This window comes from Eubalaena glacialis, chromosome 10, assembly GCF_028564815.1.
Source record: "Eubalaena glacialis isolate mEubGla1 chromosome 10, mEubGla1.1.hap2.+ XY, whole genome shotgun sequence".
Taxonomy (NCBI): domain Eukaryota; kingdom Metazoa; phylum Chordata; class Mammalia; order Artiodactyla; family Balaenidae; genus Eubalaena; species Eubalaena glacialis.
Window position 1 is genome coordinate 82,798,273 of NC_083725.1, and position 124,252 is coordinate 82,922,524.

Below are 124,252 nucleotides of genomic sequence, written 5' to 3' on the forward strand. Positions count from 1 at the left end.
TCAAATACCCCGTGTGGGGATTGTGGAGCCCTACATCAAGGACATAGGATAAAAACTCCGGAATTAACCGAGCCCCCATAGCAACTGTTGACATGGGCTCTCCTAATCTAAACCGGACCGCCCCCGCCCCCCCCCCCGACTCCATATTAGGTAAAATATTCACCAGGTAGCAACCTTGTAGCACCCTGACCAATCACCTAATGCCATCCTGCCAGCAGGAATTTTCCTTGTCTTCAGGCTATAAAAGTTGGCTACTAGCGCACAAAGGGGGTCACCTCTCCCTGGTCTATCAGGAAGTCGGCCCGCTGTACTTGCAGCGCCCCTCACTAACTCTGCTCTTTGTTCTCCATAAACTCACTGTTTTCTAAAATACTTCGTGTCTGGAAATTTTTCTTCCAACCTGCGCACGGACCACAACAGGGATAGCTATGTGTGCTTTATTTACCACTTTATTCCCAGAATAAATGTGTGGCGAGGAGTAGATGCTCAACAAATCGGTTGAATGAATAAATGAATGAATGCATCCCAAATGTATACCTCTGCCCAGGGGCCTATGAGGGCCAACACTATAGTCATTATCATCATCATCATCATCTATAAGGCCTGGCATCTAGTTGGTGTTCTAGCACTTAGTTGGCCAAGTGAATGATACAAAGTTTCCCAAGGCTCTCAGGCCCACATTTCTACCATTTTAAAATTCCCCCTGGACAGAGAGGGTATCTTGTTCACAAAATTAAAGTTGTTTTGTCAAAGTATGGCCTTGATGGGAGCAATAATATGGAAGTGTGAGGCACTTCTGTCACTCAGTCAACATTCCCCAAGCTGGGGCCTGAGCTAGTGCTCGACATACAGAGGATTAAGGCATGATCCATTCTCTAGAGGTGTTCAAAACTGGGGGTAGGGTGGGGACTTGGGGACTCAGGAGGCTGTAGTGGGGAGTGGTGGGAGCACACGTTAGGACTCCACAGGCCTGAGCCCTGGTCTGCCACTGACCACGGAGTAGCATGTCCCCGGACCTTTGTAAAAGGAGTGCATAGGACCAGACTCATACCAGCATCTTGGGTCTCTGGTGTTAGGGGCTTCGGAAACCCAGGTTCCAGAGCCAGGGATTTCTGAGGAGCAAGGGACGTTGGAAGTTGCACAGACTGCCTCCTTGCTCCGCCAAGGGACTTAGGGCTGAGTGATCTGAATCCAGCCTCCCCTGGGGAGGTGCAGCCTCAGGCCAAGAAAGGCAAAGGCGGGGCCACCGTCAGGCGCCTAAATTATGGTAATGAGCCGGGCAGTCCTGTCACTCCAGCTCAGGGCGGAGTCAAGAGCCTGGGAGGCGGGGCGAAGGGAAGCCCGGGGCAAGAGAGCGAGAGGGACTGCGGCCTCCTACGAGTAGGTGTTACCCTGCCTTCGCGGGAGAGACGCTCGGGACCCCGGCCGTTCGCTCAGGCTTCCTAGTCCCCGCGTACCCCTATGGGGGCCCCGGCGCCCGCGTTCTGCCTGCTAGTCGCTTGCGTCTGGCTGCCCCGGAGTGAGCCGGCAGGGGAGTCCCTGCCGCTACAGCCTCTCGGTGAGACGGGTGTGGACTAGGGGACCCCAGGGGGCTGGGGGAACGTTTAGGGGGACGGGCCTGGGCAAGTTGGAGAGAGGCAGGAAAGAAAGAAGGTTTGAGGGAGGGCAGGGGGACAGCCAGGGAGTGGGTCGGGGGAGAGGGACCGCAGAAGGAAAGAAAGGTCAGCCACAACTAGGGGAATGGCTCTCAAGCTGGGCAGGGTGGAAGAGACCCAAGTGGGGGGAACCAGAGAGAACTGGGGCACAGAGAGTGGGAAGGAGGAGGGAGACCCTTGTTGGAGAAGAGTCGCCAGGGAGGGGGAGAAAGGATTTGAGAAGGCTGCAGGGAGAGAGAATGGGGTGTGAGAGAGGCTTCCTAGCAGGTGGGGAACGGGTGGTGGGAGGCATCGCTTGAGTAGAGAGTAATCCCCCTCCCCAGCCGCAGCACCCACACCCTGGGGCAATGCAGAGCTGCAGCCTGAGCCAGCTCAGGATCCCAGGTGAGTAGGCAAGAGCTTGTGGCTGCCCCACTCACTGGTTCCATCTTTATTCCTGGCATGGGTGACCCCAGGGGTTAGCACAGAGGGTGGGATGGGCCTGGGGGTGGTGGGGAGGCATGGCCCACTCCTATCCCCTCACCCATGCCAGGCTTGTTTCTCATGTAGCCACAGCCATCAGGAGGCGATCCTTGCCATAGGGGATGCTACAACAGTGATGGGAGGCCAGGTAAGGGGAGGCCTGGGGAAGGGGGGCTTCACTGGGCAGGGGCTTATTTCTCTCTGGGTTTGAGGCTGGCAGGGAGCTCTGTAGGTTGCAGAAAGGGTGTCTTTGCAGTTATTCAGAGGGAACAAACAAGATTCCTAGAATGTGTCTGAAGTATGCAAATTTATAGGATACCTCTACTCCCACTTTTCTAATCTCTTGGGGCCCTGTAGCCAGTTTATTTATTTATTTATTTAAAAATTGTTTTTTAGGGGAGGAGGGCACAAAGGTGCTATCAGGAGACAGCTGAGCTCTTTCCTTCCCTTGGTGAAAGTAGGAAGGTGAGGGTTTGGGAGAGTGGAGTCTCTTTTCCCTGCCTGGTCTAAACCCTGTCAGAGGCCCTTCTTCATCCCTGAGCAGTGCCCCAGCAGTGCTGCCTTGAGAGGAGAGACAAAAACCGGGCCACCTGGTGGGGTCTGCAAGGAAGGGTTGGTTGAGAAACAGATCCCTGACTACCATCCTCTGAGTCTTGACCATTCACTGTTGCCTACCCTACCCAGCTCCTCCGTGCATTAGGGAGAGGTGGTGCTTTGTTTTCTCTCTTTGCCAAACTTCTTCGGTCTCTGGATCAGGTGACTCAGTTTCTCTTTCTAATCCTGGCCTGTATTTGTCTCCTTTCTACAACCACGGACATGTTAGAAATTCAGCCCACCCGAAGCCAGGTCCCCCAGAGAATCTCGAGCCTCAATTCACGCACCCTGGCTCTGGGAATCAGCTGTGGGGAGCTCCTTGTGCCAGTAGGATGGGAGCATCATTTATAATAGAAAACAGTGTGTCCCAAATACCTGCCCTTTGGAAATAGATATGAAGACCCCAAGGTAGGAGGGGGCATACTTCTTTCCTTTTCTTTTTTTTTTTTTAATTGAAGTATAGTTGATTTACAATGTTGTGTTAATTTCTGCTGTACAGCAAAGAGACTCAGTTATACATATATATACATTCTTTTTTATATTCTTTTCCATTATGGTTTATTTCAGGATATTGAATATAGTTCCCTGTCCTATACAGTAGGACCTTGTTATCTATTCTGTATCTAATAGTTTGCATCTACTAAGCGCATGCTTATTTTCTAATGTCTGGATTATATGGGGTTTTATTTCTCTTTTGCCCATTTCCTGAGGCCCCAAGTTTTAGAATCACAGTCAGGTACAGTTTGAATTGAAAGATAATGTCGTCACTCTTTTTATTTATTTTTACTTTATTAAAAAAATTTTTTTATCATTCTTTTTATAGATGGGGAAATTGAGGTAGGTGAATGATTTGCCGGGGCCCTCAGGGCACAGCAGAACAAGGTCTCCGGATGGAGCCAGCCTGTTCCCCCGTATCATGAATGCCCCTCCGGACCCCAGGAATCCCTGTATTTTAGTGGGGTAATGATCCTTCCCCAAGCATCTCATTCCCCTAGTGGGCTTTTTTCCTTGTTGGATTCCAGGGTAGGCCTCCCCTTCTTTTCCTTGGGGAAGCATCTAGACCAACCTACTGGCAGCCCCAGTAGGTTTCTCATGTTACTCCTTAGAGCAAACAAGGGGTTAGAATGGCCCTCCTTTAAGGCTGCTGGAGTGGGGGGAGGGTGGGGAGGAATGAGGCTACTAGTTAGAAAGTGAACCTGGGGATCCTTTGAGGGCTTCTGCCTGGAGTGCCCTCTTCAATGAGGGAGGGGGGTCTCAGACCGGTAGACCACCACCCTTCATTTCAGTGCTACCTCACTCTATAGAGCTCAGCCATTCTCCGGAGAATTGATGGTGTAGACCAGGAGTCCATGAACTTGGATGGGGGAAAAATGCATTTGTTCCTCAATGGAACTGAAATTTAGCCTTTCCTTTAATTATTACTAGAGGCTACAGACCACAGAATAATAGCAGTGTCTGTGACTGTCACCAGTAGAAATCACAGATATTTTCCTATCACCTTGCAATCATTGTTGGTATCTCCAGATCTCATTTATGCTCACTGCCCCCAGATTCTGGCAGTGATATGGCCTGCTGCTTTGTCTTGTGATTTAACGTATTAATAAAGAAGCACAAATATTACTGTCACCCAGTTTTATAAAATATTTGATAACTGCATTGCAATATGTTTGATTTCCTTTGTAATCTTCTGTTTTATATTATGTATTTAGAAACATTTATTCCAAGAAGGGGCCCGTAAGCATCACTAGATTGTCAGAGGGGTTCATTGCATAAAAATGATTAAGAACTCCTGATCTATACTGAAGATGAATCATTTGGACAGGATTTAAAATTCTTCTCCAGAAAATGGCCTCGACTTTTTGCAGCACAGGCTGTCTTACCCTCACAAGGCCGATCACAGGGGCCACATCTGGGGGAGAAGGGGGCGAGGAGGGGAGAGGCACAAGGACCAAGTTGAATTAAGCTCTTCTGGCCTGGGGGATGTTGGTGATGAGCCTTTCCCTGGCTGCTCTCTTCCATTGCCAGTGGTCTTTGAGGCCCCGTGAGACCGATTACTACCAGGGTGGGAAGCCTGACTCCTGGGGCTCAGCCTGGATCTACAGGGTAAGGAGAGCTGGGAGGACCCAGGAACCAGGGAGTGAGAACACTGATACCTGGTCGAGGAGGGCCAGTGACCTCCGAGGGGGTCAGCAGGACAGTGAAGGGGGAGCGGGTGGGTGCCTGCAGGAGGTGCAGAGAGCTGGGGTTGGGCTCCAGGGATCAGGTGCTCTGCATACTTCCTGTGTTCCAAGTCCTTTGCTAGAGGCTGGGGATTCAGCCTGGGGACGCAGAGGTGACAGTGAGGGAGAAAACATGTGAGACAAACACCCTCAGTGTGGTTTGTGCCTCGTTGGCCCTGTGAGCAAGAACACGTGCTCCCGTTTACCATCCCTGGGCCAGACCAGGCACCCAGTCCGGGAAGTTGTACAAATGCGGGGGCTGAGGTTCTGAGAGGGAGGAGCCTGCTGTGCCCAGGGTCCCAGTCCCAGGTGAAGTCAGACACCTCAGGCTGGAGTCCTGAGAGGGTGGCTAGCCGTGTGGTGACGGAACACACATGATGTTCGGGCAGTCCTGATTTCAGATGCTTTGTATCTCTAGAGACCATGCATTGGGGTTTCTGGTCTGGAAAATAGGGTCTCACAGGGCTTTACCTGTGTCCTCGGATGTGTGGTATCGGGGAGAGTCCTGGCTCAGAGCTGAGTTCTGAGGACAGCCGGTGGTGATGTGCGAGGCACTGTGTTTGCTGTTAGAAGGGTCCAAAAGGTTGGGTGGGGGGTCGGGGGGATGTCCCCCTGCCCTGGGGTGAGGGGCCACTTTTGTTTCTTAGCTCTGCCCCATGTGGTTTCTGTGGTGAGGAGGTGTCCTGTTTGTTCTCCAGACAAGGGGGTTTTGTTCCTTGCTGTGGAGGACACAGAGGTTTACTAGGGAGGGAAGGAGCTGGGGAGGCGGGAGGTGGGGGGAACGACACCCTGGAGCCTGGCGGGCAGCGGGTGTGTTCAGGCTACAGGCCTCCCCAGCCTGCCACCACGACGCCACTTGGGAGGGTGTAATCCAGGCCTCACTCCTCCGGACCTAAGACAGGCCTGAAAATCCTGCCTTGCAGACCTCTCAGAGGGGGGTCTGGGGAAGTGGGGTGACTGAGGCACCAAGCGGCAAAGGGCCTGCCTCCCTCCAGCTGAGGGGCAGGAAGGGCTGTGACCGCCGGGAAGGCTGCGCTCCCTGAGGTCAGCCCTTGATTGTGTTCTCTTCCTTCTCCTGTCTTTAAAAGGAGGCTGAAGCCCTGGACTCCTTGGCCATGTCTTCCTGGGAAAGGCGACTCCATCGGGCCAAATGTGCACCATCTTGTAAGTGGCCTGTGGGAGGCCCTGGCCTGCAGAAAACCCTGTGAGCACAGGCCCAGGCTTCTCTCGGGGCCTCCTGGGACCTCTTTTCCCTGCATGGGGTCTCTTTCCACCGTCCCCAGCCCCAGCCTCCAGCTCCACCCTGCTTTCTCCTTCCTGGCTGAGGAAGTGTCCTGTTCTGATGACCATGGCTCTGCGGCTGTCTGCCTCACACTATCTTACTCCAGAGAGACTGAGCTTCTTGTTTAGTGGTTGTTTTTCCCTCTCTACGTCACCCTGTGTCTGTAGCGTCTTTCTACTTTCTGTGGCCTCTCCCCTTGCCCTGTCCTATGTCCATGGCCTCTCCTTTCGCCTGTCCTGTGTCCATGGCCTCTCCCCTCATCTGGCCTCTGTCTGTGGCCCCTCTTCTCACATCATGGCTCCTTCCCTCACCACACTCTGCTCTGCTTTGTCCTCTCATTCTCTGTGGCCTTCCTTTCTACTACATTCCAAATGTGAGGCCCCTCCCCTTCCCTTGGTTTATGCCCTGGACTCTTTCCCTGAGCTTAGGGAACAGCGAGGAAGAGCAGTACATGAAGATCTCTGGGCAGTCTCCCTGCTCATCCCATATGCTCCATATTCGCAGTTCTGCCTGTCTTGCCTGGTGGCCAAGAACTTTTAGCTTAGGAAGCTGAAGGCCTAGGTGGGGCTGGCCTGGGGGCCACTTGGTACATACGGAAGGCAGGTACTCTGAGACCCCACCCCACAGCCGGATAGGGATGGGGCGGGGCAGCTGTCTGAGGTGCCCTACTCCTGCCCCTATTAAAGCTAGCTACTGAGGAAAGCTGGGGCTACCTGTGATGGGGACCTGAGTTCCATCTAGCTCTGGGAGGGCTGGGGCCTGGGGTCCCAGCCTGAGGGAGGTGCTGCCTCGATGGGTTCTGCCAATCTTGGCTTGACAGGCCTTCTGTCTCCCTTGCAGACTTGTTCTCCTGCTTCAACGGGGGTGAGTGTGTGCACCCGGCCTTCTGTGACTGCAGACGCTTCAATGCCACTGGGCCGCGCTGCCAGATGGGTGGGTCTGGGCTCCATCCCACCTCCTAGAGGGGCCATGGGTACAGGGAAATCTGCAGGCCTGAGACGTGGGGCTCTGGGCTAGAGGGGAGTGGGTGTGGCCCTGCCAGGGCTGGAACCCACCAGCCTCTGGCTCGGTGCCAACTGCTGCTACACAGACAGCTTCTTTTTCCTCTGGCTCAGTGTACAATGTCGGCCCTGAGCGGGACAGCATCTGCCGGGCGTGGGGACAGCATCACGTGGAGACATTTGATGGCCTCTACTACTACCTGTCTGGGAAGGGCAGCTACACCCTGGTGGGGCGCCATGAACCCGAGGGGCAGACCTTCTCAGTCCAGGTGAGGCGTTCCCTGCCCTGCCTGTCTAGGAAGGTTCCACTAGGCCCTGAAGGCTGGGCTGGCTTGGGATCTACTTGTCATGGTTAGAGAGGCTGGCACCTTCCTTTCCCCTCCCAGCTCCCGCCCAGGGCGTCTGCACCTGGAGGGAGCTGAGGGCTCCACGGTTCTCACTCACCCACCCATTCCTGGTTGCCCCTGGCCATTCATTCACTTAGTCTCTCACTCACCAAGTATTTATTAAGTGCGTAATTATACTCTTTTCCTGGCACAAGGCCTGGTGCTGGCTCTGTGAACAAAGACACAGATGTGGTCTCTGTCCTCATGGAACTTATAGTCTAATGGGGAAAACAGACATCAAGTCAAATGAATCATTTCAAATGCAACTGAGTGCAATAGAGAAGTTCCAAATGCTAGAAGAGCATGTGATGGAAACCTAACCTTGCTTATTGGGAAGGATGGTGATCAGGGAGGGCTTCCTGGAGGAAGTGATATTTAAGTTGGGATTTGAAGAATGAATTACAGTTAGCCAAGTGAAGGGGTTGGGGGGGGGGCGGATGTGAGAACATTATAGGCCAAGGGAACATTGGGTGCTACAGACCTTAGATAAGAAAGAGCATGGTGCCACAGAGGAAATAGTAGAGGTCCTGGATGACTCACTTTAGGGTGATCTCCTCTAAGAAGCCTTTCTGCATGCTCTGACCTCCTGAGTGGGCTCAGGGGCTCCTTTCTGTGAAACCAAAGTTCCACATCATTACCCTGTCATTGTGTTTCTCTTACAAAGATCTGTTTCTGGTCCTACTCTCCAGATGTAAGTTTTCTAGGCAGGGAATGTGTCTTTTCAACTGCTGTTCCCAGTACCTGGATTAATGCTCAGTAACAGTTTGTCTTGTATATGAACACGTGTAAGACTCACTGTTGGGCAGACCTGATTTTCATGTTTACCCTGTGTGTCGAGTGGGCAGTCATCTTCAGGCACAGCTCTCTACCTGGAGAAGAGTCTACTTGGGGAGCCAGCTCTGCTGGAGGGCACCTTGGCCAGTGCGGAGTTAAGGCCAAGGGGTTGGGAGATAGGGGAGATCCCGGTGCTCAGTGTCACCCCTCTGCCAGCTGGGTGTGCCCCTTCTGTCTCAGGCATAGACCTGCCAAGAGGCTGCCTGGGGGCTATGCCCTGGATGCACTGGGAACCCTGACCAACTCTCCCCGCTTTGCCTCGGGGTATCATGGGTATCACACATCATGACTGTGTCATTTCATGATGGATATGTCACAATTACTTAGACCAATGGGATACCACACATTCATGGGTTATGAAATGAACTTAATGAGTCATAACCAGCATAAAAAGAAAAAAGAAAAAAGAAAGAAAGAAAAAAGAGACTATACATAGGAAATACTGTAGGGATGCATTACATATTAATAGTGGTAATATTATTTTGTAAAACTTTTGTTTTATTTATATGTGTATATATTTCTCACTATGGGTCATGGTCACAAAAGTTTGAAAAATATTTAGACTATGGAATGACTTTCACAGGTCCCACTTTTAGTTGAAATGGCTCCAGGCTGCTTAACCACATTTAATGATAATCTAGTGGAAGGTTTGTTTGTTTATTTATTTATTTATGGCTGCGGTGGGTCTTCGTTGCTGTGCGTGGGCTTTCTCTACTTGCAGCGAGCAGGGGGCTACTCTTCGTTGCATTGCGGTGGCTTCTCTTGTTGCAGAGCACGGGCTCTAGGCGCGCGGGCTTCAGTAGTTGTGGCACGCGGGCTCAGTAGTTGTGGCTCGCGAGGTCTAGAGCGCAGGGTCAGTAGTTGTGGTGCACGGGCTTAGTGCTCCGTGGCATGTGGGATCTTTCCGGACCAGGGCTCGAACCCTTGTCCCCTGCATTGACAGGTGGATTCCGAACCACTGCGCCACCAGGGAAGCCCCTAGTGGAAGGTTTGCTCACTCATGGGACGGGTTTCCACATTTGGCACATTGACATTTTTAGAATTTTCCCTAAACTCTGGGAGCCCCATTCTTCCCCTCCTTGGGTCCTATGGCCTTGGATGTATAGGTTCTGTCTGAGCAGGGGGCAGAGGAGACATGTATGTGACAGGCAGCACAGGAGTGACATGTGTGCCTGTGTGTGCAGGGGAGGGCTAGGCTGTATCTGCCAGGGTTTTGGTAGGAGTGTGTGTTTATAGTGTGTGCTTTGAGGGTGCCCTGTGATATACATATGAGATGTGTGTGTGTGTGTGTGGTTTGTATGAGTGTGAGATGGTGTGAGTGTGTAACTGGGCTTTCAATCCAATGGGATAACCTGGGATGGATAAACAGAAAAGTCCGGAAATAGGAAGACAGCACACTTGGATTAGAATCCTGGCTGTGTGTGTCACTTCACCTCTCTGAGCACCAGTTGCCTCCTCTCTGAAATGCAGGTGATGAGAGCTCTGACCTTCCTGTGGTATTGTGGGGACTGGGAGAGATCACAGAGGAAACGTGCTTGGCATGCAGCAGGCAGGCTGTTGGCATTAGTGGAAGCTCCACAGGGTGCCCCTGGGCTCACAACCGAAGCTCGGGGCCAGGTGTGTGGCAGGAACCTGCACACTGGCCTTCGAACCGCCCCTTCTCCCCCACCAGGTGCACAACGACCCGCAGTGTGGCTCTTCCCCCTACACCTGCTCCAGGTCTGTCAGCCTCTTCTTAGCGGGTGAGCAGGAGATCCATCTGGCCAAGGAGGTCACCCATGGAGGCATAAGGTAACTGTAACATCTTCTGCCCTGAGCTCCCCTACTCCCTGGCATGGGTGGTGGTGGATGGGTAAGCATCTTCTCTTCTCAAGCCTCAAGGAAATTGTTTTCAGGGGGCAAACAGCAGCACACCAGGGCAGAAGCATACTGGCAGACCAGCTGGGTTGCTAGTCAGCTGGGTTTGCAGAAAGAGTCCCTCACAATTTTCTGGAACTGTCAGGATTTCTAGACAGTGGGTTTTTCAGACAGTGGGTTTTCAGGCAAATAGCAGAGTTGCCCAGATAGCTGAGAATTTACCACTATAAGCGTGCTTAATTTTTTTTCTTTCACAAGTTGAAGGAAATCTTCCTGAATGTATCATACATAGTTGAAGCATCCTCAGAGCAGATTCTGAGCACACTTTCACCCTTTTCTGATGGCCTGGGCTCATTTTGAATGTCACTTACCTTGTTGGGACGTCAGGGATGCCTGAGGGACCACTTGAGGGGTGAAGTCCCAGCTTCTTACACCAAAAGGCCCCAGACTGTGGTCCTTCCTGTAATCTTTCTTGCCTTTCTTCTTCACTGGCCTTTCCTTTCCTTGCTGTCCACTGCCACTTCATGTTGTTGTCAGGGGGACCTTCCTGCACTGACCCTTCTCCCCTCTTTTATTTCCTGCTTCAGACCTGGAAACTGGGTAACCAAGCTTTCTGGGGCTGAGTGTAGAAGTGAAGGCCCAGGGGTTTCTTCTGTGAAGGAAGCATTGGTAGATGGATCTTTTGGTACCAGCTTTGGCTGGTTAGACACTTCATTTGTCTTCCTCCTAATTTTCAGCTGGGTGAAAGTTGCCAAATTCCAGATTGGCTAGCCGAGCCTGTGCCGGTAAAATGGGGAAGGTGTCAAGATTGCTGTAGCCCTGCATCTTTTCTTTCATTCCCTGTTTGTCTTCTCTCTTGGCTTTTTCTTTTTCTCTTCCTACTCTTTTCTTGCTCCCCACCAAAAATATAAGCAAAATAGATGTCTGTTTATACCATCTCTCCTGTCTAGGAGAAAGGAACTGGCAAATTCAGTCACTCTAAGATTTATCCCTGCCAGGGAAATTGCAATTTTATTTTTTATTTATTATTCTTTTTCGCTTTACTAACTGCACTTTCTTTATTGAAGCAATGTCAATAAAAGATACATCAGTAATTTTGGTATAAAAAGCCACCACTATTAGTGCTCAAAATCCCATGATTGCCCTCACTGTGATTCCAGATAGCAAGGGAAATTGCAATTTTATTTTATTAAAAAAAAATATATATATATTTATTTATTTTGGCTGCACTGGATCTTAGTTGCGGCATTTAGGATCTTCGTTGTGGCATGTTTTAGTTGCAGCATGCAGGATCTTTAGTTGCGGCACGTGGGCTCTTAGTTGTGGCATGCGAACTCTTAGTTGCAGCATGCATGTGGGATCTAGTTCCCTGACCAGGGATCGAACCTGCGCCCCCTGCATTGGGAGCATGGAGTCTTACCCACTGGACCACCAGGGAAGTCCCAGAAAATGGCAATTTTAAAAAGCAACTTTAAAACTCTGAAAACAAAAGAACCCCTTTCTGATTGTGGACTTTCAGGCACCCAAGAAGTCAGGGGCAGGGAAAATAAGGACCTCACACCCTGTGGTACCAGTGGCCGTGGGGTGAGGCAGATCGTGTGTACGTGGTGGGTCCTTCAGGTAGGGGATGGTGGGTCCTTTGGTGAAGGGACTGGGCTAGTGGAGGTGGTGTGGATGCCCTGAAGCTCTGGGCTGTGCCCTGCAGGGTCCAGCTGCCACATGTGACGGGGAGCATGCGCCTGCAGCGGCTTGCTGGCTATGTCCTCGTGCGGCATCAGTCGGCCTTCACGCTGGCCTGGGATGGCACCTCGGCTGTCTACATTAAAATGAGCCCAGAGTTCCTGGGCTGGACGCATGGGCTGTGTGGGAACAACAACGCCGACCCCCAGGACGACCTGGTGACCAGTTATGGTGAGGTGCAGGGCAGGTGGCCTCCAAGGGATTTTGGTGGGGATAGGGGATAGGTCAGGCTGGAAGGGGTGGAAAGGGACTTGAGACAGAACCCTGGGGTCATGGCACTAAAGACCCAGTGGGAGGCCAGGGGTCCCTTCCAAGTGTGTGGCCTCAGGCATCTTTTAACCTCTCTGGACTTCAGTTTCCTCATCTGTAAAACAGCCATGATGAGAATGTCTACTAGGGTTGTGTGAGATCTAATGGGCGCTTTGCTAGGTGGCACTGACCCTGCAAAGTGAGTGGGGGATGGAGGGGGCTGGGGTGGCAGTAGGGCACAGAGGGCTAGAAGGAGCCCGGAAGAGAAAGGCTCCAGCAGGAGTAGCACGAAGTTAAAGTGAAGGGTTCAGGCCACATCATGGTGACTCTGGCCAGAAGGGAAGTGACACCTTTGAGCAGCCACAACACACTGAACACTTTACCCACATGGTCTCATATAGTCCTTGCAATAAATTCACAAGGGGACTCTTTGCCCTGTTTCACATATGGGGAAACTTGGGCTCAGAGCAGTATGGGAGCTTGTTCAGGCTCACACATTCATTCTCTTTCGATTGCATGGTGTTGCTTTCCTGAGTTTAGAGCAGCAGGGATCTACTCCAGGGAACTCTCAGGGTCTTGAGCATTCTTGACTATTCTTACCACACGGATTTTTCAGGAGAACGGCTCCGTAGGGAAATGCAGATTGGGATGGGAGCTCGAGGCTGGGTTCTACAACTCCTTGCCTTCCTCTTGGCATCTCTTCGGCTCCATCTGCCTCCCCTCGGGCTCCCCACCTGTGGTCATGCTAGTTCTCCCCTACAGGGAAGCTGACGGAAGATGTGGCTGAATTTGTGCACAGCTGGCAGGAGCAGGCCCCCAACCAGCCTCCAGGGCCCACGACCTCCCTGCCTCGCCCTCCATGCCTGCAGCAGAGCCTGGGAACCATGCAGGTCTGGATCCTGGGGAGAGCCCCCAACTCCAGCCTCTACTCCCACCCTAGTGTCTAGCTTAGGTTGGTTTCCTTCTACTTCTTGGGAAGTCATTGGCTGCAGGGGCCCAGGGTTGTTGGTGCCCATGCCCCTTCTGTCTGCTCTCTACCCGGCCCTTTCTCTCCCTCGGGCTCAAGTTGGGGTGCTGTGTGGGACTGGCAAAGTCAGAGGGCTTTACCTGGCCCAGCCAGCCCCCAGCTCTGGCTCCTGGCCCTTGCCCCAGGGTGTGTATGACCGCTGTGAGGCACTGCTGCGGCCCCCCTTTGATGCCTGCCATGCCTATGTCAGCCCTCTGCCCTTCACGGCCAGCTGTACCAGCGATCTCTGCCAGTGAGTGGGGAGCCGGGGGGGTCGGGTGGTATTGGGTTGAAGGGAGACCTCTCCCAGTCTGGGGTGGGAGTTCATCACGTGGGCCACTGAGCTTGATGATCCCAGGCCCTAACAGGTATGTTTCCCAAAGCTCTGAAATTCTTATCTGCGTAGTTGGGACCGACCTTCCCCATTCAGCTGAGGCCCAGAAATGGGGCCTGACTCCCTCAGGGTCACATAAGTCAGGGGCAATGTTGAGACTAGAGCCCAGGTTTCCTGCCTCCAGTCTAGGGGTCTGTATACCTGGCTGCCTTCCCTGGCTCCCTTTCCCAGCTGTGTGGCGAGGAAGGGTGCCCTGAGCCCTGGCAGTCTCTATCGGGTGCTGGCGGGCTGGCTACAGGGTGGATCTTATTCCAGTGTGACCCTCGGTTTCCCTGCACAGATCAGCGGGTGATGAAGCCACCTGGTGTCGGGCACTGGCAGAGTATGCCCGGGCATGTGCCCAGGCAGGTCAGCCCCTGCAGGGGTGGAGGAACCAGCTCCGGCCATGCAGTAGGTGCAGCCTGGTGGTGGGCAGGGAGGGATTCCAACGAGTTCTGTTCTGGGGCTGTGGGTGGCATTCCCAGGCCTCAGCTCAATGTCCTGTCCTGCTGAGAACCACAGTTATCAGAGCGTTAAGCCCTAAGATTGCATCTGCATGTGATAGATGGGAAAACAGGCTCAGAGAGGGAGGGACTGGCCTGGGGCCACCAGGGTGGCTCTCAGCGTCTCCCAGGCTCTCACTAATTTCCTGGTCACCTGGTACTCCCACTGGGACTAGGGGAATCAGGAAAATCAAAGCCCTCCCACCCCCCACCCCAGGGCTTGGGGTGGGGCCTGGGTTGGTCCTGGCAGAGCTGGGGCCAGAAGGGAGCTGTCAGGCCATACTGCTCCCTTCCTTCCAAGCGGTGCACTGCAAGGAGAAGGCCTTTATCTACAACGAGTGCATCGCCTGCTGCCCCGCCTCCTGCCAGCCCCGGGCATCCTGCGTGGACAGCGAGATAACCTGTGTGGATGGCTGCTACTGCCCTGATGGTATGCGAGGGGTGGTGTGGGTGCCTGGCAGCCTCTTCCTGGCCCGACACGGATGGGCATGGAGCAAGGGCCCAGAGGATGCTTGTTTGCAGAATGAATGAAGGAACAAACAATAAGTGAATAAATGAATGAATGGATGGCTTAAGGGAGGTGAGAGTAGGGGCAGAACTGTGGCTCTTGAGAGGTTCATCAGGGTACTTAATTTCATTGGGACTGAGCTTTTTAAGGTGTGTAGATGAGGACAAGTCATTCAGTCATTCATTTATTCATTTATCACACATGCATTTGCTTAAACATTCATCCACATACTGTTTTCATGGTGTATACATTTGCAGCACATCTATAGTGTGCAGCTCACATGGCTAGGCTGGGGGTTAGGATAAAAAATGTAAAGATACAGTCATTGACTTTAGGGATCAAAATCAGGTTGCTGTGATAAGACACTTACACACATGACTCTAGTCTGAGGCATAATCTGGTGAGGACCAGCTCAGCGGTTCAGACAAGAAGAGATATAGGGATTCATTTCAAGAAGAGAGACTGTCAGGGAAGGCTTCCTGGAGGAGGTGGCACCTAAGCTGGTTCTAGATGCAGTGACAGGCTTTCGAGAGGTGGGGAGGAGAAGCTAGTCCGTATGCATTTTGTTTGGGGTGGGTTGTTCTCTGAGAAAGGTCTGGAAGTGGGATTATTTGCTCAGAGGGAATTAAGCATTTATACAGGAGAAAGTTTGAAAGTGAGCTGGATGGTGAAAGAGTGTGGATGAGGTGCTGCTTTTCACAGGCCCTGGAGAGCCATGAAAGGTTTGTGAACAAGAATGGAGGTAAGTTAAGTGGGCCTTTGCTGTCACCCTAGGGCTGATCTTCGAGGATGGGGGCTGCATGGCACCAGCTGAGTGTCCCTGTGAGTTCCATGGGACCCTGTACCCGACTGGTTCTGTGGTGAAAGAAGACTGCAACTCCTGGTCCGTGTCCACTGCTGGGGAGAGGGGAAGGGGGAGGCGGTGACTTCTGGGGCTTTCCCTCAGGGCTGCCCCTCCAGGATCTGGGAGCCTGACCACATGGGAGTGCTCACTCAGCATCTCTGAGTCAGGAGATCTCATTATATCCACTCTATGGGTGGAATCTCCACCACCCATTTTAGAGCTGGGAAGACTGAGGGCGGGGCAGGAGCTCTGCGGACCCTGCAACCCTCCGACGTCTATCCTAGTCCTGGAGGGGTGAGCCCCTGCCCCCCTGGTCTCTGTGTTTCAGCACATGCACTGCGGGCAAGTGGCTGTGCAGCACATCTGTCTGCCCGGGTATGTCTGGCCCCACCTTGGACCTTACCCCCCTACCAGTCCCACAGCTTTTAGGGCAGGGAAGCTCTGGGGGCCAGGCCTGCTGCTGGCGTGGGCGGTCACTCAGTTCCATTGGCTCAGCATGCCCCTCTTCATTTCCTCAGAGCTGCTTTACCTGATTAAGGGGTTTTGCTCCACCCCTGTTAGGGAGGGTTTTTCATGGGCTCCTTCCTGGGCGTGGGGGGCCTGGACCGAGACTGGTCTCCATGCTCGGGGCCTGGTCTCCTGTCAGAGGAAGATGCTCGGGGCAGGGCTGCATCTCCCTTCAGACAGGCCTGCGGGGGCAGGGCTGCATCTCCCCAGTGAGCTGGGCTCTCAAAGGGAGGGCCAGGGCTCCAGACACTGCCCTGAGGACAGGGTGCCGTCTTCTCTTCATGCTCAGAGCTGCAGGGAAAGGCACTCCCTGTGGGGCAGCTCCCCTGGGTTAGCTGCCTTCCTCTGCCCCTCAGCCGAGTGTTCAGTGACTGGCGACATCCACTTCACGACCTTTGATGGCCGCCGCTACACGTTCCCTGCCACGTGTCAGTACATCCTCGCCAAGAGCCGCTCCTCGGGCACCTTCACAGTGACACTGCAGAATGCCCCATGTGGCCTGGTAAGGTCTGGGACCCCAGACCTGATCCAGCCAGCCACCCCTGGCTGCCGCCCCCTAGAGAGGCTGGGGATTTAGGGCAGGGCCTCAGGTCCTTCCACAGCCCACTCATCCTGCTGTCCATTCTTCCTGGGCAGAGCCAGGGGGCAGCAGACTGGGTTCTGGCTCCAGAACATCTGCTAGCTGAGAGTCACTTCCCTGTCCTGGGCCTCATTGTTTATTATTTTTTAAATTTTATTGGAATATAGTTGATTTACAATGTTGTGTCATTTTCAGGTGTACAGCATAGTGATTCAGGTATACATATACATATATTCATTCTTTTTCAGATTCTTTTCCCATATAGGTTATTACAGAATATTGAGTAGAGTTCCCTGTGTTGTACAGTAGGTACTTGTTGGTTATCTGTTTTATATATAATAGTGTGTGTATGTTAATCCCAAGCTCCTAATTTATCCCTTCCCGCCCCCCGCCACATTTCCCCTTTGGTAACCATAAGTTTTCAAAATCTGTGAGTCTGTTTCTGTTTTGTAAATAAGTTCATTTATATCACTTAAAAAAATTATATTCTACATATGAGTGATATCATATGATATTTATCTTTCTCTGTCTGACTTACTTCACTTAGTATGATAATCTCTAGGTCCATCCAATGTTGCTGCAAATGGCATTATTTCGTTCTTTTTTATGGCTGAGTAATATTCCTTTGTATATATGTACCACATCTTGTTTATCCATTCCTCTGTCGATGGACATTTAGGTTGCTTCCATGTCTTGGCTGTTGTGAATAGTGCTGCAATGAACATTGGGGTGCATGTATCTTTTCGAATTATGGTTTTCTCCAGGGATATGCCCAGGAGTAGGATTCCTGGATCATATGGTAGTTCTATTTTTAGTTTTTTTAATGAACCTCCATACTGTTCTCCATAGTGGTTGTACCAATTTACATTCCCACCAACAGTGTAGGAGGGTTCCCTTTTCACACCCACTCCAGCATTTACTGTTTGTGGACTTTTTGATGATGGCCATTTTGACTGGTGTGAGGTGATACCTCATTGTAGTTTTGATTTGCATTTGTCTGATAATTAGTGATATTGAGCACCTTTTCATGTGTTTTGTCGTCCATCTGTATGTCTTCTTTGGAGAAATGTCTATGTAGATCTTCTGCTCATCTTTTGATTGGGTTTTTTTTTTGACAGAGAGCTGCATGAGCTATTTATATATTTTGGAGATTAATCCCTTGTCAGTTGCTTCATTTGCAAATATTTTCTCCCATTCTGTGGGTTGTCTTTTCATTTTGTTTATGGTTTCCTTTGCTGTGCAAAAACTTTTAAGTTTAATTAGGTCCCATTTGTTTATTGTTGTTTTTATTTTCATTAGAAGGTGGATCAAAAAATATATTGCTGCAATTTATGTCAAAGAGTGTTCTGCCTATGTTTTCCTCTAAGAGTTTTATAGTGTCCAGCCTTACATTTAGGTCTTTGATCCATTTTGAGTTTATTTTTGTATACGGTATTAGAGAATGTTCTAACTTCATTCTTTTACATGTAGCTATCCAGTTTTCCCAGCACCACTTATTGAAAAGACTGTCTTTTCTCCATTGTATATTCTTGCTTCCTTTGTCATAGATTAATTGACCATAGGTGCATAGGTTTATTTCTGGGCTTTCTATCCTGTTCCGTTGATCTATATTTCTGTTTTTGCACCAGTACCATACCGTTTTGATTACTGGAGCTTTGTAGTATAGTCTGAAGGCAGAGATCCTGATTCCTCCAGTTCTGTTTTTCTTTTTTTTAATTAATTAATTAATTAATTTTTGGCTGTATTGGGTCTTCATTGCTGCACATGGGCTTTCTCTAGTTGTGGCAAGCGGGGGCTACTCTTTGTTGCGGTGCGTGGGCTTCTCATTGCGGTGGCTTCTCTTGTTGTGAAGCATGGGCTCTGGGCACACGGGCTTCAGTAGTTGTGGCACACAGGCTCAGTAGTTGTGGCGCATGGGCTTAGTTGCTCCGCGGCATGTGGGACCTTCCTGGAGCAGGGCTCGAAACCGTGTCCCCTGCATTGGCAGGAGGATTCTTAACCACTGCGCCACCAGGGAAATCCCTAGCTCCGTTTTTCTTTCTCAGGATTGCTTTGGCTATTTGGGTTCTTTTGCATTTCCATACAAATTTAAAATTTTTTGTTCTAGCTCTGTGAAAAATGCCATTGGTAATTTGATAGGGATTGCATTGAATCTGTAGATTGCCTTGGGTAGTATAGTCATTTTGACAGTATTGATTCTTCCAATCCAAGAACATGGTATATCTTTCCATCTGTTTGCGTCATCTTTGATTTCTTTCATCAGCATCTTATAGCTTTTAGAATACAGGTATTTTGCCTCCTTAGGTCGGTTTATTCCTAGGTATTTTATTCTTTTTGATGTGATGGTAAAAAAAAAATCTCTAAAATTGGTCTAATTCAACTTAATCTCTGCTTCCTTGGATTGTACCTTCAACATCTCTGTATTCGTTTATTCATTCGTTCATTCAGCATATACTGAACATCTGTTTCTTCCAGAAGCTGTATTGAGTCTTTGGGACTGGGATGAATTAGACCTGGCTCTGCCCTCCTGGACCTTATAGTTTGGTGGGTGAGGCAGACAAGTGACCCCCATAACCTACTATGTTACAGGAGCTGTGACAACATGGACAGTACAGAGTAGATCTCCATGGAGGAACTTTTCCCTGTTATTGTTTCACCCAGATGTCGGGTGGGAGGAGGAGGTGGATCAGGAAAGGCTTCCTAGAGGAGGTGAGCCCTGAGCTGTGTCAACCACTTGTGAACATAACTGAGAAAAAGGCCCAACTTGCAGGTCTGGGGTAGATGTGAGCTTGTTTGTCTCTCAGTAGTGACTGCACTGTCCCTGAGCTGACCGTGCTAGCCAACCTCACCAGTCCTGGTCTGGGTGGCACTCAAGCTCCTCCTGGCATAGAGGAGCAGGGGCTCACACCCATAGCCAGGGGAGCCACCCCCAGTCCCTCCTCCCTGCTGGCTCTGCAGCCCCAGCACTGAGGGCCCTGAGTGTGAGCAGACATCAGCTGGACATGCCCCTCACTGGCCCTGGGGACCCATGCTGGGCTGTGGACTAGGTGGAGGGCTGGGCTTTCTCCCTCTTTAGGCCTCAGTGACCCCCACCCCTTTCTCTGCCAGAGGATGGCCTGGCCCTGACCTTGGCTGCTATCTGAGTCAAGAGAATACTTGTCCTCAAAAGTTGGGTCACTCTCATCACATCCTGAGGGTGGCAAAAGGCAAGGCAGACAGACACAGCCCAGCTGGGCTCCTTCCCACTTATGGAGGTCTGGCGTCTTAGAATACCTGAGGGCTGTGGGACCTCGGGGGGTCCCTTACTCAGCCCTCTCTCTAACGTGTCCCTGACTGGCTGGCCAGCCTCAGCCTGAGGTAACCTGCTTCAGTGCTGGATGGTGCCTCTTGATAGCACGTTCTTTTTACCATGAGCCGGGTCTCCTCCTTGTGACTTCATCCATGCTGATGAACTGATGGAGGGTCAGCTTTGGGCCAGTCCTGTGCTGGGCACGGTGAGGGTTACACAGATGAATCTGACCTGGTCTTACCCGCCAGGAGCTCACAGCCTGATGTGGGAGGTCAGTCACGTCCTCAGGTCGGTTGCTTCAGTATGAGATACAACACGATCAGTGCTGTAAGAGGGGAGTTCTGTGAAGGAAGAAATACCCCTATGGGGTAGAAGAAAGGAGGAGGGAAAGCCTCATGGCAGAGGTGGCGTTTGAGCTGAGTGACCTAAAAAGTGGGCCTGGAAAGAGAAACAGAAATAAAATATGTATATTTGAGGATGGGGAGGAAGGGGGGCAATCCAGGAGGATTACAGCACATGAGAAAGGCAGTGAGGTTGGAATGTTCTAGAATGCATTAACACAGAAGCAGAAGGACTTGGCAACTGGCTGACTGTGGCTGGTAAAGTCAGGGGGGATGTGGGAGAGAAGCAGGAAAAGTCAAAGAGGAAGCTGTGACTTCAGTCTGGGTGAACAGAATGGGGTGGGGTGAGGACAGTAACAGAGAGGATGATGAAAAATACTTGCACAGTGCTAGGAACTTCAATCACTTTTGCATACAGCATCTAGTTTAAGGCTCAAAATACCCCCACGTGGTAGTTATTATTATTCTCCCTATTTTAAATATGATGAGACAAGCTTACAGAGGCTTGGGGCATTTCTGACAACCCACAGCCAGCAGGAGGAAGAGCTGAGCCCGATCCAAGGTTGGATGTTGTCCAGAAAGCCTGTCACAACCTATTATTAACATCTTATGTTAATTACAAATAATGAGCCAGTATGGATACATCAGTAACTAAAGCCATACCTTATTCAGATTTCCTTAGTTTTTTACCTAATGTCATTTTTCTGTTCTAGAATACTACATTACATTTAGTCATCACATCTCCTTAGGCTCTTCTTGGCTGTTATAGTTTCTCAGACTTCATTTTTGATGACCTTGAAAGTTTTGAGGAATACTGGGCACTTACTTTGTAGAATGCCCCTCTTTTGGAATTTGTATGATGTTTTTCTCATGGTTAGAGTGGGGTTGTGGGTTTTGGGGAGGAAGATCGGAGGTAAGGTGTCATTTTCATCACATCTTACCAAGGGTACACACTATCAACATGGTTCATTATTGTTGATATTGACCTTGATCATCTAGCTGAGGTAGTGTTTGCCACCGAGAAGTTATTCTTTTTTCCCCCTTTCCATACTGTTCTTCTCTTTGGAAGAAAAGTCATTATGTTCAGCCCACACTTGAAGAATGGGGAGTTATGCTCCCCTCCTTGAAGGCACAGAATTTACACAAGTTTTTCTGCAGATTCGTTTTTTTCTCCCTGATATATTTATTCAGTCATTTATATCAGCATGCACTCATGGATATTTATTTTATAATTTGGTTTATAATCCAATACTTTTTTATTTTGTTACTCAGATTGTTCAGCTTTGGCCATTGGGCAGTCTTTCATGTGGCTCCTGTGTCCCTTTGACACACCTCCATCACTCTGTGTGTGTGTACGTACTTCCTTAACCTTTCGGCCCTACAACATGTACCAGGCTCATCTCGTATATTTCCTGTCCCAGTCCTAGAATCAGCCATTTCTGCAAAAATATTACCAGGCTTTCTTGGTTCCTTTTATTAGAGAATGGTGTCAGAAACCAAGACCTGGGCACTAGGTATGCTCATTGCTACTGGGGTATCATTTCTTTTAGGCCATTTCAGCTGACAGAGAAAGGAAATATATGAATAACCCATGCATATCCTTGTCTAATCAACATATATACACATATCGATAAATATTTCTATAAATAACCAGTTGTTATGTGCTAATCAGGAGTTCATACTCATGTTCCAACTCTAAGGTACTACCATATGGATCATTCTAGCCTCCTCCCCTTGCTTATCTCTAAACACCCACTCTAACAGTAAGAAACCTGGCTTCCATTATTCACCTATTCATTTACCAAACTGTTCAATTCCAGTATACATGTAGAAGAGTATCAGAATTATTATCCTGTATCTCCATGGGAAATAACTTTATCAAGTAGAGTGCAGTGCTTAGGCACAATTCCTTTTGCTCTTAGTCTTACAAACTCCATTTATTTCCAAAGTAACTTAGGTCAACAGCTTTCCCCAAAACCCCTTTAGTGAGGTTGTCTCATGTATTTGTAATATATTAGATTCTTTTGTCACAGTCTGCATTCCATTCTGGGATCCCCTGACCTCCTACATGATTTTTTTAAATTGCACACGTTAGCATTCACTCTTTATGCTGTAAAGTTCTGTGGCTTTGACAAATGCAACCCCAAAGTATTTCATGCACTATTTTCTTATATGTATCAAATAGGGAGGACCAACCACATGTTGTATCTCTATTTTGCAGAGGAGAGAACAGAGGTTTGTAGAAGTTAAGTGCGTTCTTTAGGGTCTTATGGCTTTCAGTGACATCAGGATTTGAACCTAAGACTGACTAAAGGTGCAGGCTTTCTTCCTGCACCAGTGACATGTCCAGGGGGAACCAGAGGATAAGTGGGTTTGACAAAGAAGGTGATATTTTAGGCACGATGATTTTGAGCTGTTTCAGGGATTGTCCCCTTGGGCAGAAACTTAAAAGAAAGGTCATAACTGGTTGCACAATGTCTTGAAAAGTTTCAAGCTCTGATCAATTCATTTCAGTGCTCGATTGTATTACTTTCCTGTTACACTTTCTCTGGCTGTCTTTGAACTTAGGATAAAGTCCAAAAATATTACAAAGCTCTGCCTAAGCTGGCCCCTGCCTACCTCTTGAAACTTAAACCACTTTGCACAGTGGGCTCTGACCCTTCTGGTCTTCTTTTACATCCTTGAATACAGTAAAAGCCTTCCTGTCAGGGATTTTGTACAGGTTGTTCCTTCTGCCTAGATGTCTTCCCCATCGCCTTCTTCCGTTGCCCAGCCAGCTTCTATGCATCTTTCTGATCTCAGCTCAAATGGCTCTTGAGCTTTTTTCCCATGCCTCAGTTTTCTGATCTGCAAAATGGAGTTGTTAGTAGTACTTACTGAATAGGATTGCTGTGATGATTAGGTGGGTAAATATGTTAAAAAATATCAGAATGGTACCTGAACATAGCTCTAAAGTTAGCTGTTATTATTATGTCATAATAATATTGTAGTATAACTGTTATATTATTGCTATGATTATTTTTACATTACTATTATCATTCCCTAGGGTGACCTTTCCTATCTCTGCAGGCTAAGTCTCGTTCCCTCACTATATGCTTTCCTAGCACCCTACACCTGTTTTCAGCACTGATCACAATAATAATTAACCAACTTTGTAATTACTTATTTAATGTCTGTATCCCACACGAATATCTATTCTTCTTGAGGGCAGGGACTATATCATTTTCATCATGTATGACTGTGTGACCATCTTCTGTGGAAGGGAGGTATGAATGGGCCCAATGTGTACTACCCATTTCAGAGATGAGAACCTGAGGCCTAGAGAATATTAGCTCATTTCCTGCCTGCTTATGAGTGGAGCTTGATACTCTGCAGGATGTAACACGTAGAAAGAGCTACATAAACACCCATAAAAGGATGAAATTAAAATCCTGGATTGCAGTCAAGTGGGGAGGCCAGTGTTTCTGGGGCTGGACTCTGGGTCATCTGGGGTCCATCTCTGCTCTGTGTCATAGCCTGAGGGTTGACTATCATTTTTATTTGTATTATCCCAGTTCTGCCACTAACCTTCTCCAGTCTGTGCCTCTGCCTTCCCATTCCCCATATGAAAGCATTTGGTTAGAGGACCCCTAATGTCCTTTGGGCCTCTGTCACTGTGAAGAGGCTGCCCCTAGCCTCAGACTGTGCTGAAATCCCTGCCTTTGGAGGGCTCTGTTGGGACCAGCAGGCAAGACAGACTAACTCTGCCCCTTTGGCCTTCCTTTCTCTCTAGAACCAGGATGGAGTCTGTGTCCAGTCAGTGTCAGTGATTCTGCATCAGGACCCTCGGAGGCAGGTGACCCTGACCCAAGCAGGGGATGTCCTTCTGTTTGACCAGTACAAGGTCACCCCACCCTACACAGACGGTACGGCCCTGGTGGATGAGAGCTAGCTGAAAGGTGGCGGCCCAGGCTCTTCTGGCCAAAGGCACTGCCACATGGGCAACCGCTCACATTCTAGTACTGGGTGAATCAGGCCAGGGGGACACCTTGGTCCCAGGAACATGGAGTCTGGACTTATAAAATTGTCTTTGTCCCCATCCCAACATGACAATGGGCTTCATGGCAGTATGATGGCTTCTCCTAATATTAGGATATTAATGGAGCTGTCTTCCATCCCTACTTTCACTATCTATTAATTAATTATTATCCTTTCTGATTTCACAAGGGATTTGTGATAGCTCGTAGGAAGCACATCTAACAAAAATGGCAAAACTATTAAGAAATAAAATGGCACCAGAAAAAAATTAAAAAAGAAAAAAGGATAAGGGCTCAAGATTGAGAAGAGGGGAGATGCAACAGTGTAAAGAGCCCTGCCCCCCCCAAAAAAGGCAAAAGCCACAAAATGTGTAAAATTCACTACAACTGAATCTAAAACTTAAAATTGCTACAATTGAATCTGAAATCATATTGTGAGCTTCCTGGTAGTCACTGTGGAAAAAAAAAAATAGGTAGTTAAGAATTCTCCTTTGCTAGAGAAGGAAACATACCACTTATTTAGGGAGGCAAAGCTTTAATTGGCACTCAATGCTAGAAGAAATTTCTCAGCGGGAGCTGCTACGGTAGGTTATCCCTGGGTCCTGACTTCATCATTGAATAGGATTTTCTCAAGGCTCCCCAAACCAACCCCCAGGCAGAGCCTCACTGTGTGTGAAGACTGGGCTGGGTATGGGGGTCAGCATGGGCCATGCAGGTGGTGGCGGTGGATGGGGTGATACTGTCCGAACCTCCTACATCCTCGCTCCGGTTCTGTGCCCAGACGCCTTTGAAATCCGGAGGCTCTCGTCCGTGTTCCTGCGCGTGAGGACCAACGTGGGTGTACGGGTGCTCTACGACCGCGAAGGACCGCGGCTGTACCTACAGGTGGACCAGCGATGGGTAGAGGACACTGTGGGCCTCTGCGGCACCTTCAACGGCAACACGCAGGACGACTTCCTGTACGTGCCCTGACCCGGAACTGGAAGGAGAGGGGGAGGCAGGCCCCTTAAGAGTGTGTGCGGGCTGGCGCTGCATAGGAACGTTTCTCCCGGGCTGCCGTGGGCTCTCACTGTTCCCAACGTGCACCATTGATTATTTAGTCCTCTACATTTAAATTTAAGTATGTTTCTTTAAGGCAGTGGTTCACAGTCTTTCTAGCGCCAAAGAATCATCCCGGGAGCTTATTAAAATGCTGATTCCTGGGCCCCACTCCTCAAGAATCTGATTTAGGGTACTGCCCGGGAATCTAATTTTTAATAAGCACCTCTGTGATTCTAGTCTGTGAGGTCTAGAGAGATACCTTGAGAAATACTGTTTTACAGTGAGGTCTTAAAATGGGTGGACCTCAGGCTGAGTTTGATTTGGCTCACGGTTTTGTCTGTTTTAACTGGTTGTGAACACTTTTAGATGAGTGTGAGCCCCCAGTAAACCAGTGATGCCAAAACCCTTGCTTTCTATCCCACCAGGCCATTTTAACTCACGTACCTTTCCTGCCTGGTGCTTGTGGTTTGCATCCTGTGAGCCTCCCAGTATTCTGCGGAGGGCTATTTCCCATGGACTGACAGAGAGTTGAGAGAAAGTCTTTCTAGGCATGGACACAGTTTAGGAATTTGAGAGAGGACGAGAGTCAGACCTTCCAGAAGGGAGAACAAAGGGTTGATCTTGACGGCTGAAGGTTCTGGCCAGTCCTTCAAGTTACATGCGTTGGGTGATGCAGAAGGAAACGTGAGAGGCTTTCTTCAGACAGAAATGAGAACTTGTTTGGAAAAGCAAGAACAGGAAAAACCTGAGAGCTTTTCTATGCATGTACATTTTAAAATGTAGCATCCTACTCTGCCTTGCCTGGTGGAGCTGATGTTAGGGCAGCTGGTTAGAATGGTGGGGGCAGACCTTGTTTAGTGTGTGGGCTGCTTGCCATGCTGCTAACTGTGAACTCTGGGTGGCAATACTGCTCTGTGTAACTTGAGTGTTCTCACTGCTCTGGAGCAATAACGTGCCTGTGGTGGGCGCCAGGCAGAACCTGCCCCTCATGGACACTATGATCTCTCTCCATTCTACCATCTACACCCAGTTCGGTGACCTTTGGAGACTGGTGTTGTCTAGGAAACATGCCTTTCCCCTTCCCCCCTTTATTGCCCCTCATGTGACTATTTCCCACCTGGAGAGAGAGGGAGGGCAAAGGAGTTTGGGGGAACTGCTCTTGGGGAAGGGAAGAGGAAGTCTTAATGTGGTGAAGTTTGGTTGATGGTGTCCCTGTCTCTTTCTGACCTGAAGAACTGGGGTGGGTGGTGAGGGTGGGACAGTGTGTGGCCCCAAGCCCATTTGGAGCCTGTTGAATGTGATGTGTGTGTGTATGCACGCACATTTGTAACTGTATGTGTTTGAATGTGTCTGTGTAGATTCCCTTGGCTGTTTGCGTGTCTGGCATATATTTGTGTTCTGTGTGTGTGTGTGTGCGCGTGTGTACATGAGCAGGTGGATGCTTACCTGGGTGTATGCTGTACGTTCACTTGGGTGCACGTGGGCCAGTGTGTGAATGTGGCTCTGCCATGGCTGCAGGTCCCCAGTGGGTGTGCCTGAGAGCACCCCACAACTCTTTGGCAATTCTTGGAAAACACTGTCCGCCTGCTTCCCGCTGGTCTCTGGCTCCCCGCTGGACCCCTGTGATGTGCACCTGCAAGCCGGTGAGGTGATCGGGGAGGGGAAGGGAGGATGGGTGTGACTGGTTTGAGAGAGATGAGATGGGAACCTGGGCATGAGGATGTTGACCACGTTGGGTAGGAGTGGTCAGAAAGGAGAAGGTGCGGGGAGGGGACTGGGCTTCACTTCTGGTGAGGGTCGGGCAGAAAGGAACCTCACGTCCTATCCCTGTCACCTACACACACATTTGTACCAGCTCCCCCATCCCAGGGCAAAAGTCCGAGGCCTCACAGTGGCCCCACCAGGCCCTACGCTCTCCTCCCATCCCCCTTATCTCACCTCCTCCTCCCCCCACCTCCCACCCTCCCCCTTCCTCCAGCTGCACTGGCGTCCTTGCTCTCTTCCTACACAGCCTGGTCCTTCTCCTCTCCAGGTCTTTGCACTTGCTGTTCCCTTCACCTGGAATGTTTTTCCCTCATAGACACATGCCTCACTCTCTCACCTCTTTCGAGTTTTTGGTCAAACATCTTTCCACTGAGGGCTTCGGACCACTGGGTTTAAAATCACAATTCCCAAAAAAAAAAAAAAAAAAAAAAATCACAATTCCCCTCCCGCCCCAACTTGCAATCCCCATTCTCCTTCCTAGCTTTCTGTCTCTCCTTAGATTCTTTCCCTTTAATTTACTAGGTAAGTCGTCTAGTGATGGTCTCCTCCAACCAGAATGTCTGCTGTATGAGGGCAGGGACTTTTGTCTGTTTCATTCACTCCCTTGACTCCTTCTGGCATATGGATTCATGCCTGGCATGAGGAATGCATTGCACGAGTGCCTGCGCACGCGCACACTCATACACACTCCCGTGTACAGAGTCCCCTGAGCTGTGGGGAGGGAGGGAGGGAGAGACTGGGGCCTGGGGCACCAGGCAAACCAGACCTCTGACCCTCGGCCCGTTTGTCTGTCTCCAGCCTCCTATGCCCTGCAGTCCTGCAGCGTGCTCACTGGGGAGCTGTTTGCACCCTGCTCCGCGTACCTGAGCCCCGTGCCCTACTTTGAGCAGTGCCGCCGGGACGCCTGCCGCTGTGGGCAGCCCTGCCTGTGTGCCACGCTGGCCCACTATGCCCGCCTGTGCCAGCGCCATGGGCTCCCCGTCGACTTCCGCGCCCACCTGCCAGCCTGTGGTGAGTGCCCCACGCTTGTGTGCCCATGTGAGGACGGCTGGAGGAGCCGGAGCTCCAGATCTGAGTGTCCACCTGCCCCCCTGAACTCTCCCCTGGGACATCCTACAGTCTCCTCCAACCTAACACCCCTTCCTCCCAAACTGCTTCTCCTCCTGTGCTCTCCATCTCTGCCGAGGGCCCCCATCCATGGATTACCCAGGCCTGACACCTGGGGCACGTGTCACCTCCGGTCCACCCCCAAGTCCTGTAAGTCTGGTCAACTGCAAATTCAGCCAGTTCTCACGACCTCCATTGCCACTGCCTTAGTCACAGCTACCTAACAGGTGTCCCTGTAGCCTCTTCTCACTGCAGCCAGAGTGAACTTTCTAAAGATCACTGGCTGAGTGGCCCTCAGGTTTGAGTGCACACGTGGCTCAATGGGCCTGGGCTGGCCGGTACCCACCCCAACTCCCACCCCAGGCCACACACCTCTCCATGTCTTAGTCATCTCTGTGCCCCCAGCCCCAGCACAGGGCCCCACTCTCAGTAAGCTTTAGCAAATGTTTGTTGAATAAATGGAAAAGGCACAGTACAGTAAGTCCCCTACTTATGAATGAGTTCCGTTCCTAGAGCATGTTCGTAAGTTCAATTTGTTCGTAAGTCAAACAAAGTTAGTCTAGGTACCCAACTAACACAATCAGCTGTATAATACTGTACTATAATAGGTTTATAGTACGTTCACATCTTTGAAAGTTCATAACGCGAAGGTTCGTATGTAAGGTGCTTACTGTACTGGGAGTCAGGAGGCCTGAGTTTTATTCCAACCCTGCAGGTAACTTTCTGTGTGTCTGTGACAAGGCCCTGCCCGTCTCTGAGTCAAAATTTCTCCAGAGCTGGTTGGACAGGACCACGTTAGAATCATCATGGGAACTTTTAAAAAATGCACCTATCTGAGCCACATCCAGTATCAATTAAAACAATGTATCTGGCAGTGAGGGGCAGGGGTCAGCATTTTTAAAAGCTCCCAGGTGGCTTGGATGTGCAGCCGGGGTGAGAGCAACTGGGCTTGGCAGTCTAGGTGGCTCTACTGGCCCTGACAGGCTGTGGGAGACCCCAGGGGAGTGGGATGGTGTCCAGATGAGGAGAGGGCAACCCTGAGTCTTGGACAAAGGGCCCCGAGAGGCTGCTGGAGGGAGCACAATTGATCTTCATAACCCATGGAAGCGAGAGAGGCAGAAGTGTGTGTGTATTTACACACCTGTGCATGTGTGTCTGTGGGTGAGTGCAGGGCTGTCAGGGGGCAGTGACTTCCACTCCTTCCCCAGTATCACTACCTAATAGGAACGCCCTGCAGAGAAAAGGAAATACCAATGGCAGGGTCCAGGCTGAACCTGGGAGGTGGGACCCACCTCTATGGCTCTGCCATTCTGGTGTAGTGGGAGGCAGACTGGGTTCAAATCTCAGCTGTGACCTTGACCTGCTGTGTGACCTTGGGCAAATGTCTTAACTTCTCTGGTTCTCAGTTCTCCTCTTTATGATGATGACTCCACCCCACACAGTTGTGAGTAAGAGAGAAACAAAGCACAGTTACATTCCTCACTACAGCACTGTCCTGTGAGGCTACCAAGGAGTACAGCCCCTGTGTGGCTCCGTGTGGACAAACCTGCCAGGACCTAGCCGGCCCTGAGGCCTGTGGAGTTGATGGTGGCGGCGACCTCAGCGGGGACGAGTGTGTGGAGGGCTGTGCCTGCCCACCAGACACCTATCTGGACACCCAGGCTGACCTCTGTGTTCCCAGGTGAGCAGGCTGGCTTGAGCTCTGTGTCAGGTGGTGATGAGGCTGGGGGTCTCCAGAGCATACGAAACTGGGGTGCCTGACTGGGCCTCTCACGTCCCTACTTCATCTCACAATCTCAGGGCAGAGCTTGGAGGGTAAGCTGGGTCAGTGGTCTGGTGGGCCTCCTCCTCTAGACACCTCTCCCCCCTCCCTGGCCTCTCTTCTCAGCTCTGGCTCTTTGCTCCAGCCCAGCTTCCCCACAAGACAGAACAACCCCGCAGAGCCAACAGGGTCTCTGCCCTCATCTCCCCTCTCCTTCCACAAATCTTTACTGACCTAGTGTGTTCCAGACACTTCTAGGCCCTGGGAATTCAGCAACGAACAAAACAGAGTCCTGCCCTCACAGAGCTCACATTCTGGGTGGTGAGACAGATAATAAGCAAATAAACAGATCCTTAATGGGTCTGGTGGTAACCAGAGCTATAAAGCCAAATACAGCAGAGTGAGAACAGAGGGTCCTGGGGCAGGGAGGGGTTACTGTTATGTCATATGAAGTGAGCATGGGAGGAAGGCCTTTCTGATGAGGTGACATTTGAGCAGAGATTTGAGTGAAGAGTGCTCCAGGCGGAGGGGCACAAGGGGAAGGCCCTGAGACCTGCCTGTGGGCGTTCTCGGTGTGGCTAGAGGGCAGAGTTGGGGGGGAGGTGGGAGGTGGTGACCTCACCTCACAGGACCCCGGGGCTGACTGGCAAGGTCCTTGTTCCCTTCCAGGCCTATTTCTCCATCTGTAAAATGGTATCACATTCAACTGAATGATGGGGGGGCTGGAGAGAAGCCCCTTTAGGGGGCATATTTGACTCACTCAGAGGCCTTTTTGAGCTACAGTCCTCCCTTGAGATCCAGATGTGTGCCCTGCCCCGACCCCTTGAGTTTGAGTATTGCCAGCGAAGGGAGCCTCTGAGGGTTATATGGGGTGGAGGAGGATTTAGAGAGGGAGAAGGTGGTGAGAAGCACTGGGGTTGGATGAGTTCAGCCATCCCTTCCAGCCCTCGACTGCTCTGCTTCAAGGCCTGTACTTGGCCGTAACCGGCAGGTGCCATGGGAGGTGTATGAGAAGGCAACACAGTCTTTGGCCTCAGATGACCTGCAAAGAGGAGCCTGCAGAGACGGTAGCATAAGGTTCTCCACCTTGTGCTAGAAAGATGACGTATTTGGAGGGCCTAGCCTGGTGTTCACAGTATTTTAACAACCTGTGTGGTATAGGCACTGAGCCATCAGAACGGATGCTGGGTCTGAATGCCCCTGGCTGGCTGAGGGGTGGGGTCCCTGTTCTTGGCGGTCCCTGCCCCGGCTCCTGAGCTGGCTCACCTTTCTCTGTTCCCGGCTTTTATAGGAACCAGTGCTCCTGCCACTTCCAAGGAATGGATTATCCCCCTGGAGACAGTGACATCCCGTCTCTGGGCCACTGGTGAGCTCCCTAGACAGCAGCATTATTATCTTCTCTTTATTATTATGATTATTATGATTATTTTTAAACTTGGTCTGGCTGCGCCGCAGGGCATGCGGGAACTTCCCAGACCAGGGATCGAACCCGCGCCCTCTGCAGTGGAAGTGCGGAGTCTTAACCACTGGACCACCAGGGAAGTCCTATTATCCTCTCTTTAAATGGAAGTTGCTGACTAAAGAAAATTCAGCAGTGCAAAACTTTCCATGAAGCGACACCCACCCTCCCCCTCTGCACAGGGAGCCAGGGACAGAAGTGGGCATGTCTTTCTGAATCCTGCAGTAACCTGAGTGCAGTAACTCGAGGTCTCCGGGCCCTGCAGTGACTGCGTGGGCTGATCCCAGTGCCTCTCTCTCTCTCTCCGCAGCCACTGCAAAGATGGGGTCATGAGCTGTGGTAGCAGAGCCCCAGGTAAGGGTGACAGGGAGGGTGGGGCCTCCTTCATGGTAGTGGGGTTGTGGAGAGGGGGGTGGAGAGCTCGAGGACAGACCAGGACAGGGACACCGCACCCCAGGTCTTGTGCCACACCGAGCCTTCTGTATTCCTTGCCCTCTCGGGAAAGACTCCAGCTTGGAGGGTGGCATTGTGAAATCCTGTCCCAACCTCAGCCCCACTCAAGTGGCTGTCCCTCCTGCTTCTTGAGGAGATGCTGAGACTCCATCTCCCTCAGGGGTAACCAGCTGAGGTATCTGGACAGTCCCTTGACCTCCCCTGGGTCCTGGATTTCCTCTGTCTGAACCATCACGTGTCTACTGAGGCTGACTCTCTGTCCAGTGCGGGATGTGGGATCACAGCAGTGGGGAGGATAGGCTGAGCCTTTGAGACGCTCACAGGCAGTAGAGATGGGGGCATCAGGGTGACACACTGGTGGATCAGCCTGTGAAGGCCTTGGAGGTGGTAGGGCAAGGAGGCTGGAGCCTTCAGGGAGGGTCTCCTGGGGCGAATGATGCCACTAAGTATGGAGATTGGCACAGAGGAGATCAGAGAATAGTCATATGGCAGGTGGCAAAGAGCAGGGCCTCCAAACTCAGGTAGCCCTGGGTTCAAATCCTGCCCAGCACTCACTACCTGTGCAGCCCTGGGTAACTCACTTCACCTCTCTGAACCTTCACTTCCTCTTTTGTATATAACCTAGATTCCTACGTTCTCCCCACGTTTCGTGTATGTCCCTGAGAGTGTTTTTCTTTTTGTTGTTTCTGGCTTCAGGTTTCTGCCCTTTAGGACTTTTACTTCATCTCCTGTAGCTATCCCTTTCTCTCTGTTCCATCCCAGGGTGGGCATAGAACTCAGCCCCCCCTTTATTGATTTTCCTAAAAAAGATCGCTCACATGGTATAAGTGTATATGGCCGACATGACTGAAGGCTCTGGGAGAGAGAGTGGGTTTATGTCACAGAAATACAGGTAAATGAGAAGTTGACTTCCATGTTGTTAAAAGTCCCCTGGGCACCCTGCCACACTGCATGGCTATCCTCTTTCTGGCTCCTCTTCTGATCCCTCTGGGGCACTTCCTCTCACCTTATCATGCCTTTGAAAGCAGAAGTGACTTCTCTCCATTATATGGGAAAATAGGGGATAGTAATACCTCACAGAGTTGTTGCAGGATTGAAGAAGAAAATGCACACGAAGGGCCTGGAACAGTACCTGGTGGAAAGGACACGTCCAGTAATTGGTACTGGTGGTGGTTGTCCTATTGTGGGACAGCACACACCCCTCCCGCCCACTGTGATGTGCACTTGAGAACCCAAAGAATGCCTGAGACGGGCAGCAAGGGCATGAGAAAGCATCAGAGTCCCATCTCTGCCTGCATGCTCCAGATGCTGGTCCCCAGGTCTCCCTGCCCGCCCCCCCCCCCGCCACCCAGGAACCCACCCCAGGCCCAGGTGTTCCAAGCATCCTGCTGAGTGTCCAGGCTCTTGCCAGCACCACCCTCACCTCTTCCAGCTGCTGCCTGTCCAGCAGGCCAGGTCTTCGTGAACTGCAGTGACCTGCACACCGACCCTGAGCTGAGCAGAGAGAGGACGTGTGAGCAGCAGCTGCTGAACCTGAGCCTGAGCGTGCCAGCCCGTGGCCCCTGCCTCTCAGGATGCGCCTGTCCCCAAGGGTATGTATCTGTGTTGCCATGGGTTACCACTCCCGAAGGCTGGCAGAACCAAGGACCATAACGTGGAGTGAGGGGCAAGGAAAACCTCACACAGCCTTGCAGGGAGGCACCAGCCTACAGCTGGCCAGTGACAGTGTAATGACTAGCGAGAATCTGAGAAAGAGCAGGAGGGTGGGGAGCCAAGCCGGAGGGGAGTCCACCTGCCTCTGCTTCTCACCAGCACGTGGCCTTGGACGAGGAAGGGGCCTAGCTCCTCTGAGGCTCAGCTTTTCATCTGTAAAATGGGAATAATAATAATTCCTACCACCTCAAGAGATTGTTGGAGGATTAAATGAGGTGCCAACCACTGGGTGGGTGCCGGGCATACCCTAGAGGCCTCATGGGCTGAAGACCGTGAGAGAGGAAACCTGTGTTTAGCTCTCAACCTTCATCCCTGCAAAATTCTGACCAGGTGGAGGGCTCAGTCCCCTGTAATACTTGAAAAAGAAAGGCCCCACCCTGTGGAAGTAGTCTCCATCCTGGGTGCCCGAGATGCTGCCATCACAGCTGGGTGATCTGCATGAGCTGAGTTTTGTAGGTCGCCTCATGGATGCTCTGCATGCGGAGGTGGCTGCAGGGGCCCAGCGCCCCGCTCTGCCAGTTCTCGTTCCTGATGCTGGTCTTGCTTCAGGTCTAGGCTGAGAAGACAGTTGGGCACCTCATCCCATGACTTGGCAGCACTGGACTGTGTCCTTCAGCCTGTGCAGAGAACAGGGCTCAGCTGGGAGTCCCAGCCCAGGCCTGGCAGCCAAAGGAAGTGAGAAGGGGGTCAGAGCTTTTAGGGTGGGAAGGGGAGGGAATAGTCAGTTGGAGTTTTGCTGTTTATAAAACACCTTGATATAATGATCTCCTTCAATCTCAGAGCATCCTTGGGAGAAAGGAGGGGAGGATCATTATTCCCATTTTGCAGATGAAGAAATTGAGGCCAAGGGTGGGATGCAGGGAAGTGGTCTGCCCAGAGATCCATGACTCAAACCCAACTCTGCTTACTGCAAACCCTGCCTTTTGGCCAGAGCATGCTGGCTCTGTGAGGCCTGGAGTCTGGTCCCCTACACAGAGGTCATGATGTGGTTTATGAGCCTGCCCTTTCCCAGGCAAGGGCATCCACAAGGGACCCCTGTGAGGTTTGGAGAACTCGCACAGGACTCTAGGCCCAAGACTCTACATTTCTAACAAGCTCCCAGGGGGTGCTGTGCTGCTGGTCTAGGAGCCACACTTTGAGTAGCAAGGTTCTAAAGCAATGTCCAACATTAGGGATTAGTTTAACTCAGAAGATCCAGAAGCCAGAGTGGGACTCCCTTTTCAATCCCCAGGCTCCAAAGGCTAGGATAGGATGTGAAGATTTCTAAGGGCTCGGTGACTTTTGACAAGTTACATGACCACTTGGGCCACAGTTTTCTTGTCTGTGAGGCCCGGCTGGCTGTTTGCAGGACCAGTCTGAGCAGGACAGTACCTGAATCTTCTTCCTCTGCTTCTGGCCTCCCAAAGTTCAGTCCAGGTCCTGGCACTGTGCCAAGAGCATCCACAGTCCAGAGGACTTAATGTTTGTCACTAGCTGTGTGATGTCGGACAAGTCACTTAATGTTTATGAGCCTGAGTTTGCTCACCTGTGAATTGAGGACAGTAACACCTACCGTGCAGGATTCTTGTGAGATTTAAAGAAGACAGCGGCTGCAAGGAGCCGGGCACAGTCAGTGCTCCAGAGAAACTTGTCCTCTTCCCCTTCGTAGTGTTGAACCCCCATCACCTCTTGGGGTATTTGCCCTAGTGGCTCATGAGCTGTATCAAATGCCCTATGAGGAGCTTATACACACTCCATAGGGGCTTGTCAAAGGGAAATTGTTACAGTCTCAACTTGTAAAGGAAGGACAGGCATTTCCTGCCATAGTGGAACATTCTCTTGGGAGCTGGGATGGGGCTCCCAGTGATACCTAACAACCCCTGCCTGGGGCCCTCTGGGCCTCTGGTCCCTGTGCCCCTCCCCATGGTGTTTCTTAGAATCTCTGGGTGTGTGTTATCCTCCTGGGCCACTGCAGGGATCTGGGGCTGTCTGTGCTGCCCCAAGTTCCTTTGCATGTTGGTGCTGAGCCAAGGGCTCTGGGGCCACTAGGTAGTGTAGCACAGTGGTTAGGAGCATGAACTCTGGAGTCAGGCTTGAGTTCTGATTCCACCACTTACTGGGTGAGTCAGTTAACTTGCCTGAGGCTCAGTTTCCTCACCTGTAAAATGGCACAGAAAAAGCACTCTATGTGAGTGATGGCATTGTCTTCCTTCACCTGGATCCCATGCCTGTGCAAATGCCCTCTGAGGGGGGTCTGGAACAAGAGGGTCCCTTAACAGTTAAGGAGAGGGTGCTCCACAAATTGAGGGCACCTTGAAGACAGAGGCCAGAGCTTCTCTCTGCATGCTCCTGTCTGTGGTGGGCACACCGAAGGTGCTAGAGATGCAGGCAGGTCTGCAAAAGGCCAGGAGGGAGCAGTGGATGGTGGGCGGCAGGAAAGGTCCCCTCCCCGGGTGGATGGTGGGGAGCAGGGAAGGGCCTGGGGGTGAAGATGGAAGGCGGTGAGCCAGCCCATCACTGGTGTCTGATGCAATTATGGGGAAAGGAAGGGTAAGAAACCAGTATTTATTGTGTATCTACTAAGTGCTAGGCAGTGTGCCCAGGTCTATAATTAAATTCTCGTAATGAACTTGGGAAGAAGGCGTCGTTATCCCCGTTTTACACATGAAAAACCGGAGGCTTAGAAAGGTTAAGTGGCTTCAGGTAGAGCACTGTGGATTAAGCACATACTTTTTAATTTTTTTCCTGCTTCCTCTGACAACCGCGATGAAATGTTGGTAGTGGAGTAAAAAAAAGTATAAATCACCAGGGACAAAGGGAGCAGGGATGGGATGACAGTGGCATGAGATGGGTCAATAGTTTTTGAAGAAATGTAGAAACTGACCTTGCAGAGCAGAAGATGACAGCTGATGCTTGTAGAGAAGGAAGGCCAAGGAGAAACAGCCTACATGGTGTTGACGGCTTGAGGAACAGGAGGCTCCAGGCATCTCAGAAAGAGGGGTGCTGGGAGCAAGACAGGAGGATGAGGTGCAAGTCTGGGTAAGGAGCAGTTAAACTCCCAGATTCCCTAACCCCATCCAGCAGAGAAAGGTGGTAAGAGTTTCTAGAAAAGTCAAGTCAGAGGCTTTGATCTCAGGGACACGGGCAGGGATGAGATGTAGAGTGAAAATAGGGAGATTGAGTGAAAGCCTGCTGGGACCCAGCCTTCTTCCCCAGCTTGGTTCCCAGGATGGTGGCATCAAAGTTTTTGCCTCCCAGGCCAGAAATGAAAGATGATTCTTCTCCTGCAAATTGGCTGGGCCAAGAGAAAAAAAACTCTAGAAACTGACATTTTGGGGGTTCCACAACAAAAATGATGCCCCCCCTTAAATATGGAGCTTCCAATCAATGTTTCGTGTCTCACTCTTTTTCCTTTTAATTTTTTAAAAGTGAGGCATAACTTATATACAGTAAAACACACAGATTATAAGTATACAGTTTGCTAAGCTTTGATAAATTTATACCCTCTTGTAACCCACACCTCCGTCAAGATATAGAACACTTCTTTCCCCTCAAAAAATTCCTTCGAGCCCTATGCTTTTTCCTAGTTAGTGCCTCCCGTATCCCTCCACCATAGTTCTTCATTTTGGCATAGATAGTCTCTGTCTGTTCTAGAACTTCATGAAAGTAGAATCATACAGTATCTACCCTTTGATGTCTGGCTTCTCCTTAGCATATGTCTTTGAGGTTGATCCACGTTGTTGCATTTTCCAGTAGTTTGTTTCTTTTTATTGCTCAGTAGTATTCCATTGTATGAATATACAGTTAATTTATCCACTCAAATGTTGATGCATATTTGGGTTATTTACAGTTTGGGCTATTTTAAATAAGGCTGCTTTCTCTTGGATGAACACTTCAGCATGGAATTGAGTCCTAGGGTAGAGGTATGTTTAACTACGTAAGAAATTGCCAGATTACTTTCTAAAACATTTGTATGACTTCAGCCTCTCATTGCCTGAGAGTTCTGGCTGCTCCACATCCTCACTAACATCTGATGTTTTCAGTCTTTCTCATTTTTGTTATTTTAGTGAGAACATAGTCAAATAACATTATGGTTTTAATTTGTATTTCCCTAATGACTAATGATGAATACTTTTTCATGTGTTGTTTGGCCATTTGTATATCTTCCTTTGTAAAGTGTCCATTCAAGTCTTTTGCCTACTTTTTATTCAGCTGATTTTAAAAAAAATTGAGTTGTAGGGACTTCCCTGGAGGTCCAGTGGTTAAGACTCCACACTTCCAATGCAGGGGGCCCAGGTTTGATCCCTGGTTGGGGAACTAGATCCCGCATGTATGCCGCAACTAAGAAGTCCACGTGCTGCAACTAAAGATCCCACGTGCCACAACTAAGACCCAGTGCAGCCTAAATAAATAAGTAAATAACTTTGCTTGTAAAAAAAAATTGAGTTGCAGAAGTTATAGATTCTGGATGCAAGTCCCTTGTCAGACATCTGTATTGCAAATATTTTCTCCCAGTCTGTGGTTTGCCTGTCCATTTACTTATAGTGCCTTAATATGTCTAAAAACTTCTGATGAGCAGAAGTTTAAAATATTGGTGATGTTTACCTTATCACTTTTTTCTTTATGATTAGTGCTCTCTGTGTCCTAAGAAATCTTTGCCACAGTTCCAAAGATATTAGTCTATGTTTTCCTCTAGGAGCTTTATAAATTTTGCTTTTACATTTGGATCTATAATCTATCTAAAATTATTGTATTTTGTATATGCTGTAAAATGGAGTTGTTTCATTTTATTTTTTCTGATGGATATCCAGTGGTTCTAGCCGCATTTAAGAAAAGACTTTACTTTCCCTATTGAATTGTTTTGGCACCTTAAAAAAAAATCAGTTGACTGTATAAATGTCGGTCTATTTCAGGACTCTTTATTCTTTTTTTTTTTTAACATCTTTATTGGAGTATAATTGCTTTACAATGGTGTGTTAGTTTCTGCTTTATAACAAAGTGAATCAGCTATACATATACATATATCCCCATATCTCCTCCCTCTTGCGGCTCCCTTCCACCCTCCCTATCCCACCCCTCTAGGTGGACACAAAGCACCGAGCTGACCTCCCTGTGCTATGCGGCTGCTTCCCACTAGCTATCTGTTTTACATTTGGTAGTGTATATATGTCCATGCCACTCTCTCACTTCGTCCCAGCTTACCCTTCCCCCTCCCCGTGTCCTCAAGTCCATTCTCTACCTCTGTGTCTTTATTCCTAGGACTCTTTATTCTGTTCCATTGATCTATTTGTCTGTCTTTAGGCCAATATCACACTGTCTTGATTTTTGAAGGTTTATAGTAAGTCCTGAAATCAGAAATTGATAGTGCTCCGACTTTGTTCCTTTTCAAAGTTTTTTTTGGCACTTCTAGGTCTTTGAATTTCCATGTAAATTTAGGACCAGCTTGTCAATTTCTACAAAACAGCCTCTGGGATTTTGATTGGGATTGTGCTGAATCTATAGGTCATTTTGGGAGAACTGACATCTTCATACTAGTGAGTCCTCCGATCTGCAAATATGTCATTATTGCTCCATTTACTGGGCCTTCTTTAATTTCTCTCAGCAGTGTTTCATAGTTTTCACCTAAAGTTTTGAACATTTGTCATTGAATTTACTTATAGATATTTGGTGTTTTTGTCGTTCATTCCATCTAAGTTGTCAAATTTATAGGCACATCTATGATGATTTTTTGCCTATTAGTAATGGAGAAGAACGTTGAAATCTCCAACTATAATTGTGCTTTTGTCTCTTTTCTCCTTTTAGTTCTATGAGTTTTTGCTTCTGTTTTTGAAGCTCTCATACTTGGTGCATGCCCATTTAGGATTCTTATGTTCTGTTGATAAATTGACTCTTTTGTTATTATGAAATAGCCCTTGTTATTGCTGTTAATACTACTTATCTTGAAGTCTACTTTGTCTAATGTTAATATAGCCACTCTGTCTTGTGACTAGTGTTTGCATGATATCTTTCCCCATCATTTTACTTTTAGCTTATCTGTGCCTTTATATTTCAACTGTGTCTTTTGTAAACAAAATATAGTTGGGTCTTGCTTTTTTCACCAGTGTTACAATTTCTCCCTTGTAATTAGAGGGTTTATGCATTTGCCTTTAATGTAATTGGACTGAGTTTAATACTACCATCTTGTTATTTGTTATCTGTTTGTCCTATCTTTCTTTGTTTTTTTTTCTTTTCTTTCTTCTTTTGGGTTAAGTCTTTTTTTTTTTTAAATTTATTTTATATTTATTTATGGCTGTGTTGGGTCTTCGTTTCTGTGCGAGGGCTTTCTCTAGTTGTGGCAAGCGGGGGCCAGTCTTCATCGCGGTGCGCGGGCCTCTCACTATCGTGGCCTCTCTTCTTGCGGAGCACAGTCTCCAGACGCGCAGGCTTAGTAATTGTGGCTCACGGGCCCAGGTGCTCCGTGGCATGTGGGATCTTCCCAGACCAGGGCTCGAACCCGTGTCCCCTGCATTGGCAGGCAGATTCTCAACCACTGCGCCACCAGGGAAGCCCGGGTTAAGTATTTTTTAGTATTCTATTTTTTTTCTCCTTTATTTCATTTCAGGTATATATCCTGGTATTTTTTATTTTTGTGGTTCTCTAGAGATTACAATATGTATCTTTCATTTATCACAGTCTACCATGAATTAATGTTTCACCACTTTAGGTAGAATACTTGTAACAGTCTGCTTTCATTTACTTCCTTCTTGTCCTTTGTACTATTATTGTCATACATTTTACTTCTACATGTGTTATAAACCCCACAATTCATTGACATTAATTTTGTTCTAAATGCTCAGTTATCTCTTAAAGAAATTAAAAATAATTAAAAAAATATTTACCAACATATTTTCTACTTTTGGAGCTCTTCATTCCATGTGAATCTGAGTTTCCATCTTCCTGAAAAATTCCCTTTAACATTTCTTTTCAGTGCAATCTACTAGTTACTCTATGAGCCACCTGGGTAGGGAGGGTCAATGCCCATGTCCATGGTCTGTTCATTAGTATACATCTAGTGCCTACGGGACAACTGGCATCCAGCCTGGCTGGCGGGTGGGGGGCGGCATGTGGCTGGTAGAGCTGAGCCTTGCTTCCTGGCAAAGACTTCTGAGCTGGGTCAAGTCTGTCTCTGGTTTTTCCAGTTACCGAGGTACCTCTGAACCCCACTGGGTAGCAGCAGGATGGTGGTGGGTACATGGTCACTCTCTTCCAGGGTAAATGCTGAGAGCCACTCCAGGGCATCCATGTGGATACAGGGTCCTCCACAGGTGACAGAGATGGGAAGGGTGCTCTCCTGACCACCTGCTTGCTGTGTCCTTATAGCCTGCTCAGACACGGGGATGCCTGTTTCCTGCCAGAGGAGTGCCCATGCACTTGGAAGGGGAAGGAGTACTTCCCTGGGGACCAGGTCATGTCTCCCTGCCATTCCTGGTAAGTGAGGGCCCCATCCAGGCTCTGCTTTTTGCTGGGGGTGAGGATGGATATGGGATGCAGGATCATGAGTACAATCTAGCATCCCCCCTTCAACCATGTTCATATTCATGTTGTGTGTTTCTGTGCTATGTAGGGGTTTGTGTATATATACAAGTGTACACATAGAAAGAATTTTGGGGAGTGTTTTTGTGAGTATTTACATGAATGTGAGTTTGATCAAACATGTATATGAATGTGTGTAGATGTGTATTTGTAATCATGAGGATGTGTTTGCATATGTATATGGATGTGCAAGTGTGGGCACGTGTCCAAAATGCATAGACTGCATATGTGAATGTATATGCACATGCATGTATATGAAAAGATGGGCATTCATAATCCTGAGTATGTTAGTGGATACATACAGTTATGAATTTGTGTATGTATACAGCTATATTTATATACATTTGTGTGCATCTCCATCCATTTAGTATGTGGGACATGTATGTGCAAAGTGTGTGAATATGTGCATGCGCTGGGTGTGCATATTTGTATTTACATGTAAGTGAACAATATGTAAAATGTGCATTTGTGATTTCCTATGAATATGTACATGCTTATATGTGAGAGTGAGTTTATATGTGAATATATTTGCACACTGTATATCTGTTAATATAAGTATACATACATGAGAGTGTGTGTACCTGGATTGAATTCTTTGAAAACAGGCTTGGGGCCAGTTCTGTAGAGCTTGCCCTGGCCCAAGTAGCAGGGAATGGAAGTGGGTAGAGACTCAACCTCCTAAATATCCTCCCAGCCTTCCACTGCTGCTGTGCCTAACTCATGTTAATTCACTTTCCAAAGGCTTGGCTCCTGGAAGTGTCTATGGTGATTCTTTTTTAAATAACTTGTTTTCCCACTCTCCACCTGTCCTCTGCTTCTGGGAGAGCCGAGCATCTCTCCCACCTTGTAATCACCTAAATCTTGAGGTTCCCCAATGACCCCCCCCGCCCCCGCAAAGGCCTTATAACTACCCCAACAGCTAATGAGGCCTTTCAACCCATGCCTTCCAGGCTGGGCGGCTTCTGTTGTGGCCTCCTTTGCCAGATGTCCTCTGTGTTCCTGGCACACAGAGGCATGTGGAGCCTCCCTGACATTCCCCGTGTGCCCTTGCACTCCTGCAGAGGGCCCGGCCTGGGCTTTCCAGGGCTCTGAGAGTCCAAGTGCTCCTCCAGCCCTGATGTGTCTGCAGGATCGAGGTGGCCCTGCCACTGCCCCAGGGGGTCAGGGGACACATCAGGGACCCCTGAGCCCTGGCTCCTACAACTCTCTGGAAAATGGCCAAAGCACATCAGCTAGATTAGTGGGGCTAGGATGAAGAGGGGAAGGAAACAGGACGAGGACCCCTCAAAGAGGTCTGGCCAGCTCATTCCAGTGGAGGACCCCACCCAGTGGAACCTGTTCCTTCTTAGCCCCACGTCACATTCCAGTGACTGTCCAAGGGGTCGGGCTGGGCACAAGACCCTGTGTAAAGTAACTTCAGGTCAGGCTTGGTGTATTGATTCCTGGTCTGGTGTTTCGGAGACGGGTGTGTTCTGTACGAGCCCTTCCCAGCCACTCAGCTCCTCTGAACCCTTACGTCTCCTGTAGGCTGAGGAAGGTCTCCTAGACTTCGGGATTCATCTCACATTAATGAGGGTGTGCTCCATCTCTCTGCTCCCTTTTTATTGCAGAACTTCTCAAAACAGTTGTCTGTATTTGCTGCTTTCAATTCCTCTTCTCCCATTCTCCCTTCCATTCCACGAAAACTATCCCTACCAAGGTCACCGATAATCTCCATGATGTTATATCCAGTGTTTATCACTTGGTCCTCATCTTCCTAGACCTATTAGCAACATTTGACACAGTCAGTCATTTGTTATCATTCTCTGTCATCATACCTTTCTTCCTTTGACTCTGGGATTCCCCACCCTCTTGATTTTCCTCCTGCCTCTCTTGCTGCCCCTTCTCCAGTTCTTTTGTTGATTCTTCCTCTTCTCCAAATTCTTAATACTGAGTGCCCCGAGGGACCTCTTCTGTATTTATACTCATTCTGTTGGTGAACTCACCCAGTCTCATGGTGATAAGGCCTATCCATAAGCAGCTGACTCCCAGATTTCTACCCATAGTCCAAACCTTACTCCTGAACTCCAGACTCGCACATCCAACTACCCACTTGACATCACCACATGTGTGTCTAATGGACATGTCAAACACCAGCACGCCCAAAACCGAACACCTGATCTTCCCCCTCAGACCTGCTTCTCACTCAGCCTTTCCCATCCGGGTGGAGGAAGACTTCATTTTTCCAGTTGCTCAGGCCAGAACACCTGGAATCATCCTTGAGTTCTCTCTCTTACTACCTTCATCCAAGCTGTCTGAAAATCCTTTTGGTTCTACGTTCAAAATAGATCCAGAATCTGGATCTCATTCCTGCACTGCTGTTACCCTGCTCTGAGCCACCATCATCTCTTTCCTGAGTTGCAGAAAAACCTCTCAATTGATCTTCCTGCTTCCACGCTCCAGCTTAGGCTCAACACAGCAGCCAGAGTGGAACATAAATCATCCTGTTATTCCCGTGATTAAATCCTCCAAACACTCCTGGTCTCACTCCTACCATTCTTACAATGGCCTTCATGGACCTACGGGATCTGGACCTCTGTTACCTCCCTGAATTCCTCCTCTCCTCCTACACTCTCCATTCTAGCTGTGTTGTCTTCCAGAGGTTCTTCAGGACCTTTGCAAAGGCTGTACCCTCTGCCCAGGATGCTCTTCTTCCAGATGTCCATATACTTAATTTTCTCACCTCCATTAAGTCTCTGCTCACATGTTCCTCTGTCCACCTTTTTTAAAATTACAACCCACCCCCACACACATTCCCAATCCCCTTTATCTTGCTTCTTCCCCCCCATAGCACTCATCACCTTCTTACCCACTCTATTACCTACTCATGCTTACTTATTATTTAGTGTGTAGCTTCCTCCTCTAGAATATAAGCTTCACAAGGGCAGAGGTTTTTTGCTGTTTTGTTCACTGATGTATCTGAAACTCCTAGAATAATGCCTGGGATATGGTAGACGCTTATTACTTGTTGAATGAATGAGTGAATGAATGAACAATTGGAGTGGTAAAGAGAGTGTGGACGTTGGAGTCAGATAGATCTGGATTCAATCTTGGCTCTGTTATTTGTTGGCTTAACCTCTCTGAGCCCCAGTGTGTCCTACATAAAATGCGGACCCACCCTGCCACCCTTTGGGCATATGTTGGAGGTCAGTGATGTTTGTTGACCTCTGGGCCAGGGACACACAGTGGGCGCTCAATGGGCACACAGTGAGCGCTCGATGGGCAGTGGCTCCATCTTGGATATTCAGGGGTGGGGGCAGGGCATGCCCTGTCAGGGGTCTGGGCATGTGTGTTTCAGTGTGTGCCAGCGCGGCTCGTTCCAGTGCGCCCTCCACCCCTGTGCCTCCACCTGCACCGCCTATGGCGACCGGCATTACCGCACATTTGATGGGCTCCCATTTGACTTCGTGGGAGCATGCAAAGTGCACCTGGTCAAGGTGAGTGCCTGGGTGTGTACCAACTGGCTCTACAGGGACCCAGAGCAGCTGGTACGTAATTAGGTGGGTGGGAGGATCTAAGCCCTGGTGTGTGGCAATTTAGAGACTCAAGGAAGTGCTAAGGAGCAAGATTGGGGCTGGACAGAGCCCACCAATCATAAATACCCTACTGCCTGTCCACTCACCATTATAACCTTGCCCCCTTGGGTGCCAGTGGTTTTTCTGTCTGTAATAGTAAAAGCAAATGCTTTCTGGGCTTTTATTATATCTCTGGTGGTCTACCAAGACATTTTAAAGCATTATTTCACTTAACTCTTACAGCAAGACAGAGTTTATTGAGCCCATGTTATAGCTGGAGCAACTTGGGCTTAGGGAAGTTGGTATCTCACCCGAGGTCACACAACTAGTCAGGGACAGAATTGGGGTCAGGTTGGAACCAAGAAATCTGACTGGAGAGTTGGTGTGCAGGCAGGATCCCCTCCAGAAGGAGAAAAGGGTACCAACAGGGCGGGTGGGAGAGTGCCTCAGACACATTCAGGGACCTTGGTTTTGCTAAGGGCCTGTCCATCTCATTATATGATAGTAAAAGTAACAGTAATAATAATAATATTGACAAACCTTTTATGGAATAAGTCCTGTCTATGGGGCAGGCACTGTGCTGGGGTCTTTCACATAATTTCAATAACTCCACAAGACAAAGATTATAGACCTTGTTTTATTTTTTAAATTTCAAAGGTTTTGCATGCTCTTCACTAACATTTAAAACAATATAGAAGCATATATTAAAAACAAATATTCCTCTTCACATCTCTTCTGTTCCTACTCCCTGCTGAATAAGCACTCATAACAGCTAGGTGTGAATCCTGCAAGATCATTTTCCATAAGACAGACAGACAGACACACACACATTTTGTTTAGTTTCTATGAATAGAATCCCGCAATTTGCTTTTATCACTTAGTATATTTTGGACATTATCTCATATAGTCAGTAAATTTTTCTTCTTCTTTTTGTAGAATTCCACAGAAAAGATGTACTCTAGTTTGTTTTGTTATTCGTCATGGATGGACATTTCGGTTGTTGTCAATATTTAAATGCTCAATGAATACTTGTGTGGATGTGTCTCTAGACGCTTAGAAGTAGAATTGCTATAAAAGTTATACGTTTAGAATGTTGTCCAGTGCCTGCAAACTGCCCTCCAAAAAGGCTTACATTACCATCATCAGTGTGTGTAAGACAGTGCCCCTTCCCCTACACCCCTGTCAACACCAGTCATCCCTATTATATGTTCATTCATTCATTCATCAGATACTTTTTGGAGAGTCCCTACATGCTAAACACTGCACCAGGCACCCAAAACAAAACTGAACTTCAGAGAACTGAAGTAAGTTGCCCAGAGTCACAGCTCATATGAAGTAGAAGTGGGTTGAAAACTATTTCAGAGTCTGTGTCCCGCTACCCCATGCCTCTCAGCAGAATCTCTTCTCTCCCTGATTTATTGCACTAACTTATTTCTCCTCAGAGCACATCAGATTTCAGCTTCTCTGTGATTGTAGAAAACGTAAACTGCTACAGCTCTGGCATCATCTGCAGGAAATTTATTTCCATCAACGTTGGGAACTCACTCATCATCTTCGATGACGACTCAGGAAATCCCGTAAGGCCTGGTGCAGGTGAAGGTTGTATGGACAATTTGCCAGTTAATAGGGGGCAGAAGAGAGCTAAGGACTGGTTTCCTTACCACAGCACTTTCTCTTGGAGCCACTGAGTCCGCAGCCCAGATTGAATTCCTTGGCCACCGCCAGGAGCCCAGAGCTCAATGTCAGGGCATGAGGGAGGCAGAGGAATTGGTGAACTCCTGGGGCCGGGCAGTGACTTGTAGCCAGGCCCAGCTGACCCAGGTGTTGGGGGACACTCTGGCCTCAGGAATGGCCACCTCTGTCCCCCTAGAGTCCGGAGAGCTTCCTGGATGAGAAACAGGAGGTCCGCACGTGGCGAGCAGGGTTTTTCACGCTGGTGCATTTCCCACGGGAACACATCACTCTCTTATGGGACCAGAGAACCACGGTGCACGTTCAGGCGGGGCCACAATGGCAGGTAGTCACGTGATCAGTCACCCTCACGGGCCCTGTGCTCCTTCCTAGAGCCAAGCCAACCCACTGGGTGTCCTTGCATGAGCTGTACCCTCGCCAAAGAGCCAGGAGCATCATGCCTGCTGTCCTATCTGCCCCACCCGACTCTGGACCCCTTCTCCTCTGACTCCTCTCTCTGCACACTGTGACCCCAGTAGTTGCTTCTGGGCCCACGACAGACTCCTAGGCTCATGGCGACCCCTCTGCCTGTGGCTCACCCTCAGAATGCCTGAAACTTACCATTCTCTCTTTCTTTCAGGGCCAGCTGGCAGGACTCTGTGGGAACTTTGACTTAAAGACCATCAATGAGATGAGGACCCCAGAGAAGTTAGAGTTAACTAACCCCCAGGAGTTTGGTGGCAGTTGGGCTACAGTTGAGGTAAAACCTCTCCAAGCTGGCTCACTCCTCTCACCCAAATGGACCCTGGTCACACTGAGAGAAACTGGCCACAGGTCAGGGGAGAGGGACATTGGTGCAAGGCTGCTCCTGCAACCTCTCTCTCAGCTTCTGACCCAGCATCCTCAGCCCTGGACTCTGTCCTGTGGCCTGAGGACATGCACCATCCCATCTCACACATCAGACCTCGGACCAAGCCCTGGTAGGAGGGCTGAGGCTGGGAAGGAGACAAAGTCTCTGTCCTAGGAGAGATGACCACCTAGTAGGGAAGATGAGTCTTGTTGAAGCATTACCATCTTACCCATCTCTGTGCCCCCGGTGCCTGGCGATAGGTCTGGCACACAGGAGAGACCAAGAGAGACCCGCATGGGTTGAGGCAATTAGAGAAGGCTTCCTGAAGGTGGTGGCACTAGTGTGGCACTTAAAAGATAGACCATATTTGGATGGAGGAATGTATCAGAGAGAGGGAGGACAATATTAGCAGAGGCAGAAATGATGGGGGATGTCTCTGAGGTTTGGGAGATGTCTGAGGCTGCCAAGCTGTGAGCGATGGGGGGAAACATCACTGAGCTGACAGCAGGAGACCTGGGTTCTTGTCTTATTCTTTTACTTAAAAAATTATTTTCTTTTGTTTTTCTTTTGTTTGTTTGTTTTATTATTTGGGGTTCTTGTGTTAGATCATCCAGTGACTTGCTGGGTGACATTGAGTAAGTCCCATCTTCTCTGTGGTCCTCTGTGAAGTGAAGGGGCTGGGAGAGGGATAGTGAATAGATTTCACTTCATGTGACAAATCTGATCAGTCAGATGAGGCTGCCTGGGCAGCTATGTTGAGAAATACCAACACTTGTGTCAGGCTCAGCTGGAAGAACTGTGAGTGATTAGTTATGTCTGCCATGGGTGCTGCATTAGAGAGTGGTGATGTGAGTGTTACATATTTGCCTTTCCTGGACTGAGTGATCTTAGGTTCCTAGTTCTCTGTTGGGGAGTAGGTGGAGATAAGCCTATGTAGACTGGTGTCAGGGGAGCAGTTAGTCATGGCCTGGAGCTAAATGTAATCCTGAGGTGGGGCAAGGCTGTTCTCACAGCCTCAGAAAAGTATGCTCTAACCTATTCCGTTTTAGAGAAGCTGAGTGGGTGACTAACCTTTATTGCTTCCTTCCTCTCACCCCTCACTGTCATTTCTCTCTCAATAATCCCCTTGGGCATACCCTGCGGGGCTCTAGTGACAGTGTAGGCCGGGGGAGGAGGTTCAGCAGACATCAGGGAAATCTGTATTAGTTTCCTATGGCTGTGTAACACCATAACTGCAGACTTAGCAGTATCCAACCACACACGTGTATTATCTCACAGTTTCTGTGGGTCAGGAGTCAGGGCACAGCTTGATTCGGTTCTCTGCATACAGTATCACAGGCTGCAGCCAAGGTGTCAGCCAGGGCTGGGCTCTCATCTGAAGGTTCGACTGGAGAGGGATCTGCTTCTCTGACCACTCATGTGTTGACAGCCATTCCTTGTAGTCATAGAACTGAGAGCTTTAGTTTTTTTGCAAGCTGTTGGCCCAGGACGACCCTCAGCTCCTAGAGACCACCCACCATTCCTGCCACGTGCCATTCACAGCCAGCAAGGGAGAGACTCCAGCCAGATGGGCTCTGCACTCTTATGTAACATGATAATGCAGTCACTGGCACATAACCACATTCCATGTGTCACCTTTGCTGTCTTTTGTCGACTTGTCAGTTTGGTCCCTCCCACATTCAAGGGCAGGGGATTATACAAGGATATGAACACAGGAGGCCAGGATCAAGGGAGCCACTCTAAGAGTCTGTCCACCACATCAGGCAACAGGCATTTGAGGGGTACGGAGATTAACAGTGCTGCTTTTGCCCCCTCAGTGCCCAGACACCCTCGACCCCCGAGACACATGTGTCCTGAATCCTCTCCGAGAACCCTTTGCCAAAAAGGAGTGCAGCATCCTGCTCAGCGAGGTGTTTGAGACCTGCCACCCCGTGGTGAGTGGACTCCAGGCTTGGCTGCTCCTGGGCCCCCTTCCCACCTCCCTGGAATCCCTTCTGCTCTCAGACCCTCCATGCCTTGGAGAGACACCTCAGGCCCAGAGGAAAGATTCACCTCTGCCATTCCCTTGCCTCTGGTCTCCTCGGATGAGTCTGCCCTGTTTCCCTGAGACAGACACAGTCAAACAGCTTCTGTGCCCTTTTCAAGCCCATCTCAATCTGGCTTTTCCTCCCAATCAGAAAGTTCTTCTGAATGGTGAACACAGACCCCTCATGCTGTGGCATCAGCCCTCAGTGGAGACAGAGGAGAGCTGGTGCTCAGCTCTGCATGGCCCCCTCCAGGGCCTCGAAGGCTGCCGTCAGATGGGCTTTGGCTGTCTCTGGCCCTGGCTGGGGGTTCACACCACACGTCTGTTTCTCAGCCACACCCTAAGCTCCTGGATCCAATAGCCTAGGCCCGGGGAAGGAGAAAGCTTAGTTCTCAAAAGCAGGGTCTACCTGGGTCATGGAGTTAATGTTTCCCTCTCAGCTGCCTGCCTTTCTTCCCTCACCCCACATGGGCAGCTCGCCCCATCCTGTGGTCCCTTCACATTTATGCTGCTCCCTGAGGCTGAGTGGCATCAGCCCAGAAGCTGAAGAGCTAACATTCAGGGTCTGTCCTCTGACATCTGACTTCTGACCTCCTCTAGGTCGATGTCACTTGGTTTTACTCAAACTGCCTGACAGACACATGTGGGTGCAGCCGGGGCGGTGACTGTGAGTGCTTCTGTGCCAGCGTGTCTGCCTATGCCCACCAGTGCTGCCAGCATGGGGTGGCCGTCGATTGGAGGACCCCGCGCCTTTGCCGTGAGTGTCCAGACCAGTCATCCGAGGGGGAGAGTGGGGCCCCTTCTGTGGGCAGGCCTGTGGGGTCCCATCACTCTGGCTTGTGCTTATCATTCATTGAATTCTTATAACTACCCTGTGAAGTAGGACTGTTTATTCCTGTTTTACAGTTGGAGAAATGGGCTAGAAAGAGAGAGATTAAGTAACATGCTCAAGGTCACACAGGTTGGTGGAGGAGCCAGGGCTCATCTCCATTGCATATGGTCTGGCTGCAAACCTATGCTCTTAGCCACTTTACCAGAGGAGTCAGAAGCCCTGGGTTCCAGACCCAGAGCTGCCATTTGCAAGCTGTGTGACCTCAAACAAGTCCCCCAACCTCTCTGGGGCTCCATTTTCTCATCTGAAAAATAGGAATAGACCTGTCCCACCAGGTTTATTGTGAGGGTCAAACGAGATAGTGAATATGAAAGCCCTTTGTCAGGTGAGACTCATGGGGCCCGTCAGAGGCACCACAAGATAGCAGTTTTTCTGGAGCACTGGTGGTCTGCAAATGCTTTTGGTTGCACACTCCTGTCAAGTAAAAACATTGTGAGCACACATACATGCATATATATATATATATATATATACACACACACATACACACATACACATAGATGCATGTACGTATATATGTACTATTAGTGTAAATGTATGTCATAAAATAGATACAAAAGTAAATATTTAAAAGATGAAATAAAATTCATAGAAATTTAAATGATTAATTAATTGATTATTATTTGTTTCTGCATACCAAAGATCTTCCTGGTGCAAGACACCTCACTTTGGGGTGCAGTGGTTATTATACAGGTGCTGGGGCCACACTGTCTGGGTTCAGACTCCAGTTCCACCAAGCAGGGTGACCTGGGGCATGTTCCTTACACTCTGACTAGTAATTGAGGGTTAAGAGAGCTGTACCTTCCTTGCAGGGAGCTGTGAGATTTACATGAGAAAATGCAGGTAAAGCACTTGGCACCGTGCTTGTGCTAGAGCCGAGGTTGCTGTCATTTTTCGTGGGGACATGGGTGCTGGCACGAGAGCTCCAGGCAGGATGACCTCAGGAAGAAGATGGAGCAGAATCTGCCTTTGGCTTCCTTTATCTTTGCCCATTTTACCGTGAGCCTCTTGCATCACAGAAGCCTTGGGTCCTCATGCAGTCTGCTTCTCCTTCTACTTCTCTGATAAAAATCCTTCAGGAAGGAGAAGGGAACACACGTTTACTGAGAATCTACTGTGTACCAGGCCCTGTGCCTTCTGTGCATTAACTCACTTAATATTCAGGCCTAGGGTGAAGCAAGTGAGGCCAGTTCCTGGAGCACAAGATTTAAGGGGGTACCAAAAAAGGCAATATTTTAAGGCAATATTAAAAAAAATCAAAACTAATGCAAAAACATCTCTGATGAACAAAATATCACAATTTTAAGTAATGACAGCCTCAATATTATTGATTTTTCCTTTTGCCTTAGGCTCCAGTATGGCTCAGCAAGGTGCTGTCACTGATCTTGTCTATTTTAAAATTTTGATATTTTGTTCATCGTGGATATTTTGCATTAATTTTGCAATTAAAAATTGCATTAAAATATTACATATCCTGATTACTGAGATTTTTGAGGTCCCCTTAAATTTTGCACCTGAGGTGAGCACCTGCCTTACACCAGTACAAGCCTCACAAGTCTATGGGGCAGATACTAGCGGTAGTCCCCGTCCTAGAGAGGAGGGCACTAAATTTCAGAGAGGTTGAGAAACTTGTCTCAGTATGCACAGCTGATGAGTGAGAGAGATGGGATTTCAGTCCAGGTTTGCGGGTCTCTAGAGAGCTGGCTCTTGACGACTTCTCTGGGCAACCTCCCATTAACCTGGTACACACTTGAAACCAGATACTTGGAGATCTTTTAATTTTCGAGTTCAATCTTCTGAGTCCACAAGTGAGGAAAAGCACATACTTACCCATAGCCACATGGTGGGTCAGTCTACTGATTCCTGGTGCTCTTTCCAGAGGGCAATGCCAAATGCAAAGGAATAGTGTTCATCATGGGGATTGGGGGTGTGGGGTGGAGTTGGTAGCTCTCTTCAGACCATGCCTGTGAGTGAGGGAGACTCCTCCTCAGCCTTTGTCCCAGATCTGCTGGGTCAACTGGCTTCTTATGGTCTTGCTCCTGGCTTCAGGTGCCCCCTGCAAAGTCCCCAGCTTATCCCAATGGACTAAGGAATCCATGGCCTATGTGCCAGGGGAACAAGCTGTGGTGCTGCTCTGCGCCACTAGGGGGCGTATGGAGCACATACTTGGAGGAGCTTATCAAAACCTGATGGAGACTGCACCCAGGGGCCTGAAAAAGGCTTGGATTCTGGAGGCCCTGGGTCCCTTCCTACTCAAGGCTGTTGAAAGACCGACTTCTATCTTGTGCTTGCATTCCTCCAGGACCTTCCACAACATTTCCGATTGGAGCTTCCGTTCCTTGGTTCAATTCTTGCCCTTTGAGGTCACGCAAAACATACCCTTCTGTCCCAGCATTCATTCATTCATTCATTTGGTACATGCTGAATGCCTACTCTGGACCAGGCTTTGAGCTTTGTGTTAGGGGTACAGAGAGGGAGCCATTGTATTTCCTACACCTTAAGACATCTGGATCTAATGACCATGTCTGAATCTTGGAGTTTGGGAGACAGGCCAGGTCCAGCCCTTGGGGAAGGAGAGAGAGCTGGGATGGGGCTTTGGCCCTGCACATCTGTTCCAGGCTTCTCAAGAAGTCTCTGTTCTCTCTCTTTCAGCATATGACTGTGACTTCTTTAACAAAGGTAAGCTCATCCTCCCCAGGAGGAGCCTTGAAAGCTGGGGCACTGCCATCCCTGCCCTGGGGCCACAACAGCAGCAGCCATCCTGAGGCCCTGCTGGCCCTGGAGGAGCAGTGACATGGGGCAGGAAGACTCCGTCATGACAGAGCCCTGACAGTGCAGGGCCCAGGGATGCCCCGGAACTCTGTCTCCAGCAGCTCCTGCAGCCTCTGTCCAGAACCCAGGCCAGGCTAGCTTCCCGGGGATGTGCTCATGCGGGGCAGCTTCACCAGGAAGTGAAAACCCCATTTGCACCAATGTGCTGCCCCATAGCTTTCATAATCTAGCTCATCAGGCCCACAGGACATTGTCTTGGGTTTCCTGAAGTTTTGAGTTGGCAAAGGCAAATGCAAACTGCTCTTCCTTTGCTGGGGCAAAACTTACAGTCTGGCACAGCCTGTCAGATTCATCTTTAAGTTTAGCCGGTGTTGCAGGGCACCAGGATATGCTCCAAGTTCTGCATTAACCAGGTCATGACTAAAGACCCCAGGGAGGTTAATGACCAGTGTTAGAATCAATGAGTCAGTTTAATCACTGGGGTTGGGTGGGATTGGAGGGCTGCCCAGGAGTAGTTTTCAGCGCTGATCTTTGTGCGGTGGGGCCAGGTTGGCAGAATTAGATACTCATCAAGTCCTTGGTGCCGTTCACCTTTGACTTCTGAGGTCCCCTCTGCCCCCGCTTCCAGGCACCATCCTGCCAGGAGCAGGCTGTACGGGTAAAGGCCCAAGGTTCCGTCCTCAGATAACTGCATTATCAGATTTGGTTTGAGAAACGTCCTCTGGCGAGAGTATAGTGGGTGAAATAGTGGGGGGACTGACTAGAGAGAAAAGGATGCCAGTTTGGCGGTCCGTGAGATGAGGGCTGGACCAGGTACAACATGGTCATTCACAGTGCCTGCAGTCCCACCAAAATGTTAGCCTCAAGGGGCTCCTGATGGTCCAGACCTTTAACCCCTGAAGGCAGGAATCTGCAATGGGAGGATTGCAGTCCCTGTACAGGCGGGGTCTGTCTGACACCAGGCAAGACATTTCAGCAAGACAGCTCTGAGCAGAGTTTTCTCCCTTCTGTGGCATTTTGGGTGGCAGTAACTGGCAAAGGACAAGCTGTTTCTAGCATCCTGCACCCGCCCACCCACCCACCCACCCATTCTTACTCTGCTCTTCTACCAACATTTTCTTTGGTCCAGGCCTTTGCCGGGTGCTGGGGATTCACCAGTTCATGAGACCTGTCCCAGTGGTGCTCTGGAGCCGGCCCACCCTGGCTTTCTAGAACCCACTGTGTGTTCTTCACTCCACATTCAGTCGGTAGCTTGAAGTTGACCACTGGTGGGAGTATTTATTCATGGAAATCAGCAAACATTACCAAATGGGGTTTTGTTTGTTTGTTCATTTTGTGAGAGCTGATTGTTAAGCTAGCACAGCACTGCCTGTGTCCTGTCTGGTAGGGAAGACAGACGTGGACCCCCGATCGAGACCCTCCTCATAAGAGCTGGGATCAGCATGAGCCATGCTCCGAGACCGCTGGAGCACAGGGGAGGGAGGACGCTTGCGTGTGGTGGGAGAGGGTGCCGGGAGAGCTTCACCAAGAAGGTGACATTTGAGCTGGGCCCCAGAGATTGAGGAGGCGTTGGCCCCGGGCACAGAACCGGGAGGACTGCGCTGAGTGGGTGGGACAGCGTGAGTGAGATAGGAGGTAGGACACCACACAGCTCTTACAAGGAAGAGCGAGAGAAATTCAGTGTGGCAGGGGCCGGGGTTGGGGCGTGAAGGGCCCCTGAATCAAGCTGGGCTCTTGGAGTCTATGCTGAGGACACAGGGGAGCCACTGAGGAGTCGCCGAAGGGAGTGTGGCTAGGAAGGTGACTCTGGAGGGCGGGGCACACCAGCGGCTGGGAGGTCAGTTATGAGGCTGTTGCAGTGGTCTAGGAATCCCATGCCCCTGTCCAGCTTACTGACAACCGACCACCGCAGGAACCCAAGAGACACAGAGGTGACACGTGTTTGAAATAAATAGATAAACACTAATGCTGAGCCCAAGCCTTCCTGGCCTTTACCCTTCAGACCTCAGGTGGGCAGAGACCAGGTCTGGCATCTTCTCCCAGAGGCGACTCTGAATAGCGCAGCAGCTGGAATGGTAGAGTCTTACGCAGGGGGAAAGGCCCATGGAGAGACATTTGGGAGGCCCAGATGCCCCCCAGGGGTGGCCTTGTTTCCAGGCTTCCTGTGAAGTGATTTAGGTGCTGTGCAGAGGGTCAGTTCCCATCAGGGGCTGGCAGCCTGGGGCTCCTGTCCCTTCCTTTTCATGGAAATCAAGGTCCCCGGGGCCTGGGGTGAGGGACGTGACCAAGAGGAGCTCTTTAGCATCCTCTCTCTTCCCGCTTCTGGCAGGGCTGGGCAGGTAGGGATGGGAGGCGGGCAAAGGCCCAGGGCGGCAGGGCTTATGACTGGGCCCCCTCTCTCCAGCACTAGGTAAGGGCCCCTACCAGCTGGCCAGCTTGGCAGCCAGCGGTGCCCTGGTGGCCATGAAGGTGGCAGGCGGTGCCATAGTCCTAGTGAGAGCAGAGGATGTGGCGCCGGGGGACATTGTGAACTTCCTGCTGACGGCTGCCCTGTACAAGGCCAAGGCCCACGGTAAGGCCCACCCTCTGGCCCCACTCCAGCCCTTGGTGGAGGGAAGCAGGTGCTGGAGGAGGGGAGGATGCTACGATCCTAAGCCAGCTATAGTAGCTGGAGAAATGTGGGGCTCCAACAGGCACCACTTTCCCAGTGGAGACAGGGTTCTGGGTCAGGCTCTTAGTCTCTTTCAAGAAATACCTTCTATCTTTTTCTTGAAAAAACCAGCGAGGCCAAGGTCCAGATGTACCTTTGGACCTTGCTTCACACAGCAGCTGTATTCCAGAAAAGCTGGGCGGCAATAACTACTACTTCCCATCCCTCCCCCTAAATCTCCTTCTTATTCTCCCTCTTCCTACCCCCCTCCCCACTTCTTCTCTCTATTTTTAAGACTAGATAGACTGTAAATACCAGAGGGGAACTGGCTGATATATTAACTCCAGTGGGACCTTCTCCTGTGAATGGAGGAGTGAGCTCTTGATTTGCTCAGGTTATGTTCCTGAGTTCTGGGCTGGTGGGTTACACAGACTGAGGCACACATGGAACCAGCCAGCCTCCTGGGTCTCAGACTGCCAGCAGACCTAAAGGGCTTAGCTGTAGTGGGCACCATCTTCTCTTCAGAGTCCAGTAGTGCCTGAGGGGTGGCAGGACCTTGCCCGGTGGGGAGTGACCGCCGGTGGTGTTTGTGTTGGGCCCTGGGCCAGCCAAGGCCTCAGTTCACCAGTGCTAGGAAGCCTTCTCTTCTGTGGCCATTTGTGTGTGTCCCAGTGTGTGGTCACTGTGATCACTGATCAGGGTTTCTCCCCGCAAATCCTGTTGGTCCCATCTAGTTAGTATCTCCCTAATCACAGGGATGGTCCATGAAGCCAATCCCAGCATCGCCCGGAATCTTGAACCAAGACACATCTCAGAGAGTTCATTCCAACCTAAGAATTTAAGTTCTCAGATTCTCAGGTCTGCGGTTTATCTAGTTATGAGGATCGTCCTCTCTTTCTCTCTCTCTCTTCTTCCCCTCTTCCTCCACTTCCTCTCTCCTTGCCTTCCTCCCTTTCATTGAGCCCTGTTCCCATGCCAGGCACCAAGCTGGGCACTGGGGAATCAGTGGCATCAGAGACACGACCCCTGCCCACCAGAAGTCCACAATCCCATCCAGGGGACAGACAGGTCAAAGGCAGTTACAATGCCTGTGGGAAGGAGGAGCCCCTAACTCAGTCTTGGGGAGTCAGGAGAGGCTTCTTAGAATAAGTGTTGTCCCCTGAAGGGTTGAAAGGAGCCAGGAAGGAACTTGTAAGCCAAGCTCAGTAGGTGGATCTTTATCCTGAGGGCAGTGGGGAGCCCTGGAAGGGCTTTAAGGAGGGGAGGGACACCCCAGGCACAGTTAAGGGGGATGTTCATGGTGGGGTGAGCCGGGAGTAGGTGCCAGGAGGAATCACGTCACTGCACGAGGAAACCTGGGAGTGAGGAGCCAAGGACTGGGCCACAGGAGGGCCAGGAGCATCCCCACTGCCCCAAAAGAGAACACTTCCTCCCTAGACATTCCCGACCCCCAGATCTGTGTGGTCCTGCTTGAAGAAGGAAGGGTGTCTTATAACCTTCCAGATGTAATGGACCATCTGCTTAGTGGGAATTTTCTGTTCTCCATTCAGTATTTTAGACCAGTAAGTAAGGTCTAGTCTAGAGGGGGTGTTGATTTTCCAGTGGTTTTATGGCATGTTAAGCAAACCCTAGAGTAGCCTGGCCCTGGAGAATGTCACTGTGGATGGGATGCCCAGAGGCTGTGAAGGCCAGCCTCCATCTCAGACCTGGGTCTCCTGGGCAGCTGGGGGCAGGGCCCAGTGAGGACCCAGGCTCCCACTCCCACCCCATCCTGTGTTCCTTCCCTGTGCTGTGCCCAGAGTACTGGACAGCAGAAGAGAACATACCTTCCAGGTAAGATCTGGGGTGGCTACGTGGGGGAGGTGTCCCTTGAATTTGTCCTTGAAGGATGTGTAAGATTGTGATGGGAAGAAATGGAGAGCAGAAGATGTCGCGGAGAGGAGGATTCAGCAGTCATTTAGGCCTGAGCCTCTCACTCTCATGGTCTTGATGTCCTATAGGATGTACTAAAGGGACACAAGCCACAACCTGGTACATCTTCCTGGAGTATCAATTTTACTTAAAGATTTTTGGAAGAGGTTACTGATTTATTATTAATAATATCTCACTCTTCTGTAGCACCTACTGTGTGCTGGGCACTGTTTTAAGTGCTTCATATATAATAACTCATTTAACCCTCACAACAATCTTAGGAGGTAGGTGTTATTATTTTCCCAATTTACAGATGTGAGAACTGAGGCCCTGAGAGGTTAGGTAACTTACCCAAGGGGACATCACTTGCAAGTGACAGCAACCAGCCTTTTGGCAGGCTCCTCCCAAACAGAGAGATTAAAAGAGAAATAAAATTTAGAAAATGGAAGGTGAAAATCATTTGATTATTTAAGGTAAAACACAAGACTTTGTATAGTCAGTCCTCTATCCGCGGTTCCACATCTACGAATTCAACCAATCGCGGGTGGAATTTCAGATGGAAACCTACGAATACGGATGGATGACTGTACTGGGCCATTTTATGTAAAGGACTTGAGCATCCTTGGATTTTGGTACCGAGGGGTGTACCAAGGAACAGCTATACCTCTAGGTCTGGCTTTCAGCCTCTCCCCTGTTAGGAGGACTTCAAGACAAATGGTTGAGAACCTTGATTTAGGCCAACTCCAGTCTTCACAAACGAGAAAGCCGAGACCCAGAGAGGGGAAGTGAGTTGCCTGAGGTCACCCAGCGAGGGACTCAGCACTCTACCCCCCTGGGCTGCCCCATGCTCACTCCTGGATCCCATCCCTGGGACAGGCCTGCACAGTGGTTAAGAGCCTGCACAGTGGTTAACAGCCTGGGCTCCAATCCTGCCTCCTTTTTCCACCGTCAGTGTGACTCTAGGCCTCACCTCCCTCATCTGTAAAATGGGGATAACAATGTCATCACCTTCTAACCTGTTATAGAATTCGCTTGTTCATTATGTTTACTCCCCACCCACCACCCGCTACTTGAATGTCAGCTCCATGAGGACAGGGGTTTTGTCGTTTTGTCCCCTATTGTGTCCCCAGTGCCTGGAACAGTGCCTGGCACCTGGTGGGGGCCTCAGCAATATTAGCTGCTGAATGAATGAATTCACCACCTCACAGGGCTCTCTTGGAATTTAATAAAAGCTGCAGGTAGAGAGCTTGCTTAGCATTGTGCCTGGCACAGAGTTAAGTCCTGATCAATAGCAGTTGTTATTGACATTAATAATTAATCCTGCCCCCAGTTACCTCATTTCTTCTCACAGCTGCCCAGGGAGGTCTAACAGGAACTCTGTGCAATATCTCCTGGGGCCACGGGGTGGAGTGGTGATGGGGGAGGGGGAGACACACCAGGCCCTGTGCTGGGCCTTTCACACACCGTTCGTCCCTCACAGCCTGGAGGCGTGAATTCACTTGCCCGCAGCACAGCCAGCCGTGGCGGGCCGGGACTCCAGACACCTGCTTGTGCATTTGGGCCCCGACCCTGCAGGGCCCTGTGCGGGTGGTGGGGGGCAGGGGAGATCCACCCAGCAGCGTGGAGATAAGAGAGAGGACAGCAGAGCCCAGCTCTTAGGCCTCTGGGCAGGCCCCTTCCCATCTCTGGGGCAGTTTCCCTGCCGTGGGTTGGGCTCAGCCTCAGGTCCCCCAGCTCTGACCCTCTGGGATTCTGTGAGGAGCGGGACCAAGAAAACTGACAAATCAGCAAACCCCAGCTGGTCTAGTACGTCCCATAGAACAGAACTCCACCAGGGCAGCCGTTTCTGTCTGTCCTACTGACTGCTGTATCCCTAGCATCTAGACTAGCACATGGTACACGGAGGGGCCTCAAAGATGTTTGCAGGAGGGAGGGAAGGTGGAGAGAGGGAAAGAAGGAGGAAGAAAGGAAGGAGGGAACGGAAGGAAGGAGAGAGGGAGGGAGGGAGGAGGGGATAGTTCAGTCACCTCCCCAAGGCTCTGCAGTTGGGGCTTTAACCCCCCACCTTCCCTCCCTTGGGTAGAGGTGGTGTGTGCCGAGGAGCAGCCAGCAGGCAGAGGTGGGTGGGCTGAGGGGAGGCGGGCAGCCTTGGAGGAGCAGGGCCCAGTCCTGAATCGCTGAGACTGCAGACGGTGCCTGGGTGTCTGCCCCCTCCCCGCATCCAGATCTCTCTCTGCTGACCTTACCCTCGTGGCTCTTTGCAGACCCAGATGTGATATCCCTGGAGGCAGCGGACAGACCCAACTTCTTCCTCCACGTCATGGCCAACGGGTCTCTGGAGCTGGCCAAGTGGCAGGCCAGCGATGCCTTCCACCGCCATGCCTCCTTCTCGCTGCACCGGGGGACGTGGCGTGCGGGCCTGGTGGCCCTGGAGTCCCTGGCAGAGCCAGGGGCCTTCCTTTACGTGTTGGGCCCAGTGCTGGCCCTCCGGCTGTATGAGCACAGGGAGGCCTTCCGCCGGGGCACGCTGTTCCGCCTTCTGGGTAGGTGTCCACCCTGCATCGCCCTCGACTCCTCAGCCCCTTACTCAGCTTCCCTCCCACCTCATCCTTCCAGTTGCCCCCAGGAGACGAGATCCTCACTCTCCTGGCACAGGGAAGCCACATGGGTGCCACCCCTGAGATGGGAGGGGGCCCGGCCTCCTTGTTGGTGGCCTAGGGAGCCTTGGGCAGTGTGACTTGGGGCCCAGCCAGCTTCCTGGGTCCTGCCTACTCCCACAGGCCATTTACAAGGTCTAAAAATAGGGCGGCCTTTGTGGAAGCGAGAAAAGTGATCATTGTGGCCGCAGCTTGCACAGCCCGCAGGCTCAGGTTTCTTGCTGATGGGGGCACATGCCTGCCCTGTGAGGTCAAAGACTGCCCACTGGGGCACAGCCTGAGGAGGCCACAGCCCCCCTGACCTCCATGAGAGGCCCAAGACCCTGGGCGGTGATGGGGCAGCTTCTTGCCCTTTCCAGCTGAGACCAATGGGTTCCAGGGCTTTGCCATCTCCCGGCCAGGTGGGTCAGCCCCAAAAGTAGTTGTTCTCTGCCTAAACCCTGGAGACAGTGATCACAATTTCCTTACTGCTCCAGGCTGGCCTCTCTGTCCTGCACGTGCACATGTATGTTTGTGCCTGTGAGGGCACCCGTGCTGTATGAATGGATCCATTTACACGTACACATGTGTAAATATGTCCCCAGTCAGCCTTTCATTTATCATCCCCCACCTCTCCCAGCCCAGGGCTGGGCCAGCTCACTCTCACATTCAGCGGTCACCTATCAAGTCCACCAGTGAACCCCACCCAGGACAGATTCATCACTGGCTATGATGGCGGGACTTGTGTCCCTTGCTGGAAGACACCGGGGCAGAGTGGAACTTGTGTCCCTTGCTGGAAGACACCCAGGCTCTGAAGGGAGACAGCCTTGGGTTCGAATCCTGACCCCGGTCCTTGGCACTTGGAGGAGCCCCAGCCCCCCTCTCCCTGACCCTGTTTCTTCATCTGTGCAACGGGGATATTTGCCTCAGAAGGTTGTTGTGAAGATTGACTGTATCTCCCGGGCTTTGCTCTGGGCCTGGCTCATAGTAGGTGCTCCCCAGATGTAAGTTCCTAGTTCTGTTCTCAAGGATCTTATAAAAGCAGGCTTCTTCACGGTCAGCAGCAGTTTGGGGACTGGGGATGGGGCTTCGTTAGGATGGGGCTGCCTGGGTGGGATTGCTCCCTCCAGCCTGCTGGGGAGCTTGCCCACACCTCCCAGCTGAGGCCGTGGTTTCAGAGACTGATCACTCATGCCAACATGGTCTGGGGTCTTGTCTGCCTAGAAGCCCCCCATGGGCTCCAGACTTTCCCTGAGGATCCTTCATTTGTCAAGGCACTGGCCACAAGGCCTTTTTTGAGGAAATCTCCTTTGGGAAAGTTTAATATTCCCAGCATCTTCTGTGCTCAGTTTCCTCATCTGTAAAATGGGGATAATAATAGTGCTACTTCATAGGATTATTGTGAGGATTAATGAGTAAATACTTGTGAAATGTTGAGTGTAGTGCTTGGTGTTAAGAGTTGGCTGTTGTTGTTATTATTATTGTTAGCTACCAAGGTCTAAGGGGGCAAGCCTGGCCACCAAGGTCCCAGAAGGTCAGGGTGACAGGGCAGCCTTATGGAAAGATCAGGGGTCCCAGCCTCTTCTTTGGCCGCCTCTCAAAGCCCAACTCCAACTGCCCATTCCATAGTCCCACCCCACCCCCGGTCCTCAGCCCCTCCACCAAGTTCCCAGAGTCCCGACCCAAAGATCCCCCAGCCACCGACCTCAACTCTCAGGAATATGGTTTCCCCTCAGGTTGGATTTGATTTGATTTGATTTTGTTTTGTTTCGTTTCATCTCATTTCAGTCTTCACTTTTCTTGCACAAGTGCATTTATCTCTTCCATGGAGCAGGGCGGGCATGGGCTGAGTTGGGATGACCTCTGTGCTCTGGCACCTGATCAGGAGCTGGTGCCCAGTCTCACTGTCTCGGGTTGGGGCACCTTTCCAGATGCCAAGCCCTCGGGGGCTCCCTACCCCACCTGTGAGTGGCGCTACGATGCCTGTGCCAGCCCCTGCTTCCAAACCTGCCAGGACCCACGGGCAGCCAGCTGCCGGGATGTGCCCAGGTGAGGTGGCATGGAGTCAAGGTGTGTACATCAGTGTATTTGAGCATACACCTGAGTGAAGGGGTTTATGTGTAGTCTGTGGGTTTAGGCATGAGCATGTACTGTGGTGTGTGTATTCACATGTACTCGTGTAGGTATGTTTTGTGTACTGGGTATGGGGATGTGTGTGAACCAGAGTGAACCTGCCTGATACAGGCATACGTGAATGTCGATTTGTGCACATGTGTGTATAGTTGAGCCCTGTGGGTGTACAAAGGGTAGCTGTGGGTGCACAGCTGTACACAGCTGTGTGTATGTACATGCGTATGAGCTGCATGTATCTGGGTGTTGGTGCAGCTGGGTGTGTGTGCATAAGGTACACTCATGTTTTGGCAGACTGTGTGGATGTATATGTATCCATGTGAATGGCTTTGAGTCCTGCAGGCATGGAGGAGGAACGTGAGAATGCGCCTAAATGAAGACACGTGTGCATGTGTGAGTGTGGGCACAAGTGTGCACATAACCAGACTTTGGTCGTGTTTTCTTCTCAGTCTGAGGGCAGGAGTGTACAGCATGCATGTTTGGGTTTGTGTGTTCCTGTACATGCTGTCTCCACGGAGGTTCATGTGAGTGTGTACGTGAGATGCACACACACACATGTGTGTCATGAGAAAGGATGAGGTCTGTGGTCCGCCCAGGTGAAAGGCGGTGGCCCTCCTGGTGCTCCAGACCGCTGACTGGAACCCTGCTCTGTCCTCAGGGTGGAAGGCTGTGTGCCTGTGTGCCCCACCCCCAGGGTCCTGGATGAAGTCACACAGAGATGCGTCTACTTGGAGGACTGTGAGTGGCCTGGACTTCTCATCCCTCTTTGGACCTGTAAATCCCCCGGGTCTCATTGACCAGTCGTGCTCACCAGAGCCCCCAGGTCCCTGGTGAAACGGGGTCAGCATAGGGGCCTCTGGAAGGAGAACACTCTAGAGCAGGCAGGGACCTCATCTGGTCCATTCCCCCCAGTTCACAGAGAGAAAAAATGAGGCCCATGTGGGGAAGGGACTGGCTTGGGTCACGTGTTGAGAATGTGGCCAGACTTAGACCTGAGGTCTCTGGGCTCTGGGCTCAGGGTTTGAGGTGTGGGACAGGGTCCAGACCTGCTGACTTCCCTGGGCCATCTAACACCACGTGACAGAGTCCCTGGGTTGGTCAGGCAGCCTGACTGGCCCTCAGAAGCTGCCTACCCCCCTCACCAAGGGTGCCAGCCCAGGAGCCCCACATCACAGCCCTGCCCAGTGATGACCCCTGGGGCAGCAGTCGCCCCACTGGCTGAGCCTCTTCTCTGGTCTGCCCCAGGTGTGGAACCGATGGTTTTGGTTCCCACGGAGGCCTTTGGCAACGAGACCCTGCCTCCCGGTCAAGAGCTGCCCACCCCGAGTGACGAGGAGCTGCAGTTTCCACAGGAAGCTCCCGGGGCCCCATCCCACAGGCCAGCACCCACACCAGCTGTCCTGCTCACCACGGTCCTGAACCCACCGATGGCAGCCACTGAGGGGCCAGCTCTGTCTCCAGGCCCCACCCAGGCCACTCAGAAGCAGCCACCGGGGGTCACTGCATCTAACGTCCCTGAGCACCCCACAGAGGCCCCGGCCAGCACGGGAGTGACCGCCAGCCACCTGGCCACCCCCCGTGTCCCAGAGCCCTCATCCCTTCCCCTTTCACAGCAGATGCCCACATCAGGCATGGGGTCGGGTGCCATGGAGACGACCAGGGTGACTGTGATCTTTGCAGGGAGCGCCAACATCACAGTCTCCTCCCCGTCACCCCCTGCACCTCGCTCCCCTCTCGTGACCAAAGCCGTGACGGTCCTAGGCCTTGGTTCCTTGCCTGTTAAGACGACACCCCTCCAGCCCTCCCCGAGCCTGGAGTTGCCTGCAAGTCCCTCCTCCAGGCCTGTGGCTTCCCCTGCAGTGACCTCCAGGCCTCGCACTTCCTCAGGATCCCACGAGGCTTTGCCGACACCTGCAATGACGGAGGTCGTGACGGGGACAGGGATCCCCCAGCCCGTACAGTCCCCGAGCGTTTCCAGTCCCAGCAGCCCCCCAGCTGAGGCTAGAACAGCCGCAGAACAGATCCCTGCAAGTCCCCTGGTGACCGAGATGGTGGAGACAGCGCCATCCACAGAGAAGGTCCAACCTGGGCCCAGCCAGGCCACGGGTCCACCAGCATCCCCACTGCCAAGCCCATTCCCCACGGCCCCGCCCCGCCCTGCCCTGCATGCCACCGCAGCCGCCAGGCCTCCTGCTCTGCCCTCGGGGCCTGCAGCTGCCGCCAGCCTGTCCACAGTCACTCATGGGCTGGGGGCCACACCCTTCACATCTCTGGAGTCAACTCGGCCACCCCAGCTCCTCTCTGGTCTGCCTCCCGACACCAGCCTGTCCCTGGCCAAGGTGGGCACGTCCGCCCCAGTGGCCACAGCCGGCCCCAGCGTCTCTGCCATCCCCCCTCCACTCCAGCAACAGGCCACATCTCTCGCCGTGGCCACGACTCTGCCTGCTTGGACACTCAGCCCCGCACTGCCTCTCACCCTGGCTGTCCTGGCCCAGGTGCACCCGCCCAGTCATGTGGTCCCTGAGGCAACAGACACAGCCTCCACAGTATCTGCTGGCCCACGAAAGAGCACCACGGAGAAGATGGCCATCCTGTCCGAGCAAGTGTCTCAGCCCACCTGGATACATGGCTCTGCCCAGGGGGGCCCCACAGAGCTCACGCCTGCTGTGGCCCACACTGCTGCTACCTTGGTGACGGAGGCTGAGGGCCCCTGGGCCGGCACAGTACCACCGGTGCCCACGTCCTACCCACTGAGCAGAGTCTCAGCCAGGACGGCCTCCCGAGAGAGCTCGCTGGTTCTGCTCCCCCAGCTGGCTGAGGTCCATGGCACCTCGGCAGGACCTCAGCCCCCAGCAGAGCCGGAGGGAGAGGCTACCACCGAGCAGTCTGGGCGCTCGGCTCCCGCCCAGAGCATCTCGGCAGGTTCGGCCGAGGCCTTGGCCACCACCCCTGAAGCCAGTACATCTGCCACCTGTGTCGTGAGTGACTTGTCAGGATTCTGCCCCTGTATGTGAACCCTCCATGCCTTCCCTCCTCCTGTGCCCCGGGGGTTGGACACCATCGTGCTCTCACATCCTCAAGGTCGGCGGCAGCTTCTCCTTAGCCAGCTTCCAGGCTGCCAGATGGCCGTTGAGTCACCATCCTGACCCCTGCCCCAAGCTCCTGGAGCCTGCAAATTCTCCAGGCTCCTCTGGGCCTCTGATGCCATAGCAGATCCCCCCATGCCCCACCTGGGGCCCAGGGGCCTATTGGATGGCTTGGTGTGACAGCATGGTGTGCTGATGTGTGCATTGCATGTATGTGTATACCCATATGGGACTGTGTGTGAACTCGTTTGTGTTTACGTGTATGGGACTCCATGTGAACGCTCGTCTGTCTGTGTGTGTGTTCTTGTGCATGTGATATGTGGTGTTGCAAGATGGTATATGTCTATGCGTTTGTAAGAAAAGAGATAAACTGTGTGTGCGTGCGTGTGCTTGGGTTTCTACGAGCCTGATCTAGCGGGTCTGCACACCTATGTACCTAGAACTCTCTGCAGGGCCAGGTGGATGTGCAGACTCTCTGGGACTCAGTCCCCTGACCCCAGTCTCACTCTTAGCCCAGCCCTAGGCCCCTGATGGTGTGTTGGGTGGGTGGAGGGAGGGTGAAGGCACCGTTCCCTTGTCGTTGTACCTCAGGGTCCCCTACCTGCCAGAACCTACGGGGTAAGGATCTGTGCCCTCACGGCTTGGGGGTATGTGGGGCAGGGGAATGCGTGACCGTGGTCCCAAGGGGATTGCTCAGGCTGTTCCTCCCGCCTGTGCCCCAGCCAATCGCCGAGCAGGACTGCGTCCGCCACATCTGCCTGGAGGGCCAACTGATCCGAGTGAACCAGTCCCAGCACTGTCCCCAGGGCGCTGCGCCCCCTCGCTGTGGGGTCCTGGGCCTCGCAGTGAGGGTGGGCGGGGACCGCTGCTGCCCCCTCTGGGAGTGTGCCTGTGAGTCGTGGGGTCCGCGGGCGCCTCCCATGTCTTTCTCGTACCCCGACCCCGGCACAACCCCAGGGTAACCCTGACGTGAACCCCCTGTGGGACCTCTGACCCCTGACCTGGCAGATTTCCTACCCTTGTGACCTCTGATCTCTGTGTGACCGTCCAGCCCCCCACGGCCTCTGGATCACCCAGGAGGCCTCATGTTCCTGGGTGGCCTTGGCCCCAGGGGTATCTGTTTATTCTCGTCCCTGCCCTCCCCAGGCCGGTGCTCAGTCTTCCCTGATCTGAGCTTTGTCACCTTCGATGGGAGCCACGTAGCCCTGTTCAAGGAGGCCATCTACATCCTCAGCTGGAGCCCCGACGAAATGGTCACTGTCCACGTCCTCGACTGCAAAAGTGCCAACCTGGTGACTGTCCCCGGCTTCCCTTCCTGCTGGGGCCTTGGGACCTGACTAGGTTTGGAGGGGAGACTGAGCAGTGAGTTGGGTTTTGAGGGTTATCAGAGGCGAGGACAGATGAAGAGGCCCCTGCAGCGGCTCCATCTGTCTCAGTCATGGGGGGTCTTCTGGAACCAGTGCCTGGGGAAAGAGTGAGTGGAGCGCCACCTCCTGGCCCTTCCTGGGGCCTGCACCGTTCCCAGCTGCCTAGGCCCCTGTGAGAGGCACTGAAATGCAGAGGAGCTGGGATGCCACCCCTAGGATATGGCCTGTGGTCAAGGGTGCCGGCTGCAGGGAACCGCCTACTAGGATGCTCCCATGAGCCAGGTGAAAGGAGGCAACTTTCTGGGGGGCTTGCAGGAGGTCAGGTGGAACAGAATGTTCTGTGGGACTCTGTGCACCATCTGCACAGCCCCAGTGGGTGCCCCTAGCATATTGAGGCAAGGTTGGGTTGGGAGGGAAGAGTTGCTCCCCAGGAGGAGGCGGCAGCAGGGCTCCGGGTAGATGAGGGCTGGGTTCTCTCTGCAGGGGCACCTGAACTGGCCGCCATTCTGCCTGGTGATGCTGAATGTGACTCACCTGACCCATCAGGTCACCATTGACCGCTTCAACCGGAAGGTGAGTGCATCAAAGAGCAAGCCCCCAGGGAAGGGCAGCAGTCAGGCGAGGGGCGGGGCATCAGGGGAGGAGGGGCTTTGAGGCTTATTCACAACTGGGAGCAAGGGTAGGGAGGGATCCTCTAAAAGAAAAATAATGCAAATTTAGGTATATTTGGAGGTGATTTTAATTAGAATATTTGTGGCCACTCTAATGTCAGGAGAGGAAGTGTACCAGGAGGAATATTGCGACCGAAAAGAAGTTAAATGGCAAGAGACAGTAGCCTTAAATGATTGTGGTTAAAATATCTCACTTCTGCAATTTTTACAAAAATATAAGGCCATGTGAACACACTAAGCTGCATCAGCTTCACATCAAGCCCACCTCTGTCAAGGAGGCTGGTGCCCAACCACAGCCCACCCTCTGTGGGGTACCCGCCCCGAGGGCTCTGCCTTTGCTCTTCCCAGTGGGAGGGTGAGTAGGGCTGACTCATCTCCTCCTCAGGTCCCAAAGTGTCGGCTCTCCCCACCTATTCGTGAGCTCAGACCTGCAGCCCTGTTACTAGAATCTGCTCTTGAACATTGAACACAAGGGCCACACCTGTGAGACTCCCAGGAACAAGGCTTAGGGCAGTGGGTTTTCCATGAGATGGAGGCTTAAGCATAAAACTCCCTGGGTTTCATCCCAGGTGCTCCAGCATTGTGGAGCCCATGACCCTGTCTGTACAGCTCAGAAGGCTAGGTTATGAGAGAGCCAGGGACTTGCCCAAGGTCAAAGTTTTCCGACTACTGGGCTAGGGTTCCCTCTATTCAACACAGTAGTTTATGCACTGGATAATTTGCAAAGTGATAAATAAAACAGTGACTCTTGGGTGGGAGGGTATAAAGTCATTATAAATATTTTAAAATCCTAATATTTTCATCTCCCATTTCCACATAGTAAAACTAATAATACATACAAATTTAACCTTGCCTGTAAGTAACAGGGGTTGTAGCTTTGAGTTTAAAGTGTTGCATATTTAACAAACATTGCTTGAGCCCCCAATTCATGTCAGGCCCAAAGGCAGGTGCTGGGGATTCAAAGGTGAGTGAGACACAGTTTCTGCCCTTAAGAAACTCACAGCCCATGGAGGGCCTTGATGAGGGAACAAATCTGTCTTAAAGGCCAACAAAGAGCTGAGGAGACCCCAGAGAAGGGGTACCCAACCCAGCGGCTGGGGATTTAGGGTCAGTCTCCCAGAAGAAATGATCTGAGCAGAATCAGAAAAAAAGAGAGTGATTAGAAGGGCTCAGGATTATTTGGGCATGTAGATGTCGCTTGCCTCCAGCTGTTGCATTTCTTGTTTCATTGTTTCGTGCTCATAACATGTTTTTAGAACTTTTCCATGCCACCTTGGACTGTGTCTTGGCTGCGTGTGCCTGAAATAGAGTCTGCCACGTAGCAGATGCTTAATAACTGCTAGTTGGATAAATGGATGGATGGAGGGAGGGAGGGACGGATGGACAGGCAGACAAGCTGTGCTCACATTGAACACCCTCCCCCACAAGGTGTCTGTGGACTTGCAGCCTGTGTGGCCCCCTGTGAGCAGGTACGGGTTCAGAATTGAGGACACAGGCCACATGTACATGGTCCGGACGCCATCACACATCCAGATCCAGTGGCTCCACAGCTCAGGACTCATGATCCTGGAGGCCAGCAAAGCCAGCAAGGCCCAGGGCCGTGGCCTCTGCGGTGAGGTGGGACCCAGCTTGGGGGGGGGGAAGGGGGATGCTTCCTGGGTCCACCTCTGCCCCCAGACACAGCTTCCCCTGGAACAGGGAAAGCTGGGACAGAGTGCCGGGCCAGAGGTGGGCCCAGCAGAGCTGCCAGGGCAGAGACCTAATGTCTTGTGTTCTGGGGCTGAAGCTGCCAGCAGGGAGATGGCGCAGGGCTGTGGCCTTGGCCAGTTGTCACTTCAGCCGAGATTGTCAGCTTCCCTGATTGCTTCCTAATACCAGATAATCTTCCCTGTCTGCATATGCCCGGGCACTTCACAAAACACTTCTACACTCTGATCTCACTTATTCCAGGTCATCCACGCAATAGCCCTGAGGGATGGCCATTGAACTAAAGAAGAAAGGGGGCTCAGAGAGGTTAAGTGGCTTGCCTAAGATCACACAGCAGAGCTGCCACAACACAGAACTAGTGCTCTTCAGACTGCAGCATGGTTGCAGAGAGCATGCCCTAAGGGCCTGGATGTATTTTGATAAGAACAAGGGGTACAGGAGGAGTCTAAGTGTGGACTGCTGCTCCTTGCAGGTGCAGAAGGATGTGGGCCCCCATAAGGTGCTCCATGACAAACTGTTGTGATTATGATGATGGATGACATAGGAATACTTACACACACATACTTGCATGCCCTCCATCCGTAAATCTGCACCCATTTTATTCATTCACACTCATGCGCCTGTGTTCAGAATGCCTTCTACACATGAGCTAACACGTGTGAGCCTGCTCATTCTTTCATTTGTGCAACACATAAACACATATTTACCATGTACCAGTCACTAGGGACAGAACAGTAGGCAAAAAAGACAAAATGTGTCTTATGAAGCTTCCATTCTTACTGGCACAAACATCTCTCCTTACACACACACACACACACACACACGCACACACACACCGCCATTACCACCTCCTCTGCTATCCCTTTCTCACCATTTTTTCCTTCTACTATTTGTGCCTGATGCAGAGTGCTGTGGTCAGCCTCTGGCGGGCCAGCTCCTCCCTAGGATGCCTTTGTGACACCCTTCAGTGACTCAATGCCAAGACCAAAAATCTGACCGTTGGGACTGTTGATAAAAATCTGAGGATTTTGTAGTAAATCATGCTTTATATTCACGAAATTGGTGCCTGGAGGTGTCAGAGCAGAAGTCAGCAAATGTAGTTCTATTTTATCCAGACTAACACTTGGTATCTTGGGCACCTGCTAGGCAACTTGGGGGAATATTGAGAGAGTGAGACTGTAAGGGAAAATGAATCTTTGCACTCAGAGAGCAAAACAGACCTGCAAAATGAACCTGTTACACAGAATTGGGACAGTCATGGACGGTGCATCTGAGGAGCCCGTGAAGGAAGGACTTCTGAGAAAGTGTTTCAGACAGAAGGAGTAGCATAAGCGAAGTCAAGGGCAGGGAAGTGTGTGTTTGGAGCCTAGAGTGTGAGAGATGAAGCTGAAGGTTAAGGTCATGTTAGAAGCTGTGACAGATAAACTTAAGCCCTGCCCCCATCTCAGTGCCTTAACACAATAGAAGTTTATTCCTTGCACACATAAATTCCCAAATGGAGATTCCTTCCATCCTGTGGCTCTGCCATTTTCAACACAAGCTTCCAACTGCATAGAAGGGAAAAGAGCTGGGCAGGTTTTACGGATCCAACCTGGAAGTGGTGCCCATCACCTTCACTCACGTTCCATTGGCGGGGACTTACCACATGGTCTCACCAACCACAGGAGAGCCTGGGAGAAATAGGCGAGTGGACCGCCCAGGAAGAAGAGGAAACAGGTGTTACAATTAGCTAGCAATCTCTGCTAAAGCAGATTTTTTGGAGTAACTTTTAATTTTGATATAACGTTAAACTTAGAAGTTGCAAAAATAGTATAAGGAACTCCTATGTACTTTTGACCCAGATTTACCAAACGTTCACATTTTGCCTATTTGCTTCTCTTTCTCTCTCTCTCCATATATATATATATATATATATATATATAAATATATATATGCGTGTATATATTATATATATACATACATATGCATGTATATATGCATTAATATATGTATATATGCATTTTTATATATTCACTTTTCTATGCATATGCCTTTTATATAAATGCATTTTTTTCTGAACCATTTGAAAGTATGTTTGAGACATTGTGTTCCTTTATCCTTAGATACTTTGGTGTGTATTTCCTAAACAAAGACAGTTTCTTACACAGTGCATTTCTTAGCTTCTCTGTACCTTATGTCTCTCATCTATAAAATGGGGATAACAGTGATACCAGTCTCAAAGAATTATTGTGAGGAATATTCAGTGTGACAGCTGGGGACCTGGGAGTGGTGATTATTATGGCCGCTGGGGTAATTCTGCCCCTTTCAGGTATCTGTGATGGGGACGCAGCCAATGACCTCACCCTGGAGGATGGCTCTGTGGTGGGTGAGGCCGAGGACCCTGCTCCCTTTCTGGACAGCTGGCAGGTGCCCAGCTCCCTGACCTCGGTGGGCCAGACCCGCTTCCGCCCGGACAGCTGTGCCACGGCCGACTGCTCTCCCTGCCTTCGCATGGTGTCCAACCACACGTTCAGCGCCTGCCATCGCTTTGTAGGTGTCACCTGGGTCCAGCGTGGGGGGACCTCCTGGGTTGAGAATGGCAACATCTACCTGCAGAGGGCGAGCTCCCTAGAGGTGTTGATCCTGGGACAGATTGGGAGCCTGCCAAAGCTCCTTGTTGCCCCTGGGTCGGGCTGGGAGGAGCTGAGCCCTGAGATATGGGGGATGAGGGTAGGCAGCACCGTCTGATGCACGGCCCAGGTCACCCCGGAGTCATTCTGTGAGCTGTGGATCCGGGACACCAAGTACGTGCAGCAGCCCTGCGTGGCACTGACCGTGTACGTGGCCATGTGCCACAAGTTCCACGTGTGCATCAAGTGGCGGCGCTCCGATTACTGCCGTGAGTTGCAGGGGTGGGGAGGGGGAGGGGGAGGAGAGGGGAAGGGCCGGGGGCTCTCCTCCATGGCTGCTTTTGCTCTCACCCCTCACCCCTGTTAGAGTGGGAGAAAGGCTCACAGACCTGAGTCCAGGTCTAGGCTTTCCCAGATTTAATTAGCTGTTCACTCACTAATGGATATTAATTAATTTATAGATATTTTCTAAATAAATCTAAACATACTGACAAACTAAAAATTTTTACTTTTATTATACTTTATATTAATACATCAAATACATGTTTTATGTTTATTATTTAGTTTCTTTGAGTCTCCTTGCCTCATCTGTAAAATGGGGACGGTCATAGCACTTTCCTTGAGGGTCGTTTTGAAGATGACATGAGATAATGTGTACAGAGTGCCTCACACAGGCCCATCACACGTTACTATCCAGTAAATATTAGTTCCTTTCTCTTAACTTTTAGTCATGTTTCTCTTTTGGTCTCTCCTCTCCTTCGTTGAGGATGGACGTGAGAGCATTCCTCCCCACCCCCATTAGGTTTGCACTAGCGGGGTAGGCAGGGGTGGACCAGCCTAGAGTACTTTGATTTATAAATGTGAACACATCCAGAAAGGCTGGAAACAGCTCAAAGGAAGGCCACACCTATAATAAGACAGATAGAAGATGAAAAGACAAAATCATCTAGAGTAGTGTTTTTCAAACTGTGGATCCCAACTCAGTGGGTATGAAATCAGCATACCCGCTGATTTGGGCGTCAGCATCAGCATTTTAAAAATGCAATAGAATAAAAAATACTAGTGTGTACTGCAGCTAGAATGATAAGTATTGTCTTGTGAAAAGGTTTTTTGTTTCAATATATCAGTGATTCTCAATCCCAGCTACCCTTTGAAATCACCCAGGGAACTTCAAAAAGTACTCATGCTTGGGCCCCACAATCAGAAATGCTAATTCAGTTGGTCTGAGATGGGATCCCAGCCATGGTGTTGCAAAAGCTCTCAGTGATTCTTTTACAGTGGCTTGAGGAGCACTGTTTACATGCACGTGTATATTGGACCACAACGTGAGATCTAGTTTTTACAATCAAGAAAGTTTGGAAACACTGATCTATAGCAAGGGGTTGGCAAATGTTTTCTGTAAAGGACCAGATAGTAAATATTTGAGGCTCTTGGGACCATATGGTCTCTGTCACAATTACTCAGCTCTGCTCTTGTAGTACAAAAGCAGATACAATAGGTAAATGAATGGGCGTGGCTGTGTTTCAATAAAACTTTATTTGCAAAAACAGGCAGGAGGCTGGATTTGGGCTGTGGGCTGTGCTTTGCTGGCTCCTGATCTAGAGGAAGGAGGCAATGACACTAAACCCCTTTGCACTCTCTACTGAGGCACAGATGATGCTCTGAGCCCCCTCCTCACCCTGCCTGGGGTCTGAGCTCAGGCTGGTGCCCGCTGCTGTGCCCCTGCAGCCTTCCTGTGCCCCAGCGACTCCACATACCAGGCATGTGTGGCAGCCTGTGAGCCCCCCGAGACGTGCCAGGATGGGATGCTGGGCCCGCTGGACCCAGAGCAGTGCCAGGTGCTGGGCGAGGGCTGTGTCTGCTCTGAGGGCACTATCTTGCACCGGCACCACTTGGGGCTCTGCATCCCTGAGGAGAAGTGCGGTAGGTTCCTGCCCTCCCTGGGCAGGGCCCTCTCCTCAACCTAGGGTCTCCTTCACCCTCCTGCTACCCATGGCTGAGGCCCCCTGCATCCCTCCAGGTCTACTCTGGGGGTGGTCAGTTTCCCAGGGAGGGTCTGGCCTGGGACAGTCTGGGTCTCCCCACCTTCCTCAGTCCCCTGCACCCCGCCATGCCCACTGCAGCCTGCACAGACAGCACAGGGGTGCCGCGGGCCCTGGGGGAGACCTGGAACAGCTCCCTCAGTGGCTGCTGCCAGCACCAGTGCCAAGCTCCGGACACCATCGTCCCAATGGGCCCGGGCTGCCCAGGCCCCCGCCCTGAAAGCTGCCCACGCTTTGGGGAGGTGGCTCTGCTCGTGCCCACCGAGGATCCCTGCTGCCTGGGGACTGTTTGCGGTGAGTCCCACCCTGCACTTCCCTAGACCTCAACTGTATGATGGTTAAAAAGCTCCAGCTCTGCCTCTTAACCTTGATGGATAGGATAAGGCCTGGAGAAATGAAGATGTCTTATGGGGGTGTGTTGGGGGGAGTGGAGGACCTGCGGTGGGGTGGGGGAGCTGTGCCCTATGAGTCAGTGTGGGGCAGGGCTTAAAGGCACGGGCTCTGGAGCCAGGCAGCCTGGTGGATGCTCCCTCCACCACCTTGCAGCCTTGTGACCTCAGGAGATCATTTAACATCCTCCGTGCCTCGGTCAATTCTGTAGCATGAGGCTGATAATAGTACCCACCTTCTGGGTCGTTATGAGAATGACAGAAGTTGATACTGATCTAGTAGAACAGCAGTGGGCACATGGCCCAGCTCAATGAATGTTAACTCTGATTGCTCTTCTGTGTCAGTCCTGGACACTGTGTGACCCTCAGAGGCCCCCTCCAAGAACATGGGTCCTGGAGGCTAGGGGAAGTACTGGGGGCCAGGTGTCCAGGGGCTGGGCGGTGCTGGAGGCTGGGGGAGTCCCAGCCTCCAGGTGACAGTCCCTGTGGCCCCTGGGCCAGTGTGTAACCAGACTCTGTGTGAGGGCCTCGCCCCCACCTGCAGCCCAGGCCACCGACTCCTCACCCACTTCCAGGAGGACTCCTGCTGCCCCAGCTACAGCTGTGGTGAGAGGTCCCAGCGTGGGGGATAGGGGAGGATACCTACCACCCAGGGGCAGGGAAGCCCTGCAGCCGGGCGAGGGGAGCAAGGACAGCTCTGGGGACTGGGTTCTGGCTGGAGATTAAAGCAGAGCTAGGGTGGGGGTCCAGGTGTGGCCATGCAGGGTCTGCTCCCAGTGCCAAAATTCTGTCTTTTCCCCAGAGTGTGACCCAGACCTGTGTGAGGCAGAGCTGGTCCCCAGCTGTCGCCAGGACCAGACCCTGATTGTGGGCCGCCTGGGGGATTCGTGCTGCACCTTCTACTTCTGTGGTGGGTCGATGTGCCATCAGATGTTAACATGCACGCCTGGATCACAGCCACCTCCTTCCTCACCCCTGCTTCCCTGGGTGGCTGGGAGGAAAGGGTGGAGATTTTCTGGTGGAGTGGGCATGGGGAGAAGGGTGAGATCTCTGTCCAGAAGGAAGTGTAGGAAGAAGAGGAAACCACCACCGCTTCACCCCATACATTACTGAGCACAAGAAAATTGGTGCTTGTTCAGTGTAAGAATTTAGGTGGATGTGAGAGAGAACTTCCAGGTTCTGCCTCCAGGACAGGTCACACAGGACTGTGGAACACTGCTAGTGTTACCGAACCAAACTTGCGTTTGCAAGCAAGGAGAACAGGCGGCTAATGCTCAAAAGACCCAAATTCCTTGCTTGGCGCCTGCAATAAATGCTGCACTTTCCTTCATCACATGCCAGTGTCAGTAGATTGGCGGTACTGCACGCAGGTGAGCGGACCCAAGTTTGGTTCAGTAACGCTATGAGTCTGGCACCTGTCACATGTGGGGTTTAGGTGCCTCCCCCAGCAACCTGCTCTGTACCATGCTCCCCAGGAGAGGTACTGCCTGCGACAGCGGTGGCCCTTCTCTCCCCTCAGCCTGTGGCAACTGTCCAGATCCCATCCCCGAGTGTCAGGAGGGGGAGGCGCTCACCGTGGACAGGAACACCACGGAGCTCTGCTGCCCTCTGTACCAGTGTGGTGAGTCCTGCTGGATGTGGGGGCCAGGGCCGGAAGGGGCTCCGGGGACCTTCACAGAGTCCTCACCCTGGGACCAATGGGAGTTCAACAGGGGGCAACAGGGAGCCCCCAGATGGCGAGGTCTGGGGAAGCCATGGGAGGAGGCCCCTCCCGAGGAAGCTGGGCCAGGCCCTGGGAGCTGGATTGCAGGGGTACAGGCTGTCACATAGGTGGCTCTGAGGCTTCCTAAGGAAAGTCCCTGTTCCCTCCATGGAGGCTCCCAGGGGCCAGGGGGAGGCCTGGGTTGAGGGACAAATGCTTAGGCCACTCCCATTCTCCCGGCCTGGATCCACAGTCCTCATTCACTGACTGACCCAAGGCCCCTGCCTCGGGGGTCCCTTTCGCCACTGTTACCATAGTACCTGCACGAGGCTGCATTTTGAAGCCTCTGAAGCTCTTTTATTTTGCAATGATAAATAAAAGTGAGCCCTTTCTGATATTTTTGCAGGACATAACACCTGTAGGTAGGATGTACCTTAACATAGTACTGTATACTGTGTACAGTGTACTGTACCTTAATTGTACCTAATAAGCATAGTACAGCCAGCATCATGGACTTTAAGCAAACCTAATGGATGAAAATTAACAAAATGTTTAAATTTCAATATGACTTAATTTACGAAAATTCCTTTCCATACCGACTGTAGGAAAGATGTGAGGTAGACTGCACTGGCACAGAGCAGTGTAGGGCGGGGCCTCCTCCAGGATACCCCAAGGGCAACCCCGACTGGTTCAATGTCAAGAACCAACTTTGAAACAATGTAGGCCCCCACTGAGAGTTCCCCAAAAGGCTTGGCCGTACCCGACCAAGTAGCTCCACCTGGGGGCTCAGAGGCCGCTTGTCACAAAGTGTTTACACAGCTCATCTGAGCAGAGGATCAGCATCCTTCCTCTCCAGCCTCTCTCCTCATCTCTCCTCCTCAGCCTCCCTCTCCCTGTTTCTCAGAAAGTACTCCTGTAACGTGGAGTGAGTACAGGCATATGGAGTCAGTCAGGGTTTTGAGCCCCAGCCATTTACTAGCTTTGTGGCCTGGGGCAATGTACAACCTCTCTGAGCCAAGGTTCCTCATTTGTGTAATGGCGATAATAGTATGTACCTCGAGGGGCTGTTGTGAAGGTTAGAGATAATATATGTAAAGTGTGTGCTGTGTACATAGTACCTTAATATAACAGTGCTTGGCATACAGTAGGTGCTCAATAAACAGAGGCCATCGATATTATTACCTTGTCCCAGTCTTCATTATACTTTTCTTACAAAAGCACTATCTAAGCCTTGTAGAAAGTATAGAATCCAAGTAAATACAAGAAAATGAAAACACTATTTTCCTACCTCCCAGACGTTTCATTGTCAGTATCCTCCAATTCAGTACAGATCCTTCTAGGTATTCTCCCCCTTTAGGTAAGTGTGTTTTACCAAAATGAGGTCATACTGTACATGCTCTTTTTTAGCCAGGTATTTTCAGTTAATGATGTTTACCTTTCATGTTAATAACATTTTCAAGTCATAGCGTACCAATCCATGGTTTTTCTGGTCTGTTCAATCCAGGATCCCATCCAGATCCACACATTAACATTATGTCTCTTAAATGTCTTTTAATCTAGCACATGTTCCTTCTTCTGTATGATGCTAAATTGTAGAGTTTGGGCTATGGTCCTGCAGAAGGTCTCGTGTTCTGGGTTTATCTGGTTGCTTCCTCTTGGAACCATTTACCTTGCTCTTCTGTCCACTGTGCTTCCTGTAAACTGGAAGTTAGATCCAAGACTTGGTGGCTTCAAATTAAAAATCTTTGGCTACACTGTCCTCGAGCTTCATAGGACATCACACCAGGAGACGCGTACTCTGTGGTTGAGCCAGTATAACCGAGGTTCACGTTGGCCCTGGATTAGGGTGTCAGCTGTCTGATTTGTCCATCTTACATTTACAAATTTCCTCTTTCAGCCAGACAGTAACCCATTATTTGGACATTATACAAATGTCCTTCTCCCCTCTACCTCTGATGTTTTTGAAACACCGATTAATACTCCTTACTTATGCCAATAATTTTTTTTTGTAAATCAAATAAGTTTTACAATCTTTCACCTTCAGCGTTGACCCTGGCACCTCCCCTCCCCACCAAAAAGTTGTGTCCAGGGATTCCTCGCTCCTTGCCTTGGTCTCTCAATAAATGAGAATGGCCGAGGAATCCTAAGCTAAGAGGGGACTGGCTGGAGAGCAGGAAGAAGGGAAGTGTGAGCCCTAGAGTGTAGGGCTCTGCTGAAGCAGAGCAGGCTCCAGGTGGGCTACAAGAGGATGACGTCTCCACAGCTTAGGAGGAGTTGTGTTCTTCTTAGAAACTCCCATCAGCGGAGCTTCACCTGGTCACCCGCTCCCCTCTGACCACTACTCTCAGGGTGACACAACATCCAAGGGAGGGAGGCCCAGCCGAGTGAATTTAAGGTTCTGACACTGTCAGGTCGCTAGTGCCTCCCAGGGCAGAACGAGGGCCTCCTGATGTAGTTCTACGGGGAGACTTCAGGAGCCCAGTCTTCTCCCCTGGACCCCAGAGGGTGTCTGAGGACACTGGGGGGACCTCGGAGGAGCTAGGAGGTACCCCCTCCTTAGCCAGTGTGTTTCTGAGGAGTCCTGCTCCAAGGTGTCTGTGGCTGACGTGTCCCCTGCCTCCCCGCCCACGCAGTGTGTGAGAGCTTCCGCTGTCCCCACATGCAGTGTGGCATGGGCACTGCCCTGGTGGAGGTGTGGAGCCCAGACCGCTGCTGCCCCTACAAGTCCTGTGGTAAGTCCCCGCACAGGGACACCCCTCCCCAAAGGCGGAGATCCAGGCCCCTGGGGGGAGGGGGGAGCCGGGCCACCACTGTCCACTTGGCTCAGATTCGACCCCTCCAGAGTCACCAGAGGGAAGCCGCCAAAATGACCCTCCCGCTGCACCCGCTCCCTGAGTGCTGAACATTCTTTGTCTCCCCCGGATAAAAGAAGGAAAAAAACAACTTTCCTGTTCCAAAAAGGAACTTCTCCACCTTAAAAAGTCTTTATTGCAACCATCCGATAGTAAATATGATTTTGTTCAAATTCACCTCAAATCCTTTTGAGAAGCAGGCAGGGAGTGGCAGTGATCAGTAATGAACACCTGCGAGCTTTATATAAAAATGTTTTTCAGGGACATCCCTGGCAGTCCAGTGGTTAGGAGGACTTCGCCTTCCAATGCAGGTGGTGCAGGTTCAGTCCCTGGTCGGGGAGCTAAGATCCCACATGCCTCATGGCCAAAAAACCAAAACATAAAACAGAAGCAATATTGTAACAAATTCAATAAAGACTTTAAAAATGGTCCACATCAAAAAGATCTTTTTTAAAAGATGTTTTTCGAAAAAGAGTTGAGAAACTCTGTTTCGCATCTGGATATTTTGCTTGCTTTTTCCGGGCCTCACTGGAATGTAAACTTCACGAGGGCAGGAATTTTAGTCTGTTTTATCCATGGCTTTGTCCCCAGAACAGAGAAAAATCTCGGCATATAGGCACTTAAAACTATTTGCTGCATGAATGGGTGACTCCGAAGTGTGTTTCACAGCCACTGTGACCTTGACTTCTCCTCCTCCTGAAGCTAGAACTGGTGGAGCCCTTAAGTTAGTCAGTGGTGCCTCGGCAATCAGCTCCCTCGCGGCTTAGAACTGGACCTGCTCATGGGCGAAGGCTTGGAGTAGAGCTCAGCTTGCTGAGCATATATATTTGGGAAATGCAGATGGTCAGAAATTCCACCCTTGCCTTGTTCCTTCCTGGAGAGGCCCCATTCTGCTCTAGAATGTGCTCCGGAGCACGGGGAAGGATGAAGCCCAGGTGATGGAAGGGAACCTGGTATTGATCCATCTACCTGTTTATCCTCCCTGCACATTCTATGTGGAGCTCAGCATTTGGACCCATCACGCCCCACCTGCCCAACCAGGGGAGCTGCAGCCCCCATGCGGGATGGAGGGCAGCTAGAGGAGGAGCTGCACCTGCAGTGAGGGGTCTGGGAGGCTCAGGGGGACTCCCACCTGGACACCTCTGGTGAGGTGGGTCCTGTCCCCTCCTGTTTTTCAGAGTGTGACTGCGACACAATCCCAGTGCCCCGGTGCCGTCTGGTATGAAGACCCTGCTCCTCCCCACTCCCCCTGCTCTGCCTACCCCTTTTTCTTTCCTTCTCTTTCCCTTCTCTTGGAGACCCTATTCCTTTAATCTAGTGCAATGAGCCTTGAATTGCAACTGAGCATTCTCATCCCAAGCTCTGCTGTCTGGGCACAGTGCCCTCGCTTGTAAAGTGGGCCTGATCATGCTTCAGAGCTGTGGTGAGGATTAAGTACTACGATGATGCTGGTGATGGTGCGGGTGGTGGGGATGGTGGGAATGATGATGATGGTGATGATGTAATGGTGATGGTGGGGATGGTGTGGTGGTGGTGAAGAAGATGCTGCTTCTGCTGCTGGTGGGGGTGGCAGGGATGATGATGACGGTGATACTCATGACGGTAGCTAATGTTTACCGAGAGCTAACAATATGCCAGGAACTTTCCTATGTCTATTATCATACTAATTCTCACGACAGCCCAACGAGATTGCATCTATGATTATCTCAATTATACAAACAAGAAAACCAAGGTTAAGGTCATGTAGCTAGTAAATCACAGAGCCAGGATTGCAACCAGGATATCTGACTCCAGAGAACATGCCCTTAACCACCAGGCTGCATGGCCCCTGAGAGAAGTGAAAATACTTTAAGAAATGGAAAGTTATGTTTTCTACATGATTTTTTGGATTATAAGTATTCCCTCTTTCTCACCTAGCCCACATTTTCTCTCATTTTTGTCCCCCATCCCATCCTCTTCTCCTTTTAACTGGTGAGAAGGAAGGGAAGTGTATGAGCCAAGCAGGGCCCTGGGCCGGCAGCCATGCAGGGGGCCCTCGCTGATGTGGCCAGTGGGTGCTCAGAATGACAGGAGAGTCCTGAGGCCCGGGAGAGGACACTGGGGTGCGCTCCCCAGCGGGGAGGCTCGGGAGCCACATGGGCATCCTCGAGGGAGGGTGACTGAGCTCACAGGGTGCCAAGGGCCCCCCTGGCTAACAGGCCTGCCAGCCCCTCCCCGCCGCCGACTCCCGCCCACTGCAAGGAGATGACTGACAAGAGAGGGCCCCAGGTGGCAGGCTGCTCCCGACGGTGGGGCTGGGTCTCCTCACCCGGGGCGCTGACGGCCTCTGCCCACCCAGGGGGAGAAGTCCCAGCTGGACGAGGCGTTCATGCACAGCGCGGGGAACGTGTGTGGCTGCACCAAATACGAGTGCGGTGAGTGGGGAGGGGAAGGTCGAGCCAGCTGGGTGAGCCAGGGGTGGGCCGGCCGGCCTGGGGCCAGTGTGGGCGCTGGGCTCTTGGTGACTGTCGCCGCCCTGCTTGCCCATCCAGTGAAGGCCCCCGTGTGTCTGAGCCGCGAGCTGGGGGTGATGCAGCCGGGCCAGACGGTGGTGAAGGTCTCGGCAGAAGGCGTGTGCCACACATCCCACTGCACCGCCGTGCTCGACCCTCTTACCAGCTTCTACCAGATCAACACCACCTCAGTGCTGTGTGACGTCCACTGTGAGGCGGTAGGGGGCAGCGGCGCAGGACGGGGTGTGCGGGGCCAGGGGGAGCTGGCCTGCAGACCCTTGGTGCTCTGGGAATCAGAGGGGCCCTTCAAGCTCCACCAAGCTCTTTGGATGAGTCTAGAGAGTGGGCATTGGGGGGACCTCTGACACCTCTGTGGAAAGTGCTGAGGCCAGCAGGGGAACAGCAAGAGTGAAGGCCTGGCAAGGGTAAGCATTTAACAGAGAAAACTCACGTTTATTAATCACCTACTTATGCCTGGCACGGTCCCTATCCTCTTGGTTTGTGTGTTTGTACTGCTACCATTTGTTGAGTGCTTCTATTGATATGTGCCCAGTACTTAGGACAGTGACTGGCTTCTATTAAGGGCTAAATAAGTATGAGTTGAATAAAAGGGATTGGAATTATTCCCATTTTTCAGATGAGAAAACTGAGGTTTAGGGAAGTCCAGCCATTTGTCAAAATTGTCACAGGAACTGGGACTCAAACTAAAGTCTATCTGGAATCAAAACTGCCATCCTTAATTACCAGCAAGGCCATCTCTTTGTCCACTGGGGCTGGGTTTAGGACCTGCTGTCTACCCTTATATCTACCCTGAGGCTCAGGGTAGATACAAGGATGACCTTCCTGCCTGAGATACAAGGAGGCTGGGAATTTCCTTTCTGAGCATCTACAAGGGGCCTTTCTCTGGGTTCTGGGCTCAGGGACAAGCAGACAGTGGGAGAGGCAGGAGGGTGGAGGTGGGTGTGTGGCTGAGGCCCATCACGTCTCTCCCTGTCCTGCAGAACCAGGAGTATGAGCACCCGAGGGACCTGGCGGCCTGCTGCGGCTCCTGCAGGAACGTGTCCTGCCTCTTCACTTTCCCCAATGGCACCACCTCCCTGTTCTTGGTACGCAGCCCCTTAACTGCGCATCCCAGGAGGGGACACCTAGGACCAGGGCCCAGGGCTGGGAACAGATGGGGTCCTGGGCAGTGCCAGGTCCTGGGCTGCACCTGTCTTCGGAGGTGCCATATCGGTTCACTAGGGCCATCAGCCACAGGTCCCCATCAGCTACCTCTGTGCCCTCTAGCCCGGGGCATCCTGGATCGCAGACTGCACCCGCCACCACTGCAGCAGCACACGCCTGGGCGCCGTGCTCGTCCGCTCGCCCATCAGCTGCCCACCACTCAATGAGACCGAGTGTGCCAAGGTCAGTGCCGGCCGCCTCCCCCGCAGCATGGCCTGAAGCCGGGCACAGCAGCTGTCTTAGTGGTGGCGGCGGGTAGGGGCAGGGGTGTCTTGTGGTGTGGGGGGCTGTGGAAGGAGGGCTTCCCTGGAGCCTGGACCTGCCCTGCCACCTCAACTCCACATCTCTCTGTGTATCTTTGCTCTGACCACATCGCACCACATCCTCACTCATCACACCACATCCCCACACATCCCAGGGCCATGCCCAGATGCATGCAAACATACACTGTCGCATGTTCTAGGCACACTCACATACACACCAACACGGGCAGTCAGCCGCTCACAGGCACCACACACTCCACGGGGACGTTAACACCTCGGCAAGCCAGTACACACCACACACTGTCACACGCCAAGGCACGCTTGCACGCACACACCACGCAGACACACAGTTCAGTCCTGCGATGGGCTAACAGGGGTCCAGCACTAGCATGGACAGCTGTCGCTATGGGCACACCTCAAGGAAAATGATTTCCTGGAGGGTTTGGGGTTATTGTTGAATTATTAGAGTTCTTGACGTTAATATTGGGCATTTAAAGATTTCTGGTCTCACTTAGAAAACAATTACACACATCCAAGCATTTTCTCCACACAGACACACACATGCAAAATCACACATGTACACACATGTATGTGCTCACAAAACCACACACATATACTTAGACCCACGCTCACACACGCACACACACGGACACACACACACACTTATTTACAAAGAACTGTCACATCCATCGTTTTATCAATTTCACAGCAGAGGAGGAGGGCTATCAGGGATCATTGCCCCATTTTAGAGATGGGAAAACTAAGTCCAGAGGAAAGAGGTAGCTTATCCAGGGCTGAGATAGAGCCCAGGCCACTGACCCAAGTGGGTCAGTCCCTAACCCCTCCCCTCCCTGACCCTCTGTGCAGGAAACACTAAGGCGGACGACAGTACTGGGTGGGGGTGTGCATAAGGAGAGCTGCCACTGGAAAAACAGGAGGCCCTGGCGCCCTGCATCATCTTTACCCAGCCTCCAGCCTCATTGGGGGCTGAGGCAGCCTCAGTGCCAGTGTCCCAACCAATTGGGTTAGCCCCTGTGGCTCTCAATGGCCAGCTCAGGGGCCCCTTCCCCCTCTGGCCAGGGCCTGATGGACAATGGGGCCTGGAACTCCTGCCCTGGAGCATCATGGGAGGAAAGGAGTCTAGACTCTAGCAGTCTTTTTGCCTCTTGCTGGGATCTTGGCTCCTGGCCTAGGATGTGGTCTCCTACCCACCTCTCCTCCTCTCCCTCTAGGCTGGGGGCTCGGTGGTACCTTCCTTGGAAGGATGCTGCAGGACATGTGAGTGAGCATGGCGGAGGCCAGGGGTGAGGGGCTCTGGTGGGGGGGACAAGATGTCATGTTGGGGCTCAGAGGGCCAGGTTACTGGCCTGGTGCCTCCAGTGGTGGCTCTTCAGGGGTGAGTAGTTGAAGGGATAACACCCCCGCCATGGGGCTCATGGCACAGACACAGATCTGCAGGTGGGCAGGGGCCATGCTCACATCCCTGTCCCAACAAAAGGCCTCTGCTCCTGTTGGAGACGGGACATTGGGATGTTGGGTCCAGGAAGTCAGTAACTGACCAGCTGCTCTGCCACCTCCTGCCCTGCCATGACCTCCAGCCGAGATGCCCCCCACATGAATTCTCCCTGTGGTCAGGAGCCTTGTCATGGAGGTGCCTTCAGGCCCATGAGCTCCCAGACTGAGTCTGAATGAGAGCTCGGTGCGTCTGTCCTCACCCCTGGCCCCTGGAACCTGCAGCCCCAACTGCATGTGCGTGCATGTTCCAATCAGCCTTAGGACCTTTGCCCACATGCCTCCCATCCCCCAGGGCCCTCAACCTTTCCTTGGAGGGATGTAGAATTTTGGACCCTTTTATGTCCACTTCACATATTCCAAGGAAACTGGGCTCAGTGCCTTATTGGCTGATCTCTGACCCACAGCTCAATGTTCCCTGAATGTCCCGTGTGCTCCCTGTGACCCGTGTCCCTCTCCCCAGGTTCCCCGGGGACCCTGTTTCCCGTGGTCCCCGTTAGCCCCGCCTCTCCTCCACGGGTTAGTGTCCACTGCCACCCAGGTACTCCTCTCGGAAGCCCGCGGGACTGGAGGCGTGTAGCCGCGTTGCTATTTCTGCCAATGTCCCTTCTGCTAGGTGGCCCTGAGCTCTGGGGGTGGGGGAGGGGGAGTGTGCTGCCCCTGCTCCCTGCCTCTGGCAAAGGCCGTAGGGCCAGCAGTGCATGCTGGGTAGCACGCTGCACCCCTGGGCTTGCATGGGAATGCTTCAGCAGTGCCCGCTCTCTTGGTGCCCAATGCCCACCAATGCCACCACTGCTTTGCTACTGCTGGTTACTCAGCTGGTCTCAGTCCAGGACCTTGAGGCCATGGCCAGGACAGCTCTCAGTTCTCCTGTCTCCTGGGAGCAGAGAGGGAGGAAAAAGTGAACTTAGCTCTGGCCAGGAGACCTCCAGCCGGTGTGGTCGGAAACCTACTTGGTGAAACCCAGAGGCCAGAACAGGGGATTCCATCCCATTTCCCACAGGCACCCCGGGGTCACAGAGGGAGTCTATGCATCTGGCAAATATTTATTTAGCACCAATACGCCAGGCCCTGTTCTAGGCACTGTAGACACAGCATAAATGACACAGCCCCATAGAGCTGACGTTCTAATGGGAGACAGAATAGCAAGTGAAATTACAATAAGATGGATGCATCTGGTTTTATGGGGGCTGAAACTTATGCAATTGGTGGTGGGGGGGCTTCATTAAGAAAAAGAACACAAACTTACAAATCCATACCGAGGTATGAAAGTGAAGACTTATTTAGAACGAGAGAACTCACAACAAATTGTGGAAGGAGGCTGTGCAAAGGAAGACCCTAAAGCTTACATGTCAAGAACATCATTACAAGTGTGTCTTTCAGGAAGGTGACAGTACCCTGGATAGAAATAAGGAAGGGAGGGGTCAGGGAGGGAGGTTGGGTGGAGGGAGGATGTTGTAGTTTCAAGAAGAAGATCAGGAAAGGCCTTGGTGAGGAAATACTTGAGCAGGTGAGGGTGTAAATGAGCCATGTGATTGGTTGTCTTTGTGAGGCGTGGTCCAGGCAGAAGAAACTGCGCGCTTATCAATTTCCATCTCTGTAACAGCTGTGTGAGGTGGGTGACTCCTGGCCCTGTCCTGTTTGATAGCTATGGAAACCGAGTGATCCTGCTATGTGCAAGCATCAGGCTAGGGACTGGGGTTTCCATTCACTCAGGAAATTGCAGGATCTTAATGCTTGAACTGAAGCTCAGAGAGGGGAGAGGATACATCCAGGGTTGCCAATGGATTAGAGACAGGCTTTGGGGCTGGGGTGGGCAGGCAGCTTGCCTTGTCCCCAAATCCTCATCTTCCCTAGCGCAGAGTCCCCAGGCCGTCCCTGGCATCCTTCCCTGTCTCACCCATCTCCCCTGCCTTGTCACCTCCACCTCCTTCCCAGGCACTGAGTTAAAAGGGAGGGGCTCTAATGCATGGGCACTAACGCTGGTGGAGGGACCCTCCAGCATGACACTAACTGCCCCAGTCTGGCCCAGCCTACTGCCCCGGGAGCACTACTCAGCCGCAGCTGCCTCACCCACCCTGTCCCCCCAGGTAAAGAGGATGGACGCTCTTGCAAGAAGGTGACTATCCGCATGACCATCCGCAAGAATGAATGCAGGAGCAACACCCCTGTGCGTGGCCCCAGCAAGGCGGTGGGGGGGGGGGGCGGGGTGCAGCCGAAGATGGGGATGGGGGGGCTTTGGGGGATGGAAGCCACACAGGCTGCCTCACTGGCCTGCCCGTCTCCAGGTGAACCTAGTGTCCTGCGATGGGAGGTGTCCGTCCGCCAGCATCTACAACTACAACATCAACACCTACGCCCGCTTCTGCAAGTGCTGCCGCGAGGTGGGCCTGGAGCGGCGTTCTGTGCAGCTCTTCTGTGCCACCAACGCCACCTGGGTGCCGTACATAGTGCAGGAGCCCACTGACTGTGCCTGCCAGTGGTCCTGAGGCCTGGGGGCTGGGGCGGGCTGGACCACTTTTTGCTTCCAGCTGGCCCAGTGTAGGGTGGGTGGGGGGCACTAAAGGTGTGGAGAGCTGGTACGTGCTGAGCATGGAATGGCGGGCAGAGACACAGAGAGTGACTGGAACGGGCCACACCGGCCCATCCTGGCTCCCTCTCTGGGCTCCCCCTCCTCCACATATGGGAGAGTGTCACAGCCTGGGGCTCAGGGAACTCAGCTCTGTCCCTGGCTTGAGGTCTGGGAAGGGCCCTAGGTCAGGGGCATCAGCCCCTGCACATCTGTGACTCTGGCTGCAGTGCTTTGGTAGAGGGGGTAAGAGCTTTCCTGAGAAGCCGGGACCAGGGCTGGACCCAAGACCCAGTGGAGGGGCCAGATGTGGTGGCCCATTCTCTTTCTCGGCCCTTTTGACCACAGAAGAACCGCAGACTCAGTAAAAGGAAAGGGGGCTTAAATTGAAACATCCAGGTCTGTGTATCGCTGCCCAGGAGGACTTCCCAGAAGCAAAGAGGGTGGGTTCCCAGGCGACGTGCTCTCACCAATGTCTGTGAGGTCAGGTCTGGAGACTGGGGAGTAGACTCAATGATTTTCAAGCCCCCTGTAGCCCCGAGAGGGATGCCCTGGTATTCTGTTATTGATCTTGTAATTCAGGAAAGGATTTAGAAGAGCAGGGCCATGCTTGCTCCATACCCACCCCCACTCCCATCCCTCAAAACCGGCCTCGCTGGCAGGTGGGCTGGCTCTGTTGGGGTGTGGTGGATGAGTTGTGCTGGACCCTCCTCAGTGAGGGTCCGACTCATCCCCATGCGGGTGGACAGCCCACCCCTCTGAGGGCCCTATGGTGTTTAATGATACCTTCAGCTTGCAAGGGCAGACCCTGGCTTTACAATGTGCCTCTTCTCCAAGAACATAGCAGAGTTGGTCTCTGGAGGGGCCCGAGTGTGAGTTTGGTGGCTCAGCCAATTCCCAGCTTTCTACTTCATGGGACTGTCCAGCAGGAGAGCAATAGTCAGTGGAAAATGCAGGCCCTGTGCGTGTGCAGCCGCCTCTGAGCATTTCTCAGAACCTTGTCTCTGAACCAGAGCGTCCTTCCTAAAACCAGCCTAGGGCCCCCTCCACACCCCACCCTGTAGCCCTCCAACCCTACATACCACTTTGTGCTGCTGGGTCCAAAGGGCATGAACATGAGGTTGTTTAGACACCAGCACTGCCCTGTATGTCTGGAGATGTGTGGCTGCCCTGGTACCCCTAGGATTGGGGTTGGGGCCCTGTGCCAGGATGGCCCCCAGCTGTTCTTGCAGCCTCTTTGTTCCTGTATCTGTGTTCTGTTTATATATCCAATAAACCACAGGAAGACATCAGACCTCTGAGCATCTCTGAAGGTGTCAGGTTTGCTTTGAATCTGAAGGAATTTCAGCTGTGAAGACAAAATCCTATTTTATGTCCGTGGAGGTCACCCTGACTTCTCTTGCCCCACCCGTGCCCAGCACTGTGCGCCACTCAGAGCAGGTCCTCCACGGGCATCTGCTGGTTGGAATTGAACTGATAGGAGGCTGGCTCCTAGAGGAGGGGTGGGGAGAAGGAAGAGGACTTTGGGAGCTGGAAAGCTGGCAGCCAGGTGAGGGGCCTGAGGAGTGGTCTGAGCTCTGTGGGGCCAGGGACAGATGCCTCTCACACAAGATGTGGAGGGGTCAGGCCCTGAGAGTACGCTTCATGTTGGCCTCTCAACATTTCTGTATTTATTTCCCTGTTCTCTCATAGAGCTCGGTAAGCTTTGCAGCTACTGTTGATTGTACTAAGGTTAGGGAGAATCCAGGGATCGGGTTGTTAGTGACGCTTCAACTTTAAAGTACTGTTGGCACATCTGAGGGGCAAATGGGAGAATGCTTTCCTGGGTTGTCCCATTTGGGAAGGAATAAGAGAGGGGTGGCCTGAGGAAGCACCCGCCAATAAGAGGGGGATACTCCTAGGGCCTGGTTCAATGTTTGGATGCAAGGGCTCCACTCAGCCTGGAGGGGTAGAGCATTTCCTGTGAAGCTAACACTTGGAAAGCTTAGTTTTTATTTCACAAATATGTGTCTCCCCTCATGGTATATCTGTCTGCTAACATGAGCCCTGGGACTTTTCCTAATGAAAAGAAAGCTTTACAGCCTCTTAAGAAACACACTTCTAGATAAGCAGTGGATCAAAGAATAAATCAGAGTAGAAATTAGACAATATTATGATCCTCATGATTATGAAATTACAACACATTAAACTTGTGAGATGCAGCTAAAGAAGTACTTAGAGGGACATTTATAGCCTTAAAATGCATACTTTGTACTTCTTAATTTCCTATCATTATAGCCAGAGATGGGGTGGGGCAAAGCTTCTCCATCACTGATGATAATTAAAGGCTTGTAATCAGTCATTTTCTCAGCACAACACACTCCCTAAGTCACATATCAATAGCTTTCAGAGAGAGTTTTGAACCCTGAGTTCAACAGAACCTGACTTTAAACCAGCCTTTAAAACCAGCCTGATTTAAAATACTAATTCTATCATACAGCAAGATGTTTAGATTAAGACAAAGGTGGCTCTTTAGTCATTGCTGGAACCCCAGTGTTCCTGGCTGTTCAGCCCTCACCTCACTACTACTCCCATCTGTTTACATTCACGTATAAGCAGGCAGACTTTGAACAGGACCACTCCTTGTTAGCTGTTGTGTAAACAGGCAGAGGGCACCAGCCCAAGCCTGCCAGTCTCAGCCTAAATGTCTTCCTGCAGCCTTAGTTGGAAGGGTGGCCTCAGACTTTCAGAGGCCTGTTCTTCATAGCCTATCTATAACTGGTGACCCAGCTTTGCTGACTTGGCCCTCTTGGCTCCAGTTGGCAGCAGTTTCCAGGCTTCCTGCTCCACCTTCACTATATACTCACAGGTGGCCACAGATTCTGATGATCACACCAACTGCTGGAATCACAGTGTTCGTAGGTTTCCAACCCCCACCCAGGAGCCCCCTCCTGCCTGCTTCTCCTGGAAGTCAACCTCACACACCAATCCTTTGGCTAAAACTCCCAGTCCTGTTCCCCTAGCTTCCTCCTGGGGAACCAACTCTTTTGGGCTAAGACACTAGTGAAAGAGTAACAAGAAGCAAATCACCAACCAGGCATGCTACCCTGCTCTGCACTGAGGGAAAATAGGAGAGGATGAGGATTTTAAACCTAAATCAGTGTTGCCCAATTGCCCTCAAAAAGCCAGTACCCATAGTGTTAATATGAGTGTTCATTGATACAGTGTTGATTTACATTAAAAATACATACACCCTTTGACTAAGCCATCCTATTTCTAGGCAGCTGTGGTAGGCTGAACTACAGACCTCCAAAAATGTCCACATATTAGTACCAGGAACCTCTGAATATGTCCCTTACATGGTAAAAGGGACTTTGCAGATGTGATTAAGTTCAGGATCTTGTGGTGGGGAGATGATCCTGGATTATCCAGGTGGGCCCAATGTAATCACAGGAGTATTTGTAAGAGTGAGGCAGGAGGATCAGCATCAGAGAGAGGAAATGTGATGACAGAAGCTGAGGTTGAAGTTTGTGGTAATTTGTTACAGCAACAGGAAACTAATGAGCATCTAAAGAAATACTTTGTACAAAGAGGCATGTGCCAGGATGTTTATTGCAGCACTGTCTTAAGTTAAAATATATTGGTGGGACTTTCCTGGTGGCGCAGTGGTTAAGACTCCATGCTCCCAGTGCAGGGGACCTGGGTTTGATCCCTGGTCAGGGAACTAGGTCCCACATGCATGCCACAACTAAGAGTTTGCATGCCACAACTAAGGAGCCTGCCTGCTGCAACTAAGACCCGGCGCAACCAAATAAAAAATAAATAAATAAATATTAAAAAAAAAAAATATATATATATAGGTAACAACTTTAAATGCCAATCAGTAGGGAATGATTAAATAACCTGGTACAGCCACATCGTAGAATATTATATAGCCCTTTTGTAAACTGATACAGTGGGCTCTCCAGGATATGTTAAATGAAGAAAGGAAATTGTGGGTCAGTTCCCATAGGATGACCTGCTTCCTTTATGCTTCTATGTGGGGACACACACACACACACACACACACACACACACCCATTATATCCCTCTCATTCCCTTGAAGGGTTTTCAGGACTGAGGAGGCCCTTCCTGGCTGTTGGGGCCGGCTGGTTCAATGGCAACATTGGTCTTGGAACAGCCTGTTTGGTTCTGAGGATCCCAAAAGCTGTCGCTGTGTACAGAAGGATGAAGTGATCACCCCAGAATAGACTCAAGGCATATCTATAGCATCTTCCCCATCCTTTGTTTCCTACCCACTCTCTGCACATGACTTAAAGCTTGAGGGAACCCTGGAGGCCACACACCAGACAGGTAAGGAAACAGAAGCCTAGGACCCAGCCGCTCAGAAAGCTGGTAGCCGAGCTGGGCGGCTGCCCAGTCTGCAGCCCCCTGTGACGTATTTGCCAACACGAGGGGTTTTGAGCCCCAGAACTATCCCATTTTCCGTGCTTCAGGCTCAAGTTCCCACCCTGATTTTCTGGGCTTAATCCTCTTCCTGTGGAAATCAATAAGGACATTGTGATGGAATGATTCACGTTCAAGGTCAGGCCAGAGCAAATTGGAGGCGACATGCTGATTTTACTGCCCTCACTTAGAGGAGAGCCAATCCTGCTCACAGACCCCTTAACCCTTTCTTCGCCACTCCTGTCGCTGTGTCAGCACCTGCCCCGCCCAGGCTTCAGCCTTCTCCTCCAGGCCTAGGTCTCCAGGGTCTGTTTGTCCATGTGTGGCCCTGCCTTTTACATCTCCCCAGGGCTCTGACCCCACAGGCCTTGGAGCGTCACGCACTTGTCGTGGTGGTTTGGGGAAGGCAGATGGCAATCACAGTACTGAATCAAACAGGAACAACTTCAAGGTGAAGGTTAAACGCTGCCTGTGTAAGTTCACTGGCCATGTCCTGCCCCAGGAAATCTCCTCAGAGCGGAGTGTCTCCTCCTTCCAGTCTTCTTTTCAGAGTTCCAGGTCCCCTCTTCCCTGATCTCTTGGGTTGTCCAACATGGGGTGATGGAGGAGCAGGAGGACCAAATTCCTTCTTTCTTTCTTTCTTTCTTTTTTTTTTTTTCATGCACAGCAACTCAGATCTTTTCTGTGGCTGAAACATGATAATTTATTTCTCCCTCCTACTATTAAAAAAGAAAAGTAGGTGTTCCTGTGTAGCTGGAACCTTGCATCCAAAATGATTCAGACACCCTGGCTCCTCTGTCTGGAGGGTCCACCATCTTCAGCACGAGCCTTCCCAAAGTGCCATGCTCCTCTGCAGCAAGCCAGCCCCGGAGAAGTGCAGGAAGCATGCACTGCAGGTTTTGGGGAGCAGGACTGAAAGTGGCTGGCTCTCTTCCACTTGCATCCCACTGGCCAGAACTCATGTACGTGGCCACACCTAACTGCAAGGGAGGCTGGGAAATGTAGTCTAGCTGTGTGCCTGGGAAGAAGAGGAAATGGTTCTGGTGGACAGCGTCTTCTCGGTGAGGAAGCAGAGATAGTGTGGACGACGCTAAGGAGTTTGGCTGAGAAAACAGAAGAGAGATAGGGCATGAGGTCAAGGGAAGGTTTGTTTGTTTGCTGGTTTGAGGAAGGCAGTGACTTGACCATATGTCCTGGAAGGAGCCAGTGGAGAGAAAAGTAGGGTTTTGCTAGGAGAGAGATCAAGGGTCTCAGAGATACCATGGCTGGCATGAGGAGGGACAGTGATGGAAAAAGGTGTCTCTGGCTGGATAGACCCTGCCCTAGATCTCTATTCATCTCTGTCTCCCCAGTGTCTAACACAGGGCACTGAAAACTGAGAATGAACATGCCTTTATTTTTTTTAATTAAAAAAAATTTTTTAGAACATGCCTTTAAACATGAAAGCGAGGGGGCCTGGGCAGCAAGCAGTTAAAGGGTCTGGGGTGGGCAGAGTGGGGGGCCAGGTGCCCCCCACATACCGTGGCAGTGCCAGTTAATCCCCTGCAGCAGGCAGGAAGCCTGCACAGCTGTCTTTCCCAAGCTGGAACTGTACCCCAACCCGGCCCTTTGCCCAGAGGTCCTGGCAACCCAGGGACTGGGGTGGGGTTCGGGGGGAAGATGGGTGGGCAACATGGAGGGTAACTGGTCCAGCCCCTGCACCCCTGGAGAACTTGTTCTCCAGAGCCGAGCATTCTCTAGGCTTGCTCAGCCTGCACTCACCATGAAGCCCCACCTCCCTCTGGGCCAGTGTCGTCCCCAGGCAGCTCAAACCCAAACTCAGTCCCTGTTCCTCCTGCACCATGTCTGTTCCTGCCTCTGCATGGCCTGTGGCCTGTGCCTCACCTGGAATGTCCTTTTCCTCCCTCTCCCTAGGCAGTTCTTGCCTACCCTTTAGACCAGCCCTGGCTCCCACCCTCACCGCAAAACCCCAGCCCACAGGATCCTTCTCTTTGGCCGTTAGCACCGCCCTCCACCCCCAGCCCTACGTTCTGCCTCTCTGGGGTGTCCCATGCCAGCCTGTGTCTACGCTGTGCTCAGGGAAGCGGTATACAGGCCAGGCTCCAGCACTCACTCATTATTCACCCATATCTCACTGACAACCCAGGAGGAAACTAAGGCTCAGAGAAGTTAAGCAACTGCACAGCTAGAGAGTGAGGGAGTCAGGACTTGAGCCCAAGCTTGCTTAACTCCAGAGCCCACACTCATACTTTCCTTTTCCACCCAGGAGGAGCAGGAACATGAAGGGGATTGCTGGGTGCCTGGTGGCTAGTATTCTGGCCCCTTCTCCTCCAGTAGGCCAGAGGGGACAGTGGAAAGAGGGCTCTAGTCTCTCTTCAGCTAGTTACCAGTTATAGGAACATTGACACATTTCAAGCTTCAGTCCCTCATTGTGAAGAGGGGTGACAGGTTCTGCATCTTAGGGTTGGCATGAGGGTCAAATGAGATCATGGATGGGAACGGGCTGGACAACTGCAGAGGCTGTGGCTGTGTGTGAGGCTGCCTGGCTGAGCCAGCTGTGTCCAGGACAGGAGAAAAGAAGAGGCCAAGAGTCCAACCCAGCCCCAGCCCACCCTTCATGCAGGGGCTCTGGGGCTCACTGCTAAGCCTCTGCCTCTGCTGGGCCCCAGACCACTGTGCATCCAGCCTCCATTCTGCCTGAACCCGACCACCATTTCCAGATTGTTGGAGCTGAAGACGGAGCAAGATGCAGTGAGGAGCCTGGATTATGGGCTCAGGCTCTGTCTCTGAACAGCTGTGTGATTTATTCTCTCCAAATCTCAGTTTCCTCGTCACTAAAATGGGAGAATCTGGCAAAGTGATGGTGAGAATGTTTATCGATAAAGCCCCTGGCCTATAGTAGACGTTTAATGAATGGAGCTACTGTTACCACTATGGACAGAACCTTAAAGATCATCTTCAAATTCCACATTTTCAGGAGCAGGAAATAGATCCTAGAGAGACAGTGACCTACCCAAGCCCTCACTGCAAAGTGAGCAACAGTGGAGGAAGCAGCAGACTCCAAACCCAGTGCTCCTTTCATTGCATCCTCCAGGGAGTCTTCCCTGAGCTCCAGCCCAGGCTGGGCCTCACTGCTCTGACCTCATGGTCTCCACTGTCTGAGTCACCTGCTGGGCCTTCCACAAGATTTGTCTCCTTCTGAGACAGGACCCTAGCCTCTTACTCCTGCTCTAGCCTCCCCAGCAGTAACTGTCACAAGGCTGGGTCCTCTGCAAGGTGTTCAGGTCCAACCAGGGACATTCCTGGGACTTGGCTGAGCTGGGTGACATCAATTCCCAGGATGGAGGGGAGAGAGAAGTAAGAGAGGGAAGGGTTAAAGGCTTGGCAGCTGGGGAGGGCAGCCTGCAGACGGCCCAGCCCAGCACTGGGAGGCCTGCACCATTCCATTCCTTTGCAGATCAGTTACACCCAGCTGTCTCCCTCCCCACCGCCAGTGCCCCTCGGATTAGGCGGGAAAGGATCCCCGGCCTGCAGCCTGCACACGGCCCATGGGGAACAGCGCCTGCAGCCCACGCCTCTGCGACAGCTGCTGAGTGTCAGGCAAGAACATAGATCAGCAGGATCCTGGCAGAGGTGCCCCCAGCCCGGGCCCTGCCCCCAACATGTGCAGGAGGGGCCGCCTGAGGAGGAAGGGGGTCTGTAAGGGATTTGGGAGGTACAGGGAAGGGACTGCTCCCAAAAATATCTCCTCTGCCCATATGTCACTGTGCCTCAAATTCCACCATTAGACATCTTAGAAACTTTGGGTCTTCCAAAGACACCAGTTAAACACTACATTCCATGGAGTAGCTGGCATTCTTATGCACTGCTTGATGGAAATATCTTAATAAATTTTATTAGACAAAGTATGAAGTCCTTCAAAAATGTCTATTCCTTTGTCTCAGTGTTTCCACTGAGGACTTTAACTTAAAGAAGAATTTAACTTAAATAGTTTATAATGTGGAAAAAATATTGTGGGCTATAGTTTCAAGATTAAAAAAGCCATATGAAACATCAAAGAAAAGTTTTAAACTAGAAAATTCTGTACCTGTATTGAAAAACAGGAAACAATTCCATCGATAGTCCAGATATATGAAATTTCTGGAAGCTATGAAACAAATAGGGGATAGCACAGTGTATAGGTTGGACAGACTGCCTGGGTTCCAATCATGGTTGCTTCACTTACTAGTTCTGTGACTTTGGCAAGTTACTGAACCTCTCTGAACTTCAGTTTCCTCAACTGTAAAATTGGAATAATAATTATAATAGTTGTGAGAATTATGCAAAGGTTCGAAGAGTTCACATGTGGGAGACATCTTTGTGATCCTTTCATAAGAAGAACCAGCGTCACCCAATGAATGAATGGTTGTGGTATGTCTCTCCCCAACTCCCACCTACATGGTTGCTGAGGAACCCCACAGGGTACCAAATCTAATTAATCTTGACTTTTATTATAAATATTATCAGTCAATTAAAACTCACTGGCTATTTGAAAATGATGGACGACCCAAAAATAGTGTCCAAGTTGAGATGGCAGGGGAAATTTCCCTCAATGAAATACCATTAATTCGAGAAACGAAGAACATGAATATTATTCTCATTAACATTCCCAGGATGATTCATATCAGGATATTTAAGTATCCATAAAATAGGAGGCTTATATGTAAAAGCATAGTCAAAAAACAAAAGAGAGTTTTTAGAAATTGAAAACATACATGACCTCATAACAGAGTACTCTGCAAATTGCAGACTTACCCTGCAATTATAAGCAACTAGAAAATTGGACAAAATACATGAAATATGTGTCTTCAGACATCGGACAACAGGCAGTGCAGGGCTGGGACCCCCAAGGCAAGGGAAACAAATGAAGTGAGTCTTACTAAAAATCTCCAACTATCTGCCTGAAGGCATTTTCTGGAACAAAGTGCAGATAGGGGGAAGCCCAGAAGAGCATGGTGGTCTCACTGAGTTGAGGAGACAGAGATAAAATTCAGAAAGTCTGAAGCAACTGGAATTTGTGTGGCAGACTACCAAAGCAGAGGGAACTATGTAGAGAAAGAGCTCCAGAAACCTGCGTAGATTATGTCTGTTGCCGAATACTAAGTGCACAGGTGTAGGGTGGACATTCATAAGGCTGGGCAAAAAACTACTAATTGTCAACTGAGCAGTTCCTGGAGCTTACACAGGGCTGGGAGACATTCAAGTGCTTACCAGCCAGAGTGGAGAGACCTCACTGAACATCAACACACTTAATTGAGTCTCCAGAAAAGGTCATACCTTAGAAATAGGACTGGATAAATAGAAATAGGAATAGGTAAACATTAACCCTAGGGTAGATCCTATCCTAAACCTACCCTAATTAAGCTTTGAAACAAACCTCAAATTGACCATGCTAACTTAACTATAAGACCCAACAAAGTCTAAATATTCTTTAGAAAAAACCCCAGATACTCAACAACATAATAATGTCTAGAATTCAATAAAAAATTACTAGGCATGCAAAGAGGCTGGAAAAATTTGACTCATGACAATGAGAACAATCAGTCCAATGGAAACAGACATAGAAATGACAAAGATGATGATAATAGCAGACAAGGACTTAAAAGTAGCTATTATAAATATGCTCAAGAACCAGAGAAAAATATGCACATAGTGAGGAAAGAAATGGAAGATATAAATAAAGAAAATGGAACTTCTAGAGGTGAAAACACAAAATTTTTAATGAAAATGGGATTAAGAATAGATTAGAGACTTCAGAAGAAAAGATCAGTGAACTTGAGGACATAATAAGAGAAACTAACCTAAATGAATTACAGGCTGAGAAAAATGAATAGCACCTCAGTGACCTATAAAATAATATGAAGAGATTTTTAAAATCCATGTAATTTAAGGCCCAGAAGGAGAGAAGAAGAGAAAGAAAAAAGTTATCTTAAGAAATAATGGCTGAATCCAGAGTATATAGAGAACTCCTACAACTCAACAACTAAAAACAAACAACACAATTTTTAAAAGGGCAAAGGACTTGAACAGACATTTCTCCAAAGACTATATCCAAATGGCTAATTAGCACAAGAAAAGATGCTCACCATCAATAACCATTAGGGAAATGAGACTCAAAAGCACAATGAGACACAACTTCACACTCATCAGTGTAGCTACTATTCAAAAAAAGTAACAAGTGTTGGTGAGGATGCAGAGAAACTTGAACACTTGTGCACTACTGGTGGGCATGTAAAATTGTACAGCCACTATGGAAAACAAAGTTTTCCCTTAAAATTAAAAATGGAATTAACATATGATCCAGAAATTCCACTTCTGGGTATACATTTAAAAGATTTGATAGTAGGGACACAAACAGATATTTGTACACTCATGTTTATAGCAGTTTTATTCACAATAACCAAAACGCAGAATCAACCCAATTGTCCATTGATGGATGAATGGATAAATACTCAATGTTTATACATACAATGGAATATTATTCAGCCTCAAAAAGGAAGAAAAGTCTAACACTTGCTAAGGATGAGCCTTGAAGGCATTATGCTAAATGAAATAAGCCAGTCACAAAAGGACAAATACTGTGTGATTCCACTTACATGGTATTTAGAGTAGCTTAGCTTTGTGGTTAGCCAATGAATTGGACAGAATTTATGCTTAAACACCTAAAAATCGGGACTTCCCTGGTGGCACAGTGGTTAAGAATCTGCCTGCCAATGCAGGGGACACGGGTTCAAGCCCTCCCCAGGAAGATCCCACACGCTGTGGAGCAACTAAGCCTGTGCCCCACAACTACTGAAGCCTGCACGCCTAGAGCCCATGCTCCACAACAAAAGAAGCCACTGCAATGAGAAGCCCACTCCCTGCAACAAAGAGTAGCCCCTGCTCGCCACAACTAGAGAAAGCCCACACACAGCAACGAAGACGCCATGCAGCCAAAAATAAATAAATAAATTTATATTAAAAAAAACCAAAAAACAAACAAACAAAAATACCTCAAAATCCACAAGGCCCTGTACTCTGCCTATCAACCTATGTGTGGGTTGACAAGTGCACTCAAATTTTCAGTCATGGTACTGACATAAGGATAACACATAGATCAATGGAATAGAATTGAAAGCCCAGAAATAAACCCATACATTTATGGTCATTTAATTTTTGACAAGGGTGCCAAGACAATTCAATGAAGAAAGAATAATCTTTTCAACAAATTGTGCTGGAACAACTCATGCAAAAAGTGAAGTTGGACCCATTCCTTACACTATACGCAAAGATTAACTCCAAATGGATTATAGAACTAAATGTAAGAGGTAAAACAATAAAACTCTTAGAAGAAAATATAGGAGTAAATTTCCATGTCCTTGGGTTAAGTAAAGTATTCTTAGATGTGACATAAAAAGCTCAAGAGACAAAAGAAAAACAGGTACTTTGAATTTCATCAAAATGAAAATTTTATGCTTCAAAAGACAACATCAAAAAAGTAAAAAAACAAACAAACAAAACTTCACAGATGGGAGAAAATATTTGTAAACTTTATGCCTGATAAGGGACTTGTATCCATAATAAATAAAGAACTCTTACAAATCAACAGTAAACAACGAAAACAGCAACAACAAAATCCAGAAAATGCAGTTTTTAAAATGGGCAGAAAATTTGAATAAACGTTTCTCCAAAGAATATGTATAAATGTTCAATAAGCACATGAAAACATGGTCATTAGCCATCAGGGAAATGCAAATAAAATGCATAATGAGATACCACTTTGCATCCACTAGAACAGCTATGATCAAAAAGTCTTATTGCTCTTTTAACAGGTGTTGGAGAGGATGTGAACAAACTGAAATCCTCATACATTGCTAGCAGGAATGTAAAATGATGCAGCCATCTTGAAAAACAGTCTAGTAGTTTCTCAAAATTTTAATCATATGGTTTCCATATGACCCAGCAATTCCACACCTAGGTATAAACCCAAATGAACTGAAAATATATGTCACGCAGAAAATGTTCAACAGTGTTCATGGCAGCATTATACTTAATAGTGAAAAAGTGGAAACAACCCAAATGTCTATCATCTGATGAATGAATAAATATAATTTCACACAATGGAATATTATTCAGTCATAAAAACAAATGCCATACCGATAAATGCTACAACACGGATGAACTTTGAAAATAGTATGCTAAGTGAAAGAAGTCAGTCACAAAAGACCATGTACTGTAATTCTATTTATATGACTTGTCCATATACACAAATCTATAGGAATAGAAAGTAGATTTGAGGTTTCTTAGGGCTGGAGGGTGTTGAGGGACATGAGGAGTGACTGCTAATGTATACAGGGCTTTTTTGGGGGTGATGAAAATGTTCTACAATTGATTACGGTGATGGTTGCACAACTCTGTGAAGAAAATAAAAGAAGTGTATTTATTGATACACTTTAAGGGGTGAATTGTATGATATGTGAATTATATCTAGATAAAGCTGATATATATATATTCAGATACATAAGCAATGATTGCCAGACCAGATAAGAAAAGCAAGAACTAACTATATGCTGACTCCAAGAGGCAACTTTTAGATTCAAAAAGGCAAATAATTTGAAAGAAAAGAATGGAAATTTGTATATTCTGCAAATGGTGACCATGATAGAGTTGGAAAGGCTATATTAACATCAGACAAAATAGACTTTAAGAAAATAAATATTCTTAGAGACAAAGAAGAATGTTTCATAAAGATAAAATGCTGAATACATCAGGAAGGTACAACAATTATACATGTAGAAGCATTTTACAACAGATGCCCAAAATACATGAACAAAACCTGACATAACTGAAAGGAGAAATAGACAATTCAACAAATATAGTTTAAAATGTTAATATCCTTCCCTCAGAAATTGATAGAAAAATTAGACAGAAAATCATCAATAAGAGCACTTGAACAACACTGTCAACCAACTTGACCTAAATGATGTATATAGATCATTCCATGAACAATGGTGAAATAAACAGTTTTCAAGCTCAAATGGGCCATTCCCCAGGAAAGACTCTATGTTATATTATTAAATGAACCTCAATAAATTTAAAAGGAATGTAGTCATACAGAACATTTCTCTAGTCACCATGGAATCATGTCAGAAATCAACCAAAGAAAAAATCTGGGAAATCTCAAAATACAAGGAAATTAAACAACATACTTCTAAATAAACAAATGAAAAACCTCAAGTGAAACTGAAAATATCTTGAATGGGATGAAAATGAAAACAAAATATATTTTTAAATTATGGGATGCAGTTAAAGTAGTCCTTAGAGGAAAATGTATAGTTTTAAACATATATTAGAAAGAAAGAAAGCTTCAAAATCAATAATCTGAGTTTTTACCTCCAGAGGCCATAAAATGAAGCCTGAATCAAACTCCAAGTAAGCAGAAGGACATTAATAATAAAAACCAGAGCAGAAACCAATGAAATAGAAAAAAGAAAAACAATGGCAAAAGCAAATAAAGCCAGAAATTAATTCTTTGACGAGATCAACAAAACTGATGAACTAGCCAAATTGACCAAGAACAGAAGAGAGGAGACACAAATTACCAAAATCAGGAATAAATGAAAGCAGGAACATCACAATAGATGCTACAGAATTATAAGGGAGTATTATGAATAACTTTATGCCAACAAATTAGAAAAGTTAAATAAAGTTTAAAAAATTCAGGACTTCCCTGGTGGCACAGTGGTTGGGAGTCCGCCTGCCAATGCAGGGGACACGGGTTCGAGCCCTGGTCCGGGAAGATCACACATGCCGCGGAGCAACTAAGCCCATGCGCCACAACTACTGAGCTTGCGCTCTAGAGCCTGTGAGCCACAACTACCGAGCCAGCATGCCACAACTACTGAAGCCTGTGCACCTAGAGCCCGTGCTCTGCAACAAAGAAAAGCCACCTCAATGAGAAGCCCACGCACGGCAACGAAGAGTAGCCCCCTCTCGCCACAACTAGAGAAAGCCCGCACGCAACAACAAAGACCCAATGCAGCCAAAAATAAATAAATAAATAAATTTATTGGGGAAAAAAAAAGGTTAAGCACAGACGATCCTTGATCAGTTTGCTTGATCAAGAACATTTGTTCTTTCCCTTCCATCCAAACTCCCCAACCCACAGTTTATGCACCTTTCAGTGCCTCAGCGATCTTCCAACACCCTTGACATACAGTCTACATCACTAGCCAGCACATGTGTGTGCACCTACCCACATACACATGCAAAAAAAGTTGCCTCACACAACGCTACACTTCTTGCGGGCAGCACCTTCTGGTATGTTAAAATCCATTGGATTTTGAAAAATTCTCATTGCATCCACTCGACTGACTTCTAATTGGTAGTAACCTGTAGTTTGAAAAACACCACCAGAGCCAGAATGAAAGCACGTCAATTTATTTGCACCAAATTTTTAAAGTTCAAGTTACCCTGCAGGGACTGACCTGGGTTTTCAGGTTGCTTTACATACTCAGGAGAAGGAAAAGGTTTTAGACAAACATACACAAGTTGAAAAAAGGAAGCCCTAATCCCTCAGAGTGGATTGACAGATTCCCGCCACTGTCCAGAGGCCTGAGGTTCAGGGCTGGAACGTTGAGCCATCCGTGGAAGTTTTTAGCAGCTCCTGAGTTTTGATTTCAAAACCAACCATGTGTTTGATTCCAAAATAATTCACTCCAGGGAGATCAAATTCACTGAAAGTTGCCTTCCTGCAGGACTTGGTTTTAGATGTCATTTAGGGACGAGAAGGAGGAAAAGGAAGTGTGTGGATCCGACTGCAGGAGCTAACAGCAAAAAACAACAATTCTGTGAGTGGAAGGAGAAGGGATGGCTGAGTACAAGCCTCCATGTGAGAGGGTTTCAGATGAAGCCAGGGGTGTGGGGAACAGGGGCTGAGCACAAAGGTTAAGTAACCTAGACTAGGGGTGCAAAGAGCAGACCTGGATCTGAGGATGCACAGAGCCAGGGCACATTATGACTTTTAAGGGGGGATACTGTTCAGCATATTAACTATTCTCCCTTCTGTCCATTGTACTATCTTCCATCCTAAGGCTCCTCGGGGAATTTGATTAAATTAAACACACAGACAACATGATAACAGATGGTGACCAATAAGAAAAAAAAAGTTAAGCATATACTTCCATAGGACCCAGAAATTCCATCTCTAGGTAGATACAGAAGAAAAATGGAAATTTGTGTACCCTAAAGACTTGTAGGTACAAGTTCATAGCAGCATTATGTATAATGACCCCACACTGGAAACAACACAAATGTCTATTAACAGGTGAATTAATAAACAAATGGCATGCACATACAATGGACTACTACTCAAGAATAAAAAAAGAAATGAACTATTAATACATACAACAACACGGATGAACCTCAAAAACACAGTGCTAAGTGTGAAATGCCAACTACAAAGAACTACATATTGTGATTCCATTTATATGAAAAGACGAAAATATAGAGACAGAAATCAGATCAGCGTTACCTGATTCTTGGGATGAGAGTGGAATTGATCGTAAATGGACAGGAGGAAACTTTTAAAGTAATGGAATTATTCTGAAACTGATTGTAGTGATGGTTACAGAACTGTATAAACTGTATAAACTGCATCATACTTAATAATGAAAGACTAGATGCTTTCTTCCTAAATTTGAGAACAAAGGAAAGATATCTGTTCTCACCACTTCTATTCAGACTTGCACTGGAAGTTCTATCCACTGAAGTAATGCCAGAAAAAGAAATAAAAGGTAGAAACAAACTCACAGACAGAGAGAACAAATTAGTGGTTACCAGTGGGGAGAGAGACGGGAGGGAGAGGAAATATAGAGGTGAGTATAAAACAAAAAAGGGTTATTATGGGATTATATGAAATCATGTGTGTGAAACTTTTGAAAATTGTAAAGCACTATAGAATTTAAAGAATCTTTCATTCAATAAAAATTTTTTAAGATTAAAAAATAAAAATATAATTTAAGAAAATTTTAAAAGAAATAAAAGTTATACAGATTGGAAAGGAAAAAATAAAACTGTCTCTATTTACAGATGACATAATTGTCTCCGCAGAGGATCCCAAAGATTCAACTAAGAAGTGATAGAACTAATAAGTGAGTTTAGCAAAGTTGTATGATGCAAGGTCAACGTATAAGGAATTTGAAATTACAATTTAAAACAAGTACTGCATCAGCTGGGACCAGCATAGACTGAGTGGCTTAAATAACAGAAATTTATTTTCTCATGGTTCTGGAAGTTGGGAAGCCCAAGATCAAGGTGCAGGATGATTTGGTTCTCCATTCTCCTGCATTGTTACTAATCTTTGTCCTGGGCAACCACTGAAGGTTGATGGAGAAGAGCCTGCCAGTGAGTATGAACCACCCTTTTGTTTGCAGCTCCCACAATTTCTATACTTCCACATTAACCCACATTTGGCCTTTAACAGTTTAAAAATTTTATCTCCTGAAATAAGTCAGACAGAGAAGGCCAAATACTATATAATCTTACTTAGGTACATAGATGTAGAGAACAGATGGGCGGCTGCCAGGGGTGGGGGGATGGGGATGGGGGAAATGAGTGAAGGGAGTGAAAAGGTACAAATTTTCCAGTTATAAAATAAATGTCATGGGGACTATAGTTAATAATACTGTATTGCATATTTGAAAATGGCTAAGAGTAAATCTTAAAAGTTCTCATCACAAGAAAAAAAATCTTTTGCAACTATATATGGTGAAGATGTTAACAAGACCTACTATGGTGATCATTTCACAATATATACAAATATTGAATCGTTAGGTTGTACACCTGAAACTGATATAATGTTATATGTCAATTATACCTCAATAAAAAATAAAATCATTTCGGGGCTTCCCTGGTGATGCAGTGGTTAAGAATCCGCCTGCCAATGCAGGGGACACGGGTTTGAGCCCTGGTCTGCGAAGATCCCACGTGCCACGGAGCAACTAAGCCCGTGCGCTACAACTACTGAAGCCCGTGCACCTACAGCCCGTGCTCCACAACAAGAGAAGCCACCGCAATGAGAAGCCCCGCGCACCGCAACAAAGAGTAGCCCCCGCTCGCCGCAACCAGAGAAAAGTCCACGCGCAGCAACGAAGACCCAACGCAGCCACAAATAAAAAAATAAATAAAATAAAATAAATTTATTTTAAAAATTAAAAATAAAATAAAATCATTTGATGTATCAAAAAAAAATTTTATTTCTATTCTTTTTACCTCTTTCTCTGGCACCTAGATCTCTTCTTCTCATACTCTACCATAGGTAAGCAAATGCTCACTACCTGCCTCTGCTTGGAGACCCCTGTCTTTCCTTAGATTTCAGACTGCTTCGTTACCCTGAAACTTCCACTCTGGATGGGTTATTAGTTATCTACTGCTACATAACAAATTATCCCCTAAAAGAAGCAGCTTAAAGCAATGCACAATTATTATCTCATGTTTCCATGTCTCAGGAATATGAGAGTGGCTTAATGGGGTTGTTCTGGTTCAGGGTCTCTTATGAGGTTGCCGTCAAGCTGTCAGCCAGGGCTATAGACAGCTCAAGACTTGAACAGAGCTGAAGAACTTTTCCCAGCTCATGCCTACGGTTGTCAGCAGGCCTCAGTTCATTGCTGGCTGTTGGTCAGAGACTTCAGTCCCCTGCTACGTGGGTCTTTCCATAGGGCTGCTCACAGCATGGCAGCTCACTTCCTGCAGAGCAAGTGATGAGAGAGAGAAAGAGAGGGAATGAGAGGGAGAGAAAGAGAGAACCCAAGACAGAAAACTGTATTCTTTTATAACCTAGTCTTGGAAGTGGCATATCATCACTTCTGCAGCATTGTATGGCTTACACAGACTGACCCTGGTACAATATGGAAGGCAATTACACGAAGGTGTAAATACCAGGAAGTAGGGGGTCACTGGGGGCCATCTTGGAAGGTGGCCACTACAGACAGGTTCAAGAAATATGGTTTTGTAGTTTATGCAGCTTTTTCTTTTTGTTGGTGCAGGAACAGTGAGTGACTCTCTTTCCAGCTTTCTACATCCCAGGCAAAAGCCGAAGCCTTGAGTCTCTCTATATTTAAACTCATATCTTATGCTTTTCACCTCTTTGTCTTATTGCTCTGTATTTTGGGAGAATTCCTTGGCACTATTTTTCAGTTCACTGATTCTGTCTTGGGTATGCCCATCAGGCTTTCCATTATTTTTCACCCACCAATCAGGTTGCTATTTCCAAGAAATAAAAAACCTGAGTGGTTTTTTTAAAAAAATCTATTTGAATGTACTACATAGGCTCACTTATGCAGGTTCTTGGTAACTGCTGGTGGTCCAGGGATGGGCATGTGACCCGAAGTTGCTCAATTAGACTTAAGAAAAAGACTTACCTTCTACAGTTGAGGAGAGATTATTTTCCTCTTTCCTATTAAATTAAATAAAGGGGTAAAAATTCCTCTTTTCTGCTGGCAGCTACCTCACAACTAGGAAACAACTATCTTATGACATGGAGTAAAGCAAAGCTGAAAGTCAGAAAGGCCCTGAGTCCTTGATGACATGGTTGAGCTGCTGAATCAACCAATCGTGAGGCTCACTTTATCTCTGAACTTCTTGTTAGTGAGTTACTAGATGCTCTTATTGTTTGATCCAGTTTGAGCTGGGTTTTCCTGTAACCAGATCCATCCTGTACCCATATAATCAGTCTTCCATTACTGAATGAATCCCTACTTCATGCAAACATAAAGAGAAAGACTCACACAGGCAAGAACCTAATAAGAATGGGCTCCCATTAATGTAAATTGGTGCTGCCACTGTGGGAAACGGTATGGAGTTTCCTTAAAAAACTGAAGATAGAGTTGCCATATCATCCAGCAACCCCACTCCTGGGCATATATCCAGAGAAAACTCTAATTTGAAAAGATACATGCACCCCAATGTTCATAGCAGGACTATTTACAATAGCCAAGACATGGAAACAACCTAAATGTCCATCAACAGATGAATGGGTAAAGAAGATGTGGTACATATATACAATGGAATACTACTCGGCCATAAAAAAGAATGAAACAATGCCATTTGCAGCAACATGGACAGATCTAGAGATTACCATACTAAGTCAGAAATAAAAGACAAATATCATATGCTATCACTTATATGTGGAATCTAAAATATGATACAAATGAACTTATTTACAAAACAGAAACAGACTCATGGACATAGAAAACGAACTTATGGTTACCAAAGAGAAAAGTGGGGGGATAAATTAGGAGCTTGGGATTAGCAGATTCACACTACTATATATAAAATAGATAAACAAGGTCCTACTGTATAACACAGGGAACTATATTCAATATCCTGTAATAAACCATAATGGAAAAGAATATGAAAAAGAATATATATATATATATATATATTTGAATTACTTTGCTGTACACCAGAAACTAATACACCAGTGTACATCAACTATACTTCAATTAAAAAAATAAAAAGAATAGACTCTCATTAACCTTGCCTTTTATCCTTAGTCAGTTATCCTCCCCTCACTCCCCCGCCTCTTACAAACTGATCCTTGACTTTGTCTCCCACCCACTCCTCATCTCCAGTCTGTGGAATTCAGAGCTGTCATGAAACACCTTCAGGACAACACTGGCCCCCACTGACTATGAAGCCAATTCAGCCCTTGACTTATGAAAGTAAAGCATCTTTGATGTCTGTTGTAGGGCTCCACACTAGGCAGACTCATAAGTGAGAGCCTCACTGCCCGTTCTCATCCTGGCCCTGTGTGATCTCTCTCCTCTCTCTGGGCCCTCGCATTCCTCTACGTACAGTAATTGGGCTGGACTACACGTCTCAAGGTCTCTCCCAGCTCTGACATTCTAGGATTTCTGCGCTCTGAGATATGTTAAACTATCTATCCTGGTTAGCCCAGTACCCCGTTTTGCATTTGGCACACAGCCATTCAGCGCTGGTCTCCTGCACTATATGACAAACTTGGAGGGAGGAAGATAGAAGACCAGGTTCCCAAAGCCCCTGGCTCATGGTCCTGGAAGCCCCTGACTTCAGGCAGCTGATAACAGGGCAGGCTTTGCCAGGATTCGCTCCCTGACGTCAAGAGGGTTGTCCCTAGTCTATAGAGACACCCAGGAGAGGAATAGATGTGCCAGGAAATGATTTCCAGGGATGTGGGATGAGAAAAGGAAAGACTATGGTGATGGATGGACACTTGGGAGATGGGAAGGAGAGGATTAGAGATCCCAAGGGGGCAGAGCTGATCACCCAAGAGATTTCTGTTCTCTCCCCATCACCTGGGAGCTCTGTTGGCCCATTTCCTCCCCCAGCCCCTCCCCAGCAGCTACATCAGCATCCCCTCCCTCCCGATACTGAGCCTTGCTCCAATTTCAAAGCTTTCTCCAGCCCCAGCTGGGTTGGGAGACCGAGGAAGGGAGAAGGCATAATTTTTAGTCCTGTTTTGGGGAGGGGATATAAAGAAGGGGCTGGGTGGAAGAGGGAAAAGAAGTGGAGCCTTTTGAAGTGAAAGCCGGGCCAAGCTCATCAGAGATTAATGTAGGAAAAGCCCCGCTCATCTGATAGGGCCCAGATGGTGGGCAGACTTGCCGAGCTCGCTGACAGATCCTGATGGTCCACAGCCTGCCTCCTACTTCTCACCCTCATCTTGGAGAAAGAGATGCAGGCTCACCCCCTCAGGAACCTTGGGGCTACCCCAGGGCTGGCTCCAGACCAGCTGGGGAGCCAGAGCTCTACCTAGTGGCTCTTCATTCCAGCTGCCCATACACAAGGGCACGCGCATGACCACAGACACCCGCGCACACAGAAAGGGGAAGAGAACAGACATCTGACCCAGGCTCTGTCCTCCATGGGAAGCCTGGCCCAGAGGAGAAAGGTCCCAAAGAAGACTCTGCCCTTGTTCTCTAGCTGGAAGTTGGTGGAAAGAAGGTTGTGACCACCATCCCAGCTTCAAACCCTCCCTCCATCGGCTCCCAGGCCCAGTCACTGCCCCGCCTCTTTCCTTCTCTTTCTAGCCAAGCTCCTCAGAAGAGCTGTCTCCATGCCTGGTCCCGCACTTCCTCACTCCCCACTCGCTCAGCTCCTTGCTGTCTGGATTCCACTCTCCCCATCCCATGGAAACTATTCTGTTCCGACCACTTCACTGTTAAATTAAAGGGACATGTGACGTCTCAGTCCTCAACGGTCTGGACCTCCCAACATTGTAAGACAAATTGGCAGCTCCCTCCTTCTCAAGCCTCCCTCTCTTTCCAGAGGAGCACTCCTAGTTTCCTGACTGTCCCTTGTCTGTCTTCTTCATTGGCTTTTCTCCTTTTGCCTTTCCAGTGCCTTCCTTTCCCTTCCATTAGAGGTGGGGGCTCCTCTTGGCACTGGCCTCAGTTCCCTTCTCTCAAGACACTCTCCCTGACACGTCTTCTCCTCCAAAGCCGTTAAACACCTTTCTTGGCCTTCTCCAAACCCTCTTTCAAAAACAACACTGGATCGTCACTCTATTACTATTGTATTGGACCCCTGCCCCTACCCCCATTCATGGGATGCAGCTGACACCGCTTACCCTGGCATTCAAGGCCCTACATATTTGCCTCTAGTTTACTGTCCTGATTGATATCTTACCTCTTTTGCATACCCGTTATGCAATTCCCATGCACCCTACAATCCAGCCACAGGGATGTACTGCTCCTTCTATGCGTTGGCTCACACTGCTTGAAATTACTTCCAGCTTTTCATCTGGAAAACCCAGATGCCACCTCCTCCAGGAAGACTTCCCTATTTTCCCAAGAAAAATGACTCTCTGCTATGAGCTCTCATGGCATCTTTCACATGCCCCTAATGCAGTATTTACTTTGGTTTCTATTTCACCTCTTAGATTTCTCCTTCCTTGGCTAAACTGTGAGCTCCTCGAGAGCAGAAACAATGTTTGCGTCATCTTCATATAGCCATTCTGTAGCCCAGGGCTTAATGGGTGATGAAAAACTATTTGATATTTGACTAAATGATTCTATACCAGGTATTGTGGCTGCCTTCTTGAAACCAAGTCAACATTAAATTTCACTGTGCTGAATTTAGGATCCTGAGGACCAGTATGGCTGCCCCCGGATAGAGCATAGGCAGAGCAATTACTTCCAAACTGGGTGTTTTCACTGGTGTAAGCAATACTATGGTGAACATCTTTGTACATAAAGCTATTTCTGTGTTTTGGATTCTTTCCTTGTGACAACTAAGAACAGCAATCAGACTACCCAAGTTTCTCTGGGAAAGGATAGGCCCCAAGAGTGGGGTCAGCCTTCTTTGCAGGTCCTCTGGAAACATACCCTGGAATATACCACCAACCGGGAATCACTGGTATCATGCCTCATTAAAAAGTTACATTCCTGTCCTGCCCCTAGGTTCTTCAGAACCATTTTTTTTTCTCTTTCTGACTTACTTCACTCTGTATGACAGCCTCTAGGTCCATCCACCTCATTACAAATAACTCAATTTCGTTTCTTTTTATGGCTGAGTAATATTCCATTGTACATATGTGCCACATCTCTTTATCCATTCATCTGTTGATGGACACTTAGGTTGCTTCCATGTCCTGGCTATTGTAAACAGTGTTGCAATGAACATTAGGGTACATGACTCTTTTTGAATTATGGTTTTCTCAGGGTATATGCCCAATAGTGGGATTGCTGGGTCGTATGGTAGTTCTATTTTTAGTTTTTTAAGGAACCTCCATACTGTTCTCCATGGTGGCTGTACCAACTTACATTCCCACCAACAGTGCAACAGGGTTCCCTTTTCTCCACACCCTCTCCAGCATTTATTGTTTGTAGATTTTTGATGCAGACGTAGAGAATGGACTTGAGGACATGGGAAGGGGGAAGGGTAAGCTGGGACGAAGTAAGAGAGTGGCATGGACATATATACACTACCAAATGTAAAACAGATAGCTAGTGGGAAGCAACCACATAGCACTGAGAGGTCAGCTTGGTGCTTTGTGTCCACCTAGAGGGGTGGGATAGGGAGGGTGGGAGGGAGACGCAAGAGGGAGGAGATATGGGGATATATGTATACGTATAGCTGATTCACTTTGTCATACAGAAGAAACTAACACACCATTGTGAAGCAATTATACTCCAATAAAGATGTTAAAAAAAAAAAGTTACAGAATATGAGTGCCAAGGAGACTTGGGGACATGATGGAACGATTCCACGGCACCGTGGGTGAGAATGTGTGGCTCAGGGAAGAAGAGCAGCTCCTCCAAGATTGTTCAAGTACTTAATAGACTGGGCCATGCCTGAGACCAAGGGTTTTCTGACTGCCACACCTTGCTGTTGCATCTCATGCATTCTTTGGAGTAGCAGGCAATTAGCAAGTGCCCAGGGGAAGGTTAGAGATGGTCTCAAGAAAGAGTAGAGGCTCTGGGGAAAGCAGAACCCTTGAGGATAGGAAGCAATTGGCTCCCCCTAGGAGGCAGACCTCCAAAACCTTTTCCATCCCCCTGACCTCACAAGGATGTTAACTAGGGGCTTCCCCAGGGAGACAGGAATAGCAGAGGGAAAAGGGGCGGGAACTAAGGCACTTAAAGGATGCAGTGGAATCACCCTGTCCTTCTCTTCATCATTCTTCAGATAATAGATAGTAATAACAACAACAACAATAATAAACATTTATAAACAACAATAATAAACATTGTCTAAGCCTCTTAATTCTGAGCCACGATGTTATTCTTATCTTCATTTTACACATTTGGAAACAAGCTCAAAGAAGTCAGCCAACTTGTTCTAAGCCACACAACAAGGACTCAAATGCAGATCTGCCAGACTACAAAGTCTACAGGATTAAGTCCAACGACAGAAGTTTCCCGACTTCCAGCCAGTCTCAGGCCAGGTATCGGCTGAGCAGCTCTGGAAGGCGGGAGTCCTGAGTGCAGACCCCCCACCTCACAAAGAGTTGTTGCGAAGAATCAAATAGATATATGTGAGCAGACACACATATATATGGAGAGCTGATTTATGACAAAGACGCCACTGTAGTGCAACAGGAAAATAATGATATTTTCAATAAATGGTGCTGGGTCATTTGGATAACCACAGAGAAAAAAGAAAATAAAGTTGGATCCCTGCCCCCCACCTCATACTATACACAAAAATCAACTCCCTTTGGATTACAAATCTAAATGTGAAATGTAAAACACCAAAGCTTTTAGAATAAAATATAGAACATTTTTGTGACTTTGGGATAGGTAAACGTTTCTTAAATAGAACGTAAGAAGCACTGACCAAAAAGGGAAAATTTTTTGATAAATTAGACCATATCAAGATTAAGAACGTCTGTTTATCAAAAGATGCTATTAAGAGAGTGAAAAAGCAACACATCAAGAGAATGGGAAGACAAGTCACAGACTGGGAGAAAATATTTGCAAAAGACATATCTGATAAAGGACTGTTACCAAAATATACATAAAACGCTTGAAATTCAACAATAAGAAAATGAACAATTCAATTTAAAAATAGGCAAAAGTTCTGAACAGACACCTCACCAAAAAGATATACAGATGGCAAATAAGCATATGAAAAGATGCTCAACATCATATGTCATTAGGGAATTGCAAATTAAAACAACAGTGATATACCACTGTATAACATTAGAATGCCCATAGTCCGAAACACTGACAATACCAAATAATGGTGAGGATGTGGAACAACAGGACTCTCATTCATTGCTGGTGGGAATGCAAAATGGTACAAACACTTTGGGAGACAGTTTGGCAGTTTCTTATAAAACTAAATGTATTCTAACCATACAATCCAGCAATCACACTTCTTGATATTCCTCCAAATGTGTTGAAAACATGTCCACACCAAAAAACTGCACATGGATGTTCATAGCAACTTTATTCATTTGCCAAAACATGGAAGTAACCAAGATGTCTTTCAATAGGTGAGTGGATAAGTAAGCTATGGGATATCTAGATAATGGAATATTATTCAGCATTAAAAAAGAAATGAGCTACCAAGCCATGAAAAGACATGGAAGAAACTTAAATGCATGTTACTAAGAGAAAGAAGCCAATCTCAAAAGGCCACATACAACATGGCATTCTGGAAAAGGCAAAACTATGGAGACAATAAAAAGATCAGTTGTTGCCAGGGGTTATGGGGAGGGAGAAATGCAGAGCACAGAGGATTTTTAGGGCTGTGAAACTATTCTGTATGATACTATGAATATATGTCATTATACATTTTTCCAAACCCATAGAATTTACAACACCAAGAGTGAACCCTAATGTAAACTATGGGTTTTAGATGATAATGATGTGTCAATGTAGGTTCATTGATTATAACAGATGTGCCGCTATGGTGCAGGATGTTCATAATGGGGAGGCTGCTCATGTGTGGGAGCAGAGGGTTTTAGGAACTTCCTGTACTTTCCACTCAGTTTTGCTGAGAACCTAAAACTGCTCTTAAAAAAAAAAGTCTTAAAAAAAAAAAAGGCAACACAGAGACTGAGAGAAGATATTGCAACACATATATCCAAGAAAGCAGTCATGTACAAAATCTTACAAATCAATAAGAGGAAAAAAAAAAGACAAAGTAATTAAAAAAAAAGAAAACACAAAAGACTTGAATAGGCACTTCTCAAAAAAATTACTTCCAAGTGGCCAATAAATGTATGAAATGGTGCTCAACTCCACTAGTCATCAGAAAAATGCAAATTAAACCCATCGCACAATACCACACTCATTCCATTGCATGGCTAAAAGGAAAAAGACAGAAAACAACAAGATTTGGTAAGGATGCGAAAGCCAGGATTCTGTGAACTGCTAATGCGAATGTAAATTGGTAGACTCGGTTTGGAAAATTGATTTGCAATATGTATCAAAGACAAACATATGCATACGCTAAGACCCAGCAATCCCACTCCTTAGTATACACTTAGCAGAAATGCTTACGTATATTCACCCAAAGATAAACCAGAATGTTCATAATGGCACCATTCATAACAGACAAAAATTGAAACCACCAAAAATGTCTACCAACAATAGAACAGGTAAATAAATTGTGAGATATGCACACCACGGAATACAACAATGAGAATAAACAAATTAACCTACACACAGCAACAAAAATAAATCTTGCAAACATAATATTCAATGAAAGAAGCCAGAAATGAAAGTATACTGTATAGTACCATTCAGATCAAGTTCAAATCCAGGCAAAACTCTTTGCGGTGATGGAACATTTCTGTATCCTGACTGTGGCGGTGATTACATATACGTGATAAAATCTTATAGAAGTATACACCAAAAAAAAAAAAAAATGTGTACATAAAAACTAGTGAAAGCTGAATAAGATCTGTAGCTAAGTTACTATTATTGTACTGATGTCAATTTCCTGGTTTTGTTAATGTACTATGGTTCTGTAATATATTATTGGGGGAAGCTAGGTAAAGGGTATGCAGGAACTCTCTGTACTACTTTTGCAACTTCTTAAGAGTCTAAGATTATTTAAATTAATCAACTGTGCTAGAAGTCAGGATAGCAGTTCCCCTTGGGAGAGTCACAGTGACTGGGAGGGGACACTAGGAGGTTCCTGCAGTGCTGTCATGGTCTGTTTCTCAATTTGAGGACTAACTACACAAGTGTTTTCATTTTGTGAAAATTCATCAAGCTGTACACTTATGTGTATTTTTGTCTATGTATATTATACTTCAATAAAAAGGGGTTTTTTTAAAAGAAAAAGAAGTAACGATATGCTCATAAGAGCTTGGCCCAGTGCCCAGTGTACAATAAAGGCTCAGGAAGAGCATTTCTCTATGTCTATGGCTGTCTCCTGCCTTACTCTTCAGTCAGGTTCTATCCTGTGTTGTCCCCACGGCCCAGGTGAGCACATTTCATAAAGGAGGGGCCTTAACCCATAGACTCCAAGGGTGGGAATTCCAGGCAGATACTGGGGAATAACAAGACCTTCTGGCAGGAAAAATAGACCCCAGGGCAAAGTCTCATGTGCCTCCACCCAGGACTGAGCACAATAAAAAAGGTTTATTGTAAATACTAGGCACGTAACTTTACTAACGACCAATAATTGGTTAAAACAAAAATACACCTCATGAAAAAAGAACCCTGAAAATGTAAAACAAATCTTGACAATGTAACAATCAAACAATATTCTGTTGCTGTGAAGAACTTTATACAAATTACAAAGGGTACGCTCTGATTTTGCAGTGCCTCTGGGTGGGAGAGGGTTCAGCTATTTGAGCCTTTTTGATAAGCTGTGCTATACTCACAAATGATGCTGCTTCCCATAGTTCTTTAAAGGGTCTCAAATTATTTTTAATTTGGAGAAGGAACATTCTGCCAAAGTGAAAAGAGATAGAAATTGTTCAAACTGCAGAATACATTTCAGAAAAGCAGGCACTTGGGCTGTAACATTTCATAGTTAACCATCCCAGCAAATTCAGGCTTAATTTTTTGCCAGTTTAGCATTTAATGAAGCAGCATTGATAATACCTCTGAAGGATCACTTGAGAAGTCCTTTTACATTGTTAGTGTGTCTGCCACACTGGATTTTTCACCCATTTTTAGTGGGTTTGTAGTAAGACATGCAAACAAAGCTGTACTTTGCCTCTGAAATATTGGGTCTCGATAGGCAGTTAGTGTATCAATTACAGGATGAAAAATGATGAACTATAATCCTTTCCTCTAAAGAATCTGCAGATCAGAGAACCATCATATGCTCTGGAGCAGATGACACAAAAATGTTTAAAGTATTATCCTTTCAACCAAGAGAGTTTTACAATGTGGGAAACGTGATTTAAAACAGTTGGGTTTTGCATAGGCTTTAAGACAATGCCACTGGCCACTGTACACTTTGGTAACTGGATTACAATTTATGCATTACAGTTCAGATATGCAAGAAAATATACTTTTCTTTATTGTTCTCTAAATATTTTATCTTGCTTCAAAGTCTCCAAACAAAATGCTGGTGGGGGAAAAACTGTACTCCAACTCTTCAACAGTTACTCAACAGTACTCAGCTGTTAAAATAGCCTGTACCTAAGTTCTCTCTGCAGTAGTTACTCAGTCCTTCAAGGCGCTCCCCACTCACTCCTCCCTCTCTGCTCCCTGAGTGCTACAGGGACACCCAGAGGAAGAGAGATCTCTGGTCTGGCTTCTGTTCACCTGGGGAAAGGGGAGCTCAATCCACCTGGTTTCTGGACATGAGCCTCATCCATAGGAGTCTAAGGCTGGAGATCTCGCAGTCTATGCTCTCAGCGCAGGCAAATCACTCAGTGATTGTTTTCTGGGAGATGGTCCTCCCACCCTCTCTTGGGCTCCTGCTCCAGCTGCTGCCTGGACCTCCAGCTTTGGGCTGCTACCTGCAGCCTCTTGTCGTGGGGGTCCTTGTACCTCCACGCAATGGGGGTGTCCTTGTGTCTCCACGCCATGGCCGCTGATTCTCAATTCTCAGCCACCTTCTCTGTTTGCCATAGTCATGCAGAGGCTTTTGGATCTCTTCCATAGCACATGAAGACCCCTTCAGGGTACCAGTCTAGACACATCTTGCAGCAAGAGGGTGAGGCTGGAAGAAAGTGCAACAATGGCATGAATGCCTGCAGCATTTCCTGAACTTGGTGGCAGATGAGTACTTCCTCTGGGGCATCTTTCATCTTCCCTCTCCTCTGTATCCCTGGACTAAGGCAGCACCCTGATCTTATGGCATCTTTTTCTAGCAGCTGAAGGGCTCTCAGCTTCCCCTTCCTGTCTGACAGTGCTGCTCTTACATCATCTCCTTCTCCTTTCCCACTCCAGCCCCACAGCATGAAGGTTGATGGTGGAAACGCTGTAGGGCACAAGCCCAAACCACTTAGAATAGAAAAATACATCAGGAGGTGTTTAAAAAAAAAATATATATATATATATATATATACATATATATATGTGTGTATATATCCCTGACAAATGATTCTGACAAATTTCCATATACTTTCAGCTAACAAGCAGCCAAGTCACAACAACTACTGTCAGCAACTACTGACACAGCAGTCTATCCTTGTCGATGTTCACACAAGCTTCCAGATTTTTCTGGCAGATGGCAGGCGATGACCAGTTTACTTAGGGTCTCCCAATATCCTGACCAGATATATGTATGTTATTTTTGCATATGAAAATAGTTGCATAGGACAACCTAATCCTAAGATTTAGAGTAATAAATATACGTGAAACATTCTTTGACAAAGTCTGAATTCCAAAAGCTGAATTTGACCAATACAGCAATTTCCTGTACCCTTTTTTTTTTTTTTAACTCACGGGTGTTTTTATTTTTATCAGTACTGTACAATGCATTTTTGCTCTTGTAACTGCTTAGCCAAGTAAAGACCAGGAGAATGGTTATTAAGTGTTAATGGGCAATTGGCAGAAAATCGTGTTAATGGAATAGTGCAAATATACACTTTAAAACATCCTAGATCTTTCTTCCTCTGTTGTTATAATTGTTGCACATCATGATACTGTAGTTGTGTGTTTGAATCCAGATCCTTTATCCTGTATTTGAATCCTATGTAAATATGCATTTCTTCCTTTGCTAATGCTTTTCTGTTATTTTTTAAATGCTTTAGCGTATTTAATAGCCACAATTAATATGCTTGCCACATCTGATTCACATGGTTCTCTCAGAGCACTGGTCTTAATGCAATGTTATTCTACCTCCTCCTCTCCCTCCTGGACCTCTAGCTCACACATGAAGCCTCTGCCTGCTCCTCAGGAGGGACAGGCCCAGGTAAGACCAGCCACTGGGGTTGTCCTCACCCAGGAAGATAAAGAACTGCATCCCTGAAATCACTGACCATCACCCAGTTCTGCACACTGGCTGATCTTTGGACCAAATCCTTAGCCACTCGAGGACAGGACTGGGTCTTTATTATTTTGCAAGTTCCCGTCCCTCTAAATACACAATAGGAGTAGCTAAAATTTATTGAGAACTGATGTGCCAAATACTTTACATTCAGTATTCCATTTAATCCTCACAGCATGTAGGTAGTATGTACTACTACTACCCCTATTTTATATGAGGACAGTGAGGCTCAGAAAAGTTAAGTAACCCATTTGAAATCACACAGCCAGCAAACAATAAAGCTGTATTTGAACCCATCTAACTGTAGTGCTCTTAGCTATTAAAATTGGGGCATACAAAAGTTAAATAGCTGGTTTACAGTCATAAGGCTAATAAGTGTCTGGGCTGGGATTCAAATCCAGATCTCATCCATCTCCAACTTTTGTTCTTCACCCTACAGGACAGGGAGCAAGCATATTTAAGGTAGGCTTATTAGAGTAGCATAAATGCAGAAGGTCATAGCAGGAATTAGCCTTTAAGTAGAAATTGTTTGGAAGGTGTGTGAGAGCAGAGTCATTTCCACTGACTGGCTGGTGGGACTTACCAACCAGAGAAAGTGATCTTTGGTGAGCACATGGTGGACTTGACCAACGAAAGCTGCATATTGTGAGGAGTGGGCAGTGGATCTGGCCAATCAGTAACTTCGAAAAGGGCACTGGCTAGACCTACGTCTCTGAGCTGGGAACTTGCTCCTTGGAGAGGTAATTTGACTAACAAATGGCGAAAGGCCACTCTGGGCTCTGACTGGCGCCAGGGTTCCAGGAAACAGGTCTGAAGCCATTCCCATGCCAGCAGTAACTGCCAGCGCGCCTTTGCTCATAGATTAGCCATGAGGTCAACCGTTTCAGTGACTCACCTCATGAAAATGAGGCGGCAGTGTCAAGCCTTACTGTTTCTCTGTAAGCATTTAAATTGATTTTTACAGCTGGTTAAATTCTCCCCTTTGTTTCTATACAGAGACTTAGGATGTGGCTAGATATCAGCTCCAAAGATATTACCAGGTAAAAGAGTCCCCCACTCCATGCAAGATCCAGCCTCTGTGACCAGTGAAACTGGCTCACTGAAACTGTGGCCAGGTAGTGACCCAGCTGAGACAGCCCCACTGGTGACAGTCTGGGGAAGCCACCACCAAGGACTGAGGTACAGCCCTAACTAGAGACAGGGACAGCCCCATCCTGAAACACCCCACTGAGTGATGACGCCGCCCATGGCCACAAATTCAAGAGATCACATGTCTCTGCCAGCTCCCATTAACCAGGTGATGCCTCCCATTTAGACAGAAACTTCAGGAGCGCCCGTTATTTTACGTATGGAGAATCTCCAGGGAAGTAAAGGAGATCCTGGCTGCTGTGTCCCTCAAAGTTTACTTTCTGTTCAAAGTTCTCTGTCACCATGTCCCCCACCCCACACACACACCCACCGAGGTACTGCTCCCAATTCACAGCAGCCTTCCAGGCACCACGCCAGGTTGGTTTGGGTCGCCCTGAAAGCAGAGCAAGCAAGGCAAGGATTTGATGGAGGTGGTCTACTCAGAAGGTGACCCCAGGAAGCAGACGTGTGGAGTAGGAAGAGTGAACCAGGGAAATAGGAAAAGCCAAGATGAGGGTGTGTTTCCTTGAGGTCTGTAGGCATAGATGGCTCGAGTCCACTGGAACATCCCAGAAATGTGCAGATGCCTCCTGGAAGTGTCCACCAGATGGATAATAGCTGGAGTCTTTGTCTCCCCCCCTCACTGATTGGAAATTGTTCCTGGGGAAGTTAGCTCCCTTATCCTTCCGGGCAGCATTTGCAGGCTGTGAGCAAGCTTGTGTGGTGTAGGAGAAACCTTGAATCAGAATCGGAAAGACCCTGGCTCTGCTTGAGGGAGGACATTGAGAATGAGTCTGAGCTCGCATAGGTCTGTCCTCTTCAGCTGTGGCTGAAATCAGAGGTGGGCCAGGCGCTTGTGGTGTGACTGCAGCCTTCCTGAACGATTTTATGAACTGTGAGGGAGAGTGACAGGGAAATAAACTCAAAAGGAACAAGAAATGTGAACCAATTTACTTCATCCAAACTGAAGTATGTAGCGTTTCACACTTCTACCCAAAAGGCATTGGAGACAAACATACTGACTTCTGAATCCTACAAATTTGGGTTCAAATCCTGGTTCTGCCACTTAGTAAATTAGTGACCTTAGGCGTGCCACCTGACTGCTCTGAGCCTCAGTTTCCGCAAATGTATAATAGGGATAAAAATACTTACCTTATAAAACAGTAGTGTGCAAAGCCCTTGGGACATAGTAAGCCCTTTCTCAACATATGGCAACTCTCACCAAAGGGCTGGCATGTTTTCCACACCCTCAGCCATCTCCGAGCCCCAGGCTGTCTCTGAGAGAAAGTGGCTATTTCACCTCCTCTAGGCAAGAGCTGCCTGACATCCTGGCGCTTTGAGGGCCAAGACCAGATAGCTATATGGCCTCTGCTGTCCCCACCCTCAGAACCTTAACAGAATCATTTCTTATCCTAGAGATTTGGTTCAAATCATTTAGGAGGTACAAGGGAAGCAGGTCTGAGTGAGATGTGTAAAATCCGGGTATTAAAAAAATGGAAATATATGGGAAAGATCAGTCTGTAGAAAAGTATCTTGACTTTTCTCTCAACTACTAAAGAAAAAGTGCAAGCTTTCCTCTATAAAATTTTCTGTTTCATAGTCTAGGTTTCCATACCTTTGGATGAACATGATAATAAGCAAACTCAGATTCCAGAGGTGAGTGTTCCTATGTGTCCAATCCATCCATCTGTGTTCCTCAATTGTGCTAAAAAGTGCTATGTCTATAAAATACATTTTTAAAACGTATTTATTGCCCTTATTTCAATTATTCCCATATTTTTATTCCTGCTACTCCTCAAATTTCCAACTTCAAATGACCTGAAATTGGACTTCTTTAATCTGGGTTAAAAGGATCATGTGCTTTGGTTCAAATGCTTCCCTCCCCTGATCTCCTCTACTTGTTGTCTGTGGTTGGACAGGAGCCCCCATATCAGACCGCATCACCCAGACAATAGGTCTGCAGAAGAACTTCTCCAGGAGGATCCGGGGAAAGAGCCTAGGCTAGGAGCAAAGAGATCGGAGTTCTAGTGCAAGCTCTGCTGTGAACACGCTGTGTGACCTCGGGCAGGTGCCTCACATCTCTGGGTCCCCATTTTCCTGTTCTTTAAGGTAAGGTACTCAGACAGGAGGTGCTCTGAGAATCAGTGGATGTGATCCTTGTGGGCCTAGGCAGAGGTCCCTGGATAGATGGGATTTTCTGAGCCCCGCCATGGCGTCCCTGGCTTGGCTAGGGGCTCCCGCAGGGCAGGATCACGTTGCCCCAGATTCCAGGACTGGCTGCAGCACAGACCCAGGATCGGGTGACAGATCCATCCAGCCTGGACTGGTTCAATCTCTCAGCTACAGCTACAACCATGGGGGCTGGAAAACCAGAGCTAATGCAAGCCAGCTGGAGGCCAGGACAAGATTGATGAAGGACAGGGAGAGGATTTGGCCAGGGGGTTGGGGGACTAGAGCGTAATTAGTCCTGCCTGCTTCCCAGAGGCCCTCAAGCCAAGTAAACCTCATTAATTGGGAACCCCCAGTGGGGAATTCCTGCTCATGATCCAGAGAAGGAAGGGCTTGTTAGGAGTTAATTAGTAGTAGAGTGCCAATCGGGGAAAGCGTTTAAACTATTAAATGGCTAAGCACCTGTTTACTTACAAACAACTGATATGTCAATTATTCAACCATCAAAGCAGGTCCCCTAAGATAGTGATTACCAACCTCGGGTGATCCTCAAGGTCACCCAGGAACCTTGTTAAACATCCATCTCCAAAACAGTGATCCTGATTGGTCAGCCAAGGGTGAGAACCACTGCCCTAAGCTATCCAGTAGCCCAGGATCTCTTGGCCCAATCTCAGTGGCTACTTGTATCAGCAAGCAATAAGTCATACCCAGAAACAACAACTACTACTGCTACTGCTCTTTCTGTAATTTATTTAACATTTACTAGACACCAAGAATAATGCTTGGCTTTTAGAATAGATGATCTCTTTCAATCCTCATAATAGCCATTTGTGGTAGGTGTTGTTTTCTCTTGACTACAGAAGAGAAGTAAATTGAATTCAAAGAGGGGGAAACTTGGGACTTCCCTGGTGGTCCAGTGGCTAAGGCTCCGCACTCCCAATGCAGGGGGCCTGGGTTCGATCCCTGGTCAGGGAACTAGACCCCACATGCGGCAACTAAGAGCCCGTGTGCCACAACTAAAGAGTTTGCATGCCACAACTACAGATCCTGCATGCTGCAATGAATACCCCGTGTGCTGCAAATAAGACCTGGTGCAGCCAAATAAATAAATATTAAAGAAAAAAAAAGAGGGGGAAACTTACTAGAAATAATGCTAAGTGGCAGAAATTATATTTGATCCCAGATATTTTAACTCCAGACCCCAAATCTTTACTGCTTTAATGATCCCCAAAGCTTTTCCTATCCTTTGGCTGACTAAGACAATACTCGGTTAGGCTTTTAAAAATAGTCATAGGGCTATTCAAGATATTGTCCCTTATACAGATGGGAAAACCAAGCTCCCAAAAGGAGACACTAACTGATTCAGAGAGTCCAGGTTTATGGCTTTCATGCCTGGGCCATTTTCCATTAGACAAGGCTATCACCTGGCATTACAGACTAGAAGGAAGGAAAGAGGCCAGTCTTCAGTGCTAAATGTCAACACGTGTGCCCAGGTATTCAAGATGTAGACTGATTTAGTTAAGAGCACTGGACTCCAATCACAGCCACACCACTGACCCCAAGTGTGACCTGGATCAAGGCACTGAACTTCTGTGGGTCTCAGTTTCCCCAGCTGTCAAATGGGAATGCTGCTAACTGCTGTGCCTTCTGCCTTGTAAGGAACAAGTGAGTGGACGGTGAGTGAGGGTAAAGAGATTTCTCTCTTTGTAAGGGATTGCTCCAACTGATGTGGGGCGGCCTTAACATTAGGGAGCTTCTCACACAATTATGTGGCAACTTAGGGCTCAATAAGATGGCCTTTTCGGCCCCAGAGCCAATCTTTCCCTCCCTGGGTTGCAGGAAACTAAAGAAAACACTTCCTAATTTTCTCCAGAAAGCTGGCAAGGTGGTTGACAAGATGGCCCCCTTCGACTTCCTGTGTAACTCCTAGATTTGACTTTACTGGTCAGGCAGACCTTGCAGCCCTAGCCCTCAGACCAAGGGCAGCTTCTTCCAGAGCCAACCTCACCTAGGGGCCCCATCCAGATGCCCGCCTAGTTCCCTTCCGGCCCTGGCGGAGACATGAGCCTCCCCCGCCTCCTGCTCACTCCTCGCTCCTCGGCCGCCAGCCCAGCAGCTGTTGCCTCAGATCAGTGTGGACCATCTAATCCCCTCTCCAGAGCCCTGGCCCCCTCCTCAGGCAGTAAATTAAGGAGGATGTAAGAACAGAGGGCACCAGCGTCAGCAGAGCGGCATCCGAAACATCCTCCACCACCCTGTGCCTGAGTCACAGGGCCCTGAACTGGCCCCCTCTCTGCCTGGGGTGAGGGAGGAGGTGGCAGGGAGAACCAGGCCTAAGGGAAGAGGGAAGCAGGAACCCAGAGCCAGGAAAGGGTGCGGGGCTTATAGAGAAGAACCAGGCTGGGCTCCTAGAGGTGTTCTAGCTCAACCACCTTCCCTGTCACCCTGTGTGAGACCCCAAATCCATACACCAGAGTGATAGGGCATGGAACCCACACATCAGCTTCTCTGTCATGCCCTGACTCCCTAATCCCATCTCTTTCACATGCCACACCCCTGACTGTCAGTGTCTCCATCCCTAAAATGGACAGAGAATAGTCAGCTGACAAGAATAGGGAACATTTCACTCCAGGACCCACCCCGAATCCCTGGGTGGAGGGGCTGGGGAGGAAGTGGCATTTTGAGGAGCTATACTCGCCTCCTGCCCCTGAGAGCATGATCTAGAGGACCAACCTTAAAATTCTATTACTCTCTGATTTAAAAACACCATCTAAGACTCTACGCGTATGATGTATTGAAGTTCATACCAAGAGTTTCCTGGTCTGACCCTGATTTACCAAACACTGAAAATAGAGGAAGAGGGAGAAAGATGGCCAGATAAAAACTGGTGTGGCATCTACTGGTACGACCTAGAAAGAAGAGCTACCCAGCTTTTCAGAGATGCATCGTGGGGGGAGGGACTGGCGAATATCGCAATGGCTTTCAATGTAGAGATCAGAGTTGGGTGATGAATCCCATGAGCTTGCGATTTTAAGTCAGCAAAGTCAACACCATCTTTTAGACTTCATGGAGGCATAGTGGGATGAGGACTCACCCCTCAGAAACCAGATGGAAATATTTCATGTGCACAAAGAAAATGGGTCTGTTCAGAGAGAAGGACAAACAATCCTATGTGTCAAAAACATGAATGTTTGTGTTTCAGTCTCACTTTAAATACCATGCATATGCTGATGGCTATCAAATTTCTACCTTCAGACCAGATTTCTCAACTAAACTCTAAACTTCTATCTATCAGCCTGCTTGATATCATCACTTGGATACCCAATAGAGCTCTCAAACTTAACCTATTCAAAACTGAACTCCTGATCTTCTCCCACAAACTTGCTCTACATATAACCTTTCCCATCTCAGCTTGTGGCAACTCCATCATTCATGTTGCTCAGGCAAAACCCTGACACTATCTTTGAATCTTCTCTGTCTCTCCTCTCCATTCCCACATCCAATCTGTCATGCGATCCTATTGGCTCTACTTTCAAATACTATATCAGAAAGCTGACTACTTCTTACTCTCTCCACTGCTACCACTGCACACCAAGCTGCGATCATGTCTCACCACAGAAGTCTCATGCAAGACCTCTTGTTTCTAACCTCCCCCCCCCGCTGCCCCCCCCACCCCACCTGTTCTCAGCACAACAGCTAGAGGAGTCCTTTGTAACATGCAAGTTAGTTCTTTATAATTCTTCATAATTCATAATTCTTCTACTCAAAATTCTTCAAGGCTCCCCAGTTCACTCAAACTAATATCCAAAGTCCTGGCAATGCCCACAAGGCTCTACATAAACTCGATCCATCAGCACCTGGCCCTCATCTCCTGCTCCTCTTCCTCCTTCTCTGCTCCAGGTACACTGACCTCCTTGTTGTTTCTCAAACCTGATAGACATGCTTT

General features: G+C 49.1%; 1 protein-coding gene across 1 annotated transcript; it reads left to right on the plus strand.

The window, feature by feature from the left end:
• The first annotated feature begins 1,461 nt into the window (after positions 1–1,461).
• OTOG (otogelin) lies at positions 1,462–86,593 on the plus strand. The gene is made up of 56 exons (XM_061203095.1): positions 1,462–1,558; positions 1,979–2,039; positions 2,205–2,265; positions 6,019–6,094; positions 7,053–7,145; positions 7,328–7,482; positions 10,106–10,224; positions 11,996–12,201; positions 13,042–13,169; positions 13,432–13,538; positions 13,960–14,069; positions 14,463–14,591; positions 15,444–15,552; positions 15,842–15,888; positions 16,377–16,522; positions 24,003–24,135; positions 25,028–25,205; positions 26,806–26,930; positions 27,850–28,062; positions 29,647–29,839; positions 31,212–31,286; positions 31,690–31,733; positions 33,265–33,424; positions 40,884–40,991; positions 44,434–44,572; positions 46,093–46,227; positions 46,521–46,667; positions 46,962–47,081; positions 48,989–49,105; positions 49,798–49,954; positions 52,742–52,768; positions 55,266–55,433; positions 59,687–59,965; positions 61,990–62,107; positions 62,847–62,926; positions 63,434–65,166; positions 65,997–66,165; positions 66,421–66,566; positions 67,125–67,214; positions 68,741–68,924; positions 71,328–71,548; positions 71,759–71,897; positions 73,357–73,551; positions 73,752–73,964; positions 74,561–74,665; positions 74,862–74,969; positions 75,579–75,680; positions 78,395–78,493; positions 79,792–79,832; positions 80,952–81,027; positions 81,145–81,323; positions 82,107–82,211; positions 82,393–82,512; positions 83,825–83,870; positions 86,195–86,274; positions 86,393–86,593. Exons 1-56 carry the CDS (start codon positions 1,462–1,464, stop codon positions 86,591–86,593), a joined length of 8,712 nt encoding a protein of 2,903 aa, XP_061059078.1.
• Positions 86,594–124,252: the final 37,659 nt, after the last annotated feature.

Excerpts from the sequence above, each read along its gene's own strand:
- OTOG (XM_061203095.1), top strand. The coding sequence starts at position 1,462 with ATGGGGGCCCCGGCGCCCGCGTTCTGCCTGCTAGTCGCTTGCGTCTGG. Across the intron at positions 13,170-13,431 it reads AGAGCCTGGGAACCATGCAG|GGTGTGTATGACCGCTGTGA; the intron begins GTCTGGATCCTG and ends CCCTTGCCCCAG. Across the intron at positions 66,166-66,420 it reads CCCCCTCTGGGAGTGTGCCT|GCCGGTGCTCAGTCTTCCCT; the intron begins GTGAGTCGTGGG and ends TGCCCTCCCCAG.